The 144,179-nt window shown below is 37.1% G+C and overlaps 4 protein-coding genes and 1 long non-coding RNA gene across 5 annotated transcripts in view; 3 read left to right on the top strand and 2 right to left on the bottom strand.

Moving 5' to 3' along the window:
* Positions 1-11,537: 11,537 nt before the first annotated feature.
* On the top strand, positions 11,538-24,326 carry LOC139315357 (uncharacterized). Its single transcript, XR_011600270.1, has 3 exons — positions 11,538-11,629; positions 22,827-22,997; positions 23,180-24,326. It is a non-coding gene; the product is annotated as an uncharacterized lncRNA (long non-coding RNA).
* An 8,517-nt stretch (positions 24,327-32,843) lies between these two features.
* LOC139315080 (zona pellucida sperm-binding protein 3 receptor-like) lies at positions 32,844-46,277 on the bottom strand. The gene is made up of 8 exons (XM_070941107.1): positions 46,199-46,277; positions 43,854-44,072; positions 42,316-42,412; positions 41,281-41,366; positions 39,713-39,910; positions 34,609-34,791; positions 34,424-34,492; positions 32,844-32,941 (listed from the first exon to the last, which is right to left on the bottom strand). The coding sequence occupies exons 1-8, from the start codon at positions 46,275-46,277 to the stop codon at positions 32,844-32,846; spliced, it is 1,029 nt and encodes a 342-aa protein (XP_070797208.1).
* A 31,569-nt stretch (positions 46,278-77,846) lies between these two features.
* On the bottom strand, positions 77,847-107,867 carry PFKFB2 (6-phosphofructo-2-kinase/fructose-2,6-biphosphatase 2). Its single transcript, XM_070939801.1, has 16 exons — positions 107,771-107,867; positions 103,932-104,057; positions 101,784-101,880; positions 97,512-97,578; positions 96,784-96,858; positions 95,630-95,686; positions 94,952-95,076; positions 93,505-93,712; positions 92,243-92,389; positions 91,736-91,840; positions 90,856-90,985; positions 89,032-89,094; positions 88,473-88,543; positions 82,595-82,780; positions 81,542-81,564; positions 77,847-78,039 (listed from the first exon to the last, which is right to left on the bottom strand). The coding sequence occupies exons 1-16, from the start codon at positions 107,865-107,867 to the stop codon at positions 78,015-78,017; spliced, it is 1,602 nt and encodes a 533-aa protein (XP_070795902.1). The 3' UTR covers positions 77,847-78,014.
* A 1,674-nt stretch (positions 107,868-109,541) lies between these two features.
* Positions 109,542-115,305, top strand: YOD1 (YOD1 deubiquitinase). Its single transcript, XM_070941559.1, has 2 exons — positions 109,542-109,813; positions 111,047-115,305. Exons 1-2 carry the CDS (start codon positions 109,606-109,608, stop codon positions 111,751-111,753), a joined length of 915 nt encoding a protein of 304 aa, XP_070797660.1. The 5' UTR covers positions 109,542-109,605; the 3' UTR covers positions 111,754-115,305.
* A 26,101-nt stretch (positions 115,306-141,406) lies between these two features.
* CUNH1orf116 (chromosome unknown C1orf116 homolog) overlaps positions 141,407-144,179 on the top strand; it is a 4,728-nt gene continuing 1,955 nt past the window's right edge. Inside the window, exons 1-3 of the mRNA XM_070939800.1 lie at positions 141,407-141,520; positions 142,690-142,864; positions 143,849-144,179. The exon at positions 143,849-144,179 is cut by the window's right edge and continues 1,955 nt beyond it. Coding sequence (XP_070795901.1) covers positions 141,407-141,520; positions 142,690-142,864; positions 143,849-144,179 — 620 coding nt within the window. The remainder of the gene's footprint in view (positions 141,521-142,689; positions 142,865-143,848) is intronic.

Here is a 144,179-nt window from a genome sequence, read left to right as displayed (position 1 = left end):
GAAATCTTTTAAGGTCCTCTTATAAATTGTTGTTTTCTTCCGAAAATCATTTTTTTCCTTTTTGAAATATTTTGCTTTTCCCAATTTTCCAAATGTAAGACTTCCACTTAGATTCTTTGTATTACAGTCAACACTTTTTCTTTTTTCCACATGTGTGATTTTTTTCTCTTAATTGCCAGATAGCCACTAGTCCAAGCTCAGGAATTCTTTTAAGACATAAATTTCAATTTTTCTTAGTATAAATTGGCAGTTAACTCACCCAGTTCTACCACTCCATCCACACACTGTTCCTGCTCAGTTCTTCAGTCCAGTTGTCCCAGCTACAAGGTGGCCACCATAAAATGGCCACCGCTCCTGCTGCCGCTTCGGGAGAGCTATTTCTGTTCCAGCAAGGAAATTGCCAATTCCTCGCAGTCCATGAAATGCCTTTCTTTTCTTCACTGTCCCTAAAAGACAACTATGGCTCAAAAGCCTCCCGGCAGCAGTTCGTCTGGCTGGATTTTGCACAGCTCATCAGAGCCCGCTATTTTCCAGTCTGTTCCCACAGCGACGTCACCCGGAAATCAGGACCTTCTTTGTTTTTCCATCCGTATTGTATCAGGGCAATTCCCAATAAAGTCAACAGCAGAAGCCAATATGTTGTACATCAAAAGTTATTGAAAGTTCTCTTAGTAAAATTTCCTCAATATTACATGAATTTCAGACCAAAAAGGGGCATTTGACGGGTGACCAAAAAAAAGGGAGAGTAGATGAACGTGTTTGTGTTCATCATGTACACAACAGTGCTCCTCTATCCACCAACTGACTGAGGAGGCTGAAGGAATATTTAAGTTGTTGTACTGCATTGGTAGGGATGCATTCTGTAATAGTGCTTTATAGTATAGATTATATACTATGCAAAATTGAGTTTACCTATGAATTGTAACAATTAACGTGCAAGCTCTGGCAATCTTTTGTCTGTAAGAATGGTCTGAGACATCCTTCTCATTTTCGTGACCTTAATTTTACACATGAGATCTCATCTTTTAACCAATCCTATCACTCAGAGCTCAAAATTCAACAGGAGAATTGCATGTATTCAGAAGCACTGTTGACATTGCATTTTTAAAGTTGTTTAGTGGGTATTTAATAAATAAATCACTACGATATCACCCTTAAATAAACAAATGAAATTACTGCAGAAAACATAATAGATTTGAACTTTTGCCTTTCATGGCAAGTTGCCTTGTGCCTGATCCCATTCTGAAACTATGTATCAGGTGGATTCAGAAATCATTTGGATTTCGGTGTGGCATAATTTGTTAACTCAGTTTAGCTTTATAGTTTAGCTATATCCACCTACACTGGCATGTCAAACAAACTATAGTTGAAACCAATGATGGATTACCACAATGTATCTATTGTTTTGCTGACCATCCTTTGTTCGCATTATGGTTAGGCAAAAGCTCTACTTATATAATTCAGGTTTGGAATGAAGGTGTAATAAGTGAGTGTGCAAAATCACCCCTGGACAGAGTCCACTGGTTATGGAGTAAGCTTCAGAGGAAGCCTCCATCTTTCTGCTTCCCAAGATTTGATCTCGTATTTCAGTCTCTTTCAGTAAAGAAATTTAACTAAATGGTGTATGCAATGGTGGGATTCATATAATTTTACAACCGGTTCTCTGCCCTAATGACCGGTTGGATATGCGTGGCTGGGTAGTCATGTGACTGGGTGGGTGTAGCCAACTCAACATCACTCATGTCAAGGCCTCTCCTCGCCATGCCCAGCTCTGCCCTGCCTCACCCCTTCCCTCCCAGCCACTCTTTTACATGCCCAGCCACTCACCACATTCAATATAAAGAATGCTCACCTTGTGCAAAAAAATAACTAACATCTTGTCTTCAGGTTTGATGCACCTTGCAAAGTATTACTGCTCATTCTAGTCTCCTTTCCTACTAACAGGTCCATCTCAGATTGTAATTTGCTACAACCTCTCATCTTTTGCATCATTCTTTGGGAGATTATTCTGAAATGGTATCTGTGATGTCTGCAGCTTTACAAGTTTGTTTCCTCCAACCCTGTTTTCACATGGAATTCTTATAAGTTATTTTGACATTCCTTCCTCCTTTTTAAACAAAGTAGTGGTTAAGATGCTGGCCTAGAACCCAAGAGGCTCTGAGTTCTAGTCCCATTTTAAACTTTAAAAAAAAATGGCTGAGTGACCAGTCATTCTCTCCCAGCCAAACCACTTTTAGATTGTGGTTGTGGGGAAACTAAGAGGAGGAAGGAATATTAGAGAAGTTCTCCACCTTGAGTTCCTTATAAAGTAATAAAGATATGATAAACATCTACCAAAATAATAAATCATTGGTAAGAATGATGCCCTTTTAAAGGAGAAGGGATGCTGACTGCCTCGTCACATGCCTTACACTACTGCATTTATTTCATTTTTATCCACTTTTTCTCTACTTTTTGGTTTATTTTTCAATGATGGCATACCTTGTGAAATTCTTACCCATCTCACATGCTAGGGTTATGTGGGAAAACATCAGGTAAACACATCCATGTGACTGACAGGCAATGGCAGCAGTAATACTAAGCAGCTACATTAAGACAGAAAGGTGGAGGCACCAGGTTGCAAAAAGCAGAGGATCTCAGGGAGAAGAGAGCTGAGACATCCACCTTTCATCAAACTGGCACAACCTAGTCAACTACAAAAAGATAGGAAAGTCATCCATGTCTCTTTTATGTGCTCTTTCCATTGGAAATTTTGAGATTGTTTCAGACTGACAGTGCAAAAATTGCACCAGCTGTACAATGCTGGTGATCTTTTTAATGATATTTCACTTTTTATCTAGAAAAGTGCTGACAGGTTTTAAAAAGCAAATTCAACCATGCCCTTTTTTCCGTTTAATCAATTTTGCAAAACATCTCCCCAACTCACAATAAAATAGTGCCCACAACTCACAATAGAATAGCACAATAAAATAGCACCGTTCCAATATTTGAAGGGCTCCTACAAAAATGAGGGTGGTCGATCTATTTTCCAAAGCATCAACAGGCATAACAAGAAACAATGGATGGAAACTAACCAAAGAGAGAAGCAACCAAGGACTCAGGAGAAATTTCCTGAGGGTGAAACCAACCAACCAATGAAATAGGTTCATAATCCAATTCTGAAACTATGTATCAGGTGGATTCAGAAATCATTTGGATTTCGGTGTAGCATAATTTGTGAACTCAGTTTATAAAGCATGCTTTATAGTTTAGCTATATCTACCTACACTGGCATGTCAAATAAATTATAGTTGAAACCAACGATGGATTACCACAATGTATTTATTGTTTTGCTGACCATCCTTTGTTCACAATATGGCTAGACAAAAGCTCTACTTATATAATTCAGGTTTGGAATGAAGGTGTAATAAGTGAGTGTGCAAAATCACGCCTGGACAGAGACCACTGGTTATGGAGTAAGCTTCAGAGGAAGCCTCCATCTTTCTGCTTTCCAATATTTGATCTCGTATTTCAGTCTCTTCCAGTAAAGAAATTTAACTAAATGGAATCCTAATCTGTGACTATGAACAAGAGCAAGACAGTAAAATACCACATTCCGCAAGGGCCAATCTAACCAATTCAGAAAGAGGAATGAGGTGTGCAAGAAGACTTTGCTTTCATGATCAAAATGATTTGTGTACATATTTCTGTTTTGAAGAAACTGACTTATTACCATTTAACTAAAAGGATTGTATGTGCAAGGACCTTCTTATACAAGGAAAGACTAGGAATAAATCAAGTTTCACTTGGCACGGAGAACTTTATAGATATAGGAGTATTTCCAATAGTTCCTAAGACCTGAACTTCATTAATGATTCTGTTACAATTCATTACAATTTACATTATAATTCACCTATAGTTATCGTTTCTTATCATCTGAATGAACAGTGGTGGCCACTATAAGTCTACTTGTAAGAAAAGAGTGAGTAGCAGAGGCAATAACCAGAGAAAAGAGAAAATGATGATTCAGGTTAGTCAGGCAGAAAGTTCTGTATTAAATGTCAACCAAACTCTCTTGTAAGGCTGTAAAATAGTTACCTTTGACACATTTGGGGATGGCAGGAACCCACGAACTGTTAGCCCCACATTTAATATGGAGGCTTCCCACAGCAGAATAGCCGGAATTACATTCAAAGCTGATGGCTTCATTATAGGTATATGAAGGCTTAGGTAAATTAATTAACTTCCCATTTTCCACTTTTGGTGGATCACATTTGACGTCTGAAAAGAGAAAGCAGCATTTAAACAAAACCAGCTCAGAACAACAGCCTATAAATAAAAACAAGATTTGCTCTTGGCTAAAAAGGATATATAATTAGCAGTTGCTTTTATTTTTCTTTCTTCTATTAGTATCGGGTATTAAGGCCCTACAAGATAATATTTGTTAATCTTTTATTCATTTTGTGTTTCTCCAGTTGGTTTTCATATCATTAAATCCATAGTTTTCTTTAGTATAAGTAGTCCTCACCTTATAAGCTCAATTGAACTCAAATTTTCTGTTGCTCAATGTTAGACAGTTGCTAAGAGAATTTTGCCCCATTTTATGACCTTTCTTACCATAGTTGTTAAGTGAATCACTGCAGTTAAATGAATAACACCGTTGTTAAGTGAATCTGGATTCCTCACTGACTTTGCTTGTCAGAAGGTCACAAAAGGGGATCACGTGACCATGGGACACTGCAGCCATAATAAATATGTGTCAATTGCCAAGGATACAAATTTGGACCATGTGACCATAGGAATGCTGCAATGGTCGTAAGTGGGAAAAATGGTCATAAATCACTTTTTCAGAGCCATTGCAACTTCGAACGATCACTAAATGAACTGCGGTAAGTCAAGGACTACCTGTACTACCACTACTACTGCCTGTTTTGGGGTTTTAAATGGTTGCTCATCTAACCTAGTAACTGTGTTGGATGATTGTTACTAATTATTGCTGCAGAAACTGGAAATCTCAGTCATTTTGCAAGCAATGACCAATATATATTATATAGACATTGTTCAACATCGTTCATAATGAATCTGAATGTTATTATCTTCCAAAAAGCAACATATTTATATGTGGATAACATGCAGGGATTCTATAATATTTTATACTATGTGCTACAGTAGTATTTCTCATTGCTGTCTTATGAATTCCAGTCTTCATTTAGGCCATCTCTGCAACTAGGCATGTGATCATTGACTTTCCAAACAGGGAAGATCAGTTTGATAGATTACTACTCATCCATAGTAATATTCGTAATTAGAATCAGGAATTCTATCAGGCTGAAGGCAAGGAATGTCTGAAGGAGGGGATCATTTCTTTGAATTAACCTTTTAATTAGACCAGAATTATAGTTAACATATTCGCCATACATTATAAACTATTACAATGTTTCTCAAAGTAGTTTATGATACTGTTGCCTTTGTTATTTTTCAAATTCCCCTCTCATTCAGGGACCAAAGGGCCTCAGAGATTATGTAATGATTTCCTCCCTGCAAGAATTTTATTTACCAACAACAACAGCTAGAAAAGCAATTCAGCTGATTAAAGATGCTTCCATTTATCCTTACTTTTACATTCAGGGGCAGGTAAATTCCACGTTCCATTTTGGCCATCTTCTGTGGTTACGCATCTGATGGTTGAATTTCCAATCAGGGAGAAATTACTCTTGCAGTGATATATTACAACTGATCCAACGTAATATTCGTCTTTAGGGTCAGGATCAAATTGTCCATTGGAAATATTTTCAGGACGATTACAAGGGATATCTGAGGGAGATAATGATTTCTTTGAATTCACCTTTTAACTAGAATTACAGTTACATTTTTGCCACTGGAAGAATATTCAGGCTGTTTCAAGGAGTTACTACATTACAGGCAAGTTAATAAACATAGAAATGTTGTCCTTCCACCAGCTGAGAGCAAACAGGTTCTTGGTATGTAGCAGAGAAGAAATCATATTACAGAAATATTTAAATCTTATTATATTTTAAGTCATCCAGACTCACTGTATTAATGAGATGGGACACATAGAAATTAAATAATAAACAAACAAACAAACAAACAAACTAGTAAGAAAGCAGTAGCATTACTGCAAGAAATTTGGGGTTTGGAATTCTGAGGAATTGCAATAGATTTTTATATATGGAAAGCTGTGGAGATTTCAGAATGAAGAACAGTAATACACAGTTTAGTTAAACAAGAATGTTCTAGGACCTCCTTCTCTGCAGTACAGGTAGTTCTTACTTAAGGATCAGAATTGTTGGTCATTGCTGTTTTTAAGCAGACCACTATGTAACCTGACTCAGGTTTACAACTGTTTTTTACAGCAGTCATAAAGTAAATCACCACAGTTGTTAAGCAAATCATGTAGTTGTTAAATGAACATTTTGGTTGATAAGTGAATCCAACATATCCAATATGCATTTTTGCTGTTTTCTGCTGGAAATAGAAAGTCATGAATCAAAGTCACTATGATTGCTGGACGCTGCAACTGGTCATAAGAGATGACCCAATTTCAAAGCCCCTGAAATTTGATGAGGAGGTCTGTATGAACCACTTGTCAATTCAAGGACAGGTCATAACTACCTTTTTTGACTCTGTAATCACTTTGAACTCTCATTAACTGAACAGTCATTAAGGGAGCATTGCCTGCACTCTTTACATTGAGGAATCCTCAGCTGCCTTAGATTTCCCCACCTTTTATCATAGCCTAAACACAACATTGAAACATTTTTGGAAGCTGTGCCAAAAACCAATGTTATAAACTTTAATGACTTTAAAGTAAAATCTTCTCTTACGTTTGCAAATTGGGTATTCTTTATTCCATTCAACTTTGCCATCTTTCAGAATACACTTAACTATAGCTTCACCAACAAGCCTATACCTAAAGACAAAGAAAAACAATTCAGAATATACATTTCTAAATCTCATGTTGTTATCTCTTAAGAATTAGAAGAGAGCAAGATGCGTGGTATTCAGATTTACTAAATGATCAAATAAATAAACAAAACAATGATGGTAAAAATATTTAAAGAAAAGGAAGTATTAAAGAAGCTGGAGTCCCGTGAAACAGTTTTTAAGAAGCAGGTTAAAAAAATCTCAGACAAACAGAACCAAATGCTATCTAGGTGAATGTTCCACAGTTGGGAGGTAAGGACTCATTTTATTCCTCAGTAAATGATTGGTTTACATTTATACATAAAAGCAGTGGGCAGATGTACTTTTCTTGATTTATATACAAAAACTGAGGATGAGGTAGACTGTTTATATGTTTTTACATTTGAGAAGAACAATTTAGAACAGAATTTTATTTTAAACTGATTTTTGTGACTATTACTTCTAATGCAACTGTTTTGAGATGAACTACAACTCACCCATGTTCACAGGATAAAGTTACACTATCACCCAGACGGATGTTGTGATCATCCTCAGCATCTGAATTACCATTTTCTATAATTTGTGGCATACATTTTTTCCCTAGAAGAATAATTAGCATGTATGTTACTCTTTCAGTTTAATGTAGAAGTCATACAGATCCGACATATCACAGGATGGGAACACATGTCCCCACAAAGAGTAAATTAATCATGTGGGAATTCAGCATTTCTACCTCAGGGTTCTACTGCTAATCTAAATCCAGGCTGATTTGACAAGCTTCTCTAATTTCAAAACAAAGATATTTCAAAATATATCAATTCATGATATTGATATTTTTGATTTATTGATAAGTATCAATAAATAAACAGGATTACAAAATTTATATAATTAATGCTCAGTATAACATTCATTAAAGATTAACCAGACCAAACAATGTACATTGACTTATTTTGATGATATGAAAAAGTATACAAATCTTTGAGCTTAGTGCCACAATCTACAATACTATATTGTTATTTGGAAATGCTATAAATAAACAGAAGAAGAAAAAAAATCCATTAAAATAGGATATATGTAAATAATCTTGGAATTCCAGAAATAATTGTCTCTTGTACCCTATTCTCAATCCTATCTCTTTATTTCCTCTTTCTGAGGAAACCATTAATCACAATTGACCAGTAGATATAAGGAAACCCCCATCATCTACTATGATTTGAAATTGTGGACACGCTTGTAAAATAGTTAGAAGCATATCCCAAAACTAAAGCAGATCCGACAGTATGACAGTGCTTGCCACATCTCAAGTGCAGGCTCTGGATCTACATTCTAGATATTAACAGCAGGGATGCTCGCTAGTGCTTGCTACCAGATCCAAACTAGTCTTGCCACATCTCAAGTCTAGGATCTGGATCTACATTCTAGGCATTAATAGTAGTGGTGGGATTGAAATAATTTAGCAACTGGTTCACTACTCTAATGGGTGGTCATGTGACTGGGTGGGTGTGGCCAATTCAACATCACTCATGGGTTCAGGAGGGAATCCTGAGGTCTTGAGGGGTGGGGGGTGGGGAGAAAGAAAGAGGGAAAGTGCCGTGTCAGCCAGGCACTGAAGCGTCACCACTGCTGCTGCAGCAAGACACACACACAGAGAGAGCGAAAGAGCGATCCAATCTAACCTCTGTGTGTGTGTGTGTGAGAGAGAGAGAGAGGGAGGGAGGGAGGGAGAGAGAGAGAGAGAGAGAACACCCCCACCAGCTCTGATATAACTCTCCAAGGTTGGATTGGATCTCTCTCACCCCCCCTCCCTTTCCTTCTCCCTCTCCCTCTTTCTCTCTCTCTCTTTCTCACACACACAAACATACACATAGAAGTTGGATCAGATCGCTCTCTTGCTCTCTCCCTCTCCCCCCCCACAGCAGCAGTGCTTCAATGCCTAGTGAGCGGGGCACTTTTCACTCGACCGCTTTCCCTCATTTTTCTCCCTGCTCCTCCTCCTCCTTCAGACAAAAGTTGCTAATATCTAACCGTATTAATATCTCTTTTTCATCCTGCGGGCCCAGTGCTATTCCTCACTTGGCAATGCTCAAGGAGAATTAGGGGCTAAAGACACTTGATAGTGCTACAGGTGAGGCTGTCAGAAAGACTTTTTGGCAGGCACGCAATGCCTTCTCCTCAGCTTCTCCAACTCTACTGCCCAGGGGAGGCAAAGCCTCTCTTTTTGTTCACATGATCCACTGCCAGCGGAAATGTACATATGGGTGGTATGGCAGCTCAATACTGAGTGCAGAAGTTCTGCTGCTAGCCCAGCAGCCCAGACAAAGCCACAGGGTTTCTTTTTTTTTACTTTCCCTACAGTGGCTACTGAAATGGGAAGCGCACCTCTGCCTGCATAACTAGCAGAAGATTCTCCACCCCACCAAAACCAATGGCTTAAAACCGGCTCCTCTGCCACACACCACACTCATTCCCCTGCCATTTTCCCCAAACACCTCCCCCCCCATTTGCAAACATGGCATGCCATTTGGGTGAGAAATGCCTGGAATGCAATAAAGCCCACCCACTCACCTCCCACTGGCAGACTGGCTAATGGGGTGAGAGGAGAGGCAGAAAAGCAGGAGGGGAGCCGAGCGGATAGTAGCCCTCCGAAAGAAGGCGGCTGAGGGAAAGTGCATGTGCTACAGCATACTGCAGATTCCCCTCACTTGCCCCTTGCTACCTGGCTTCCTTCCTCCTGCTGTTTCCTCAGCGCTCACTTGTGCTCTCCCTCTCCAGTCTAGCTTCACACACAATTGCCTTTGCAAGCCCACTGTTGGTGAATCTGGGTGCCAGTGAGGGTTGGCTTTTTGCCTAGGTTTATCTGGCTGTCGGGTGGAAAATGGCTTCCTTTCCAGGTCCCTGTCCATTTTCCCCTTGACAATCAACAGCCCGACAACCTAGGAAAAAACCCAGCCCTCTCTGCTTCTTTCACCTCCACAGGTTCAGGCAAACGGTTGGGAGGCTGGAGCAGGGAAAAGCCTGAGAACACGCAGCTTCCAGCCACTTTCCTTACCCAGCTCCAGCTCGCACCACTGCATGTCATGGTGAAAGAAAGTCCCCACTGAGTTTTAGCCGGGTTCAGCAGGCGCTTCAAACTATTTCCCAAAGAGACTTGGGGATAAGTAAGGCATGATGTATTGCTCTCCATTGCTCTTCTTGCAGTAAAATCCAAGACAGAGTGATGGGGAGAGAACTGCAGTTTTGCAGGTGCAAAACTTCACTCCCCTGGGGAGGGGTGAGGCATGTATACTTTGCCAAACTACACAAAAAGTTAGCTACTGGTTCTAGTGAACTGGTGTGAACCAGCTGAATCCCACCACTGATTAACAGCAAGAATGCTCTCCAGCCAAGTTAGAAAAGACCCTAGAGATTACCAATGCAGGAGTTCATTACGAGGAATACCCCACTTGGGTTTCCCAGTGAACAGATCAGTTTCAAGAGCAAGGGGATGTTAAAGGACTACAGTCACATGGGGAAAGTTGGTGTTCCCTCTTCCACACTCCTTTCCAAACACTATAAAGTATGAAAAGGGTGAGGAATTAAAATCTTATGGACTACACTAGATTGGACTAGATTTTCTTTTGCTGCATCTGATATCCTTTTGTCTTAATCAGGAGGAGTCTGATGGCAGTATTTCTACATAATACATTTTTATTGATAGACATACGCTTTTGTGAACTCAGCTCACTTTACCACATGCATTTTTTGTTTCAGTTAGTGTTGTGAATGTCTCAGCAGCATGGCTGCAATATATTAAAGCATAGCTGAGATTGTTCTTTGTTTGGTTTCTTTCCCCACCCCTTCCCAGATAACTATTAGAAAAGGAAGTGCTTGCAGGTCACTCATTGGGTGGCAACACTAGTCAAGGGCAGGTCTACTATAAGGTGTAAGAAAGAGAATGATGTTGGTCCTCCTTTGCTGTCCTCTGGATTTTTTTTTTTTTAACAACTGGCATATGGAAACACCTTTCTGCAAACTGTCTTCCAAAATTGTTGGATATATTTAAATTCCAATTTATTCTGATCTTTCACATTTATGTTCTTAATCAGTATTGTCATCCTTAATTTATTTACTTTTAAACCCACCATTTATCCAAGCATTTTGATCTCCCTTATAACCTATTCGACATTATAATATAATTTTAATTATATTTAAATTTTATATATATTTAAAGTATATTTATATTATACTTTAAATTATTGTATTTTATCCCGATTTTATTTTAGATCGTATTTTATTCTAATTGTATTTTAATTGTGAGTTATTCCAATCTTACTTAATTTGTTTTACCAAACCTTTGTAATGATTTGTCTTTGTAATTCTGCACTTGATATGGCCCAAAGGGCTAATCAATAAATAAAATTGAATATAACCTATTCAATGTTCTCTTGCGGGTCTTGCACAATCAATAACAAATCATCAGCAGTTTGTATTTGTGTGCTTTGATTTGTAGTCCTTTTACTTTGTTATCTTGTCTAAGATCTCTGTTTAATAGTTCTGACATTAGAGGAAGAGCAAGTGAAGGCTGAGATTTAGAAAATGTAAATACGTATGATCTATTTTTCAGAATGAAACCATCATGAAGATACTCACCCTGACACAATGATGAAATGTCAGACCATTTTGAAGTGTTCAGACATATAATTGAAGAATTAATTCCAGGAATATATTCATAACCTGTGATGCAATGGTATGTCAGTTTAGTCCCAACTGGATAACTTTCTTTCAGAGAGTCTTCCTTTAGTGTCGCGTGGAGTGGTGGTACTGGAGAGGTACAGTCACCTAGAAATAAAAAAATAAAGTTTTCAAGTAGGAGTAATTAAGAGAGATGTACAATGAAAGTGTGGGTTGATTTATAAAGTGAGGGATGATTTATAAAGTCACAAACTATATGTATAAAGTATTGTAGCTAAATTTGCTTAATGATTCATCAACCATTTTTGTTTTTCTATCTGTATTGTACCAGGGCAAGTCCCATTAACGTTTGATTTTAATTACATTAGTTCTTTCGCCATAGATTTATCTACATTATTATTTGATATGGTTCTTCCCCTGTGCTGGAGTCTACTATAAAAGTTGTGGGAGGAATTAAAAGACTGGCTAGCCTGGAATCATTGCAGGGGAGGAAACCGCAGAAGACAGTTCCTTCTTGCACTTTGGAGTGCATATCTAGTTGTTCTGTAATTAGTGTAGTTAGTCTAACTAGAGTCTTATAAATAGGTGAATAGCAATAAAGATACTGCTCTGATCAACTTCCAGTATTGTTCTGATTCCTTGTGCCTGACATTCCCCGTATTTATTTAACTCCCTCCCTTTTCTCTTTGCTCCCAAACTGAAGACTCAAAAAGAAAAAAAAAAGTCAATATAATTTCTGGTACTCCTTAGTTTAATGCAACATTCTTAAATAATCTTCTGCTTGCATTTGAGCCTGTTTTCCACATATCCAAAGACAAATCGTATATATCTTCTTTCCTCTATCTGCATCTCAGTCAACATTCAAATAACTTTGTCTTTGTCACATAAAAACAATTAACTTGAAAGGAAAGCCCTATCTGTATCAAATCTCATTCTGCATAAGTTTTTTTTTTGTCAATAGCTTGAATTTCTTTTCTTTTTTTGCTGCAATGTAGTTACACCGATAGCCTGGAAAAACACCACCCCATTTAATCTCTTTAATCTACACACGTTGTTCTTACAATGTGATCTTTCATATCTGAGTCTACAAATCAAAATGTCTCTAAGGTTGTTTTTTTTTTAATTTGGTTTATATGCCGCCCTTCTCCGGAGACTCAGGGCAGCTTACAATGCGTTAAGCAATAGCCTTCATACTTTTGTATGTTTATACAAAGTCAGATTATTGCCCCCACAAACTGGGTCCTCATTTAACCTACCTTAGAAAGGATGGAAGGCTGAGTCAACCTTGAGCCTGGTAAGATTCAAACCTGCAGTAATTGCAGGCAGCTGTGTTAATAACAGGGTGCTTTAAACCACTGTACTACTAAGGCTTCTAACAAGTTTTGTGTGTTCCTAGAAGAGTAAAACCAGTGAGCATGTTCAATATTCATCAAATTCATATTAGACCTAAGGTCATTAATTTTAGGGATGAGATAAATTGTCCAATTATTTATTTGGCTTTTCTCTGCCACTCCTTTAATCCATACATTATTTTTCTTGCTACAATCCAGTAAATCTGCCAATTCAATCTTTATTTCAGAAACACTTTTCAATTTTGTCTATCTCAAGAATGTTATTTGTAATCATATTAGAAGCATTGCAAGCTCTCTGAGCAGTATCTATTTGCTGTTATATTTCCTTAACTTGTTTATTCATTTGCTCTGACATATATACCAAGACTTGTACACTGAGACTTGTATTCCCACAGAATGTTTAGCCCAGTCTGTATTTAGTTCTTGTTTAGCTTGTTTTATTAGTTGTCCAGTTACCATATCAGTGTCTGTTCTTCCTTATGGGCAGTCCTTCCCTCTGTTGAGAGCCTCCTCAATCTCCTTCAAGTTTTGCAAGGAGACTTTAATCCCTTTTCCTTTAATCCCTTTCTTTTCTGAACATACTGCTTTACTAATTTCATTATCTGATAAAACATTTAGTAAGGGAAACTGGCTATATTAAACTAGCTATATATTAACTGGCTAGTTGGATCAGAAGAAGAGCAGAAAACCTAACATGCTGTCCTCACCAGAGGCAATAGATGTGTTAATGCAATTAAAATTAGCAATAATCAATTGTGGCCGAAACCAATTTAAATTGTTTTTTCAACATTTATATTTTTCAAATAATCCATCAACAATAAAAATTAAGCAATTTTTAAGGACATTCCCAGAACTGATTCTTGGTGCATGAGTGTATAAACTATTAGTTAGTTAGTTACTTATTAGTTAGTCAACTAAAAGTGATTATTAATAAATTTATTAATATGAATCAATCAATCAATCAATCAATCAATCAATTAATAGGAATCAATTGGCTTTATTCCAAATCAAAATATCTCTACTCCTATCAAAAAATTGTTAAAGATTATACAGTTTAGTCAAATTAATAAGGATTCCCTAGCCATTTGTTCTTTAGATATATTTAAAGCTTTTGATTCTTTGAAAATACAATTTTATAATAAATATTAAATTTAAATTTGGGACTGGTTTTCATAAGATGTATGAAAATATTTATGGCTAAATAAAAGCTCAGATAAGACTATTATGATTCAGTTTCCATTATGAACTTAAGAGGTACCAAGCAGTGTTGCCCTTCATCCCCTATACTATTCAACCCAGCTATAGAAGCATTGGGAATAATATATAGATATAACTAGCAGATTTATAGGGTGATAGTGGGAAATAAGATGTGAAAAAGGGCACCCTCTCTGAATTCTATAGTTTTACATATCAGGACATAGTAAAAAGCATATGGTCCTTAGTAGTTCTTTAAAAAATGAGAAAGCCATGTGTGAAAATGTACACCTTTACTGCTTCCATAGAAAGGAAGAGGCAAAGTAGCAGCTAGGTGCTGCTAATCAAGTACTCTTTTTTTTTTAATTGAAAAGTTTTACAGAAAAAAAGAATTTTCTTCCCCCCCATATTCCCTCCACCCTTTCCCTCTCCTCATCCCACCCTCCCCACCAGACTTCCCAGAGCAAAATACAAGGTATTTCATTTAATGATCATAAACTAGATTAACCTACCTATCCTCAGACTACTAACTCCACCCCTGAAACCTTAACTCCACTATAGATAACATAATACTTCTAATACTTAACGTTCATTCATAAGCTATTTGATATTTTCTTGTCTAATACTTATTTTGAATATAATCAATCCATCTCCTCCATTCCATTAATCAAGTACTCTTGATGAATTGATCACCAGTAAGTGTGACTACCTGAAGTTTTAGGAGTTTGCTGGTCTCCACCACTGAGACTTGTATTAACAATATGTCAAAGAGGAAAGATACCAGCAATGATTGTAGAGAAGCAATTGTTGCTACCTATCAATCTAGAAAGGTTTATAAGGCAATTTCCGAATAATTTAAATATGAGTGAGGAAGATTATTCACAAGTGGAGAACATTCAAGACAATTGCCAATCTTTCCAAGAGTGGATGTCCCAGAAAATTCACTCCAAGGTCAGACCAAGGTCACAAGACTCCTGGAGCACTGTTCTTTGCACAAATGAGACCAAAGTGGAGATGTTTGGCCATAATGCACAGTGCCACATTTGGCAAAAATGAAACACAGAATATTAGGACAGACATCTCATACCAATTGTTAAGGTAGTGGAGGAATGATGACTTAGGCCTATTTTGCAGTGACAGGAGCTGAGCCCCTTGGAATCATTGTGTCAACCATGAACTTCTCTGTTTACTAAAGTATTCTAGAGTCAAATGTGAGCCTATCTATCCAACAGCTAAAACTTGGCTGACATTGGGTCATGCAACAGGACAATGATTCCAAGCACACCAGCAAATCTACAACAGAATAGCAGAAAACGAAAGACTCAAGGCATTGCAATAGCCAAATTGCAATTGCAATAGCCAAAGTCCAGACCTCAACCAGATTGAAATACTGTGGCAGGACCTCATGAGAGCTGTGCATAACAAAACCCCACAAACCACAATGAACTGAAGCAATGTTGAAAAGAACAGTGGGCCAAAATTGTTCCACAATGATACATGAGATAAATTCATACAGAAAACAATTACTATATTTCAAGTTATTGCTGTTAATGGTGGTTCTACAAGCAACTGAATCATAAGATGTACTTAATTTTTCAGACATGGCTTCTTCATTCTGGCTTTCTTTTTGTAAAATAAATGATGACATGGTATAATATGTCATGTGTTGTTCTTCATTTGAGGTTGTATTTATCTACTTTTAAGAACTACTAAGGACCAGATGATTTTTATCTTGTCCTGATACATAAAACCATAGAACTGAAAGAGGGTGCATTTTCTTTTTCATATGACTGTATATTTTAATCCTATTTGCAGGTTATATGATTTTGTCTCTCCAATGCTTCTTACTTAACAGTTATATTAAATTATATTAAGAAGGAGTTAGAGGAATTTGCAGAGGCGTAAGGACTAACAGTTAATTTCAGTAACACATATCTAATGCTTTTTATACCCCCAAAAACTCAAAAAGAAATCTCCAAAATTTATATTATATAAAATTTTACAATATTTAGGTACTGTTAACTACAAATATTAATAAAATCTTTACAAATAACTATAATAATATGGAAGAAATTAAGTAAGGAAATGAAAAATTGGGCTTCAAACCATTTCAATATTTTAGGGTGAATTGCATCAGTAAAAATGAAAATTCTTGCATGATTAAACTTTTTAATTCAATGCCTCCTATTGACAATTCCAGAAGAGGCTTTAAGGCATTGCCAAATAAATAAATAAATAAATAAATAAATAAATAAATAAATAAATAAATAAATAAATAAATAGTTTCTGTTTTCAAGCAGAAAAACTTGAGAATAAATTGAATATTTTTATATAGATCTCAGAAACAGGGAGGCTGGGTTATACCCAATTTGTCAATATATCAAGCAATACTTCATGGCATATAATTCATTTAATAATTCACCCTTCTAAATGATTCAAATTAAAATTTATGTCACAGCCAAAAAAGTGGACTTTTTTTAAAATCCAAAATCCAATTTTTCTAGAATAAAACAGATTGAAAATATTTTTAACTAAAATAATGCTTCATATTTGGAAAAATAAATGAACAATTTTGATAAGGGACATTTCTTCTTTAACTCCTTTGATATTATGATCAATTAATAGTTACGGTTTGGCAGGCTGGACTTCCAGTGATGTCGCTGTGTGATCGACACAGGGGAGCGGAGCTCCACATCCCCGCACCAAATCCTCTTCGTTGGAGGGCCCCCCAAGGGGCTAAAATCACCCTATAGGGGTGACATACAAGGAAGGGCATCCTGCAGGTCGCAGAGAGCAGTGGCTGTCCTGCTGGACCCAGTGTTTCTTCCCTCTCTGCCTAAGACAAAGATGAGGTGGCCACCAGAAAAAGAGGCTCTCTGGAATGTTTTTAAGTGCCAATTAAAAAGAGGCAGAGAGAAGCTGCACCCTAACAGGAAATAAGTAAAAGCTATAAAATACGAAAAGACTGGATGTGTAAATCATACTGGCATGACTTTGAATAGGCATTTTAAAATGCTGGACATTTGACTGTTTATTGGATATTCTGCTTGAATCAATTTGAAATAAATAACTGGCAGAATAATTTTAAAGTGGTTTTTTAACATTAATTTTTAAGCTGAAGGCGCCATCTATTGGTGAATAGATATATAATATGCCATACTCCTAGAATAATAAAGTAACCTTGGAAAATTTTGATAAGAGAAGAACAACACCTGGAGGTCTGCTGTATTATCTACTGTTCTATACTTATTTACTTTACGGTTACTAGAGAATCAAACTTGAAAACCTGGAGGATAGCTAATGGAATGACTTTGAATACTGGAACTGATTAGCAATTTAAAGAACGGATCTAAAGAGTTATTTGGAAAAGCCCCTGGACTATATAAATTCAGCCTTAATCGGCACCAAGGCCACACCTGGTGTGCTACTGACCACCTTCACTGAGTGTCTAAGCGGTCTTATAGCCTCCTTTCAGCCCCCCACCCTTATCCCTGGTAGAGTTTCCCGGAGGAAGGGAGCCCCTTGGTTTAACTCACAGTGCAAACAAGCCAGGAACCATATGAGATTTATATATTCTGGCCACAAACGAACAGGTTCATCGAGCCCCCCCCCCCGCTTATTTCGAGGCCAAGAAGGCATACAAGCTAGCCCTTTCAAGAGCTAAGCAAGACTGGCACCGGCTAAGGTGGAACGCATTACTAGAGGCCATGAAATCCAGCAACCCTCGAGATTTCTGGAGTCTGTTAAACAGGAGGCCAACTAGTAGGCTCACTCATTCGATCTCTGCCACTACATGGGAACTCTTTCTACACCGAGTCTTTTAAGACACTGACGTGCCAGTTTCTTCGACCTCAGGCTCCCTTCCTAACCACCTTCCCAGATGGCCTCCTGTCGAACCATCCACGATTGCCAAGCTAATCGGACAACTCAAACTTCAAAAAGCTCCCGGCCCGGATCTCATCCCAGCTGAAGCCATTCTAGCCCATAAGGACTGGTGGACCCCAGTTCTTACCGAGGTATTCAATGCGATCAACCAAACAGGCCTTATCCCCAAGCTCTGGAAGAATGCCATAATCATCCCAATACATAAGAGAGGCGCCCACTCAAATCCTGGCAACTTCCATATCAGTCTTCTTTCAATTTTGGGGAAACTCTATGCCCGCTATCTCCTGTCCAAACTGGAGTGCTGGACTGAAGAGGCCGACCTGCTCAATTATGAGCAGGCGGGATTCCATCCAGACCACTCTACAAATGACCATGCTCTGATCCTTCATCATCTTGCCGTAAAATATTCTATCCCCAGGAAGGGTCGTCTCTGCATTCCCTTTATAGATCTAAAGGCTGCCTTCGACAGCATCCCTAGAGTTAAACTGTGGGCCAAACTTTCCGCCTAGGGTATTGACAAAAGATTACTCTGGCTTATCTCCCAACTGCACGACAGAACAGAAGCAAAAGTGCGCCTTACCCCTCAGGGGGATCTCTCTAATGCTATCCCCATTAACAAGGGGGTTAGGCAGGGGTGTATACTGGCACCCTTTCTCTTTAACTTATATATCAGTGACTGGAGAAAGGCATTTTCGGATCACATGGTCTACATCCATGCCCCTAGATTAGCTGATTATAGATGTCCGCTCCTCCTCTACGCTGACGATGCCGCAATACTTTCATTTTCCCGAGTGGACCTATGTAGAGCCTTAAAAATCCTTTCTGCTTATTGCTCTGCTAACCAACTCCATATAAACCACTCTAAGTCTAAAATCATGGTTTTTGCAAGAAGCAGGAAAATTTATCATTGGAACCTTGATGGCATCCCAGTGGAACAGCTCCACAGATTTCAATATCAAGGTATCCTCTTTCAATCCAATACCAAGTGGCCTGCACAGATTAAGTATCTCTGTAATAAGGCTAAGATTTCCACCCATGCCCTCGTGCAATTTTTTCATACTGAGGGAGCTCATCACATCCCCTCAGCAATAAAAGTCTACAGGGCAAAGGTGATAGCTGCTATGGCACCCACCTCTGGGTCCAATCCAACATCTCCTCTCTTGAGTCTGTCCACAGCTGGTTCCTACGCCGTTTGATGGGAGTCCCTCCCTGCGTAAGTAATGCTGCAATTCGTTTGGAACTGGGCATATACTCACTTGCTACAATCTTGTGGAAACGTGCAATTGGCTATTGGTTGTCCCTGTGGACTAGACTCCCAGGCTATTACCTAGGCCAATGCCTATGGTGGGACCCATTTCATAGTCCCTGGGCCCATAATATCCATACAAAACTTTTGAAGATCAGGATTTCCCCCATTGAAGGTTTTATATTAGGCCCTGATGCTGCCAACTCATTGATTTTTCAACAGCTGGATGACATTGATAGACAAGTAAATCTGGTAAACGGATCAGGAACATGTTCACCGTTTTCCCTTGGTATTGTTCCCTCGCCTCACCCTCCGCCTTATCTCTCCGCATTACACTCTATCAAACATAGGCTCGCATTTATGAAGGCACGATTTAATGTGATCCCCTCAAATGTCCTCGACAGTAGGCTCTCAGGGGGAGTAAAATCCATCTATTGTACATGTGATGGCCGATCCCCGGAATCTCTGTTCCACATTACATTCGTATGTCCCCACTACCGAGACATAAGATTCATTTCTCCTATTTCCCAGAGATTCCCTGGTTCACTTGATCTGTTCAGCCTTTATTTCCTACTCCAGGACACAGACCCCAATATAACTCCAAAGGTGGCAAAAAATTTTGCCGCAGTTGTGGCTGAAAAAAAATGGGGGAAGAGACGGGTAACCCCTACGGCAGAGGATCACTAGTACTGACAGTACAGATTGTATCTGAGGCAGTAGATGGTGTACTGTCACATGATCGATTTATATTTGTAAAATATACTCCCCTTCTATGTGTAGTTTAATTTGGTCTCTGACCGCAATAAAAGCTTACTACTTACTACTATAAATGGAACCTATTGACTAACTGTGATATAAAGAACCATAACTATTGTATCTTCTGATGAACAATGATAAGATTTAGTAATCTGCTGGCTTTAGGAAGTCAAAAGAATAGACTCTAGAGCGGTGACAGATTACTGACAAAACATTGACTATTATTTGGACTTTTAAAGACAAGGCAAGATGGCTCTTCAGGAAGAATCAGGGGCACTTCAAAAAGAAACTATGTTGTTACTCCAAAACATTTACGACACTATGATGGGGAACTTCAGGGAGATAAAGGATTTACTACATAACATAACTGGAAAGACTGAAAATGTGCAACAAGGAATAATGAATCAAGATAATAAAATCCAGGAAATGGGAGATAACTGGAAGCTTAGAGGATGAGATAGAACAGATCACATAACAAATAGAACAAGGAGAAAAGAAAGAGGAGATAATAAAGTTGGATGAAATAAAGTTGGGAGAATATATATTAGGTGGTAGAAAAATGGAATTCAATAAATCAAAAAATATTTTTGGAAAAAAGACAGAGGATTTTGCTGCCGTGGGTAGACTGGCAGCAAAAAATAGTGGAGATGGAAATAATGGTTGGCTTGAAATGAATGACATAGATGAGGACCCAAGGGAGAACTATGGGAGGCAAGTTAAAAAGAGAAGAAGTAAAACTTCCAACAGGGTGAGAGATGATTGATAGAAATATATTTTAAAAAATAATAATAATAAGATTGGCTATACTGAGAATTAGAATAGAGTAAGAAATTAGAAACGGGGAATATTGTTATACATATTTTTACATAACACATTTAAAGTGAATGTTAGAGATTAAGATCTCCTTGTCAGAGATCTAATTGAAGAGGAGGACATGGACCTGGCATGTATCACGGAGACCTGGTTAGGGCTGGAGGGTGGTGTCCCTTTCATTGATTTATGCCCCCTAGGTTTCTGTGTTTTGCACCAGCCACGACTCCAGGGTAGGGGCGGGGAGGTGGCGGTTGTTATTAGGGAAAGTCTTAGTCCTAGAGAGGTCACTGTTCCTCAGATAGGCGGGTGTGAGTCCCTCCTTCTGAAATGGGACCCTGGAGTTCAGTCGGGTCTGTTGGTTACGTACCTATCTCCCAGCTGCATAGTCTCAGCCATGCCCGCACTGCTAGATGTCCTCACAGAATTGATAGTTGAACTCCCCAATCTTCTGGTTGCGGGAGATTTCAATCTGCCATCGGGTGGGGAGACATCTGAGTCAGTCCTGGGAGTTCATATCCTCCATGATGGCCATGGACCTAACTCAGGTTGTACAGGGCCCAACTTATAAGGGAGGACACACACTCGACCTAGTTTTTCTCTCTGGAAAGTGGATAAATAATCGTGGTAGGGGAAACTTGTCAACTTATCCCCTATCATGGTCCAATCATTCCCTTCTCAGGCTGGACTTTCTCTCCGTCACCCCTCACTGCTGGGAGGCGGAACCGGTGAGATTATTCCGCTCCAGGTGCCTGATGGACCCGGAAGGGTTCTTGACGGAGCTTGGGTCTTTTCCCACCACGAGTCGTCTGAGGCCCTGGGAACGGCCTGGGAACAGGCCGCAGTCGGGGCCTTGGATCGAATCGCGTCTTTGCGGCCTCTGACCCGACGCAGATCCCGGGTGGCTCCTTGGTTCACCATGGAGCTCAGGGAAATGAAGCGTTGGAGAAGACGCCTGGAGGGCAGTTGGAGATCCACCCGATCTGAATCCGACTGAACACAGCTAAGAACCTATATTAGGTCTTATCTTATGGCAATGGAAGTGGCAAAGCGCCAATATTTTGCCACTCTCATTGCATCTGCAGAAAATCGCCCAGCTGCTCTGTTTAGAGTGACCCGCTCTCTTCTCAATCATGAAGCGAGGGAGGACCTCTTGCAGGGTAGAGCTGAGGATTTTGTACAGTTTCTGCAAGATAAAATCACTCAGATTCAGACTGGGTTGGACTCCGACTGGGCAGAGTCTGACGAGCTGACGGGGGCCTATCCTGAATGAAACAACTGGGTTGAGTTTGAGCCTGTTTCGTTGGATGAAGTGGACAGGATCATGGGTCGACTGGGTGCCTCCACATGCAATGATATTGATGATATTGATGTATGTTTAAAAATTAAAAAAAACTTTACCCCAATAGTTATGGTTTGGCTAAAATTATATCTTTGAGAGCTTATAAAACTAAGACTAAAAGATTTTTATAGCAAAGATGAACCTCTCAATAAAGATAATGTAGAGCAACAAATAGGTGATAAACTACTGTGGCCTTTTGGTATCAGTTTAACTCTCTTCTGGGCAATAGACATATTAGAGCTTTGTTAATATGATCTTATATTAATTTTGAGAATTTAATATCCCATTATTTGGGACAACAACAACAAAACATTTTCAGAAATGTATAGTTACTGATCTTGATAATCCCATACAAGAGACATATTAGCAGCAGTTATAGAAGCTGTGTGGATAGCAATAGCAATAGCACTTAGACTTATACAGTTAGTCCCCAATTTATGACCACAATTGAGCCCAAAATTTCTGTTGCTAAGTGATACATTTGTTAAGTGAATTTTGCCTCATTATATGACGTTTGTTGCCATAGTTATTAAATAAATCATTGCAGTTGTTGTTAGTAACATGGCTGCTAAATGAATCTGGCTTCCAAGCATTTCTCCCCAAGATGGCAGCTGAGAAGTAAGAGGCTTTCTTTCTCTTACTCATGATCTGCTGTGTTTGCTGCCAGAACTGGTTCTTTGACAGTCTTGGTGCCTGGATTTGAATGGGGGCACTTAGAAATGATCCAAGACAACTTTTGGATGGCTGTGAAAACACCTAGGAGGGGGAATCTTGAAGATTGCAGCTCCTTATGGGAGCAGCTGATGTTTACACCTCTTCCTACCGACAGAATGTTTTCGTAAGTATGCCTGGGACTTTTAAATTCACTTTTTGAAGTTCTGTTTTTCTTTTTATCTTTAAAGGGTAATTGGCCAGCTGAATGCTGATTTATTTTAACCCCTGCTGGATTATTTCTGTTTTCTTTTTTGCTTTCTTTCTTTGATTTATTTGACTGCTCTTATGAATTTCTGCTTTTTGTAGGGAAACACAGCTCGTGACTCCAGATTTGTATTTTATTAACCTACAAGAACTTTTTGGATCAAAATAGTCAGAAAATATTTCCTCTGTCTTCTTTGCTTGCTCTTTGAGCAACAACATATCAGATTACGAAGAGAAGAATGAGGCTGACACTCAAGAATCTGCTAGCAACATGCAATCTTTAACTGAATTTTTAAAAAAGAGTTTGATGAATTTATAAAGACCGTGCAAAGCATTTTTTTAAAAAAACAATAGACAATAAATAGTTTAAACCTACAAGAAGAATTTATTTTCAAAGTAGCAGATTCGTTGAGAAGAAAAATAGACACAGAAACAGATGGTGGAAAACATTAAGAAGAAATGTGATTTACTAGCGGTAAACTGGCCAGGAAGAAATATAAGAAATAATAGAGCTGACTCCATATACTTTTCGGAAGCTTAACACTGTGTTTTTGTATAATAGCAGAAAACTCTAGGTGGACAAATGGCAAATGGATTTATAAGGAGTTTGAAGGAGAGTGGTAAATGGATTTAATACATCTTATTGAGGAATGATTTTATCTGGTTTTGTTGGGGAAGATAGATTGGCTTTGGAGATTGGACATTGTATTCAATTAATTAGCAATTGGAAAGAGATGATATAAAGCAACAAACATAGATATTTTATCTGGGACCAATTAGAGTTAATATTTGGGATTTGGGATTGAAGCCATGGTAAATTTTCTATGAGTTGATTACAATAACAGTTTTTTAACAGAGGCTTTTAGAATTTCAGTTTTATCTTTCTCTTATTGTTCACAATTTTTATTACTATATACAATATATTCATTATTATTGTTTTTTTCTGTTAGCTATTTTATTATTAATATTGTATATAGATGACAGGCTAACAATTTGTAAATAGATTGAATAGTTTAATATTTTTTTAAAAAAATTGGCTTCTTTTGCAAGGGATGGGAAACCAGCATTGCTGTATTATATTAATCAGCGTTCAACTCGGAAAGACGTTATGTATATATGTGGTAGTCTTTTTTTTCCCCCTAAAGACACCTTTTAATGTATTTTCTGTGTTTTTTATTCTTTTGTCCTTTTTAAAATATTTTGGCGCGTTGTATTTTAACCTTTGTTGAATAAACTAAAAATTTTCCAAGGAAGTGAATCTGGCTTCCTCATTGACTTTGCTTGTCAGAAGGTCACAAAAGATGACCACATGATTTATCTTATTAATAAGAATAAGCCCTCCCAGAAATATTTAAACTCATGCGCAGCCATTTCCTCTGGTTAGGATTAAGGGAGACAGAGCTGGAAATCAGGTAAAATGGCAAAATGGGCCCCATCTTGCTCCATGCAACCCAAAATAATAAGACATACCCAAAAATAAGGCCAAGCATTTATTTTGGGGTTCAAAAAAATATAAGACAGGGTCTTATTTTCGGGGAAACACAGTAGTACCTGACATTTTATTTAGATGATGCTGAATATATTTTGTATTTCCTTTATTTCTTTTTAGAACTTATTTTGGAATTATGTTAATGCAGCTATCTGATATTATAAAAGCAAAAATAAATAAATAAACTACATAATTATATATATAAAAAGAAAAGACACAGAAACCTTTTCATGCTCTTCTATTTTTAAATAGAAGAGCATTAAATATTTCTATTTCTAGTATTTCTATGTAGAAATACTAGATAAGAATCAACTGTAAAGCACACTCAAGGATGCTGGTGATGGAGAGCGACAGACAGACAGAGAGAAACAGAGAGACAGAGAGAGTGAACTTGTCCAAAATCACATTTTTACAAGCCACAAACTGATGTAAATGTCAGAAATCCAGCGTCAGGAGAACAGTATCAAAGCAGTCAGACAGTCTCCTGTCTACAGGCAGAGAGACTTTCTCCATATTGACCAGGAAGTCCCAATGTAAAGAATAATTGAATAACATAAAGAATAATTAGAATGTCAGATAACATGTCTTTATAGAGGCAAGTAATCCCTCCCCCCTCCACAAGCAACACAAACCTTGCTTTTAAAAGGTAGCCTCTGGCAGGCATTCAAAGACTCTGCCACTTACCTTGAACCTCAGGCAGCCAAAAGAGTGCTGGCAGAAACAGCCAAGCCCACATTGGAAGGCTACTCTGGCAAGCTTGAAAAAACATCATTTGAAAAGCAAAACACCTGAACTCTCCACAAGAGCATCTGGGAGAATGAACATCAGGGTCGGGCAGCGCAGCAATATGCTCAAGGCAGCACCTGACAAACAAGGGTAGGGCACCCTTGACGGAAGAAAAATCACCTTTCTTATCTATTAGGCCGAACCTTCTTTTCACAGATAAAAATTATAAGAAATGAATTCCAGGAAATAGTTTCTCCTGGAGTTTGTCTTCTGCTTGCTCATTAGTCATGGAATATGAAGACATTGTTTCAAATAGTTTCCTTCCAAGACTCATCGCCTTTTGTATATTCTTAGACCTGATTTGTGGTGTTTTTTAGATGAGTGGACCAATAGGACGCATATTCCATATTCTGACATGTCTATTTTTAATAACCAGAGAACTACAGAGAAATATCACTTACTAAAGAATAATGTTTGCAGTTTCAATTCTTTGGTTTGCTTCCTGTGAGCCATTGCTAGCTGATCAGTGTAAAGAAATACTGCTTAAATTCCCTACCCTTAAATTGTTTGTATTTGTAATTTATGACAGTGATATAAATTTTCTATTTGTTTTGTGACAAAGAGAAACTAACCAATTAGAAGATGGTGCTACCTGGAAGAGGTGAGATGCTTTAAAGACTTGGCAAAAAGGACTACATTTCAACTTCTGTACATTCAAAAGCCCCATTTTTGAAGTATTGCACAGTTTTCCAATATATTACTGTTCAACTCAAAATTCTGTTTGAGTTCTGGAATACTAATGCTTTGGATTGCAAAGGAATCCCAAGGTTTCCATATTCTTTTTGACTCAAGAATTACACCAGCAGTATTATGAGGGAAGAACTGAAATAGAATGTAAAATAAAACTTAATTTTTACAAAAATGCTAGAATTGTGTGCATTCAGAAGCACCTCTGGCACTACATTTTTTTTAAATGGACCATTTACTGGATATTCAATACAATTGATTACTACCATGTCAAATAAGCAAATACATCAAATTATTGCAGAAAACTTGATGGATTTGAACTTTGCATTTCATGGCATGGTGCCTTGTGTTTTATCCCATTCTGAAACTACGTATCAGATAGATTCAGAAATCATTTGGATTTTGGTGCAGTATAATGTATAAACTCAGTTTATAAATCATGCTTTATAGCCGTGATGGCGAACCTATGGTCCATGTGCCAGAGGTGGCACGCAGAGCTCGCTCTGTGGGCAAGTGCACCATCGCTCCAGCTCAGCCAGTTGGTCGTCAGCCTTCCAACGTGTGCATGTGAGCCGGCCAGCTGGTCGTCAGGTTTCTGGTGCTCTGGCCGTGTGCATCTTCCGATTTGGGCACTCTGTGCCTCAAAGGCTCGCCATCACTGCTTTATAGTGTAGCTATATCCAAACAAATTATAATGGTGTCAAACAAACTATAATTAAAACAAATCATGGCTCAGCACAATGTACTTATTGTTCTCAGTACAGTCTATAACTGTACTGTACAGTATAGGCCATCCTTTATTGGCATTATGGTTAGGCAAAAACTCTATTTACGGTATGTAATCCAGATTTGCAATGAAGGTGTAATAAGTGAGTGTGCAAAATCACCCCTGGATAAAGACCACTGGTTATGGAGTAAACTTCAGAGGAGGCCTCCATCTTTCTGCTTCCCAAGATTTGATCTCTTATTTTAGTCTCCTCCAGTAAAGAAATTTAAGTAAATGGGATCCTAATCTGTAATTATCAACAAGACAATCAAGTACCACATTCTGCAAGGATAAATCTAGCCAAATCAGAAGGGGGAATCAGGTGTGTAGGAAAATTTTTAATTCACTGGACCAAAATTGTTTGTGTACATATTTCTCTTTTGAAGAAACTGAGTTATTACCATTTAACTAAAATATATAGGAATATTTCCAATAACTTAGTCAACAACTCCTAAGACCTGGGGAAGGGGTGAGGTGACTGCAGCTTTGTTCTGTACTGTAGCTCAGGGGCTTTTTGCAGCCCCAGAGCATAGCATGCCAAGAGATCTCTAAGTTGTGGTATGGCAAACAGTCGCAGAACCACACAGTTCTGGGGCTGCTTGCTACCCCACAAGCTAGGTTGCAGGGTAACCAAAATGGCACAATAGGTGGAATAGATAGGTGAGTGAATTCTCTGTGTTACATGAATTCTTTGCAATAAATCAGTGTTCCACTTCAGATGTACTTTATGTTTGAGGTAGGATATGTTGTGAAGCATGCTTGTGTGATAAAACAATCCCACGTCTTTCAGCATAGTGGTCAGATCAATAATCTGAGTATAAATCCAATTATTATTTGTTCAATAAGGCTTTGCTATACTGTATACTCTATCCAATCCTTGGAACAATGATCATGTATTGTGTGGGCTGTGACCCTTTAAAACATTTACAATTCTATGGAAAGGCATATTAGAGACATATGTCTCTAATATCTAAACCAACTGCCTAGCTGTTCGGGTCATAGTACACTTCCTGCTTTTCTGAAAGAGGACTTTAGCATTATCAACTCTTTTTTTATATTCTAATTGCTTGGGGTTGTAGTCTTCTGCTCCACAATGTTGTTGTTTACCAGAGCAAAGCTGTTCACATTATGAGAAACATTTTCCAGGTTATATTTGTGGCTGCAAATGAAAAAGAACTTTAAGAGCCATTTTTTCTGGAGTTATACCCAAATTGAATATATAACTTTACCAGTGGTGGGTTTCAAATTTTTTTACTACCGGTTCTGTGGGCGTGGCTTGGTGGGCGTGGCACAGCTTGGTGGGCGTGGCTTGGTGGGCATGGCAGGGGAAGGATACTGTAAAATCTCCATTCCCTTCCCAATCCAGGGGAAGGTTACTGCAAAATCCCCATTTCCTCCCGATCAGCTGGGATTTGGAAGGCAGAGAATAGATGCGGGTGGAGCTAGTCAGAATTTTTACTACCGGTTCTCCGAACTACTCAAAATTTCTGCTACTGGTTCTCCAGAACTGGTCAGAATCTGCTGAAACCCACCTCTGAATTTTAATCAAGATAATTCCTGGGACTTTTTCATCTCAGATTTCTGGACATCATATCACAGATTTAAAATCCATTCTTCTGCTTTTATCTTTTTGGTTTCTGGAAGAAATGGCATCTGAAATTTCTTCACTTACATTTATGATCAAATATAATTTTAATACATGCATATATTCAGGATTTTGGAAGAAAGACTGTATTCTTCACTCACAGCAGTTGAAATTACCTAACTATGTTGTTTCTCTAACTATCTGAATGATATTAATATCTCAAGTTCTTCAATTTTTTTAAAAATCACATAAAGTATAGAATAGGTTGAAGTTACAACTGGAAAAGAAGCTGGGTCACAGCTAAATATGCACACAGAATTTCTGGATACCTTATTTCAACAATCTTAGAGAAGTATTATAGACAGGATCCCTAGACCAAAAGATATTCAGGATTGGGAATTTCTAAAACTTAAATATTAAAGTACAATAAAAATGCATCTGAGGGAGTAAAAACATTATTACCTTTCCAGTCAATTGGACAACCCTTTTTAGTGCTATAGAAACATACTTTACAAAGAAACCACAAATTTAAGAGCTATGTTCAAACCAGTCATTATCTATTGGCTTTCCTCCTTCATTTACTTGGGGAATAGATTTAATATTTTAAATAATTTTATTCCATTACAGGCTTTTGTATATTCTCAGATCTGATTTCGGGTATTTTTCAATTGCATTGGGGCAACAGAATGTGGGTTTTTTTGGTCCTGCATGTCTGTTTTTAATAAGGATAGAACTATAGAGAATGTTTTTGATTAAAATTAAAACTCTTTGCCATTTCAATATTTTTCATTGCTTCTTGTGAATCACCACATATGTACATACATTACTACCGGTATTTCCTTTTGTGAATGCAGCATTGTATAGAGTGCAAAAGAGAGTCCTTGACTTTTTCAATACAATGCAATGTGAGATATTTTTATTTTTGAGATTTTAGGGAGTTACTGCAAATCAAATTGGAATTGTTGAATGAATCATTTTTTTTCAAATTCCTTGGCAGATGTAATATATTAATTTCTGCACGTAATTCATTGTCCTGAATCATAGTTTTTATGAGCTCAAGGGTTGGGCAAAGAGATTTTGAGATTCTATCAGCTTTAAAATGTAAGTTTATACTAAATTTAAATTAGCGTAGGTTTATTAAACAGCTCCTGGAACCTGTTGAAAGAAATTTTGTTAATCATAGTTGTGTTTCAGTAGTCAAAATAATACTGGGATGAAGGAATTATGATCAATCTTTCTTTCTCTCAGTCTTCTGAGTAAGGAGATGAATGAAATCTCTGTATGTAGTAGAAGCAGCTAACTGGAAGCAGTTAGCTGCCCAAAGTTGTTTTTAGACTAAGATAGATGGCATATAACTTTAATAAATAAATGAACGGTCAGCTGACTAACCTTGCAGAAGCATATGTGCAAGATTTCCAGTTCTGACAGTATGTTTGGAGATCTACTTGAGGCATGTGAAGATTCTCAGCAGAAGCTGCTCCAGATGCTTTTTTCCAGCAGCTGATTGCATCTCTCTCTGCATATGCCCCTATTCCCCCAATAATTTACTCACTGAACACTTGATTCAAATGGATATACTTTAACATTAGAGAAAGAGTAAAAAACCTGACAGCATATTGGCAGAATAATTCATGTTTTGACTTGACATGAATGAAGGTTTCATCTCTACTTCATTAGAATAAAGGAATCATTTTAGTTAAATTATTTATTTAATAATGACATGTATTTAATTACAACCTGTGACTCTACTGAGAATATTTGTAGCTCAGGGTCATGGTGGTGATGATGGCAGTCATCCAAGATTGCACTCATCCATTTAGTATGAATAATAAATATGGTGCTTTTTCTCAAATCTGGTGTCTTTCAAATGTATGGACATCAACTTAAAGGTTGTTTTTGAATATGGAATGTATCGGAACAACAGGCAGGAATGCCTACAACTGATAGACTCTAGATAGAAATGGACTTGTGGTGTAATTTGCCTTCCTAAATTATTGTTATTGTATTTAACATGACTACTGGCAGACACATAATTAGAGCAAGTATTTTTTTAAACAACAAGAAGAAGCAGAGGAAATTAGAAATATTATCCATTGCCCAGAAATAATGTCCCTTGCTCAGAATACTATGCAGCCTACTCTATTCTTTTAGGCATCTTCCAGTGTTGCTAAAAATAAATAAACTATTGTCTACCTTAATCTGACTTCTTTTGGAAAGGGTGTTACATTGTTATTAGTATTAGGAGAAGAGAATCACAATGAGTAAAATAATGTATAAAACAGAGTCACGTGTGATTAAAGATAGAGAAGACTCAGAATATTTTAAAATATGAAATGATTTTTATTATTGGTTGGAGAAGAGATATAAATGATTAATTATATAAATATGTAAAAATATGTGGATGTGTTGAATATTATGTAAGTGATGAATTGATATTGTGGACTGGATAAGGATCAAGATAGAAGTAATGACAACTATACAGAAAAAGAAAGAACTTTGGAAGATAACACTGAGATGTCACAGGGAAGAGAAAACTGATGTATTAAATGTTTGTTTGTTTAAAAAATAAAAAACTTTTTAAAAAAGCAGAGTCATATGTAGGGATCTTGGTGTCCTCTGACTTTGGTCTTGGTAGTTTCTTGATTAGGTTACTATTTACTCATAGCTTGTTTATCTGTGTTGGTGTTCTTATACAGCTTCTCTTAGAGTAAATTGAAACTATGCAGTCAGGAAAAAATTGATAAGATCTATGATTCTGGATATTTCAATCTTGGTGTATTTGGTTATGTCAGGCGTACTGCGTGCACACCCGAGACAATACACAACACACCTGACCTAACCAAATACACCAAGAATCATGGATCTTATCAACCTTTGATAAAATTGTTAAACTTTTAGTTTAATAGACAAACGTATCAACAAATCAAAGGAACACCTACTGAATCATTGATTTCGAGATGCATAACTGAGACTGTAATAAACGTCTGGAATCTATAGCACTCCCATAGTACAATCCAAAGTTTGGATCCAGTATGTAGATAGCAGTGACAGGGCAAACCACTGCCTTTTGTTTCCAATTAGGATTTTGCCTTGTAACTAAGCAGTTCATGCAGGAATTCTTTTTCTTTTCCTTCTCGCCCACAAGTTATCTAAAGGAGCATATCGTTATTATTATTCCTAGCATCCTTTGCTAACCTTCCCTTTTTTGAGCTTTCACTTTTCTGACACTGGCTGTATTTGTTTTCTGGACAGTTGCTATTTCCTGAAACTCATTATGATATTTTTAAGAAGGAACCTTTGGTCATTACAAAAGCTTTCAACTCGGTATCATCACAGTTTTCTCAAAGGCTATCATAAGCCACTAAAGCTGGATGACTTTGGACCTGTCACTCTCTTTTGGCACAATTCACCTCATAGGGTTTCAGTTGTGAAGAAAATAGGAGGAAAGTCTGTTGGATATGGTTGCTGTTTTGAGTTATTTCTAAAATAGTAATAAAGATGAGATACAAATAAATTAAATTAATAAATTAAATATTCTGAATGTTACTGTTTGGAAGTACAGACAGACTAAAAGAATTTGGGACACTTTCACAATCTTACACAGCATCAGGTCATGTGGGCCCAATTTTCCACCTTTTAACTTTGCACAACAAACAGGCTGATGCTATATTGACCATCAGGGAAACACTTTGTTACCTTCTTTTCCATTTCCTGACAACTGCACACCTCAACAATTATAATTTCCTTCTTCCTTCCTTATTTCAACTCTGCCATGACAATTAGGTAGTTGGACATTTTGATACATTTCAAGCTACCTATCTCCCTATCCATGGCTTTTCGCAGCCTTGGGTTTTTAACAGATATAATAAATTATTCTTAAGCCAGAGATGACAATTTTGTAAAGATGTAATAACTACCTGATCTCAAAGTTACCAAATGCTGAATAAAGATTATATATTCATGGAAGGGCAAAAAGAAAAAGGATGTTTAGACTATAGTGGGCATTAAAGGTAATTTGTGCATTCTCACTAGCAGTGGGCAATCAGTTATTCTGCATGGTTTCCTTGTAGCTTTCATTAAAGATCTTGGGCATTGCTTCTGAGTCTCCTGTCAAGACCAGCCAGGAGACAAGCTAGGTCAAGCAGCAATAAAGATTACTGATTTACTGTCAAGTCCTGGTCAAAGGAGTTTGATAGCTGTCACTAGTTTTCTTTAGTAACATTGATAACACGATGGATCGTTTGTGAATCTGGCATCAATATTAGAGTCAGTGATCTGGTATATGCACTAAATTTATTATGTTTTCCATATTAGCAATTTTTTTAAAAAAATGTGATCATTTCTCTAACTTCATTACCACTCCTGGATTTCATATCTCACCTTATATTTTGAGAATGAGAAAGCATATATTTTGTGGGAATATCAAAGAAATAAGGTTTCATGGCAATGATCATTAACAAATTGTTTTTCTCTGTCCGGTTAGTTGCAGGATATGCAGAATTCGATCCAGTTTTTTTTCAATTATATCCAACCGATCTTCAAGGGACTTGTCTATTTTTAAAAAAGGAAATAATATTTGATCACTTGAAAGAACAATAGAGGGAACATCTCTAAATAAACACTGGACATTTTGAATTGGGGGAGCCATATAGATTGAAATCAGAAACAAACAAACAAATGAAATGTCTTTTATTCCACATAAGATCATGAATGTCATATTCCCAAATTAGCGAGAGCCTGAATCTTGGATGTACATAAAATTTATTTTTCTTTCATTGCCAAATGAAAGATTTATATTAGCCTTTCTCCAATTTCCACTCTTCTTGTACTTGAGAAACATTCTTAAAATTTGGGTTTAAGAAGCAGGATCTTATATACAAAGTATATCCTTACTGCTTCGATATGTAGAGAAGAGGCTAAGTAGTAACCAGGTGCTACTAATCAAGCGCCCTTGATCAATTGATCATCAGCAAGTGTGACTACCTCTATAAAAGCTGAAGCTTTAGGAGTTTGCTGGTCTCCAGCATTGAGGTATTTTTAATAGAATGCCAAAGAGTAAAAACATCAGCAATGATCTTAGAGAAGTAATTGTTGCTGCCCATCAATCTAGGAAGGGTTATAAGGCCATTTCCAAACACTTTAAAGTTCATCATTCTACAGTGAGGAAGATTAATCACAAGTTTGCTGTGTCTCTAGGATTGAGATGCGTGTTAACACAATGCCAAAGAGTAAAGGCATTAGCAATGATCTTAGAAAAGCAATTGTTGCTGATCCCAAGCACATCAGCAAATTTATAACAGAATGGTCGAAAAAGAAAAGAATCAAGTTTTGCAATGAGCCAGTCAGTCCAAACCTCAACCTATTTGAAATGCTAGGGCAGGGCCTCAAAAGAATTGTGCATAAACAAAAGTCCACAAAACTCAATGAACTGAAGCAATATTGTAAAGAAGAGTGGGCCAAAATTCCTCCACAATGATGTGAGAGACTGATAAAGTCACATAGAAAACAATTACTGCATGTTATTACTGCTAAAAGTGGATCTCCAAGTTATTGAATCATATGCCATCACACATGGCTTCTCCGTTTTGGCTTTGTTCCTGTAAAATAATTGATGACATGTCTATGGAGATTCTCAATCATCCAGATCATGGTTGTTCCAAAGGTGCTTTTCCAAAGGACTTTCTTGTTTTTCTTCATTTTCTTTTTTGGTTTTGGAACTGAAGAAGCTTCTTGGATGAGAAGCAGAATGTTTTCAAGAAAAAAACCAAGATAGTCCAGTTGCCTTTTAAAAAGGACCTTTGGAACAAATGATGATATGGTGTAATATATCATGTGTTGTTGTTCATCTGAGGTTGTATTTACCTGATTTTAAGTTCTGCTAAGGATCAGATGATTTTTACTATGTCCTGATATGTAAAGCCATAGAACTCAAAGCAGGTGTACTTTCTTTGTAACATGACTGTAAATTTTCTAGCCAATCTAGTGCCATTCTACACTAATGCAAATTAGCAGTCCAATCATGTGATGACTCACCTTCACTCTTATCTTCTTCTGGAGTGTTAGGGGGAAGAGCAGATGTCGGGTCTGTGACTGAGATCATGACTACACCAGCCAAAAAGAGAGGGAAAAATGTTTATATAGCTTGTCCAGACGCAGGATGTGCAACTTTCAAATGTTCAACTCTGATGTTCAACAAAGATTTAAGAAAAATTACTTACTCTTATCACACCATGGACCAGACGGTTTCCACTGACTATCAGCATCACATTCAATTAAAGAAGACTCTACGAAAGTGTAGCCAGGATCGCATTCAATAAGTAATTTATTCTGATACGTATATGTAGCTTGAAAAACACTTGCCACTTTTCCATTTGGGATGATTGGTCTACGGCACTTGACATCTGGAAAAGAAATCAGCATTTAGTTTGCATCAAATACCCAACTGCCTTAATGAGGGGCAAATGAAAAACTATGCATGATGTTACTATTACACAAATGCTGTGAGTTATATATTTTTGTCACAGAGTGGGAAATAAGTACATAATGGTGTCCTGTATGTATGTTGTGACATCACCATGTGATGTAATTATGGCTTGCTGCCACAATTAGGAATCTTAAGCTTGGAAACCATTATTTGCTTAGCTTTGGCCAAAAAGAGTAGCTACCTACTATGGCTGCATCTTGCATCTTGCAGGATTTGCATGGAACAAGATTAAATTGTCACCAAGCTAATTATCTGCAGCTTCAAATAACTGAGCCAAATATATAGCTTTTATTATAAAAGTGTGGTACCAATACCTGTTCATCTACTTGCATTTCCATGCTCTCAGACTGCTCGGTTGGCAGAAGCTGAGATTAGTGACAGTACTCGGGTTTCGAACTGCAGACCTTTAACGGACTAAGACTGCACATAAGCATATGAGAAGGTAGCAGCGTTCCATGTTTCGCCATATACCTTGTGCTGTGGTGTGATTTCATGCTGGCTACATGACTGTGGAAATGTCTCCAAAGAATTCTGGCTCTTTGGCTTAAGAAACAGAGATGAGAACTGCTCCTTAAAGTTGGTCACAACTAGTGGAGTAAAATCCACAGGGACACCTTTATTATAAAAATGTAATACTGACAACCAGTGTGGTATAGTGTTTTAGGTTAGGATCAAGAGTTCACCCTAAGTTACAGAAGCTCACTCTATGACTATGAGCCAGAAACTCACTTTCACAACAATCTGTTTGTTACTGTTAAAGGAAAAATAGGAGAGTGTATTATATGTGAGGTCCAGGAATAGAATATATTTCTAGTGAATAAATAAAAGTACAGCAATTATGAAAGATGTTGGCGTTCATCAGTTGAGAACTTATAAAATAAATATTTGGGATATCAAAGAAGCACTATAAAATCTGTAAGAGAATGTACTGTACCTAATTTACAAAATCATGATTATGAAAAACTGAAATAAATACCCTATTTTTTCTGCCTCACTCTTGAAAAATATTCTGAAAGCTATGTGTGAAAAAATATTAATCAATTATGCTACATTCTTTAATAATACTATTTCTAGATTTCTACCCAACACTAAATATAACTCAGTTCACAAACATAGACCTGTAGATATAGTCATTAAAAATTTTTTTACAAGACACACAAGCAACCAAAAATCATTGAGGTCAGTTGTCAACAAGTGATTTTAAAGTAATTAATATGAAACCTGATTATTTTTAAATGACTTGTGTTTGAAGTAAGATTTGTTTTCTATGATTAAGGCACATGGTACTCTTGGCATGGGGAATCATCTCGTTAGATTATAAGAAATTGCCCAACATTTTACCTTGTTGTATTAGAGGGAAACAAAATTAAATTATTTTTATTATCCCCCTAATAAATAATATAATAAGTCTAATCGAGCTCAAGGGGGTAATTACCAAATCAGAATACAAGTAATAGAATAAATTATTCGAAGTATGTTTGCATTTCTTTCAATACTCCCCTGTGAGAATTAGTTTCAGATGGATAATTTCCAGGGGTGAAATGCTACCAGTTTGGGCAGGTTCACCCGATCCGGTAGTAAAAATGCTACTGGTTCACCTGAACCAGTAGTAAAAAAGGCTTTAAAAAAGTAAAAAAATAGTTCCGACGATCAGCTGTGCGACAATCAGCTGTGCCGCGCGATCGTCGGAACTATTTTTTTCTTTTTTAAGCATTTTTTTACTACTGGTTCAGGTAAATAGGTAGTAAAAAATGTTAACAAAAAGTAAAAAAAAGGTTCCGCCATCAGCTGTGCTGTGCAATCGTCAGAAGCTTTTTTTACTTCTGGCTCACTTGCTGCTTCCGGCCGCTTGACACTTCCGGCTGCCCACCCACCCCCGCCCTATATAAGTTTCCTTCGCCACACGGCCCAGCTGTCAGAAAGCTGCATGTGACATTTTGTTTATAAAGGGTGATAGTTCCTGCTTGTTGCAGGGACCATTTTGTGTGAAGTCCAGCTGCTTTTGCATTGTGTATGAGTCAGTTGTGTAGCTTTTGTGTTATTTTTGTGTAAAGTGTGATAGTTGGTTTTTGAGTTCTCTGTGACTGTGAGGTTCCTGCTTGTTGGACCCTAGTCACATCCTGAAAAGACTGTATATTGTTGGGTGAAAATAGAGATCCCTTCCGTTAACACTTGTCCTTTTTCTTTTTCAGTAGTAGCCTTTAACAGGAAGGATGAAAAAGCAGTTTGGGCAGTTTCTTCACCAAGAAACCAAAACTGGCAGAACAACCATCAGAATTGACCTTGGAAGATCCAAAACCATCCTGAGCACCACAAGCACCACAACTTCCACCACTTGAACATGGAGAAAGCAGCAAGTCAAGTATTGAGTCACCGAAGTCTGAAATTGAAATAAATCTTCCTGACTGCTGGACTTTGCAATACCTGAGAAACTTCCAAGAGAAGTATGAAGGACTGAAAGTTTCAAACAAGAAACTAGGTTGCAAGTACTGTGCGAAACATGAGTTCGCAATAGAGAGCAGTGTTCATGTGTCCAAAGAATGGAAGCATTTGAAGATTGAGGCATCTGGGAAAAATAAAGACGTGTGGCAGGTGTCTCTAAGGAAGAAAATGAGAGAACATTTTACATCAAAAGCTCACACCATTTGTAGAGACAACGTAAAACAAGGGGAGAAGGATGCCATAACAAAAGCAATTGACAAGATGTCTGAAAAACATTTAGGCACCACTTGTAAAATGTTCAAAACTGTTTACAGGCTGGCAAAAGAATGTAGACCAATTTCAAGCATAGAAGAATTGATAGAATTGAAAATTGAAAATGGAGTAGATCTGGGAATAGGATTGCATTCAAGGCCAACAGTTGTGAAAATAATTTGAGTGCATTGCAAACAAAATTAAAACCAAAATGTTTGCCAGCATTATCGAACAAAATCTGAAAATATGCTTGATCATTGGTGAAGTCTCAATGGTATCCTGCAAACCAGTTGTGATAATTTTTGTAAAAGTTGAGGATTCAGAGAACCCACCAACAATTTTTGTCACGCTTGTTGAATTGAAGAAACAAGATGCAAAGACAATATGTTCTTCAGTTCTGGAACATTTACATAAGGTTGGGTTTACCCAGAACTAATAGTGTTTTGCTCTGATGGTGCTAGCATTATGCTTGGGAGAAAATCTGGAGTGAGCACTAGAATGGCAAAAGAGTTTCCAAACATCATCATATGGCACTGTTTGAACTATCGCCTCCAACTTAAAGGAAGTAAAGCAAGTAAATCATTTAAAAATATTTATTGATAAGATATGCTCTATTTTTTACCAATTGAATAAGAACCTAATTGAACTTGACAAAATATCCGAAGAACTTGAAATTGACATCATAAAGATTGGACCAAGATGGGCTACCTGTAGTTTAAGGGCAACCATAGCTGTGTGCCGTGCTTATCCAATGCCAGATCAGTATTTTCATGTGAATGCAAAATACTCAGGTATGGCTGCCCGTCTGGAAAATATATATATTTAAAATGATTTGGCACTGATGATCGATATTCTGGATGAAATTTCACTTCTTTCAACTGCCCTGCAAGCAACTAATATGGACATTATAAAGACTGAAAAACTGGTGAGAAGATCAATGAAAGCATTTGAACTGCTTACAAAGGGAAAGGGTCCATACGAAAGAAAAGTTGACAGACTAATTACTTCAGAAACCTTCAAAAATATAAAATTTGTACAAAATCATCAATTTGTTGGACTTCATCGGGAAAGACTTTTAGAAAGCATCATAACAAATTTGCAGAAAAGATTAATGGACTGTGAACATTTAAAAACAGGTAGCCAATTGCAAGACACCATGAATAAACTACAATTTCTATTTTTTTTTTGGTGCCAGAGTACTGGGATATTGCAGAAGTAGTAGTTCCATGGATAGCAGCTGAGGAACAACTGTGCACATTTGATGACATTTTCAATTACAACATTAACATCTACAACTACAGAGATTTTGTGGAGAATGTGTTAAAAGATTATAAGAACTATGCAATTCCTGACAGTATTAAAAAAGATAAAGATATTGTCAGAACAATTGCTTTAAGTTCTGCAGAAGCAGAAAGGGTTTTTTCAAAAATGAACATCATATGTTCAGAGAGCAAAAGTCACCTAACCATTTCTAATTTAACCAACCTCATGACTATCAGTGTTATTGGCCTACCTCTTCCAAAACGGGACCCTATTCCTGCAGTGAAAAAGTGGTTAAGAGTACACCATCACACAGCCAATGATCTGAGAATCAAAATAAAGAAAAGTGGAAGTGAAGAGAGTGCCAATGAAAAAACGATGTGGAAACATCTTAAAGTTAAAGGCTACTAACATGTTTATGTAAGTATTTGTGTACCTCTTTTATTGTTTTATGTACTTCATTTATTCTTATTTAAGTATTAAATGCACGAAATAATTGGTATATCTTCTTTTTGTAGGTCATAAGGGCAAAGAAGTGACGTTAACTTGGCCACGCCCACCCACCCAGTCACATGACCACCAAGCCAATCCCACCCAGTCACATGACCACTAAGCCATGCCCACCTGCTTACATGACCACAAAGCCACGCTTACCCGACCACATGATCACCGAGCCACACCCACTTGGTCACGGCCACAGAACTGGGGGAAAATTTTTTTGAATTTCACCACTGAATAATTCCCACTTTGTAATCCACAGCATCCCAATACTTAGAAGACAAGATTACCAGATTCCAGCAAAAAAATACTTAACAAATGGGAAAAAAAGAGAAGAAACAATTTTACAGTCTGAAAGTAAGGAAAACGACATAAAATTCCATTACTTTTGCATTCAGGTGAAGGCAAATTCCACTTTCCATCTACACCATTTTCTGCAACTATACATGTAATAGCAGATTGTCCAATAAGGGAGTAATCAGCATCACACCGATAGATTACTGTCCAGCCAACATCATATGTGTCTGAAGGACTAGGATCATATCTTCCATTGGCAATTATAGGAGGACGAGCACAAGGAATACCTGGAGAAAAAAAATCAACAATGATTTAACTGGGCTAGAATTGCAAAGCATCTGGACGAAAATTTCCTCGTGGTATAGATGTTTAGCTGCTTGAATTAATTACTTCAATCATCAGGTAAATGCACATCTTTGGAATACTTTCTACAATCAACCAGAACACCAGTCACTTTTCTACTGCCCAGGACAATATTCCTAACAAATAAATATCTGCTGTCCAGCTCCTGCATGAGATTTCTTGATAAAGTTCTTTTTCTCAAAGTGGTCTTCCTCATTAGGATCTCTTCCATATGCAAGTCTAAACGAGAAAAATTACATTCTTACTCTGGAAGTAATTACCCCATCTCTTGACAGAATACAACAAAAGTTCTTACTTCATTTGAGAAAAATGATCTCAACAATTACATTCTTCAACAAAGGAGCCATTTTGAAGCAAGTGCTGAAAATGATGGCTGCTTTCAGGAGACAGCTATGCAACCCAGAGACACTTGCCCTCCTTCCACAATATCAGGTCCAGAGATCTTCAAAACGTCAGTGCATAATGCACACATAATTCTGTTCTGTTCTGTCTGTTCTGTTCTGTTCTGTTCTGTTCTGTTCTGTTCTGTTCTGTTCTGTTCTATTCTATTCTATTCTATTCTATTCTATTCTATTCTATTCTATTCTATTCTATTCTATTCTATTCTATTCCTTACCACAGTGTTATATTGTTTGTCAGTTTTAACCTCTCTTGGCACTTCTCACAGATACTCATAAATGCCTTAAAAATCTCTTGGTTGAACTATTGGAGCACACACTGTCTTTGAAAATCACTGAGAATGTATAATTTAGTCAAAAGATGCAAAAATGCAGATAGTTATGGGTGTGTCTCCTTTTGTCTATATAACAGCACTTCCTTGAGAACTGCACTGGTGATGTTTATTCAAACTGCTGGTTGTCATCATTAAACAGCTGATGACCGAGGTATCTTCAGGAATGTCTACTCCAATAACTGCCTGACCAATGACATCTGAAGCCACCCTTGGGTGGAACAGCATTCTCCCCCACCTGAGAGATGAGAATAGCTCCAACCATGAACCTCTTCCTGAAGGTCTTGGGAATTGGAATATTGCAGTGTTGTTTTCTCTTGTAGTGAAGTGTTTGCGTACTTAACGTGATTCACATTCTTTGCAGTATTTCTTCACTTTATGTTACTGCTTTTATTTTTATTTTATAATTTTCACTTCGTTTAGGAACATTGGATATGTATACCAGTCAGATAATGGTGGAAAGAGTACAGTAAATGCTAGGCAGACTGAATTTTTGCTATTAGAAAGTTAAATGTAAAAGCACCAAAAGAAACCTAATAAGCTTAAAATAAAGTATCATCTTACGTTTACAAACTGGAAGCTCTCTATTCCAGTCAACTTTGCCTGGTTTCAAAATACATTGACGAGTAGCGCCACCTATTATTCTGAACCTAAAGGGAAGAAAAGTCTTATTGATTTTTTTAGTTGCAATTTCTAAAATAAGCCACAACAGATTGGGTTCACAGAACATGCTGACTCAAACCAAACAAATTATATTATGATGTACTAAAATGTAGAACTCCAACCATTATAATACTTTGGTATTTATTTGTCTAGTAAGAATTTCTAGAAGTATATTCTGAGAACTTGATAGATGCTGTATATAAGAAGTGTTCATCTTCAAACTTGTAGCAAAGCTTTATACCTACATCACTCTGGCCGGTCTAAATCTTGCTCTCCTCTCTCCATTCCACATTCCCAAACAGATACAGCAAACTTACTTTGTTGTACAAAGTTATGTTAAAAAGACTTTAGGAAGTCACATATATAACTTCTGAGGATACTAGCACAGTAGAAATGTGATCTATTTCAGTCCCAAACTTCAAATCCTGACCCTTTTCCTTTCACTTTATAGAGCCAGTGGTCTGTAGCTGGTCCTTTCTTGGTTTGAAAGTAATTTATTACATCAAGCTAGCAAGAAATGTAGGTTAAGATAAACAGGGCCAATTAAGTTCAACTTCCTACAAGTTGGACCTAATTTAATATCCATTTGTAAGGCACGATAGCAATTTGCAATGCTGACAAAATAGGCAGATAAAGACAGCACCAGAGTTTCTTCCAGTTGATTCTGTCACCTCAAAACCCAGGATGATTAACAAACACCTACTGATGTATTGGCAGAATTTTACTGAGTTACATATAAATGATGCCTTTAAATCATTTCTGCAGATTTCTGCAAATCTGGATACCTTTCAAAGTAACTATATATTATAATTATTTATAGGAATATACTGTCGATAATTATATAGTTCATAATTCAGATTTTATTACCACTATTTTTTGTCTATTGTCTCCAAAGATATTTTTACAATTTGCTTCAACAAATAATCTCTAACTTACCCATAATGACAACCAAGGGTTATTTCTTCACCAAGCCGGAGGTCAACTGAACTTACTATTTGGCCATTTTCTATATTTGGAACGGGACATCGCTTTCCTAAAAGATTGGAACTGATGTTATCATGTGCCCTTGTGAGACTTACAACAAAATAAACACTTGAAGAAAATTGTATTAGTCTAGCTTTATACTTCTCCATATTATATTATAGTTGTATCTCTCAAGAGTTGTTTTGCAATGCAGAGCTGCTTGGTAAACTATCCTCAGCTTCTCTACGTATCTGTTCACTTCAATGGCTGTTCATGGACTTACATATGAAAATAATTAAAAGTAGTTTATGAAGCAGCTGCATGAATTGGAAAAAAAGTTGGATGTACTGAGTCAAAGTCTTTCAAACATTATCTGTGTATATTAAAATCTCTTGAAATTATAATTATATAGTAACAATAAAAATAATTACTGACATAATTATAATTACCATATATTTCAGCGTATAAGACGCACTTCCCCCCAAATAAGTGGGTGAAATTGTCTCTGTGTCTTATACAGCAAATGTTGCCAAAGGCCCCCACCCTTTGGCCTCTGCCTCCCAGCAATTTGCCTCTTTGCAGCAAACAACCTGGTCAGCTTCAGCACAGCCTGATTTAGCACAAGCAGTTCCCGGAATACCAATGATCAGCTGTTCCAGGCTGCCTGGATAGCCTCACCATGGCCAACTCATGACAGGACAACTCGCCACAGGGCAAGAGTTACAGTAATATCAAAGAAATGGTGGAATAGAATCATTAAAGAAAGAATGCAAAAGGAGGGACAAAATAAAATGTGACAGGCAAACATTAAAATAATTTTTAATTATTTTAAATAAATTGAATTGAACTGTTCTGCAGCAAGTTCTCCCATGGTGAGTTGGCTGCAGCAAGTTGTCTGATGCTCTTGCCTGCATTCTCTCCGCTGGGCTCATCATCCCAGCCACATGCAGGGGGAGGCACCATGGAAAGGTTCTAAAGCCTGGCAGGGCTGTCTGTGACATGCTGTAACCCAATACTGATGGGATCTTTCTTTCACGCACCACTTAGAGCTTTTCACACTGCCAAGACCTCCTTATGCAAAAAATGGCTGGAGCTGGCTTCTTGAAAAAAATTCTTCAACTCTAGATGTTCTTGGAACTTTTTCTGGCTTTAACTTCTTGATTGCCATTTTAACTTCATCCTCTATTACAAACTTACTAAGATAATTTTTATGTTTTTCTTCTGTACTGTACGTTCATTTTGCTAAGCAATTTTTAATTTCAAAAAAAAATCATATTTTTTATTTGCATTATTAAAACTTTGCATTATACTTTTTGCTTGGTAAAAATATCCTTTGTTAAATTCTCATGATCCAATAATCAGAAGAATTTTCAGTTACTGTTTTATTCCAAATACCGTAAGTTATAGGCTGGAAATTAAATGTACAACTTTAAATCTGACAATTTTGAAGAGCTGAATGTATTTCACTCAACACTGCATAGCAGCCACTGTTGTTGACAAAAGATATTTACCTTGACAAAGTGTAGGAAGCTCTGACCACTTATTAGTGTCAAGACATGTCATCCTAGGAATTGTTCCAGGTATAATTTCATGACCTGCGATGCACTGTAAATGCAGAACAGTTCCAGTTGGAAAGGTATCTGGTAGGACTTCTCCTGTTCTAAGTGAAGAATGGGGAGGTAGAACTGGATTTGGGCACTCACCTGTGGGTAAAGAAACACGAGGAAGCTCTGAAGTAGACCACAGAGATAAAGGTTATTACAGTACCAAAGCCCAACCATAAATAAAATCTTAACCATAGATTTTCCCCCTGAAAATCTGTCCCAGGTGAAAGACCCTCACTTGATCTTTCAGGTCTTCTAATGATGCACTCAGCATTTATTTATTTATTTCATTTTTATTTATTTATTTTATCAGGCATGTATTAGATAACAGATATAAGTATAAACATAATTATGAATACATGAAATGGATACGAATAAAAGGGACCATTAAGACAGGGACGGTAGGTACACTGGTGCACTTATGGACATCCCTTAAAGACTTCTTAGGAATGGGGTGAGGTCGACAGTAGACAGTCTAAGGTTAAAGTTTTGGGGGTTTGGGGAAGAAACTACAGAATCAGGTAATGTACTCCAGGCATTAACAACTCTGTTACTGAAATCTGCAATCAAGTTTGACTCAGTTTACCATAAGTTTGTATCTATTATGTGCTTGTGTATTGTTGTGATTGAAGCTGAAATAGTCATTGACAGGTAAGACATTGTAGCAGATAATTTTATGTACTAAATTTAGGTTGGACTGAAGACGGTGAAGTTCTAAACTGTCTAATCCCAAAATTTCAAGTCTGGTGGCATAAGGTATTCTGTTGCGAGCAGAGGAGTGGAGGACTCTTCTCATGAAATATCTCTGGACTCATTCAATTGTAATAATGTCCAATATGCAGTGTGGGTTCGAGACAGATGAGCTGTATTCAAGAATTGGTCTAGCAAAAGTTTTGTATGTCCTAGTTTGCAGTTTCATATTACCGGAGAAGAAGCTACGCAAGATTAGGTTAACAACTTTTAATGCCTTTTTGGAAATGATGTTACAGTGAGCTCTGGCACTTAGATCATTTGAGATGAGTACTCCAAAGTCCTTAACAGAGTGAGGGTCGTCTGTGAGGTTGTATCCACCCAGCTTGAATTTTGTGTTCTGATTTATTTATTTTTTTTGCTAATGTGTAGGACAGAACATTTGTTGGTTGAGATTTGCCAAACAAGTTGCCAATTGTTTGACCATTCTGACAGATAGTCAAGGTCTTTTTGTAATCATCATTTTTGTAATCATCATTGTAACTGAGTCTGCTCATCCTGTTACTGACCATCCTCTTCTTTTTTCTTCCACTTTTCCCAGCACCAGAGTTTTCTTTACAGAGCTACCTCTTCACAGTTCAGTCATGTGAACAGGAAAATTTGAGTTCTATAATTGTACATATCAAGACAGCAAAAATGATCCAATCCTTAGCAGTTCTTAACAATAGGTGAATACAACCACAGATGATCAACAATACATGCGTATCACACCACGTTATCATTTATTTTACAAAATGAAAGCCAAAATGGAAAATAATCCATGTGTGAAAAATTAAGTAGACTCTTATTGTTTCCATAGGTAGGAAGAGAGGCTATCAATCAGGTGCTTCTAATCAAGCACCCTTGATCAAGTGTGATTGCTTCTATAAAATCTGAAGCTTTAGGAGTTTGCTGGTCTCCGGCATTGAGGTATTTGTTAATAAAATGCCAAAGAGTAAAAACATCAGCAATGATCTTAGAGAAGTAATTGTTGCTGCCCATCAATCTAGGCAGGGTTGTGAGGCCATTCCAAACACTTTAAACCCCATCATTCTACAATGAGGAAGATTATTCACAAGTGGAGACAGTTGCAAATTTTCTACATTCTACAATGAGGAAGATTATTCACATTCAAGACAGTTGCAAATTTTCCAGGAGTGAACATCACAGCAATTTCCCTCCAAGGTCAGACAATGCAAAGCTCAGAGAAATTACAAGAAATAAAAGAGTTACATCTTGCACTATATAGGCCTCAGTTTATATGTTAAATGTTCAGGTTCATGATAGTACAGTTAGAAAAAGACTGAACAAGTTTGGTTTATTTGGAAGGGGAAAGTCTCTTCTCTCTAAAAAGAAAATGAGGGCATGGCTTAGGTGAGCAAAGTTGCATCTGAACAAATCACAAGACTTTTGGAACATTATTCTTTGGACAGATGAGACTAAAGTGGAGATGTTTGGCCATAATGCACAGTGGCACATTTGGCAAAAACCAAACACAGTATATTAGCACAGACATCTCATACCAACCATTAAGCATGGTGGTGGAGGGGTGATGATTTGGGCTTGTTTTGCTGTCACAGGATCTAGGCACCTTGCAGTCATTGAGTCGACCATGGTATCCTCTGTATACCAAAGTATTCTAGAGTCAAATATGAGGCCATTTGTTGGACAGCTAGAGCTTCACTGACATTTGATCACACATCAGGACAATAATCCCAAGCACACCAGAATATCTACAAGAGAATGGCTGAAAAAGAAAGCAATCAAGGTGTTGCAATAGCTCAGTCAAAATCCAGACCTCAACCTGATTGAAATGCTGTTTTGAGACTTCAAGAGAATAGTGCATAAACAAATGCCACAAACCTAAATGAACTGAAGCAATGTTATAAAGTAGAGTGGGCCAAAGCTCATCGACAATATTATGAGAGACTGATAAAGTCATGCAGAGAAGAATTACTTCAGGTTATTGCTGCTAAATATGGTTCTACAAATATTGCATCATAGGGTATTCTTACTTTTTCACACATGGTTTCTCTGTTTTGGATTTCTTTTTGTAAAATAAATGATGACATAGTGTCTCTTGACTTTCAGTTGGTATTTGCAGTCTATTTTTATTTTTATTTTTTCTTTTCTTAATCCTATACAAACAATTTAAAATAAGAGTAGGGTAAATTACAGTAGTTATAGGATAAGATACAATATAATTTAATACATAAATATGTAAAATAGAATAAAATGACATAAAATTATATTTTGGTGTCACCCTTACAATCTACCCCAATCAGTCCCATGTATGCAGATCTCAACCAATCCATTTTGTTTAAGTGCTGTGTTAAATGTTATTTTCAGGTTCTGGCTACACATAAGGTAAGCTGTTTTGATACGGAGATCCCAATGGGTCATTCGTTTGGTATATAGACCAAGGTACCTGTCTCTCACCCCCTTATACAAGCAACAATCAAATAGGATGTGAGCCAGGTCTTCTACCTCTGCCACTCCGCAAATGCAGAGATGCTAATTGTAGAGTATAGAATGGAATCTCCCATATCTGACCATTGTGTCAAGTTGTTCGAATCTCACTCATGTAAATATCTCCCTAAGATGTTTTGGCAATTGTAACTTCAAATAGCTGTCTACTTGAAAAGTACGTTTGTATTTGCTTAGCCATTTCAAGTTACCCATCTTATTAAGGATAGCTATATCATTTTGTGCTTCTATATCCTTAATACTTTGGGCACTTCTTTTTTTGAATTGTTCTCCTGTTACATAAGAGACAGGAAGGCCACAGCTTCTTACAAAATTTGTTAGTTTGGTGATCCACGAGATTTGTGATTGTAATTTTGTTTACTCTAGTAGACATAACTTGGGGAGTCTATCAGTCTCCATTTCATTGACTTTGCACCAGTAGTTATAGTCCATGAATTGTATGAATTCCCAATTCAGCTCTAACTGATGCAGCAGATGTTCTTGGATCTACACCCAGAATACATCTCAAATGCTGGGACTGTGTTTGTTCTAGGACTGTGGTTGAATATAGACCCCAAACCTCTGCTCCATACAAGAGCATAGGGGTAACCTTAGCTTTATATACTTTAATTAATGGGGCTAGGGACCATGGGTAGCTATGGTTCTTTAGTTTAAGCAGTAAATTCAAACGGGCTTTTGCTCTAAGTGTACTCTGTTGAAGATGGCAAGCCCAAGATCCAGTCTTGGAAAAAGTTACACCTAAATATACAAAGGTGTTAACCTGTTGAGTTGGTTCAACATCTAATTGCCACCTATCAGTAGTGGGTTCCTCCTGGTTCTGCCTGGTTCCACCGAGCCAGTAGCAGTGATGATATTACGTCACCGAACCGATTCTCTTTGTTTGGGAGCTGGGCCTTCCCGCCCCACCCGTGTTATTCTTACCTTTTATTTGGCCCCGCCCCCAATCTATTTGCTGCCTCCCGAGTCCCAGCTGATGGCTAGAAGGAAAAAAACTGTTTAAACTTTTGCTGCAGGGCTTCAAAGGGCCGCCCTACAGCTGATCAATGTTAAAAGGCAGTGTGGTGGTAGACTGATGCCTCCAAAAACAAATGAGTAGACCGGTGCCTCCAAAAACAAATGAGTAGACCGGTGCCTCCAAAAACAAATGGATAGACCGGTGCCTCCAAAAACAAATGGGTAGACTGATGCCTCCAAAAACAAATGGGTAGACCGGTGCCTCCAAAAACAAATGAGTAGACCGGTGCCTCCAAAAACAAATGAGTAGACCGGTGCCTCCAAAAACAAATGGGTAGACCTGGACGCTCCAAGAACAAATGGGTAGACTGGTACAACTCTGCAAATAGTTAAAAGCCTGGTAGACCAGTACCTCTGCTAAATCCTAAAGAATTGTCACATGACCATCAAGCCACGCCCACAAAATAAGCCACGCCCACAGAACCAGTAGTAAAAAAATTTAGAACCCACCCCTGCCACCTATGGTTCTGATGATGTTTTCCAAACACAATTATTTTTTATTTAGTTTTATTAATGATTAGGGAGTTATCCTGGCAATAAGAGCTGAATCTTCTTAATAGCCTATGTAATCCTACTAATGAATATGATAATAAAATCATATCATCAGCATAAAGCAAGCTGTTACAGTAAGTATTTAGGATCATCAGCATGTGTACCATGGGATCCTTCATTAACCCTGGCAAGTCATTGACATATAAACTAAATAATAATGGGGCCAGGATACACACTTGCCTTACCCCTTTATTTGTGTGAATCCTGTTATTCAGAGTTAACCCCATACTGCACCTTCAAATAGGTACTTGTGTAAAGGGCTTTAATCAAAGCCAGCAGTCTAGGTTCTATTTTAATAGATGTCAGTTTACTCCATAGTACTTCTCTGTTTACCATATCAAATGCTGCTGTAAGTCTGACCTATGATTCTGTCCTGGACTGGTCAACTTGAGCCCATCTTCAAAATGCTGAGAACTGAGTTCTCAATTATATTGACAGGACCAGCATAGAAATAAAATAGCCCTTTAGTACAGAGAACACAATTTTAATATTCCACCCACACTGGAAGGAATTGAGCAGTGAGAGAATGGATGAACTCCAAGCAATGTTAGCCTTGCCCTCCAAAGAGTCCTGGTAAGCACAAAATAAAGCGAAGTATAAAAAGCTGTTTTAAAAAAAGTGGGACCATGGCTTGAGGAAGCCTCAGTTCTCTCTCAGAAAACAGTTAACCTCCCAGAAGCCAGGTCAACCCCTTTTCTTTCAGAAACCAAAAGCAAACCCCCAAAAGCAAACCCCCAAACCCTCATTTTACTTACTTTGAACTTCAGACAAGGACAACAGCAGCAAGATCCAAGCTAGGAGCCCAGTCTGGTTGCAAGATAATGCCATCATTGGAGTGGCAGTAGAGAAATCTCCGATTTTCAGAACTCCAAGAAGAATATTGGCAGCTTCGGACAGAGTAAAAATTTCCACAGCCAAGGCCCAAATGGCAAAATGTGATGAATGGAGAGAAAAGGAGTGTCTTTATTTTCAATAGGCAGTTGGTGTCTTTTGTTGGTGAGCCAGAGAACTTCCTGGTTCAGAACAAACAAATAAATGTTTTATTTAAACAAAGAACTCCAAGGATTAAAAATAAATCCAGACACAGAGTATGTCAAATTTGTGGTGACATAAATTGATAAGGTGACTCACTTCTCGGCAGCGTTCAGAAATAAATGCAAATAAGTTTTTATAATGATTCACACAATTTATACATTGCCTAACTCTAATTAAGTCTAGGAAGCTTATACTTTAAACCAAAAATCAATGAACAGACAGATACAAATCACATATGTCCAGAAAATAAGCGAAACGGAACAACAAAGCAACCTGCTGGGCATCAACAGCCAGCCTTCTCTAAGGCCTGGGTGAATAGCCAGGTTTTCAATTACTTTCAATGATTGTCAGAGTGAGAACCATACATATCTCTGAGGGGTCCTGTTCTTGAGGGCAGAGCCAGGCACTGAGAACACACACTTCCTACTCCCACTGGATTACATTGTTGGATTGAAGCAATCTGGAATGCACCTACTTTGCCTATTTGGATGGGCAGAAGCTATCACAGATAGGCAATCCTTCAAATAATCAGACCCTATCCCATGAAGAAATAAGTGGGAATAAAAAAAAACTGAACAATATGCTTATTTACAACAATAAAAGATTTTGGTGTGAAACTGATTAAGTCAGTTTCAGAAAGGAGCTACCAACCTATTATTTTTAGGGACATACTTCACGGCAGAGGAAGAAGAGATAGCTTCCTGGAGCATCCTCTCAACCCTGCAAGGTGGGAAAAAAGAGGGAAAATGGATCGTTGGCACAAGACATTATACAAGAGAATTGTATTTGAATGAATGTGCAACAAACAGCAATCTTCACAGCTTCTCTCTGGTCATGTGCTTTCCTCACCAGCCATTTTGCTGGAACCAACTGCAATAACTACATGAAGACTACCTGTAACTGCTTAGTCTTAAAGTTACCAAACAAAGCATAAAGACTCCACCTATACTACAACTTTTATAAGGACTTATAGACTCAGTTTATAACACCACATCTAATAAAATATCCAGGAAATACTGATCTCTTTTACATACATGCAAACCAGCATCTGAATTTCTTGCATCCAACGAGGAGAGCATATCTTTCTCCATCTGCCCTAGCTACTCTTTGCAGAGGCACCATTGAGAGCGTTTTAACAAACTGCATCACTGTTTGATTTGGTGGCAGCAGTGCCTCAGATAGAAAGTCCATTCAAGGAGTGATAAGGACAGTCAAAAAAATTATAGGAAGCCTGCTTCCTGCTATTCAGGATACTGCTTATAAGCACTATGTGCTTAGAGCTCAAAGCATTGTTAGAGACCCCACACACCCACGTCACGGTCTGTTTCTGTTGCTCCCCTCTGGGAGGAGGTTTCAAAATATTTCTACCAGGACTACCAGATTCTGTAACAGCTTTGTTCCCTATGCCATCCATCTGGTAAACTTGCAAGATTCATTTTCTCGCCATGTATACATCCAAAGTTGACCGTGTTGTTTCTCTGTGTCATATAATATAAATGCATAACTTTGTATTTATTCATAACCTCTCAGAGATTTCCAATTTCTCTGTTTTATTTGTAGTCATATCACATTTCTGGCTCATCAATGCCTGTTCCAAGATGTTTCTAGAAAGATCCATTGCCAAGCCAAGTTTTTGCCATTTTATAGGAGCCATGGTGGCGCAGTGATTAGAATGCAGTATTGAAGGCTAATTCTGCTGATAGCCAGCAGTTCAATTCTGATCTGCTCAAGGTTGACTCAGCCTTCCGTCCTGCTGAGGTCAGTAAAATGAGGACCCAGATTGTTGGACGCAATATGCTGACTCTGTAAAACGCTTCGAGAGAGCTGTAAAGCACTATGAAGCAATATATAAGTCTACGTGCTATTGCAAAGTGCTATTGCTATACCTGTGCATTTAAGGATTTTTTTTCCTTAGCTAAATAGCTCCCCACACCCCCGTTAAATGCTGTTCTTACTTTCAGCTCTTTGTTGGAATAAATTTGATTTTATTTCTGTCTTCTATGGCTGGATTTTTAATTCTGGGTTATATAGAACCTTAGACTTGTTTGAGGAGTTGAATAGGTTCGATAAGAGGAAAAGGAAACCCTCTTGTTGAGATACCATGGCAAATTTTTTAAAAAAAGTTGAATATACTCAAGCATTTACTTCTGCCTTGATGCTGGTTTTCCCTTCTCATTTGCTGTATATTACTAATATTTATTTATTTATTTTGTTTGTTTGTTTAATATGTCACTCATCTTGCTATCCAAAGTGTTCCATACTGGAAGCAACTATCTGTCTTTCCCTTGCTAGTAGCATATACATAAATCCCAAATCCCCCCCTATTCCAATCTCCAACAAACATTTCTAATTCTACAAGACTAAAGGAAATGAGTTACTTCCACCCTTCTTATTTTAATAAGCTTGCTAATCATCAATAATTGTGAGAGGGCTCTAGGAATCCTAATGGACAACCACTTAAGTATGACTCAGCAGTGTTCTACAGCTGCCAAAAAAGCAAACGCAATCCTAGGCTGCATCAACAGAGGGATAGTATCAACAGTGGTGGGTTGCCTCTGGTTCAGACCGGTTCGCAAGAACCGGTAGTAAAACCAGCAGAAGGGCCCGCCCACTGCCCCGGATGTCATCATTGGTGATCTGTGCATGCGCGAGCGAAGCGAGCGTGCATGCGTGATCCCATTGCGAATTGGTAGTAAAGGTAACTAGAACCCACCCTTGAGTATCAAGGTCACATGAAATGTTAGTACTACTGTTATATTGCTCTGGTAAGTCCACACATGGAATACTGAATCCAGTTTTGGTCACCATGATAAAAAAAAGACCTTTTGTTGCAGAAAAAAAATCAACAAAGATGATTAGGGGGCTGGAGGCTAAAATATATAATGAACAATTGAAGGAACTGGATATATTTAGTCTAATGAAGAGAAGGACTAGGTGTGACTTGATAGCAGTCTTCCAATATTTGAGGGGCTACCATAGAGAAGAGGGGGTAGTCCTATTGTCCAAACCACCTAAGGGCAGGGCATGAAGTAACAAATGGAAACTTATCAAGGAGAGATCCAACCTAGAATTAAAGAAAAATTTCCTGATAGTGTGTAATGGCTTTACTCCAGAAGTTGTAGGTGTTCCAACACTGAAGGGTTTTAAGAAGAGATTGGACAGCCATTTTTCCGGAAAAGTATAGGGGTTTGGAGAGAAGACCTTCAACTTTGGACCTTCTTCCAACTATTATTCTGTATTCTATATTCATGGGTACTTTGCCAAATGCTTTCCCAAAATTGAGATACATGTATCAAATAATTTGCATTCCCACAAGCTGTCAAAGAACTTAACTAATTAAAAAATGGGATAAGATTAGACCAGGATATATTTGTTTTTGATAAGGCAGTGATAACATCTGGCAATTGTTTTCAGCTTTGTTACAGACCGGCTTGTTTATGAAACACTAGAGATTCATACGTTAGATTGACTAGAGACTATACTTTTCTGGAACTTCCTTCTTTTTTGGACCTAGGAATATTGTTCTACTTCAGATATTTGGCGCTTCACAAATTTTTGCAAGATTTTTCACATATAATAGATGAGAGTTCAGCCAGACTATCAGTTAGCCTCTTTAGTATCCTTGGATATAATTTATCTAGCTATGGAGATTTAAATTCATTTAAAATAAACAGGAATTCCCTGACAATGTTTTTTATTTTAAAACTTCAATCCTACGCATTTGCTCTGCTGGACTAATATGGAGGTTGAGGAGCTGTGCCTTTTGTCACCTATTAGCATTTTACCTTATAACTAAGCAGTTCATACAGGGATCACCCATTTTCCCCCTTTTCCCCACAACTTGCCGAAAGAAACATTTGTTTTTTCTAGCATCCTCTGCTAACCTTTTTTGAGCTTTTACATTTTTCTGACATTGACTGTATTTGTTTCTGCAAAGTTGTTATTGCCTGAAACACCTTATGATGTTTTTAAGAAGGAACATTTGGCCATTACAGAAGCTTTTAATTCAGTATCAGCACAATCTTCTCAAAGGCTATATTGCCCATGAAAGCCAGCTGGATAACTTTAGGCTAGTCACTCTTTTCCAGCCCAGTTCACTTCACAGAGTTGTTGGTGTGAAGAAAATAGAAGGAGGAATGCGTGTTGGATATGTTTGCTGCCTTGAGTTGTTTGTAAAAATAATAAAGACAGGATAGAATTAAATTAAATTAAATTAAAGTACTAAATTAAATTAAATTTTCTGAAGGCGATCCTTTGGAAGTTCAAACAGACTATAAGAATTTGGAACATTTGTCACCATCTTATACAGTACCAGGTCAGGTGGCCCCAATTTCCCATATTTTAATCATACACAACAAACAGACTGATTAGGGAAACACTTTGCCACCTTCTTTCCTATTTCCTGAAAACAGGAATAACAGCACATGTCAACCAATTATAATTTCCTTTTTCCTTCAGGAGTAAGTTGTTGCAACTCTTCCATGACAATCAAGCAGCTGGGCATTTTGATATATTTCAAGCTACCTATCTCCCTATTGATGGCTTTTTGCAGCCTTGAGTTTCAACAGATATAAATAAATGATTCTTAAGAGATGGCAATTATATAAATATGTAATACTGCCTGACCTTTTGCCCAAAAGTTACCAAATGCTGAATAAAGATTTTATCTATTCATGGAATGGCAAAAAGAAAAAAAATGTTTAAAGTACAGTGGGGATTAAAGGTAATGTGTGCATTCTCACTGGCAGTGCTAAATTCTTATTTTGCATGGTTTCCTTGTAGTCTGCATTAAAGACCCTGAGCACTGCTTCTGAATCTCCTGTCAAGTCCAGTCAGAAGCCAAGTTAAAACAAGTAGCAATAAAGATTTCCTTTTATTATTATTATTATTATTATTATTATTATTATTATTATTATTGTAAATTTTTATTCATAAACATTTTTGAAAAACAGTGCATTGTCAGAGCATCCTTTACAAATAGAACAAAACCAACAAGAGTTGGTAGTAAATCTTAGCACACAAACTAATAGCAATAGTAATAATAGCAGTAATAATAATATAACCAAAATGTTGAAACTAGGTGTCAGTTTTGGAAGACAATTGTCTTTTTGCTTCTAAACTGCCACATATTTTAGCTGAGGAAGTTGGGAGGGGGTTGTTGTTGGAGCGGTAGAAAGTTAGTCATAACAATATTCCATACTCAAGGACTTTTGCCTGACTTTTGCCTGAGTCTGATGGAGACTGCCTGAAGATTGTATCCGGTGGAGTGTGAAGGGTTGATTGGACAATGTGATGAACTTGTAGGTGTGGGGCACGGCTGTGAACTCATAGCTGGGTGGAGAAAACCTGGAAGCTTTCAGATTCAGGTTTTCCCAGATGTGCCAACATGACATCTCTAATAAATTGGAACTTTGAGGAACCTCAGGCCTCGGAGCTTTATTTTGTTGGGGGTGTTCCTTGGAACCCTGACACTAGGTTTCTTCTTACATTAGCTTATTTACATTTTTATCAATTACTATGTTTATAGTTATATACCTCTTTACTTTCAATACTTATTATATTAACATTTATAATCTTTCTTTCTCTAATTTCTACCTCTTTTCTCTATCCATTCATAAAATTTATTCCATGTCCGATAGTATTCTGAATGTTCTTTATCTTTAATTTTTAAAGTTAATCTGTCCATTTCAGCACAGTCCCAAATTTTTCTAATTACAACCTTGTCCTGGGGAATGTTCATATTTTTCCAGTATTTCCAGCAATAAAGATTTCTGATTTACAGTCAAGTCCTCATCAAGAATTAACATGTTGGTTAGTTTGTGAAGCTGGCATCAATATTTGATTTCATGATTGGCATATGCACCGCTCCGAGTCCTTCGGGAGAAGAGCGGTATATAAATTAAATTATAAATAAATTATAAATAAATAAGTTTATTTTGTTTTCTATGTTAGCAATTTTTTAAAAAGTGTGATTGTTTGTCCAACCGAATTGCCCCCAATGACATATCTAAGCATATAACTTTGAGAATAAGAAAGCATATATTTTGTTGGAATAATGTTTTGTAGCAAAAAAGAATGTTTTGTAGCAGCCATCATCAGCTAATTGTTTTTCTGTGACTGGTTAGTTGCAGGAAATGGAGAATTAGATCCAAGGTTTTTTTTTTTAATCTAAAAAAGGAAAAAAAAAAAATGATCGCTTGGAAGGACAACGCAGTGCATACCTCTAAATAAACAGTGGACATTTTTGAATTGTCGCAGCCATATAAATTGAAATTATAAAGAAACAAAAAAGTGAAATGTCTTTTATTTCACATAAGATCAGGAATGTCCTATGCCCAAGTTAACTGAGCCAGTATCTCAGGTGTATCTCAAATTTATTATTGTTCCATTCCCCAAATGAAAGATTTATATAAGATCTCTGATTTCCACTCTTCTTTTATTTGAGAAACAATCTTAGAGTTTTGGCTTTGAGAAGTGGAGTGCTGTGTACTAACAGACAAGTGTTAGGTTCTAGAGGCTATTAACCCATTTGTACTTCTGGTAACATTCAGGATTTGTAAATATCTATACAGCATATAAAAACAGCTCATTATAAACTCCTATGTAGTTATCCGAGAGATTACTTACTCCAAATAATGTCGGCTCACTTTAGGCATACTCACAGACATTAGAAATATTTGTAGTCTACAATATATTTGAGTTGAACATTATAAAAAATCACTTTAACATACAGGATCTTTCTAAATATTACACAGGTACAGTTAAAAGAGTTCATTAAAGACTTCTTCACCAGAAATTCCTTCAAGAATTCTCTTTTCAACATTGTTCACAAACCCCAAAACCGAAATCCTGCTTTCTTAAATAAGAATTACAATATTTCAGATATATTTAGATTTTCTAGCCAGTCTAGCACCTTTCTACACTACTGCAAATTATCATTACAATAATGTAATGACTCACCTTCACTCCTATCTTCTTCTGGGATAGGCTAGGGCCATGATGGCAAACCTATGGCATGCGTGCCACAGGTGGCACGCAGTGTCATATCTGCGGGCATGTGAGCTGTTGCCCTAGCTCAGCTCCAGCCCGCATGCGTGTACCAACTAGCTGATTTTCAGCTGGCCCTGCCCATGCCACCCCTCCTCTCCCAGGAGTCTCCACGCAGCCCGTTTTGGATACCAGGTAGGTCTCAGGAAAAAATGCTTTGAAAAGCCTCTGACGATCCCAGCTGAGCCGCGCGATCATCAGAGGCTTTTTTTTTTTACTTTTAAAAGCATTTTTTCGTTGGAAGAAGTTATAGAAAAAATGCTTTTAAAAGTAAAAAAAAAAAAGCCTCTGATGATCATGCGGCTCAGCTGCGCATGGTGGGGGTGTGTGTGTGCAGGGATTTTTGCTACCGGTTCTCCGAACCACCAGCCGCCATCGCTACTGGATCAAGTGATCCAGTCCGAACCAGGAGCATTTCAGCCCTGGGTTATGGTTATTGGATTCTGAACAAGACAAACGGAGACAGGAACAATTGGGAGGGAGGATACCTGCAAGAAAGGAGAACACAGTAACTTTAATTTTCTTGAAATCAGCAACAAAAATTACAAAAAAATGTTCTTAGGCCTACATGTATATGGAATTACTTTTTCCAGCATCAGAAAGACTTCCGGTTTTTCTGTTGCAATTGTTCCCCCTTAAAATCTTTTATCTTCAAGAACATACACTAGCAATGGTATAAAATAAATGGCACGCTTTTCCAATGTCATCATAAAAACATATGATAAGTCATGTGATTTACAGACTACTATGATCAGATTCATTGGATTGAAATTGATTCCTGGGTCAATTCAGAATTCAGATGGGAGACAGGAGGATTTTAAAAAGGGACATGTGCTCCTTTTGCCAGATTTCTGGTAACCCGAGACAGGTTGAAATGTAATAAACCGACAAGAAAAGGAGTGTCATTGCTCTCATTCAACAGGCATATTTATTTTATTTCACTGCTTTTGTTGGTGACCACAGCTTCTTGGTTCATATTTATTATTTCTATTCCCCTTGCGGGATTCATGTTTAAGCATTGCTTTTCTAAAAGAACAGATTGATCACAGGGAAAATATGATATTTACTTTTTTTTGGCCTGTCATATTGTATATTTGCATTTCTTTGGCAGCTCTAATTCTTTCACCAACATTTCTGGATTCGATTGATAGCCCTTTCTTTGTGAAGTTAAGAAGAGATAGGTAAGATAAAGCAAAAGATAACTGATAGCCTTTGAATCACTGATTCCTTTTGGGGAATTAATCCAATTTGGTTTAGATGCTCAAACTGTTGAAATGAATCATTCTGGGTAAAACTATTTTTCTACATATTTGTTCTGTCCCCGTTTCACACACGCACACAAACAGACAGCCGGGGGTTAAATAAACTGGCAGACAACCAAATCTTCTGATAAGAAGCTTGGCAGCAACCTAGTAGCTGCTTCCCAAGAACTTTACTCAATAAACAAAATACACACAGTCAAGAATTGTCCAGTTCGTAAAATAAATCCAAGGCCGATAATGTTGTTTCCAAAGATGCAATGTGACTCAATAGTAGTTAGTTTTGTCCGTCACAGAGTCTGAATGGCCACCTCACCCCCTTTTATACCCTGTGGGGTGTGGTCCAGTGACTCAACTTAATCTTTGGCACGCCTTTTCTTCTGTTGCGCACGCTTATCTCTGCGACGCTGCCGAGGATCCAGCCAAGACTCATTACCCTCATCACTGTCCACCTGTGGCTGCGTGGACGTGCTTGGCCCCGGCCCTATCTCTTGCCCTTCGGCGGACACCGAAGGCATTGCCAGAGAGGAGGGTCCTGGAGAGGGAGGCCTTGCCAACTCCTCTCCTTCACTCTCGGAATCCTCTCCTGCCAATGACACAGGCTCAGGTAACGGAGCCACAACAATATTCAAAATATCTAAATCAGTTTAGCGGCAATCTGTCTGAATCACTGTTGAACTGAATCTCTGTATTTTGGCATAGGTAGAATTTCTAATTATACTCTGGTGACCTCTACTATTTATATCAGTGGTATTGTTGTATTACACCAGATCCTGGATGCCAATTGAATTGTATGTCTTCAGTAGCTTCCAATAATTGACATGTTGAAGTGTTGTAGGAAACAGTCAGTAAGATATTTAGAAAATTGGGCCTCTTTTTTACAGTCAAAGGTGAATTATCAAATTTCCATAAGAATAAATGTAGCCATCGATTAGAGAAATGGAGATAAAGAGGGAGACAGGTAGATCAGACAAAGAGACAGAAGCTCCCTGATGATGGGCTCCAGCATGAGTCTGAAAACTTGGAAGAATAAACTTTTGGTCCTGGTGACCAACTCAGATTGCATCCTGCAACAATTATCCTGCGACATATATTTACCTTCATTTGTAACAGAAGCTCCTCTCTTATTTTCTTGTCAGCTTTCAAAATGTCAACTTTTCAGTCATTTTCTAAAATACCTGGTGGTTTTTATGGAGAGCAAACACACTTCTGTGGAGCTATCTGATAAGAAAAGTATGAAAATCCAGAACGCTGACTTTTAGTCAAAAAGTCCAGCAGCAGCCATGCTTGATAACAACTCAGGCAGAAGTCACTATGGTGTGTGGACTTATTTGGAAAGCCTAGGTAGGAACTCTTGTAGCCTCATCCAGGGAAATACTTTGAAATTGCCTCTCCTAGTTATCTCTGCTTGCTAACCTTACAGGAATAGAAGAAACTTCCTTTGAAACAGTTTTAAAAAGTGGCTGAAGGGGTCACAAAAAGGAGAACATGTAACATCCATGACAGCGTTCTCCAACCTTTCTGGGTTGGTGGCCTGGAGCGGGGGGGGGGGAAGGGGTTGAGAAGAGGGGATGGTTTTGTGTGAGGGGCAGGTGCACATGTGTGATGCACAGCTTCATTTGTGTGAGCAGTGGGCACATGCACTGCTGCTTCCACAAGTGGGACTGTGAGCGCTGGTGCCCACCACTTGCACAAGTGCGGCGGAGGGCGCACATGCACACATTGGCCAGCCATTCATGCAGCATGATTGTGAATAGGTCACGGCTCAGTAGTGGGCCGGGGCCCACATGTTGGGGAACCCTGATCTATGATACTGGTTGCTTTAGCTGTGCTTTAATGGCTTTTATTGATGTAGAATGAATTTCTAGAATTTAAGGCTTAAAACCTATCAGTTGTGTGTTATATCCTGCTACTAACCATATATGCATAATTTCATTATTTTATTTTTTTGGAGCATTCATTATTCTTATTGTCAAGGTTTCATTTAATAAGTAAAACTACTTTTGCTCTCATGAATTTAGTGTCAGGTTTCTTATATGAATCTCAACTATTCCATACCTCTAACAAAATAAATACAGTAAAAAGTGTCGAGTCCTTGGTCTCTTTGATTTTAGTTATTTTTCTTGCAGACATTTAATTACCCAATCAGGTAATATCATCAGTAATAGAAGGGAATTGGGTTTGCTCTCAAGACCAATGGCTTTCCCCTTGGTGGAAATGTTGTTAGAGGTTCATTGATTAACTGTTGTTAATTGTTAGCTTGTTTGCCAGAGTTGGGAGTACCTTGATTTGGGTATAATATGCTACTTGATTGTTGGACTAGTATTAATATTGCTGTTAATCTTTTTGTTTCCTTTTTGGCTTTTAATAGTCACCCCAAAAATACAGAAATTAAGATGAGGAGTGCAGTCAATCCTTTTCACTTGGCCTTCTGATTTCATTTATTTCAAGATCACTCTGTGCAACATGGACTCCAGGCTGGAATGAAACCCAGAACATCAATGAAATGATATACTGCCGGTTGTATTTCAGAAAATTGCAGAGAGAAGTTGTTAGGTCAGAAAAGAAAAATAATAATTAGAAATATATATGCTGGAAATGAACTCCTATTTACAAGGTATTGTTACCATTGTGCTATTGCAGCATGGTAAAGGTAGCTCTAAAAGACATTAGAAGCCAACACAGAACTAAGAAAAATATGTTTATTTTAAAACTAGTTCTTGTGCCTCCACACATTTGCATTTTGATGCTTTAACTTTGTATATTCAGGTAGTCCTTGATCCACAACAGTTTGTTTAAGTTTGTTTGAAATTATAACTGCACTGAAAAACTGCAGAAATTATAACTGCAGTTAAGTGTGAAAAACTACTTTTGATAGTTTTTCACACTTACAACTGTTGTAGCATCCCCAAGGTCATATGATCAAAATTCAGATGCTTGGCAACTGGCTCATATTTATAACAGTTGCAGTGTCCCAGAGTCATGTGATCATTTTCTGAAAAGCAAAGTCAATCGGGAAGCCAGATTCACTTAACAAATGTATAACTAACTTAACAATTGAGTGACTCACTTAATCACTGTGGCAAGAAAGGTTGTAAAATGGGGCAAAATTAAGGTGACCAGACGTCCCGCTTTTGGCGGGACAGTCCCGCTTTTGAGCAATTTGTCCCGCGTCCCGCGGCGTTTTAAAAAAGTCCCGATTTTTCATTCTGCCTCCTGAATCCCCACTGCTGGCTAGAGGGAAAAAACCTGTTTAAACTCTTGCCGCGGGGCTTCAAAGGGCCGCCCTACGGGCTTCCCCCTCTCAGCTGATTTGCGCAGGGCTCTGCTCTTCCTAAATTGCTCCAGCAGTTTTTTTTTTTTCTTTGTGCAAACCAAGCTCAAAACGAAAGTGAAACTGGCTGTTGGCTTTGCTGTTTGCTTGCAACGTTGGAAAATTAGGCAGCAGATTTATTTTCCTTTTCCTCACCAAAAAAGGTAGGTGGAAACAATGGGAAATTATTTAGGGCAAAAGAGGAGAGTTCAAGATTTTAAAACACAAAAGAAAAAAAAGCTCTTTTTAACTAGGGAATTGTAATAATTGAGATACTATTAATTGTATACTGTGTTGAAAGCAGAAATGGTTAAGTTGTGGTTTGGAGGAATATATGGGGGAAATTATTTGGTTTATTATTATTGGTAAGTATAATTAATTGATTTGTAAGAAATTGGATTGCATGGAAATAATTGGAATATTCATGTTCATATTGATTAATATACAAAAAAGATAGTTATATAACTAATTGATTTATATTAAAATGTTGAATTTGTATTAAACAACTGTATTACATAATTATATAATTAAACAATGTGAGGATGGATATAAAAATAGATGACAATGGGAAGGGGTATAAAATAGAATAGAAGGGAAAAATTGAATTTGATTAAGATTAGAGATGAGGATGAAGGGTAATATTGTTTTTTTAAAAAAATAGATGAGGAATAAATATGGCAAAAAGGAAATATAGAAATTGTAAATTTAATTGAAATGACTAAACACTGTTTAAATTTGTGAACCAGCCAAATATTCTGTTCAAAGAAAATACATTGTATGTATGTGTGTTTCTAATTATTGCTATTTATTCATATTTGTTCTCTTTTATTCTTTAAAGTTTAACAATTCATTCTTTATCTTAATATCTTTATATTTGTTTGGGGTTGGCTTTCTTCCCTTTCATCTTTTTTATTGTACAGCAATCTTTCTCCTCAAACCTACCACCTCTCTTTTCTTTCCTTCTTACTTTCTCTTCCCCCCACCCTCTTTTTCTCCTCCCTACTTCCTCTTCCTTTCTCCTTCTCCTCCTCTCTTCCTCCCTCTCTTAACCGTCACTCCTACTCTAATTTCCCTTCCCTTCCTTCATCCCTCTCTATTACTGTATCCTTTTATGCATATGGACTACTCAGAGGGCTGAAAAAGTTATTTTTGACTGGTCCTCGCACTTTTGACCAGTCCTCGAACTTACGACTGTCCTCACATTTTACGTTTTTTGCCCTATCTTGTCACCATGGTGAAGAGAAGCAGTTGTGAAATGAGTGACATGGTTGTTAAGAATGCTGCACGGGCATAAATGTGAGGATGGTCATAAGTGTGAGGACCAGTCAAAGTGCGAGGACCTGTCAGAAATGACTTTTTTCAGCCCTCTGGTTAGTCCTTTTGTGCATATGGACTACTCAGAGGGCTGAAAAAGTTATTTTTGACTGGTCCTCACACTTTTGACCAGTCCTCGAACTTACGACTGTCCTCACATTTTACGTTTTTGCCCTATCTTGTCACCATGGTGAAGAGAAGCATTGTGAAATGAGTGACATGGTTGTTAAGAATGCTGCACGGGCATAAATGTGAGGATGGTCATAAGTGTGAGGACCAGTCAAAAGTGTGAGGACCTGTCAGAAATGACTTTCCAGCCCTCTGAGTAGTCCCTATACACATAGCCATGGCCACCCGGTCACATGACCAGCTAACCACGCCCACCCAGTCACATGGCCTCCAAGCCACGCCCACACAATAAGCCACGCCCACAATGGTGTCCCTCTTACCAATGTTAAAATCTGTTCACCTTACCCTATACACATAGCCATGGCCACCCGGTCACATGACCAGCTAGCCACGCCCACCCAGTCACATGACCAGCTAGCCACACCCACAAAATAAGCCACGCCCACAATGTCCCTCTTTACCAATGTTAAAATCTGGTCACCTTAGGCAAAATTCACTTAACAACTGGCTTGCTTAGTAACATAAATTTTGGGCTCAATTGTGGTTGTAGGTTGAGGTTGTGTGTGTGTGTGTATAGTTTAAACAATTCAAATACTGCCCAACTCCAATAAGTTGTGGTTGGGTTTTACTTAAAAACCAAGAAACAATAAAAAGAGATATATAATATAAATCATATATATCCAGAAGACAAATCCTATGTACTAACAATCCACAGCAGCTCAATGACCATCCTTACCCAAGAGTAGCCAGCTTTTCAATGACTTTCTGAATATCATGACGGTGGGAGCAGTGGTGGGCTCTTCCCGGTTTGGCCTGGTTCGGCCGAGCTGGTAGCAGTGACGATATGACGTCACCGAACCAGTTCTCTTTGTCCGGGAGCTGGGCCCTCCTACCCGCCCCCACGTTATTTCTACCTTTTATTTCTTCTGTTTTAGCCTAGCTGATAGGTGCAGCAGAGTGGATTGCCGCACCTCAGCTGGGCAGATTTCCAACCCGCTTGCGCGAAGCGCATGCATGAAGAGAACTGGTAGTAAAGCCGGTTAGAACCTACCACTGGGTGGGAGCATGCGGATCTCTGTGGAAATGCTGTTCCAGAAGGCAAGAGCTGTAGTATAGAGCATACCATCCAAGCCTGAAAGTGGAAAGCTCTCAGCTATTAAGTCTTGTCAGAATTTAACCCAAGTGTCTTCTGGGTGGCATTGACTAGAAATGTATATTTAGATTTCATCAGTATTTCCAAACTGATATTTCACCTCTCCCAACAGTTTCACACACATAGAGAACACACACCTAAATGTCTATATGTTCAGGAAGACCTGCCCATGGGAAGAAAAATTATTGGCAGTTTTTTCGTTGAGTAGGTGAGAGAGCACAGCAGCAGAATTGTCCAGTTAGTGAATCTGATAGCCTGTTTTCTGGACTGAGTTCTTTGCAATTTGTTCCAAAGAGTCTTAATTTAGTAAGCATTTCCTTAAGCTGACTTAAAGTCAAATTTACCAGCACACGGGAACAGTTTAAACAAGGAGTGTGGATATGCCTTGAAATAACAACAACAATATAAACACAAAACAAAGTAGACTTTTGAATTTGGAATGTAGAACTAATTTGGTGTTTAAGTTATTAAGGTATCAGACTAGAACTGACTTCTAGTCCCCACTCTCGTCCCCAATTAGGCACAGAGCATGAGATGACCTTAGGCCAGTCTGTCTCAGCTCTAGGAAGGAGGCAATGACAAACTACTTCCAAAGTCTTGCCAAGAAAACTGCAAGGACTTGCCCAGACAGTTATCAGTGTTCAGAGTCAACACTGACTCAGAAGCACAAAAAATAAAAATTAAATTGGAATGCATGCCAATAGTTTTTTTTTTTTACCAGCAACCGAATGCCTGTTCATAATGATGCTATAGCTTCTAAACAGAAACATGTTTTTTGGTAATGAGTTCTTATGGGAAATGAACAACAGATTTTAGTAACAAAAATCGTTTCTCTCTTTTCTCTAAAATTCCTCATTTCCTTTTATTAATATGCTTTCATTTGCCCTTTGTGCATTGGAATGGAGTTTGAATAGAGTGTTTGTTAGATAATTATTAGTTTTGCAACTGAATTGTGAAAAACTTAACATTAGCATATATGTACCAAAGATCTAAATGTAATTCAATTCCCAACTGCAGGGTTCGAATCTCGCCAAGGCTCAAGGTTGACTCAGCCTTCCATCCTTTCTAAGGTAGGTAAATTGAGGACCCAGTTGTGGGGGCAATAAGCTGACTTTGTATAAATATACAAAAGGATGAAGGCTATTGCTGAGCACATTGTAAGCCACCCTGAGTCTTCGGAGAAGGGCGGCATATAAATCAAATTAAAAAACAAAAAAAAAACGGCAAGAGAGAACAAAGATTTAAATGTAATTCAGTTCCCAACCGTAAGAGGGGGGGAAAAACGTTTTCCTGTTTAATTTGTGGATGAATGATTCTAAACATCATAAGGCTATGGAGCTCAAACTATTAACCTCTCTGTATAAAAGTACTGTGCAATATAAAATCCCCAAGGGATAAGGAAGATAAAGAATAAAATATCAACTTTCTCTTTAAATTTGGATGAGAAAATATCTGGCCAACTTTCCTTTGAAACGAAAATGCAGTAATTCCCTTAATATTGCAATTGTTTGATTTGTGTATTTTCTGCCAGTAGCTATTTTTCACTGAAAAGAAATACAACATTTTGAACAACTGATTGGAATTATGAGGTTAATACTATAATGAAAACCGCTTCTATATTTTAAATATTCCATTTTAAAGAAATTAAGATAAGAGATGATAGACAGACAGACAGACAGACAGAATGAATTTTCAATGAAATTCTCACTTATCATTGATAGGCGAGCCGCCTATTTTTCACGATATAATCATCTTTCAAATCTTTCAATCTTCTTTATTTCACTTACATCCTAAGAGAAGATAGCATGAGGAACTTCCACACAATATGGGTAAGAAATCATAAGATAGCTAACCTTTAATTCTGGTCATGGCTTGGCTTGGCTTGGCTCACAGATACAATTAGGCAGGATTTAGAATCTATATTGCAGAGAAGCATAAATCCTGAAACACAAGACTTAATTGACCATTCTAACACAAGGAAAAAAGTGGAGCTTCATATGCCAATCACATGCTAGTTCCTGTCTCTCCTTACAATTACAATTGAGGGGAAATGTTCTGATCAGCAAATCAGAAAATTCTGATTAGTCATTAGTGACGGTATAACTATAGGTGAACTTGTTTTCAGCAAACCAGTCAGCTTCTATAAAGGCAATTAAGGACATTTTTATTTGTTACGGTATTGGTTAATATGACTTCAGCACATTCATGTGTGGTATGGGATAGACATATGCACACTCTCCCCCCCCCTCCCAGCTCAAAAAAACTTAAGTAAATTTCCACAAGTTTTGTTTTATCTTCAGCAGTTGATTCACCACTTTTCATTGGATGCCTAGGAAAGGAAAGGCACCAGTGTCTTGCTCAAGAAGGGATATGATGGTATATCTTTTTCATTCCTGATCATGGGTAGAAACAGCACTGATCTCTTTGACTGATGATTTTTGTTGCAACCTAGATGGTGGGAATGCACCTCTTCTGATCCCTCAGCAATGTTTGATACCATCGATCATGCTATCATTCTGGACTCCCTGTAAGGACTGGGTATCAGGACCATATTTTTAAATTGGTTCTACACCTTCCCAAGATGGAAATTCCAGGTGGTTTTGTGAACAGTAAAAAGGCTTTTGTAAGCAGTAAATTGTGTGAAAGAATGATGAGGCACAGCAATAGATATACACTGCTTGATTATTAAGCATCATCATAATTTATTATATAGGCACTAAGCATGAGTACCATTGTAAGAACTACAATTAGCACAATATTGCACTTCAGACATTAATTACAAATGGGTATGCTTCACATACGTTTCTAACCCATTCTCAGGTTAAGGCAACAATATGTCACTTACACCAGTTTAAGTTATACACACTTAAAAAAGAAATCATTTCTTCCTGACTAGAAAGCATTTTGGCTATCACAGTCTCTTGGTGACTCAAAATTTTGATAGGTCTGATCACTTTAGATTCAGAACTTTTCTTTCAGGTGTAGATGCTAGTATCAGAGAAAGAAATATTATCAATTAAGGAGACAAAATTGCTGAAGTTACATTAATATGTCCTAGCATAAAAATATATATTATTTATCTCTTGACATTATCAGGGGTTCACGGTGAGAAACATTTTCATTACTTGTGCAAAATATTGTGTTTGTTGTGCATATCTGTATTAGTAAAGTACAGAATGTGTGTATGTTTTTAAATTAACCCATACTATGAATTTAGATAAAATAATACCGCAGTGTGGCACTGGTGCACTAAATGAGATGCCATGGTAATTTCTTTATTTTGTGAGCTACTCTAATTTTACCTTTGCAGTGAAATTGTAATGCTAAGGTTAAAATCGTATGTTTAGGGTATTTACCTCTGAATAAAAGCTAGAATTGCCTGTATAAGCCAATGCCAATAAAATCAAAATTTTGGTATTCATAGGAGTCACTAGTCCCTGTCTTTTTCACATGGAATGCACCATTTCCTGGATAAATTGAAGGGGTGTGTAAGGATAGTGTGAGGATAGAGTATGAGGATAGTGAGGAGGGTAGGGTGAGGGTTCTTCCTCCATTTACTCCCTTCTAACAATGATCATCTGATTGCACATGGCCCATGATTTATTTATGGTTATGTGTTTTCTGTCAGAAAATAAAGATGAAAGAAAGTTCCACAGATGTATTTGGAGATAATCATTTTAAAACAAAATTTAAAACATGGAAAAAAAATCTCTCCATTGAGAGTTAAGAGTTTTTAAATTTAAAAGAAAAGAGAAAAGTCACCATTGACAACGGCAACATTACCATCCCACCTTTAGAGGGGAATTTATCCCCTTTATTCATATTTTGCTCTGCTTAGAAATCATCTATCTCATTTGCACAAGTAATTCAAAACACTGCCACTAACTTACTTTTTAAAACTGTACTTAATGAACAACAGCAAGAAAATATGTATCCAGTTATATAAATCTTTCAATTATACTGCTTTAACTTACCTGATATTCTATCTCTATTCAGGATACAGAGAGAAAAATACACAATGAGTTCTGTGCTACTTTTGCATGCCCACCATATACGAATTACAAGATGCTTTCTACTAGAAATAAGGCAAACTTTAAATGTTAGAGACCAAAATAGGAGGATAGAAGTTATGCTTTAAAGATCTTTCCAAGATCAATTGTTAATCATTTTGCATCAAGCACAGAAGTCAACTCTGATATCAAATGTATCTTAGCATTTCATATAAGTTTTTAAAATGTAAATTGTAGACTTAAGTTTGAAGGTATTTGCAACAGCAAAAGCAAACAGAGATTTAATGTCATGCCAGTTTGGCCACTGCCATATAAGTTCATGGAGAAGTCAACATCAGCAAAATGGTAGGCACAGGTTCAATATTTACTGCCATAGGTACAAAAATAACATAACAATAGTTAAATATATTAATAACTTAAACTTATATACTGGCTTACAATGCTTTACAGCCCTTTCTAAGCAGTTTACAGAATCAACATATTGCCCGCGACAATCTGGATCTTCATTTTACCGACTTCAGAAGGATGGAAGGTTGAGTCAACCTTGAACTGGTAAGACTCAAACTGCCGAACTGCTGGCAATCGGCAGTCAGCAGAATTACCCTGCAGTACTGCATTCTAACCACTGTGCCACCATCAAAGCATGTAGCTTTGATGATGATACCATAGCATCCATCTTGCAGATTTTGACCTCCTCCACTGCAGACATGTTGGCCATAATATTTCTTTCAACAAAAAAATAAGAATCATGAAGAACAGAGCAGCAATTAAAAATCTTTAAAATATGGCAAGCAGATCTTTACCTGACTTTTTAGAAATCCAGATCGTCCTTGTTTGGAGTTATGTAGCATTAACTGTTCCAATTAGTTCATGTAGATGGCACTTTTGGAAAAATCCTATGATTGGCCTAAATGATACTTTTGCAACTTTTATTATATATTAAAACAGCGGTCCCCAATCTTTGCGGCTTGGCAGCCTGGCAGAAGGGGAGAGGGGAATCAAGGCCACATGAACAGCTGGCTGGCACACACATGCAGCTCAACTTGTGCAAGTGAGAGGCTGATGGGCATGCACACCATTCATGCAGCCTGATTGCAAATAGACTATGGCCCAGTAGTAGGTCATGGCCCATAGGTTGGAGACCCTTGCATTAAAGGAATAATTGTTACTAAGAAATGCTTTCGACCCTTACATCAATGGTACATTTACTTAAAATTACCCCTAGTAAAATGGGAATATAGTTGTTTCAAACTGGTTAGCAAGCAATAATTCTACTTTTAATATTTATTAACTTTTGACTTTTCTCCTGAAATGAGAAAGGAAATAGCAAAGTCAAATTTATATTGTCTTTGCTATTGGAGACCTTATTGCTATCATTTTGGCTAAGATGTTTATACCCTGGAATCAGTATTTAAAAACTTAATCTTTATCATATCCCACAATGAGGATGAGTACCTGAGAGCTAGCCACTCAAGAACTATTGAAGACAAGAATTCAAGATTAAATGCCCTTGAAAGAAAGAAAACGCCCATATTTCCTGCAGACTAAACTCTCCTAAACATTGAAGGAGATTCAAATGGACATTCTTGCTATTACCTGTTTAGCAAAATGTTCTGAATAGATCTTTTATTGTAAAATAATGTCTAGTATCACTGTTACTGCACTTATAACACTATAAATTCAAGTTAAAAGACTTGAATTTATTCAAGTCTTTTTTGAATTAGCTATAACATGTTTGAGAAGTAGATTTTTATGCAGTTATTTTTATATAAGGAAGAACTTTGTTAAGTCATATAGTGCAATCCACATACAATATTTAATGAACAAAGAAACAAAATCAGATTTGTATATGTATTTTGGAGAGGCAAAAAATTCTAACTTTTTTATGAGTCACATCTATACAACAAATCTCAACCTATTTAAATGTAGCTGAGATGTTATGGCTTTTCTATAAACGTATTACAAGAATGGTATTTCTTAGCATTTTAATTTGGTAGCCATAACATTTAAACAGGTATGAAATTGGTTTATAATTTTAATATTGATGCTTTTTAAGTTCCAGAAAGATGTGACTTAAAGACAACCAATAAGTGCATTAAAAGTTCTTAAGAGCTTTAAAGCAAGCTTGTTCTAAGTTCAAATGCTGATCATTTAATATATATCATGAAGAAAATGTTCAGTACTCCATTTCCAGAGACACTAGAGAAGTTCAAAAAAATGAGACAATCCACCATGCTTTAAAGCCCCTGAGACAGCAGAAGCAGCTTCATTAAATAACCTTTCAAGTAGTTCCAGTCGAAGGTGATTTTTTTTTTCAGAGACATCCACGAAGTTTTTCTATGACACAAATGGAATACTTCTACATTGCTAAGCCAGCTTTTTTCTAGAAAGGAGAAACCAGACATAACAATTAAAAGAATAAACACTTTTATCTGAAACAATATCAGTATGAACCAGGTTCCTCATTTTTTAAAAAATGTAAATTTACAATGATTACATGTGATATTGTTAAATTTAAAACAATGGTCTCAAAAGATTAAAAACTTTTTGGCCTTTTTAAAGAGGTTGGACCTGAACATTTTCATCCCTATATATTTAACTATCTATGTATTTCTCCTATCCCTTGAATATTTACTGTACCTCTTATAAACATTTTTTCCATCATGCCATTTTATTCTAATATAGACTGGTCTGTAATTATCTGGGACTTGAAACATTTCTGTTTCCCTTAAAATGTTCATTATAACTAACTTGGTGTAATACAGATTTTTTTAATATACCAGTTTTATAGATCCTATTACTGCAGTGGCATGTAAAAGCAACTTGCAGTTACCAAGGTTATCCTTTAATTAGCTAGAGCATGATTGCTATCTCCTGCTCTTGCGCCTACTTCCACAAGTTGTTGTGGAAGAAGAAACAGAAGCTAGTTTATAGCTTGCTTGTATCCTCCAAACCAGAGGTCTTCAAACTTGGCAGCTTTAAAACTTGTGGACTTCAACTCCCAGAATTCTCCAGCCAGCATAGCAATGTCTTAAAGCTGCCAAATTTGAAGACCTCTGCTCCGAACAATCCTGCAGTTTTCATGAAGGGTATTTTGTAATCAGTTGGTTTTGCACATTGAATAAGGAAAGGACATAATCTATTCTTTTGTTTCAGGCAGCAAAATTTTTGATGGAGCCTCCCTGACAACCATTTTTCTAGCTTGAGAATGAACAGAACTGTTCCAACTGAATTTAAGACAGATTGATTCATTCTTCTAAAATCCCTGTAGCCACTGAAATACCTTTCCACAGAATAATTATGCTTAAGCTTCATGCAGATTTCCAATCACTATCACAACATTGGATTTTTTATTTTTTAAATATTTAATGGTGTATCACAGTTGTTTATCATGTACGACAAAGTATATCAAGACCCAATAAGGCCAGATTCCTAGACAGATGTAGGCTCATTGTACTTAGGAATGCTATATTGTTAAGATATGATTCTTAATATTTACAGAGATGTTTGACTGACATCTTTGATTTGCTCATTAATTCTTTCTGTGCATTTATAATAGAAATTACCTGCTCACTAAATTAATATGTGTGTCTTATAGGTTTGAAGTTAAGAAATGTGTAGATGGCACAACTATTTGAAAACAAAATTTAAAATATCTTTCATAAAATGTAAGATTAGTTTTCATAAAACTAATTCCAGTGTTAGTAGTTCTTGTTTTGTAGTTCAGGATACAAATAAGAATTTATATTTTAATTGTTCCTTTGAGAATATTTTTATATGAAATTTCTCAACAAAATTGCCACAAATATAGTTATTTAATTTTCAGGCTTTTTTAAATAAGGAGAAATCTGAACTGGTTAGGTCTAGAAGTAAATTCAGGGGGAAAAAACCCTAAAAGTTTAGTCTAGTGCTCAAAACACCAGGCTAGAAACAAGGAGACTGGGAATTCTAGTTCCACACTTTGGGTGACTTTGGACCAGTTATTATAATATATAGCATGGGATAATAAGTGCAGTTTTCTTTTAAACGCTGCTTGAGAAGACATTGAAGTATGGGGCTCTGGAATGCCTTTAGTTATGCTTGGACATATACATGTGAGGATCTGCAAATGTGTGTGTCCATGGACTCCACCTCCATTTTGCAAAGCAGCCTGTTGTCCTTTCAAACTGTACAGAAATCAAAAAGTACTACTACATTTCTACTACTGCAAGAATTAATTATTTTTTAATGCATTGGATTTAATAGTAGTTCCCTTTGATTCAGGTTCAACTCCGAATGATATCTTGCAGACAACACTTTGTATGAGGGAGTGGAAACAGGTTTTCTAGGATTGAGGGGAGGGTGTTTTTCTTTAAGTTTTCATGACAAATCCAGCCATGTATGTAGACTTCCCTGGTTGTTTCCAACCAAGTATTATCCTGCATAGCTTTTTAGAAGCTCAGCCAAGGTTGTCTGGGAATTGTCACCAAGTTGGGCATAATGACATTAAATGATGCTAAAGAAACGCAATACATACAATAGTTCAACTATTTTATTTACCTAGGCCACAAGAAAATCTGCAGCTTATATACACATATTTAAGATATGTCATTACCATATTTTAGTTTTCTTTATGAAAATAACAGCTATAAAAAAAACCTCTATTATCTACCAGAGAGTTACGCAGCAATGTAAAATTCTTTCCAATGCACAAATACTTGAATTGTGCCTAAAATTCTCTAAATTGAAATACATTTGACCATAAGCTTTTTTTTTTTTTTTTTTTTTTTGCTTTTAACTTCAAATCCTGCATAAATCTCTTTTAGTTTATGGACTAATGGGGCTTCAGATATGAAATAGAAGCATGTATGAAGGGCTTATTAAAAGTAGACTACTTTTTTAAAAATTCTGCACATTCATTCCAGACGTCCATGAATTTGCATCCTTTACATTCTTCTTTCTTTATATTTGAAATATCTGCAATTCCAAAGCTTAGTTTTAATAGATTTGCAATATCCATTAAAATAGCAATTCTCAGTAGAAACAGTTATTTTACTACACAAAATACAACTTTCATAGATTAACTGAACAATACATTCTTGTTGTGAGCAAATTAATATTTAGAAAACTGAAACACAGCTATTGTAATATAAATAGCAGCTTCTGCACATGAGCCTAAATATGGCTATTGTTATAAAGGCACGCAACACAAACTGGGTCAAAGGATTTCACAATTATCTTGTGCTTCATTTTAGCTACAATTACTATAGTTAGCATTTGGATTCCCAAATAATAAATCAAGCTGTATAAAATGTCTATGAAGATTCTTAGTCATCAAGGTCATGGTTGTCCCAAAGGTGCTTTTTCAAGGGGCAACTGGACTTTGTTTTTCCTTTAAGACATTTCGCTTCTCATCCAAGAAGCTTTTTCAGTTCTGATTGAACGGTGGAGGATGGAAGGATTTATATTCCTTGCAGTCATCCGGTTGTTAGCACTCTTTCTGAGAGTCATTGAGATGACTTGGAGGTTTATCTGTGCCCTCAGTGTCACCTGAATAGTACAAATGGGTGTGGAACCTTCCTGGAACTGCTAAAAGGACTCCTTTCCCTCCCTCCAAGTGGCCTCAATGACTCTCAGAAAGAGCGGTAATGATAATACTTCAGTCAGAACTAAAAAAGCTTCTTGGGTGAGAAGTGAAATGTCTTCAAGGAAAAACAAAGTCCAGTTGGCCTTTTGAAAAAGCAACTTTGGGACAAGCACTATAAAACCCTCCAGAGGGGTAGGTGATACTCAAATCATTGTATCGTCTCAAAAGCTTAGTAAGGCTATTTTAAGGCCATTCTTATGTTGTCTGAACATGCATTGTATGTACAAATATTTCATTTTACAATGAATGCCACTTTGCTTCACCAAAGTGATGCTTCACAGGTAAAAATTTCAACAGTATAACCACTCACATCTTTAACATGATACAGAACGTCAATGCTTCAAGCACTGAGTTTGGAAGAACCTTATGATCCAGTGACAGTCTCAGCAGAAATGTTGCCTCTGCATGGACACACATAAAGAACCTTCATAGCAACGATGCCAAGCCTTTCAAAGGATGCCTTAATCCTTTGAGGAGGGTTGCTCTATTTACAGCCCCACACTTGCAAAGTGCACCTTGTAAATATTTTGCATGGCTCTAGTAAGCATGGAATCTTTCTCTTAAAATTTTTGTGATCTACAAGTTAACTCATGTAGGTGGAAGACCTCCCAAAGATTCTCATCATGCAAAATGAGAGACATTCATATTGCTTCTAGGTGAATAAATAATTAATATATATATATATTTTAAGGTGTTTGCTATAGTTTTTTTTCAAGTCTATCATTAGAGAGCCAAATAAGCAAGACAGCTTGCCCTCTAATTTGAATCACAATCATTTGTCTCAAGAAATCCATTGAAATATTTTTAATAAAGTGACAGATGAAGAAACATGATTTTTAAGTTCTCCATGTATTCCAAACACTAAGTTCATATTTCACAGAACTATTCAAAGTAGAATCATAAATTCCTAGGAGAGTCAAAATCTCTCCTAGGAATTTATGATTCCACTTTTAATAGATCAAAGGATAAAAAGAGAACAAAGTTCTTATAAATGCTAGGAAACTGTTTTCTGAAATGAACTTCTTAAAGTCCAATGTATTTTACTTAGACATACTAAAGAGCAATTCAGTGACTCAACCTGGTCATAAAACAGTGCTATTTTTTTCTGTCTTTTGAACTACTGGAGTTCAAATAAGAGATTGAAATCACCATAGATTTTTTAAATGTCTTGTTTAGGATGTTTCCTATTTAGAAGAGGACTGGGACAGAAAAGTAGAAAGGGAGACAGAAAGATAAGAAAGACAATCTGATTTTTTAAAAAAACAAAATCTGGTTTTTTGTTTTTTTTATATTTGATTTATATGCCGACCTTCTCCGGAGACTCAGGGGACTCAGGGTTGGTAGCATTTGGGATCTTCTCTGATTGGCTAAAGTTTTAGGCTGTTCTAGACAGACTGATCTCCCCTTAACTTAACTTATAAAGACCATCTCCTTTCAAATGTAAAAATCAAATCAAACAGTCAAGAAATATCACACTGTATCTTCAGACTGTTTCTATAATTGTGTCACAGAAAAACATATAATATTTCATTCACAATGTTTTAGCATCCATTCTTAACATTGTGTATAAATTGTAGCAATTATTTTCCTTTCCATGTGAAATTTCTGTATGAAAAATTGTATAATACAAGAATGAATTAACAGCAGCTGTTAATTGGTGGTGGAATTAAAAAAACCCTATCTTAAGGTCTTAGTCTGTTTTTGTTTTTGTTTTTAAAAAAAGCTATTCCATCTGACTCATTTCTTTTTCATTAGGATTTAAAATGATTCAACTAGCTGATAGCAAAACTGAGTATGTTGAAAAGGACATATTTATCTTGGGCTAAAACATGCTGAAGTAAACAATATTATTACATTTAGCTGTTTAGCACGATAATCATTTTTATATATTTCTCAGCAAATCCATTTTTAAATTAAGCATTCTATAACACAGGATCTCCCTCCTAAACCTTCAGGATAGAGATTAAAATTTTCCTAAAGCAATTGTATATGACAGTAAAACCAATCCTTTCATTTTATCTGATTATACTTTAGAATGCTGTCAAAATTCCTAAGACTTTGGGGCATACAACATTACGAATTAGATTTTAAGATATTGAAGCTTATGGTATCTAAGAGTTGCCTTGCATTACATTATATTTAATATTTTGGCACTTGCCTTATGGAACATTCTCCTCCTTGGATATCCCTTTTTGTGTTCCAGTTCCTCAAAACCTGTTTATGCCTGGGCATCCCAAGGAACCAGAGACTTGTTAGATGGCTCCACTGTTAAGCCATCTAAGCTCAACACTCAACAATCACCACTGTTGAGGTGGATTATTTACTCTCTCTCTCTCTCTCTCTCTCTCTCGCTCTCTCTCTCTCTCTCTCTCTCTCTTTCTCTCTCCTTGAGGTTTGTACATATTTTTAGTTCAAATCATCTCCATTTCTTATGCTGATTTTTCTATTTTTAAATGAATTTATATATTTATATATGTATTGTTTTTTATTGATTGTTATATGCCACCTACGATAACATCTCATGAGATAAGTGCTATATACATAGTACTTATGTTATTAATATTAGCATACAAATAAAATTTCACTATCTATTCTACAATCATAGCAGAATGCACCCTGGGCACCTGAGAATTTGTTCAGAATCCTGAAAGTAGACTAATATTCTTGACATATTATATAATCAGTTAATGCTGCCATGTTTATCAGTTTTCTGAAGCAAATCATTAACCACAGGGCTAGCACTGTAACTATAGAAAAGCGGAATCAGCTGACAAAAGCATACTGTAACTGTTCAGAATATCAGTGATCTGTGGGCAGGCATACAAGCACCTCTTTTCAAAACCCCAAAGCAACCATATCATCCAGAAATCTTGAATAATTGCTCCTAGGTGCCTCTGCAGGGCAGAAACTGCAGCTAAGGAGAAAAAGCATCATGTGGAGATAGCTGGGACCAACCCCGAAAGTAACAATATCAGTATTGCAAATAACACAGCTGCTTTAAGAGATGCTTCATATATGTTCCAGTGAAACTTCATTTTGGAAGATTTTCTACAATTTGTTTCTATGATGTTGAAATACACATCAGAGCAAGGCAATTAGGAAATTTGATGGATATCCCCAACAGAATGAAATTAAAATGATTCCATCTCTTTTTGATTTCTGAAGCAGTTAGAAATAAGTTAAAAGATCAGTTTTGACTATTCCCAATAACCCACATCAGGGGTTTTTTTTTCTGCAGTCAAAAGTGATTTGAAGAAAAGCAAATGCATATTAATATACTATAGTAGTGAAATTCTGTTTAATTGGTTTAGTAAGATATTCTTTTATTAAAAGAAGAATTTTCCTTTAATTGGAGGTTCCTTTTTCAGTTATGTATTCTAAGGGAAGATCCTGATAGCAGAATTCCAATTTAGTGAACTACTATTTGGAAAACTTATTCTCTATTCCAGACTCTAGTGCTACATTGTACATTATTGTTTAATTTAAAATTTATTTTCATAGGATATATGCATATTTGATACAACTGTCCTCAGGGGAAATATCCTCTTGTCATTTTTCCCTGCATGTTATCCTACCTTCCAGTTCCTTCATTAAACAGTTTTTAAAATTAATTCAACTTAGTTATCTATATCTGTAGGGTACTTCAATTAATTCTCTTTGTGTTCATTAGACCATTTCTTTCTCCTTTTCACAGAAATTGCAACAAACTGAGAGGTTGGGAACAAACAAGTTGACAACAGTGATATTTATAAAATTTAAATTAAATAAATAAAAAAACTGTTAAGTTTCTGATTATAGGAAAATGTAAACACTGGACAGGGAAATTTATGAAAATATTCCCAAGAAAATAATATGAACTAACATGTTCCATGGGAATAATAAAATCAAATTGTACAGGAAAATGATTTTCAAATTAGCTTTGGAATATTTTTATGTAAGGCAAAGCATGAGACTAGTACCAAATATCCAAACCATATGTCAATGTACATTTCTCAACAAGGATAAATTATTAACAATACTTCTGCATTTCAAGGTGAACTGCATTTGCAAAGATCATATGATTACCATAAATTACATGTTATCTATCTGCAAAACTCAAAACATTTCTGTGAGATGTTTATCAGGCAGTTTTTACTTTCAGCAAAATATACAAAGAAAGCATCACAAAGGAAGCAAACACAACATCAACAAAAAAGTCACATTCACATATGTACACAATGGAACAGCACACGAAAGCTAGCATATCAAGACAAATTTGCCAGCAAAAGGAAGTGCAGGGAAGCATCACTGCAAAACAAAGCATGAAGCATAAGCGACTGGCCACTCTGAACACAGGTTTGGAACAACTGCTTCTTTCACCGTCAGTCTCACTTGGGAGTCGAGATAGAGACCAGAGGTTCTCAGATGACTGCATCTGATTTCTCCCTATAGAAAGGGGAATAACAAACCATTGACACAACCTCTCTCATTATAGGATGAAAAATAAACTGCACAGACTTTTCCAACCCTTCCATTTATTTTCTGGCAATGTAAATAGTGCGCTCATCTAGTTAGCATTTTAAAGGTATGTCATATCAAAAGAAATGAAGCATTCAATCAGTTGTATCAAGTCAAATACACTTCTTTAAAAGGATGACAAAGCTATCAAGATATCATGTATGCACTTGAAAACATTAAAGGGAAATGCTCATGGTGGAGATCTGTAATTCTAGGATAACTGCATTGGGGCATTAGAATATATTCTCAGCTGAGATAACAAGTCTAACATATTAGTTGCTTTTTAAGAAGGCCCATGTGGCATTTCAAAAACAGGTAGGATTTTAGTTGACTTTCTAATTGCATTTTAAAACTATTTAATTTTAATTCTAATTTTTAATTTTAAAACCATTTCTGCATTGTTTTCATTGTTTTTAATTGGCTCCTGCCAACATATTGAACCTGAAAACCTGCAGCTGTTCTTCAGGAGCCATGCGTACATTTATTTATTTATTTATTTATTTATTAAATTTTTATACCGCCCCCTCTCCCGAAGGACTCGGGGCGGTGAACAGCCAGAATTAAAAACACACAATACGAATATTAAAATACATTAAAACAAAATTAAATTATCTTAGGCTTCTCCAATTTAAAACCCCGTTACCCATAAAATTCACCCAATTAAAAATTTTTAACCCAGCCCGGCTTGCTGAAATAAAAAAGTCTTCAGGGCCCGGCGGAAGGTCTGGAGGTCCGGGATTAGTCATATCCCTGGGGGTAGCTCATTCCAGAGGGCGGGTGCCCCCACAGAGAAGGCTCTTCCCCGGGGGGTCACCAGCCGACATTGCCTGACAGACGGCACCTTGAGGAGACCCTCTCTGTGGGAGTGTGTTGGCCGGTGGGAGGTTATCGGAGGCAGAAGGTGGTCTCGTAAATAGCTGGGTCCTAAGCCATGGAGCGCTTTGAAGATGAGAACCAACACCTTGAAGCGCACTCGGAAGACCACCGGAAGCCAATGCAGCTCGCGCAGGAGAGGTGTCACGTGGGAGCGCCATGTCGCCCCCATAAGTACCCGCGCGGCCGCATTCTGCACCAGTTGGAGCCTCCGAGTGCTCCTCAAGGGGAGCCCCATGTAGAGAGCGTTGCAGTAGTCGAGGCGGGAAGTAACGAGGGCATGAGTGACCGTGCATAGGGAGTCCCGATCCAGAAAGGGGCGCAACTGGCGTATCAGGCGAACCTGATAGAAAGCCCCCCTGGCCACGGCCGTCAAATGCTCTTCTAAAGACAGCCGTGCGTCCAGGAGGACACCCAAGTTACGCACCCTCTCCGTGGGGGCCAATGTCTCGCCCCCAATAGTCAGCGATGGCACCAGCTGACTATATCGGGACGCCGGCAGCCACAGCCACTCAGTCTTGGAGGGATTGAGTCGGAGCCTGTTCCTCCCCATCCAGGCCCGCACCGCCTCCAGGCACCGGGACATCACTTCAAGGGCATCGTTGGGGTGGTCTGGGGTGGAGATGTACAGCTGGGTGTCATCAGCGTACAGATGGCACTGCACCCCAAAACCACGGATGATCTCGCCCAGCGGCTTCACATAAATGTTGAACAGGAGAGGCGAGAGGACCGACCCCTGTGGCACCCCACAAACCAAGTGCCTTGAGGTCGACCTCTGCCCTCCAGCCAACACAGACTGCGACCGGTCGGAGAGATAGGAGGAGAACCACCGTAAAACAGTGCCTCCCACTCCCAACCCCTCCAACCGGCGCAGCATGATACCATGGTCGATGGTATCAAAAGCCGCTGAGAGGTCTAATAGGACCAGAACAGAGGAACAACCTCTGTCCCGAGCCCTCCAGAGATCATCAACCAATGTGACCAATGCCGTTTCCGTGCTGTACCCGGGCCTGAAGCCGGACTGGAACGGATCTAGATAGACAGTTTCATCCAGGTACTGCGGGAGCTGTCGCGCAACCACACTCTCAACAACCTTCGCCAAGAAGCGAAGGTTGGAAACTGGACGATAGTTTGCTAAAACAGCTGGGTCCAGAGAGGGCTTCTTGAGGAGGGGCCTCACCACCGCCTCTTTCAAGGCGGGAGGCAAGAACCCCTCACTCAAGGAAGCATTTATAATCCTCTGGAGCCAGCCTCGTGTAACCTCCCGGGTAGCCAGCACCAACCAGGAGGGACACGGGTCCAATAAACATGTGGTTGCGTTCAACCTCCCCAGCATCCTGTCCACGTCCTCGGGAGTCACAGGGTCAAACTCATCCCAGATAACCGTCTCAAGACAGACCTCGGGCAACCCGCCTGTACCTACCCAGTCAGAGTCCAAGCCTTCCCGAATCTGAGCGACTTTATCGTGCAGATAATGCACAAAATCCTCAGCACGACCTTGCAAGGGGTCTTCCCGCGCTCCCAGATGGAGAAGGGAGCGAGTCACCCTAAACAAGGCAGCTGGGCGATTTTCTGCCGACGCAATAAGAGCGGAAAAGTAATTACACTTCGCCGCCTTTATCGCCACTAAGTAGGTCCTGATATAAGACCTCACTAGTGTACGATCAGATTCGGAGCGACTGGCCCTCCAACTACTCTCTAGGCGTCTTTTCCGGCGTTTCATCCCCCTCAGCTCCTCGGAGAACCAAGGAGCTGGGAAGATTCGGCGCCGGGTCAGAGGCTGCAAAGGCACGACCCGATCTAAAGCACCAGCTATTTACTATCCCAGGCGGCCACCAGGTCTTCCGTCGAGTCGCGCGCCAGAGTCTCAGGAAATGGCCCAAGCTCCATTCGGAACCTATCAGGATCCATCAGGCGCCTGGGGCGGAACCACCTGATCGGTTCCGCCTCCCTGCGGTGGGGCATAGCGGTCAGGAAATCAAGTCTAAGGAGAGAATGGTCTGACCATGACAAGGGTTCGATAACTATATCCCCTGTATCTAAGCCATTCAACCACTGACCAGAGACGAAAACCAAGTCCAGCGTGTTTCCTCCTATGTGAGTGGGGCCCTGAATTAACTGGGTCAGGTCCATGGCCGTCATGGAAGCCATGAACTCCCGAGCCACCTCAGATGCCTCACCGATGGACGGCAGGTTGAAATCCCCCATGACTAAAAGCCTGGGGGTATCAACAGTACTGCACTGATTCAAATTAGCTGACCAGGAAAATTTACAGTAAGATGGCCTATACTTGTGCTCGGAGTAGACTTCAACAAAAATAGTTACATCTGATCCTTTTTAGTTGTATTTGATTAATCTTAGTCATGTGAGGTAAATGTTAATCTTATGACCATACCATATTTCACCCATCCCAAATGGATTTTAATTTTCACTAAGATGATTTGATACAGTACTTTCTCTTTTGTAAACTTTTCTTCTAAAGTTCTCTTCTTCTCTTGGAAAATGTCTGTTAATCAAAAACACATGAGACATGTAAGCTGTTCTTAAAGATACTCACATGTAAGGACTTTCCATCTGAAGCTGCAAAGAAAGAAAATAGCACAGGAGAAGCTCAAGCTTCAGTTCTGGGAAGTCAGAATAAGCAACAAATAAAAAAAAAAGGAAGATAGCATATGGAAAGAGAACGAAAACCAACCCCTTCCCCCCAAATGACTGCAAAATGCTGTATGTGCGACGTACAGTGTATTTCATATAAGTACTGTGTAGAATACTGTCTACATTTCTATTATGTATTAACCCTATGCACTCTAGATATTCACTTTAACACCCCTTTTCTTTTTGATGGTAAAAATGAAGGAGAAATAAGAGATAATAAATTATTATTGTTATTATTTTTATTGCCAAACTTAAATGGTTACATAAGAGTATACTCAAGTGTAATCCTCAAGCTGAAAATGTTAAAAAAAGAAAAATAGCTTTTTTTTTCCCAAATAAAAACAGTATCAGCCCCATACATTCCTTTGTACCAATCGTTAAAAGTCTACTTTTCTTACAAAATCACATTTTATTAAGTTACACATAAAAAGGCTTCAGAAGAACATGATGTACAGATGCAGCTAGAAAGGGATCTTGGCAGTGTGTCTTAGATAGATAGATAGAAAGATAGATAGATAGATAGATAGATAGATAGATAGATAGATAGATAGATGGATGGATGGATGGATGGATGGATAGGGTGGATGGATGGATGGATGGATGGATGGATGGATGGATGATAGATAGATAGATAGATAGATAGATAGATAGATAGATAGATAGATAGATTAACAGTAATAACAAAAACAACAAAATGGTTGTTTACTGGAGCCTGGCCTATCATAGCAGCTTCAGTTCAACTTTCCTTAATTTTGTAGACTTCAAGAGATTTGGACTGAAAATTGCCTAATTTTGTTGCATAATTTATGCCCAGTTGTTTCAACTTTTAGTGTTTAAGAGATAAGAAACGGTTTATGTTGTGAAACCCCACAATTGCAGGTACTCTTTAACTGCCTTTCTTTTTCTTGTTCATTTTGGCAGTGGTACAAATTGGAGTAGAGATTTAGGATATTACCGCCTGAACACTCTCTTGAAGCTTTTGTTGATCTTGAGCCTCCTGGAATAGCAGGGATCCTGCCGGGTTGAGAGGTTGACTCCCAACACTGTAATTGCGAGGCCGTTTTACTGTGTCCGGACTGGCTAGTGGTGTAAAGCTGTTCCTTCTCATCCTTACAGGGGTTTGGCTCTTTGGAAGGTTATTCTGATTAAAAATGGAGGATACCATAAGAATGAGAAAACTAACTCACAAAGCAAAAACAATGCCACTGACTGTTTCTGATGCCAGGCTATCCATCCAGGTGTCTATCAACCCCTCCTCCATAACCTCTGCCCTACAGCCCAAATGTGATAATTACAATTCTGCTTCCTAGGACATCTAAGAAATATGAATATGAGTAGTATCCAAGAGTGCTGGAAATGACTCTACTTGAGTGAGGTAAGATAAGTAGAGTTTTGCTGAGCCTACCCTTTTATCCACTGCATTCCCCATGCCCAGCCCCAGAAAGCTGATCTGACGGACTTGGGAAGCCATGTAACAGCAGCATATGACTTCAGAAGGAAAGGAAATAGGCAAAAATTTGGTGCATAGGTCATCATTGGATACAATCTAATTTTATCCATATTCCCTGGGGCCAAATGGATTTTGCAATATATTTCACTAAAGATCTTCAATCTATAAACTCCTGAACCACGTCAGACCACATTACCAAAACGGATGATGTGATTTTTCTTATTATTCAAATAAAAAGCATAAAAATACACAAGTTTTAACATCCTAAGAGAATGAAGCACCATCATTTTATTTACCCTCCTCCCAAGCATACTTGGGTCAATAGGTGCAATCCTGTCAAACTTCATACTACAGTAGGTCCAACAGCAAATATCAACTTTCCAGAAACAACTTCCCCACGCTCAGAAGCTCCTCAGGCTCAATAGAGCTAGGTCAGTTAATTTATTGCAAACGTAATGTATGCCCAGATATTGATTTCTGTAGAAGGTTGTAGATCAAACTTAGTTTTAATTATATGTCAAGCCTGTGTTTAAATCTTAGATCTTTAGAAGTCATATTAGCTACTGTTCAGTTTTGTCCAATCATTTAGTGCCTCCTACTGGTCAGCAGCTAAAGTACCTAAAACTATGTAACATACTAACATAGTTACATACTATGTTACATATATGTGTGTCTGTCTGTGTCTGTGTGTGAGAGTATGGCACACATACTCTCACACACAGACACAGACACAGACACAGACACACACACACACACACACACACACACACACACACACACACACACCCTTCTGGGAACAGCCAGTCTTGAGGCCTCTAACACAAGGCCCAGATTAATAAAACCAAAGAACTGTCTGGCATGAAAGCACATTGAAAACAAACAGAAAAGTGTACTGCATACCTACTAGACTTTTTCCTCTGCTTTTCAGTTAATGGATTTCTTGCTATTCTTTTTCCAGCCTTGATTGCTGGGTACATTTTTCCTTGTTTACATAAAGATTTTGTCTGGCTGAGGATAGTTCCGGTTCTGCCAACATAACCTTTACAAATCCCTTCCTTCCTTTTCTGATAATGTCACTGCTACAATCTCTAGAGCTTGTAGCAGCAGCTGAATTTTAAAGAAGTGACAGTTGCTGATCTTTTCAGTAAACCAAGTGGGGAAATCATAATGGAGTAAGGAACTAATTTTGCCTGCTCTTAATTATAAAGGTTCTGCAACAGTATGTTTAAAAAATAGAAAGTATTCTATGCTGCTTATGTCTTCATTGCAATTATTACAAACTGAGAGAAGATCCAGTCTTTAATTAAAAGATTAATTAATTTCCAAATTAATAAAACATAATGTTCAGGAAGAAATTCATCTTTTTTAAGATAGAAAAAAATGACTAGGAAAATTTGTTTCTGATAAATGATTGCCGTGAAAAAATTAAGCATGACAAAAAAAACTACTTACATATTAACTGCCACTTGTACGAGGTAGAAAATAATTTTTTCACATAAATTCTGTAATTTTAGCTTTTGTTTTAAAACACAAATTTTGATTTGCATAACTAAGGAAACTTTGACACCAGAGGAATCTTGTTTCAGTATACTATGCTGCAGTAGCATTACTATAATGTGATCATTCTGACACTGCACTTGGTACAGTGACCATTTTTAAGGTACAATTGAAATATGTGATATCTCTATTACACTACCTGTATTGGCCACAAGTATGTTTTCAGGTAAAACTTACATTGTGGGTTTTGCTATTTAAAACACTATAAGATTTTGATCCAGGTTATTGGAAAGTTCAAATTTATCAGCATTAAGCTGCTTACACTTGATCAGTGCTGAAGGTCTTGTCTACCTTTCAAAGCAAAGAGCTTTAACAGTACGGTGGAGAGGGCCTTTTGAAAAGGAACTGTTGAAACTCTCTTTCGCGTAATACCATTGAGTAGTAGCTTTCAGGCCCTTTATTACACCAAATGTACCTATTGATCATGACATTTAACTGTTTTAGGGATTTTGTCATTTTAGCAGCTTTTAAATGTTCTAGTTGGGTGCAAATATTTGTTTTAAAATAGTGAACAAAGTTATGTTCACATATTACTTTTTCTACGAAAACCTGGGGAAAGGTGTCATTTTCTACAGATTAATTCACAGCAAGTTAGCAGTTGAGAAAATTGATTAGGAATTAGAAATATAGCACAGGATATGTAAGCAATGTATTTCATGCTAGACATACATAAAATAATATCAGTAGCATGCGAAGAATTGGGGTGAAATTCAAGGATGCATAGACAGATTTCTTTCTCTCCCTCTCTTAAGTACCATTACCAGCTTTTCTGTAGCCTGGGAGATACAACAGAGCAAATATTAAAAGTACATGGGGATTAGAGATAGAAAGGAGAATTTTCCTTTTCCAGTTTTGTCAGTTTAAATCTTTCTCAACAACACCACTGTTTTGTATATTATTTCTGATATAAGATTGTTATCCAGTGCCTACTTCTGCTCAGCAGAATGGGTATTCTCATACACCAGTGACTTTTAAGATCATATTTTATATTTTTTTTTCTAATACAGGAAAAATATATATTGATATTGCATAAGAATTTGTACAGTGCCTACTATTGCAGCCTATAAAGAAATAATTTCTACTTTAGAAGATTGAAGTGAGATTTTATTGCTTCCTTTGGCCTACTAGATACCTGAGTGGGTAGGATGCATGACTAAGTCCTCCACACCCTATGACAGTACAGATGGGAAAAATTTCCCAAGAGGCTCTTTGCATAAGAACACAAATATTTTCCATGGATAAATATCTTGTGACTAGGAAACTTCAGTCAGCTTTTAAAATAGAAATTATTATTGTTGTGGCCTTCGCATTTTTGCAGTTTAACTCTCAAGTCAACAGTCTTTCCCCTAGATTATAAAAAAATGTGAGACTATTCTTTTTCTATCAATAGCATTATATGATAGAGCTTAAAGCTTTGAAATGTAGAAATAAAAGTATATTGGAAAGTAGATATCTAATAAAGAGTATTAAGTTTGAATTATCTCCTTTCAGTTGATCTTGACTACTATATATGGACATTGTTTTCCTGGCAATAATACAGAAGTGGATTGTTCTTCCTTTGTTTGGGATTTTCCTTCCCCTTCAAGTTGCTGATTTAGCTTGCAGCCTAGGTATTTCACTGCTGTTCCATCCAAGAACTAGCTAGCACTAACTTTGCTTTGTAACAATCTGCCAAGGACAGATACATGCTGCTAACATTACCAATTAATTGAAAAAGATTCAGAGCACATAGGTGAAATACAGTGGTGAGATTCAAATAATTTAACAACTGGTTCTCTGCCCTAATGACTGGGTGGGTGGGTGGGCGTGGCCATGGTGGGCGTGGCCAGAGGTGTGACAGGCAGCATTCGGCCTCCTGCACCCTCCGGGAGCAAAAACGGGCTAGGGGTAACATGCCACCTCCCATGCCCTGTTTTGGGCCTAGTAGGCCTCCATGAAGCCTTCTGTGAGCGAAAACGAGCCACGGGGGGGAGCGCTGCCTCCCGCACCCCGTTTTGGGCCTAGGAGGACTCCCTGCACTTACCTGGGAGCCAAAATGGGGCACGTGGGGACTCCTGGAAGGGGCAGGGTGGGAAGGGGCGGGGCGGGGCCAACCAGCAATTTAACTACTGTTCACCCAAACCAACCCAAACTGGCTGAATTCCACCACTGGTAAAATACCAATTTGCATGAATTAATATAAATGCATATTTGCAAGTTTAAAAATTAGTGGTGTTCATTTCAATAAAAGTATTTCTAGGAATCCGCAGAATGATTTTCTCTCACCACCAAGTTACATACTCCACCCCATATGTTTACACATTGCACTAGGCCACGATTTGTTTTTATCTTGGTTTGTTGACCAAGCCACATAACATTGTTGGGATGGGGCCTATGTATGGGTTCTTAAAGACCTAACCAGACAATAGGAAACTATGTTTAAACCGAATGTCAGTATTGTTTTTATACTTAATATCGAAGAAAATAAATACTAAAAGTTATGTTACATTTGTTGGGAGAGTCAAAGCAATTGCATCTTTGTCTTTAAATTAACAGATAAGAGATCATGCTAATAATGTAAACAAAGCCAAAGAAATATTATGTTATCAGATATTTGATCTGGCATGCAGGAATGTAATTAATAAGAAATCAGACAGTGTTGCCAGTTGCAATCTGGAGAAGAACTCAAAGCAAAAGAAGTGAAACCACCACTTGGGAAGATTGATTTTCGGAATGCACAATCACAACAAAAACAAATGAAGCATATTCTACCTTACTGTGCATGTGAAATGACATATTTGCTAAGGCTGGAAGAATTAACTGTTCTTTTTATTGACAAAGCACTGGTTTATTCCCTTTGATAGGGCACTTTTCATCTTCACGAGGTCTTATCTGCAAATTTTGGTAACTCAAAAAAAAATTTTTTTTTACATGTGTTGACTTTGTACAGAAGCCTCTTCTGCTGCTTGCAATAGATTAATAGAAGAGTTAGAAATACTTCTGTACAAATGCAGCACCTACACAGAAACTTCTTTTGTAAAGTGAAACAACATGGCTCTTGGAGTTGGATCCACAGTTTCACACAGCATCATGAAGGGTGCTTCACATGGGCCTTCATCACCACAGAGAACCATTTTGAAGCTCTGCCCGAGCCAATATTTGTAAACAGAATAAAGTCTTCACAGTCTCTTCTCAGAAATGAAGCATTTACAATATTTTTATATAACTTTTACCAATGAAGCTACACAGTTCAGAGTGGATCTGAAACTTGGATGCTGATCAAGATGCTGTATCTTGATCTGCTCATATTCAATATGAAGCAATGCCTTGAACAGTCACTGATTGTTACATAGGTGACAACTGACAGACTTTTTCCCTACTTAAAGTATTTAGATATTTATGGATTTCTATTGCCTTTCTAGCAATTCTGAAAATTATCTGTTATACTGTTCCATGATGCTAATATTTTCTGAATCTGTTTTTCTAATTTGGCCCTTGTGAATAGTGTTCAGCTAAGATGACTCTCCTCATAATCCTTTCATGTTTTTTAAGTTTGTACTTTGTAGAGTATTTGGTACGTCCAATGTAGCTGTCCACAAACTATTTATCAGAATAAAATAAATGTTATGAATTTACTTTATGGTTTCTTTCTATATTCATGAAAACCTGCTTTTCCCACATATTTGGGGAGAACAAAAGAAATGAAAAACACATTATAAATATAGTACTCTTTTCACCCTTTCCTTTCTTGAGAATTACCTAAGATTGACTATGACTATGTCAGAAATAAAATATAAAATAGATAAGAAGATAGACGAGTTATAGCAGAATATTTTTTAGTACATACCACTGTAGATGGCTTGTCCCGGTGAGTGTCTACAGCTTCAACATTCAGAGAAATCATTTCTAATTTACAGCCTTCATAAAATTGAAAATATAAGGAACTTTAGGCACCATTTTTGGAATCGAAGTACTATAATATCATCAGAGAAATGAAAAGCGATATGTATCAAGGAAGAGACCTGAAATACTTGAAAGTGTCTGCTTTGACAGACTGCAAGAAGGGCTATGCCAAAGTAGGCAAGAATTAGACATATAGATGGAAGACATAGATCTCACTGTAATTATTTAATTAGTTATTCCCCAACAAGTCACATTTAATTTAGCTTATCATTGATTTAATTTAACATGTTTTTATCAGGAAGAGTATCATGATTTATAAAGGGAAACTGAGATGGGTAAAAGCCACACATGTACCAAAAAGTAATATCTAACTGTACTAATTACGCTTTATTAATTCAAGAAATGGAAGATACCTAATCTAATGAAACAAGTGATAAGGTAAATAGATATTTGTATTACTGCTTTTTTCTCCCAAGTTCCCACATAAACAAATAAATACTTGCCATAAGCAACTGGTGTAAGCTTAAAGATGGTATGAAGAGGACATCTTAAATAAGGCAATTCATCTAAGATAAAGTAATAACAGTTAAACAGATGTGCTTGATAGTAATATAAAACACACAGTATCCTTTGATTCAGCTGGAATTTAATTAATGAACAAACCTGCAGGCTCTGAAGAGTGACACACAGAGAACTTTAGAATTAGAATTGAGATACAATTCTAATTCTAAATTAGAATAGAGGTAATACAACTATATTCTCACAAAATTTGAGTATTCTAAATATTCTGCTGTGCAGAAATTTAACAATTTCAACATGGAACTCAATCTAATTACCATAAACCTATTACATAATAGTAATTCTCTGAAATTATCTAAAGAAAATTTCTTTCTAGTCAATGGACATCCATAGGTAGCTTTGCTGGTAGCAATATGGAAGTAGTTTGCTGTTGCTTTCAGAGAATACTTTTAAATTTCCTGATAACACTTACAATCATGATATTTCCTGGAAGTCTCATACTGAAGCATTGATCAGGCGTGATCTAGACAACATTGGCCAGGAGGTACTACTTCCTAAAATGATATATTATATTACATGGGTCTTCTACAAAATAGCATGGTTTTCCTCAACTGGACATCTTCCAGTTGCATGGAGCATCCGTGTGTGTGTGTGTCTGTGTGTGTCAAAATCTGCATCATGATCATAGATTTGAGATTCTCAGTTATGCATGCAATATTGACACACATTCAAAAGGGGCTGGACTCTGGATTATGATGCCACATATGCAAATTTTGTCACAGAGACATAGACATGCACCACACCTAAGCCAACTTAGCAAGATAGCTAGGAATTCTGGAAATGTTAGTCCAAAGATATCTAGACTATACTAGACTAGGGATGGTTAATGTAGCAAGTATAACCCAATAATACTGAGTAACATTTCAAGAACATAGAGAAATAATCGATATAAAAAACAAAATTGCAATAAAGCCTGGTCAAATAATAATTTTACAGTTGCCTTTACTGCACATTTATTACATAATCACATCCTCACCTCCATACTTTATGATTACTGGCTCCAATAACAGTAAAAAGCACTGAATGTGTATATGTATGTTTTGAAAGTGCCAATAATGTCAATAACTTTAGGCAGGACAGTCATATCTAGTCTTGAAAATAATCAACAATATGAAACTGAATCTATTATAGTAACCATGACAGCTTTATAAACGCAGGAGAAAAAAAGGAAGAGTATGTGTGAATTTGAAGGCTGAGTTTTATCTGGATTAAAGCAGGCAAAATGGAAAATCTTCCCTCCTTGCACATTGCAGTTTTGAATGAAATCTATCCTCGTGGCTGCTATTAATATTATTATTTATTAAACTGATGTGGTTACTAATTATGCTTTTTTTGCCTTATGTGGTTAATAAATTGTTTCCTATTAAGAAAGAGAAGCCTCTTGGTAGTTGAAGGCTGTATACAGTTTGGTTTACATTGGTTTTACTAGATTAAGGCAGCATAGCAGTGGTGGTTGGGGTTGTCAGGTAAAAGTAGGTAAGGCAATGTTAAAAAAGGAAGCAGTTCAGAAAATATGACGTTAAAAAAATCAACATCAAAAAACAAAGTTCCCTCAAAGAGTTGCTACAGAAAAGTACCAAAGAAAAGAACTACAAGCTGAAGTTTTATGGCAAGATATGATGATCAACTTCAATTAGGTGAATTGGGGATCTAAAGCTTAGAGACGGAACTGCATATAAACTGATTACCTCTATTCTAGATAATCATTGCCTTATTTCCATTTGCTATAAAAAGAAAAGATTTTTTACCTGCACTCTTATCAAGAAAATAGGCCAATAGACATCTCATAACTGCCTGGTGAGAAATAACTAGGACATTCTCTTGACGTTCCAATTCCATAATTACAGGTTCCAAGCGCTGGACCAAGTCTTGGTAAGACTAAAAAAAGCCCAAGAAAAATATTAATCAAAAAGAGGGAAGTTTCCAATAAATGTGTCTTTAAAATATCTAAAAAAAAAATTCTACCTAGAAGACTATTTATTATATTTTATATACATATTACATATATTACATCATGAATCTTTGTTGGAAAATTTAACATAGCTTACATGAATTATTTTGATTTGGGGAGGGGAGGCAAGATTTCTAAATCAAGAACTTTCTTATTCTTTATTGGCAGCATTATAACACAGGGGTATCAAACTGGCGGCTCATGGGCCAAATGCATCATGTGCAGGCCATGCCCACCCCAACCCTGCAAATGGGGAAAATGTTGCGAAACGTCACATGATGGCAACGTGATGCGGTGAGTTTGACACCCATGTTATAATGCCTGAAAATCTGTCAGTGGGTATAATTGCATAATTTAGATGATTCAGAAGACCCTGATAGCATTTCGGATTTCAAAATCTAACACTGTATTAGAAGTTAATATGTTGAAGATAAGAATAAGAATTTCTGGAAGCAATTATGTCACACTAAGACTTGCTGTGTTTCTGCCCCAAAATGATAAAGCTTGTTTATTATGCCATTTCTCAATCTGCTCCAGGAGACTTCTATATTATAGTTCATTTTTTAACTTTAAAATATGTTTAAGGACTATTGTTGCAATACACTGAATACACTTCCAACTCTATCAAATGAAAGTGGTAATATTTAGTTTAATATAGCAATGATTAAAAAACACACTTCTCCTCCAGGATAGCGGTAAAGGTATTTCTCTTGATCTCGAAGTGCAAACTCTTCTGGATATTTTCTCTGAATCTCTTCATATGTCATTTCTTCACATACTCCCTAGAAAATTAAGAATGGAACTCAACTGAATTTAATTGAACTTAAGCAATTGTTTTTTCCAAGACTTACGTTTCTCCAAACATTGCAGCAGATATATTATATCATCTATTATTCCAGAAGCTTGGAAAGAGGAACTTGACAACACTGAACCTGATGTATTGATAAAACGTGCTTCTTGACTGCAGCCATAGTTGCCCTATTGAATTGGGATTTATTTTTGAATTTAATTCATGAAATGGAGAGAGGGAGGGAGGGAGAGGGGGAGGGGGAGAGAGAGAGAAAGAGGTGTAGACAGACAGACAGCTGGATAGATGAAATTGTATGAGCTTTTCTTTATGGCAACAAAGGTTACTTGAAACTACATCACCACTATCCTTTTAACTTTTCTGTTATTCTACTCACTGCATCGATTTCATTCAGTATCTTCCATTGCTCGTATGGCACTCCTAGGGCTTCTGCTGTTTGGATTGTTCTTTTCAACTGGCTAGTCCAAACTTTCAGATCCATAATCTCTTGCTCTTTGATAAACCTTTTCAATGCCTCAGCAAACTATAAAACAATACAGTATGATTAAGATTTTCCCTTGCATATTATGAAGATAAGGACAGCAACTTGTTTTTGGTGCTGCTTACATTTTCAGGACAAAAATTTAAGGTGGCATTGGGAACAGTGATTTGGAAGCTGTAGCAAGCAACTCTTCTCCCCAAGTCAGCTAAATTTTTATAATCACAAAGTTCAATACAAAATTTGCCATTTTTCTTGTATTGTATACAATGGTCATATTCCTTTTTTGTTTCCAACTGCTATGCTACAATTCCAACTGTAATAGGAAGTTTTTTGATCCAAAAGAAGCTTCTGTCAGTGTACCATTCTGAAGACTTCTCCCTTGTTACACACCAATTTTGGAGAAGTACAGTGAGCTGTAACAAGGCATGAAAGAAACCTTCCATCAAGGAAAGGTAAATTGACTGCAATCCATTATCTAAAGCTAACGTATCAAACAGTGGGTTATATAATTACATGTAAGCATATTTCTATTATAAATGTTTCTAAATGGCTCTGCAAGAAACTTGCAGAGTTTCTGTGATTACTATGAATTCTGATTTATACTAGAAGTTTACCAGTAATATACCAACGAGTGGGTTACTTTGAGTAATCACAATCTTTTACGGTAAAATGACTAAGGCTAGAGGATATCACAGAGGAAATTTGAGGTATAAATGCTAAAGAAATCTTCTATTTTTTATTCCATTCAATTTATTTAATACGCATTTGTATCTTTTTAAATGTTTTTTAATGATGTAAAGTGATGATGTCTATGGGTATTCTCAGAATACTATTTACTACAATAAATTGAACTATTCTTCCAGGAAAAACTTGTAAATTTAGAATGTAATATTTGTTGTTTTGAGTATGTATTTCTGGTCTTCAGCTGAAATGAAAGTAAATGTGGGCAGAAAATCTGTCTTAATTTAGCTGTTAGTATGCAAATTCATATAGCTCCTGTTTGTAATTCATTAAAGCAATGTGAGTGCATAAAACATGTTATGTTTAAGGAGTTGCTGACAACTAAAATGTGTGTGCTCTGACTGCCTTTTTGCCTTGAATCCGAAACACTGCAGTACCCTACAAAATATGCAAACTTCCTGTGAATTAGATCATACCTGCTTCCCACGTGTTGACAGGCCCGAATCTCCACCTATCTTTTTAATAAGGTTGCATTCACTTTCTCCATGTCTACAGAGATAGATTGTGCGTGGCTGAATGTGAATATTCATGAGATAATAGACAATTTTACTTTGGATGTAGTCTTGGACCCGGTTGACCAGAAAGCGCTGCCCAACATTGATAACTTTAATGAAAGAAAGGTCTCTGTAATTAAAAATATACCAGAAATCATTAGGTATCAAGCCATCACACAATTATTTAATGTCCGTTTTTGTAACTAAGGGAGAGTACACCACAAAAAGAAAGGTAAAAGGCTGATGCATAAAATAGATGAACTTGGTTATTTTAATATGAGAACTAGTTTCTAATTATATATTAGATCTGGGCAGTATTTAGGATTCAGTCTCCAAAAGATGTTTCAGAGATGCTGGAGGATGAATATAGTACCTATTGTGCAAGCATTGGACTTGCACAATAGCCGCAGAATGTAGTGTGATTGTAAGAAAAAATACAGTACCTTTTGGAGATCAAATCTAAAGTGCAGATAATCTCTCTCTCTCTCTCTCTCTCTCTCTCACACACACACACACACACACACACACACACACACACACACTCACTCACTCACCACTATCCCAAAGCAATAGATATGAATGAGAAGTGGCAAGATAGTAGTAAAAAGATATTGAAAAGCGGAAAGTTAAAAGCTTATTTCTATGAAATCATGAGGAAGTATTTAGCAAGTATTTTCAGACATACAAAAAGTATCTCTGATTGCTGAGATACTTTTTAAAGTATACTAATTATTAAAAATATTTCAATGTGTTTAAAACTATTTCTAAATATTGCTAAAAAGGAGAAGTGATTCTTGCTCCAGTCCCAAACCAAAATAGATGTTACAAAACCTGATTCTTATACTAGAAATTCTTTCTGTTCTTAATAAGTAAAATCTCTGAATTCTCCACTATTTTCTACAATATGTTTCCAGAAATCATAATTTCCTCCCATCTGTTCTTCCACTCCATTTCTACTCCAAACACATGCAGTAACCATGATCCAGAGAAGTATCAATGGAATGAGGTACGGTAGAAGGTGACTTTTCAACTCTTTTTCCTCTGGCAACCTCACTGATCAGTCTCTCCTGAAGTTTGGAATGGTGAAGCATTCTTTTGTGGTGGATTAAGGCACAGGGAGTTTAGAACGGAACAAATGTAACTGAAAAACTGGGCGGAGTATTGTGATCCCAGAATAATCCTCCATTTGAATTTCATCAAGTTTATAAGGAAGACCTTATCTTCCCCTGTCACAGCCCAAACCTATTCAGGAAGAGGCTTTTCAGGGAAGGTCTTCAGAAAAGTCACCTCTGCCTGGTCTTCCGTTGGTGTGTCCTGGATCCAAGTCTATGATCAAGAATCCCCATGATTCCTTTGCTGTGCATCTTACTTGTCATAATCAACTGGATCAAGGGGTTGATAGGTGACTTTATAACATTCTATTCTCTTCAGAAAATCTTCCATCACATTCTCTCGGTTTCTTTCTGGATAATCTGGACTGGAGACTTTAACATCCTGATGCAACCAAAAAATAAACTCTTTGAAAGATAAACTCACTCTATACAAAAACTTTGTATACACATAAAGAAATAAACAGTGGTGATAACAATCTTAAGCTCTACTTTTAATAAACTACTTTTAATAAATATTATCTTCTAACAAAGTATTGACCATTTTGGAATAGAGATGATTTTTTAAAAAAATGCACCGATTCCAAAGCACAGGTATGCCCTCCATGATTAATAACCAGTTTCCAAATGTTGATTTTGTTTCATGTAACTAGATATTGTTTTTGCAGATTCCCGAATAATTTTAAGAAACCTTTTTTTTAATCTTAACATCTATTTATCTTATAAATTCATCTAATGAATATAGTTTTAAAAGTATTGCACCAATACTTGGGAAAGCATTACCTGCTTTAATATTCTCTATTTAACTGAGTCAATGGTATTTTAAGCCTTCTAACTCTGGCTATAGAGCCTAAGCTTAAACATGCTCCAATGATGCTAAGTCTTTCTTCAGCAGGAATGACCAAGCAAAACAAAGCTAGAGAATGTAAAACACTAACCAATATATTGGCAGCAATGACTTCCGGATCATCACAGACAGACTCCACAAAAAAAACCTACAAAAGAAAAAATGAATTTTATTTTGTAAAATACAAAAATTCTGGATCCAGGATAAGAATTTTGTTTTGTCAAGAACTGTCTTTCTGCAGAAATAATTTGTTCATGGCTGCATTGCATACCAAGATGTGGGAGGTCAAAGAAAACAGTGAGTGGAACCAGACCACAAATGGGTGGTGTCCTATCTTTATAGTACTATCCTCTTTCTCTCTGTGTCTCTGTCTCTCTCTTTCTCTTTTCTCTCATTTCTCTTTCATCCTCATTTCTCTCTGTTCCATCTTGCAGACTGCAAGAAAAGGGACAGATTGTATGAACTGGTTGCTTCTAAGGATTTTTGAAACTGAACCAAAGTTCACCTTTGACTAGAAGGTGAGGATTTTCAACTAACAAGATATGACCAAATGGATCTTTTGAAAATGTGATAAAAATCCAAACAACTATACGATCCCAAAATGCATCATTTCATCATCTGCATATTTAACCTGTCAATAATCAGCCATTAAAAATACACAGCAATATATTTGGAATATATTTACAAAAATTCCTGTATGATCAATTTAGGGTTGCTTGCTGACTCAGAGGTATATCACAGCTTGTGTTTTGGAAAAGACTGGTCAATTTACTGCTGGAATTTGTCTTAGCTACTTTGTCAAATATGACTGAATGCTGGACATAAAGTCAGGTGAATAGAAAAAAGGTTGATGAAGCTAAAGTACTTATTTATTTTGTAGAAGTAACAAAGTTTGTTTATTTTCAGAAATCCATAAATGGGTACATAAGATTGCCTATGGCAAAAGTACCTTTTCATTTGGCAAATCAAAGTTAAAGCAAAAGACAAATGTCCATTTGCAGCATCCTGGAATCATTTGATTGCCATTTGCATTTGTCTTTGACTTTATACTAGAACAAAGTTGCAACAAAATATCCCAAAAGAGCTTTTTTCCTCTTCATCTCTGAAGAAGCTTCTTGGATAAGAAGTGAAATGTCTTCAAGGAAAAAAGAAAGTCCAATTGCTTTTTGGACAAAAGCACTTTTGGGACAACCATGACCTGGATGACTGAGAATCTCCATAGACATTTTGCAACAAAATAATCACCTTAAAAGAATTTTCTTTGGCAAAAGCTAAAATCATATCCCGTCTTTCTCGTGTTGTGTTGGTTGCATCAAAGACCTGAACAAAAAGCAGAAAAGAGAGATGGGTCATGTTGGAAGTGACATATAATCTGTCCCTGCACTTATGACCATCCCAGATCCTCATGGTTACAAGATTAAAATTTAGACATTTGACAACTAGCATGTATTTATGAAATTTGCAGCATCCTGGGGTGTGTATGATTGGCATTTGGGATCTTCACAGGGGATTTCTGACAAGCAAAGTCAATATGGGAAGCTGGATTCACAAAACCAATATGGTGATTCGTTTAACAACTGCACAGAAAAGGCCATAAAATCAAGTGCAACTCATATAATAATTGCATTAATTAGTGATAGAAGTTCTGGTTCCAATTGCAGTCATAAACTGAGGACTATCTGCCAGCCTGCAAGGAGAAAGAATTCCACAATTAAGTCTGGCTTCAAGATCTGACACACCTGGACTGTTCCAGTCTTACCATCCCAGCAAAGCCATGGCTGATGTCTGGCCAATACTTTTAAAAAATTAGGTTTAGCGCTCTGAGCATCTCATCTGGATCCTTCAGATGATACTGAATTATAAATCAGCCAGAGAAGCCAAAGTTGAGGGTGCTGGGAGTTGTAATTTAACAGCATCTGGAAATCCAGCTTCCCATCCTTGCAGCATGTCCCAATGATCAGGTGTGCACTTACAGCAATCTGGCCAGACTCTTCCATGAGATAAACTTTCACATCTTCAAGGGCCACCAAGGCACATTGTCTGAAAAAAAGGGAGGGAGGGAGGGAGGAAGGGAGGAAGGAAGGAAGGAAGGAAGGAAGGAAGGAAGGAAGGAAGGAAGGAAAGGATAATTTAATGAGAACTCAAATCATCCAAAGTAATCAATCAGTTTCATTGTTATAATTTTATCTTGCTCATGCACAACACTATTGAAGTTAAGATTCAGGTAACCCTGACAAAACACAAATAGGGTCAATTAAATTTTTAAGCTGTCTAATTCACAATTTAAAGACCATTCACCATGGACATGAAAAAAACTTAACCATGAACAGCAAAGAAAAGAATTTAGGCCATCTAGTGGTGGAAGTAAGCAATTGGTAATCTAAAAGTATTGTATATAAATTGTGAGGAAAAAAACCAAATTAAGCTATGCTTAATATTAAAAATACCTAACAATGAATAAGCAAAAAATAGGCTGAGTGATAGGATTAACCAAAATATCATACGCATATCTGCAAGTTTTAAAAATCTACACAATCTATCAGCATCAGCAGGACAATGTGAAACATGCCAGATGCTATGTTTAGGAGCAGCTGATTTTATAAGATGTGATTAATGAATATAGGAGAAGTCTTTCTCTGACATTGTGGTTGCTTCTAATAAAGATATTAAAGAGAGCCAGTTTGGTTAGTGATTAAGGCACTAGGCTAGAAACTGGGAGACTGTGAGTTCTAGTCCTGCTTTAGCCAGCTGGGAGGCCTTGGGCCAGTCACACTCTCTCTGCCCGACTCACCTCACAGGGTTGTGGTTGTAAAGAAAATAGGAGGAGAAAAGTGTGTTGGATATGTTTGCTGCCTTAGGTTATTTGTAAAAATAATAAAGGCGGGATACAAATTAAATAAACAAAATAGGTATTAATCAGCTATGCTGACAACAAGGGTAGGACTTTGAAATAGAAAGACCACTCCTTAGAAACCACATCCCTTGACATCATTCATTTCCTCTTTGATTCCCAGTTTCCTTCAAAGAGATAAAAGTAAGTGGAAAGCTCCATTATTTTGCCCTTGGATGGCCCTTCATTTTTGAAGACAAGAGGCCACATGCAGACAAATCTAGTGACACAGTTGAAGAACAACTATGGCTAACAACTGGATGAGAGTCAGATGTTCAAGGAGGAGGAAGGACTTACTTTGGTCTGCAGGCTAAAGCCCAAAGCATTTGAGACTGCCTATTTTTCAGTTGAAGAAAAGAATTTATTACTATCTGAATTTTGCACTTTGAAGATGCCAACTATGCCATCTCTCTCTCTCTCCCTCTGTGTGTGTGTGTGTGTGTGTGTGTGTGTGTGTGTGTGTGTTACCATTATTCTGTCACACAAACAGAAACTGTCACATTTCCTGGCAGTGAGAACAACTGATTAGTGGAATGGATTTCTTCCAGAAATTGTGGGTGCTCCATCACTAGGAGGTTTTTAAGAAGAGATTGGACATCAATTTGTTCAAGATGGTATAGGTTCTCCTGTCTGAGCAGAGGGTTGGACGAGAAAACCTCCAGTGTCCTATGTGTTAGGTTTAACACTACCTCCAAAGAATTAAAGACAAATTAAGATTTCTTCGTACAAAGCAAGCTTAAATAATTCCCTAACATAGTCTGTGACATACCCAACAAATATCTCAGCATAATACACAACAAGAGAAGACTATGGTCCATGGAAGGTTATGCTGTGATAAACATTTCAGTTTAATTCAGTTTAAATCAACCATTCTTTTTCTGCAGCAAGCACCAGCCTCTAGAAATACACGAGCTCATCATTTCTGGCCTAAACTGTTTAGGAGATGTTGATTTATGGTAGTGGTTTGAATCAGGTCTAGTGGTCCCACTTGGCTTGAAACTGCACAACCCAAAAGAAACTACAGAAAACTTTTCATTTTGGCTTTCCATATTACCACACACACTCTTGCTTCTCTCTTTGCTGAAACAGGATGTTTTGTAACACACCCAAGTTTCTGCTGGTCTGTGCTGTACAGTAATTGGATATATTGCAATGCTTGCAGATTTCTGTATCTAAAAGTTACCAGCAAGCACAGAGCTTTTAAGAATGTGAAAAGCCTGTGAGGAAAATGTTCCTTAGAACTCTTCCCATCCCACTTCTTGCTGCAGTCTAAGACTATGTATTTTTTCTCTCCACTGTTTTTTGTTTTGAAATCAACAACAAACTGTCCTTATATCTTAAGTGAGATACAAGTCTTAAGTTCACTTCTCAAGTTCTGTCATAAATAAAAAATATTGATCCATTGAAGTATTTGAAATATTAAGTGCTATGTCAGATGCATCTCCTCCTTTCTCTTTTTTCTTGGCCCTATTAGCAATAGATCCTATTCATTTCTGAATTGTGAGGCTGAAGGACTTCCCCAGAGGAAACACTAAAATGAAGAATACAGTGTGTGACTTTATCTGTGTTGCTATCATATTGTTGAAGCATGGTTGCTTGTTAATTTGAAGAGCTACTCCCAAAACAACTAAGATCCAGTCTATGGAGATTCTCAGTCATTCAGGTCATGGTTGTCCCAAAGGTGCTTTTTTTCATGAGGCACCTCAACTTTCTGGTTTTTCTCTGAAGACGTCTCGCTTCTCATCCAAGAAGCTTCTTCAGCTGGATGAGAAGCAAAACATCTTCAAAGAAAAACTAGAAAGTCCAGTTGCCTCTTGAAAAAAGCACCTTTGGGACAACTAAGATCCAGGTTTTCCTGAGTAAGGCTCAAATTTAACCCAGAAGTTCTCAACCTTTGCACTACAGATATTCCTCAACATATTTCAAAATTGGGGCCAGAATTTTGGTCGCTGAGTGATGCAGTAGTTAACAGAGTCATCATGTGACTGGACTGGACCCAATTTGATTACCATTTTTACTGCAGCTGTTAAATGAAACACTTGGTTGTTAAGTGAGTCACACAATCATTAAGCAAATCTGGCTTTCCCAATTGACCTTGCTTATTGAAAGTTTTCTGGGAAGATCACAAATCACAATCACTTGATCCTAAAATGCTGCAACAGTTATAAATGTGAGTCAGTTGGCAAGTCCAGTTATGCGAATGTAGGGGTGGCACAACTATCGTAACTTTGAGGACAGGTTGTAAATCACTTTTTCCAAAGCCATCATAACTTCAAACTACCATTAAATGAACAATTGTTAAGTCAAGAATTACCTGGACTGTAGTGTCCTAAAATGATAAATATATTTTCTGATTCTAAATAATAAATCAAGAAACTAAATAATAAATCATAAAACTAAGTAATAAATAATACTATTCAGATTGGTATCTGATTTATTAATAACATTTTAATATACAATTCCACATAAACCTTCAGCAGTTTTTAAAAGACTCCATGGTTCATTAAGACAATCAAGCAAATCCGTATCTCCTAAACCCCTTCCACATCCATTAAAAGCTCCACAGAGAAGTTAACTGTTTTTGGCCCATTGCTATAAGCCATCTAGAATAACTCAAATACCCAGCATATAAATAATTGAAAATAAATAAAAAAAAATTCTCCTGGGAATTTGTTTCATAACTAAACAGCCTTGAAATTCCATGCTAACAAAATAACATAGGATATATAACTAAGTATAAATAAATAGAAATAGTGCTAGAAAAGTTTATTGTTAGTTGGAAGCACTAAATTAGAAGCAGAGTAAAGAAATATATTTTACATTGGAATGATGAGACTTTTTTTATTAATGATTTCAGCAATGTTTGAAACTTTTCTTCTCTTCGCTGAAATATTTTTATTTTATCTCTTATTTTAGGAATCTTTTTTCTTTTAATCCCTTTACTTCTTCCCCCCCCCCAAAAAAAAAATTCAAAGATTTAGAAATGTTATGTTTTAACCTTTATTATCATTGTCCATATATACAACGAAATTGATTTAGCCTCTACTGGTGCACAATCCATAACAAAATACAAAACAACATGAATAATATAGAAAATGGTCCTTATACAAGTAATTAGGGAGAAATCAGTCATATGTTTCCATGTATGCATGGAGTGATTGTAATTACTGTGATTGTAAATTATAATCATTGCGCAATCCTATCACTGATTACTATAATATTCAGTATTTAAGAAAGTGAGCATCTTCATCAAATTTTCAAATTATCTTAGTGAATTCTATAATTAGCAATATGAATTGGTTCAAGCATATTTATTATTTAGCAAACACTTAACATGTAGTTAATGTTAACTTACTTTCTAATCCTCATGGCTTCTTCATTATCGTGTCTGAAGAAATCATATGATTTATATGATCTAACTGCTTCACGACGATAAACCCCTAAATTAAAAACTTTTTAAAAATCATGAAATTTAGTTAGTAATGTTTCATAGTAAGTATTATCTAATTGAGCAAATATATTCATTACACAACTTGTTCAATGTACTATATTGTACCAATAAAATACATATATTTTAATAACTATATGCATTAAGCTAATGTCTGCACTATAAGTATAATTTTTCCCATTTAGATATCATTGATTTAATTGGAATTTATACTGATAATAAAAAGTTATCATATTACTTAACTTGTGCAAGCATTAATATTGGAATTGGAAACCTTGATTTATATTCTCACTAATTCACTGCGGGTCCTCAGCCATAAAATACAAATTATCAATTTACAACAGTTCATTTAGTGACCATTCAAAGTTACAACAGCACTGAAAAAAGTGACTTATGACTATTTTTCACATTTACGACTGCTGCAACATCCCCATGGTCACATGATCAAAATTCAGATGCTTGGCAACTATTTAGGATGGTTGCAGTGTCTCAGGGTCATGTGATCCCAAGCAAAGCCAATGGGAACCAGATTCACTTAACAGCCACGCTACTGACTTAACGACTGCAATGATTCGCTTAAAAATGCAGCAAGAAAGGTCATAAAATGGGGCAAAACTCACTTAACAACTGTCTCACTTAGAAACAAAAAATTGGGGCTCAATTGTGGTCATAAGTTGAGGACTACCTATAGTATGAATTATATATATATAATTTTAGTCATAAAGATTTTTGAGTACAGGTATATTGTCAGGGTATACCATTTACAAGGGGAAAAAAAGGCCAAATAGAAAATAGTAATAAATATTAACACATGAACTAATAACAGTAATAATAATGTAACACATGTCTGAGAATAATAGTAATAATATAACCAAATAATTTTAAGTAAGTTTCTTTTTATATTGGCTTATTTACATTTTTGTTAATTATTATTGTAGTTATAAACCATCTCTATTGTTAATACAAACATTTGTAGTCTTTCTTCCTCTAATTTCTACCTCTTGTCTCTGCAGTATGAATTTTTGTGAACATCTCAGTTTCAGTTCCCCATTAACAAAATGGACAGAGTGATGACTCAACCCTCACTGTAAACGGCATGATGCTGGAAAAATTCAGTATTTAAAGTTGTTTGATTACAAGAGGAGAAAATAAAAATGTTTAGCTTGATTCCTAAAATGTGCTATATTTTAAAATATAATTCTGATAAAAAGTGTGCTTTAAATTATAGCTCATTTTATATGAAAAACTTACCTATCCTGTCAATTGGAATCTGCAAGATTCCAATTAAGCAACAAAATCTGAAAAACCTTACTATATCCTGCAGTGAATGAAATGTGCATTATTCATCTTAAATTAAAGGCCAATGACTATAAAATAAGAATCAATTTGGTATCTAACTGCTAATTATTTATATCTTCTCTTCCCTTTTTTTCTAGAACTATATTTGGTGAACAAGATTAATACATCATCTACTAAAATAACTAATGCTACATTATCTGAACATAATTCATATTGTGTTTGTTGTATGCTTATGAAAAATAAGCAAATTAGTCTTATTAATAATTATATATTCCAGATGAGAAACTGACAAGGACACATGCTGTCCTCAGTTTTCAAAGAATACCTTAAGGGATACATTGAGGGGGGAAAAAAGATATCTGCTAAAATTGCACTTTTGAGTAATATTAATTAAAACTTCTTGGCTGGTGCTAAAACAGTTTCATTGTTGCCAAAAAAAGCAGTTCAGAATAATCAACAATTTATCCTGGATAAAGCTCAATGGATAATAGCTTTTAATTACATTCAATCAACCAAGATTGCATTTCTCTAACTTTTGGACCAGCTGCTTTGTCAGCTTCCTATAGATCAGTGTTTCTCAACTTTGGTAGCTTGAAGATGGGTGGACTTCAACTCCCAGAATCCCCCAGCTAGCAGCGCTGAGGTTGAGAAACACTGCTATAGATATATAGCTTATCCAGATGCATAATAAATATAGAATCAGATTTTTTAAACTCATTCAATCAATATATTATAAATGACAAGAGTAACAGGAACCTTTTGTAGGCACTCCAATCCAGTTGAGGTAGCGAGTTAATTTCTTGGATACATAAGTCTTGCCTCGTGCAGGAAGACCAATCATTACAATCAGAGTTGGTGAGTTAGTCATATAAGAGGCCCATGCTATAAAAAAAGGGAGAAGCAAATCAAAAGTTTCGAAAAGATGAAAAATAAAAAACATCCTTGAAAATGTTCACATTCAATTTTCTGTCCATACTTCAGGATATTATGTTCCTTTCCCAGAATCAATCAGTAGATTGTGGCATTATGGACTCCAGTGGTTGTTAATGAATGTGGCTGGCCAAATAAAAATAGCCAACCATGAAGGGCTTCAAATTGGATATAATATTTTTCCTTAAAATATTTTCCAATTAAAGAAAAATGTTTTTCAAACTTGAGTGGAAAAGGATAACATACCTCCTGAAAATATAAATATGGAAAACTGAACTAATATTTTATTTCCCTTGGGTTGATGATAAACCAACTTTTATTACAGGTCCCTTAGAGAAATATATAATTTATATTAAGACACTGTTGTATGTTACTCAGAGTCATTTTTTGTGAGATGGTGGCCTTAAAAATGTGATTAATAAATGAATAAAATAAAAGATATGCTATTTGGTTTATAGGGCGGTGTGATGGCTGTGGTTAAGACACTGGGCTTGGCTTGTCAATTGGAAAGCCAACAGTCCAGAGTCAAGACCTGAGCACTGTGCAACATGGTGAACTCCTGTCCTCACCCTAGCTCTTGCCAATCCAGTAGTTTGAAAGCATGCAAATGTGAATAGGTAAGTAGTTACCACTTTGGGAGGGAAGATAGCAGCACTCTGTGATGTCATGCTGGCCACATGACCATGGAAAATCTTTGGACAGTACTGGCTCAATGGCCTTTGAAACAGAGATGAGTACCACCCCCTAGAGTTCGCAATGACTAGTGGTGTAAAATTCACAGGGACTTTTTTTTAAAAAAAAATGGTTTACACATTCATAAAAACATGGAGAGAGATAATTGATGGTGTTGATGGAAAATTGTTTAAATTTTCTCGATTTTTATTTCTTATCCTTTACTGTGCTTTGCATAATGTTGCTTAACCCAAAATGGAGTAATGTGATGGTATGTGCATATGTAAAAGATACTTGCGACTTTCAGTATGTACTTTGTTATGCCCAGTAGAGTAGGGATCATGATTACAGATATGCAACAGACACACTTTATTGATATTTTTCCAAACATTGCAGGCTCCACTGAGTAATATAATGCAAAACTGTATGACATGTATAGATATATATTATTGCATAGGGTCAGACATTCTCCGACATCTCTTTTTTTTAATCCTTCCACTGCCAAATCCCCTCTTTTTGCAGCCCAACAAGCTTGCTAGAAATCTAAACTGATAATTTGCTGAGACTGAGTCAAAAACTGGATTGCCCATTCTTGCTGAAGTTCAGGGGAAACTAAATCACATGGGTGCTGATATTTTACAGAGATAATATGATTAAATCCATTTCTGGCTAAAATCTAAAGCTGCTTTACTGGTTTCTAAAGTTCAACTGGCCTCTCAAAATAAGATGTTGCCTGTAAGCTTGTTCATTTTATAAATTCTTTTCTAAATAGCAATTATTTGCCCTAGCAACATTTTCCCCAAGTTTAAAGACATTGGACTGTAATATTGAGCTTCATAAAAACCAGAATGAAAGTTTCAAGAAAGGAAATCTTGTTTGGAAATTTGTCTTCCTTTCACTCATGTTCAGCAAAATAACTTCCCTATCTCTGGTGTAAAAAAAAAAAAAAAATAGCGGGCTAATAAAATGAGCAAAGAACTGTCAGAAAAAAACAGATTTATTGAAGGCTTATTTGGAGGATTTGGATGAACCAAATTTAGCTTTAATGTTACAATTGTAAAATATTAAAGACAATAGGAGACTATCTAGCCATCAGTAACCAATTGAAAAAGAGGAATACAATTTAGCTGAAATGGATGCTTTGTTGAAAAATGAAATGTTGTTTCTAATTTCAGCCTTCAAAATACTAAAAAGTAACAATAAAAGCCAACTCTCACAAAAAAGATATGATATTCACCAGCAGATATGATATTCATAGTGAAGTGCAACATAACAGATATTGTGCAGCAGGACACAATACAAGCAGTTGTAATTAAGAATTATATTATATTCCCCAAAAGAAATAAATCTCTTCCCTTAAAAGTCAAAATGAAAGACAAGTTCTAGATTGTAAGTAGATTTGGAAGCTGATGAATAGGGAAAAGAAAGAAGGTGAAAGAAGCAAAAGGAGAATAAAGGTCCTTATCCTAATCTATTTCACTTGTAATCAGAAAATAGGAAAAGCAAAAAATTACTTATTTTGGAGGGAGAGAGGAAGGCATTTATTTTACTGGTGCTAGAGAAATGAACATATATTTTCACTATTGGAAGTGCTGTAACCAAGGAGAGAAGATCAAACACAGCCCAAGTAAAAGAAACCAGGCAGTCATTCTCCATATTGTTTTGCTACTCAAATGTCAAATAAGGTAGGATTCTTGAAGTAAAACATGTCAGGGGCATTTAAATTCTTTGAGAAAGAACATCCAAGATATAACTTAGTTAAACAATTGCTCTCCTAGCAAAAATAAAACTAGTAAAACTATTTCCAACTACTGATATATAAAGTAAAAACATCCCAAAACACAGAAAAAAAATCTACCAATAAGTGATGTGAGCATTTCATCTAATTGCAAGACAGCTATGCATTTGGTTTACAAGATAGTTAACTGAAGACATCCTGCCTGACATTAGCTGGGTTTAATAAACTGTTTAATAAATCAGCATGACTTATCTGCATCAAGCACATTACTTCTTCCCTAGCTTTTTCCAACTGAATTTTTTTGCAATTGAAATATATTAAAATCCTGAAAAATCTACATTAAAATATCCTAAAACTGAGGCTATTCATATTTTTTTCATCAAAATATTGTGCATTTGTCACAATCATTAAAAATCTCCTGGATACTTAAATTCCACAGCATATTAAAAAGCCTTTGTCAAACATTCTAAAGGAACACAACTCTTCAAAGTGGGGAGGAACTACTTCCACAGACATGCAGCTGCAAAAGTAAATATTTTCCATTCTGTTTCCACTTCGCTATTCCTTCAAAATGGTACTAGTAAGTTTACCATTAACCTAGTAGCATCTCCTTCTTTCATGGCATACCCAAGTAGCCTGTCAATGTGTGCTGCCTTGAGTCAGTTTTTGACTTCTGAAGACTGCCTGCAATAGTCCCTGCAGTTTTCTTGGCAAGTTTTTTTCCAGAAGTGGTTTGCCATTACCTGCTCCCTAGGGTTCAGTGAGAATGACCGTCTGAAAGTCACCCAGTTGATTCATTCTAGATCTAAGGCAGGACTACAACTCATGGTCTCCTGATTTTTAGCCTGGTGCCTTAACCACTATACCAAACTGGCTCTCCACCCAGAAGCCTACATGAGTCTTATCTCACCTATCATGTTTTTCATTCTTAGATTAAATGATCTTAAATGAATGATTATCTTGAACATCACTGAATGGGAGCCCCAACCTATATGTGGATTCAAACCAGGATCTCCCACTTTTAAGACAGCAAACCTTTATTTTGCACAAGCATTTTGTAAAATGGAAAACCTTGAGATCAAAGCTTTTGGGTACTGAACCAGGATTTAAATATGCCAAGTAGCTTAGTCTCCAGATATCAATAGTTTTGCCTCAAAAAAGAAATCACCCCTCTGTTCAAGACTGGGATCAAAATGATCCTAACTGAATTTTTCTCTCTTCCAAAAAATATCACAAAGCAATCACAAATACTCACAACATTTCTTCTCCGAAACTCTATTTGAAGGCTTGCTTTCTTGGCTGTAACTGTTACCATTTATGTTGTCTGGGATGGCAACAGCATCTGCTGACATTGCTGCAAGGCACACAATTCCTCAGTTTTGGATCACCAAATTCCTTCTAAGGACACTCAAGGGGTTAAAAAAAAGAGGTTGTGAAGTGTGAAATTATTTTCTAGAGAGAAAAGAAATAATAGGCATAGTCTACTCTATGAGGTTCCTTCTTGCTGGGATCCCCACCCTCCTCCAGAAAAAGAACCTACATAAAAGTTCTTAGTCAAGGTCAACACAAGAGAGAATCTTCTAATAATTATAATTTTCCCACAAGGCAAAACATAATCCTGCATGAATGTAAATATGAAGGGGGAAAAAATTAAATACGAAGAACGTAGTCCTCAAAGGGAAGGAATAACGATGCCCTACATCTTCGTTTACAGCCTTATTCTCCCCGGTAGGAATCCTCCTTCAAACTCGGCACGAAGGACCGCGGCGGAGATGCCACGCGACTACTGATCGAGATCGCCGCCCACTCTTCGGTCACTCCGTCTCCGGTCCTTTCTCCCGGTCCCTGCAGGCATACCTGCGAAATTCAGCACGCCCGCGCCGGGGACAGCAAGGCCAAAGTCTTGGGCGGACGGGCGAGCGGAGCAGATCCAGTCCGCAAGAGAACCTTCCCGGGAGCGCAGCCAAGCCACGGCCAGGTACCCGGGCGCAGGTGACCTTGTTCCCTCCCAGGCGGTGGGCGGGCAGAGAGTGGCAATTCTTCGGAGATGCGGCTATGCCAAGCGGCGTGAAGGCCAAGCAGAACAATGCCGGATACGCCAAGACAAGTGACGCAAAGGAACTCAGAAAAGAGAGAAAAATTTCTAGGTCAATGGGAACCGGATTCATACCTGTATTCGAGGCTGCATGAATGGAGACTGCAAATGTATTTTACCAAGAGAAACACTATGCGGAAAGAAGCCAATTCCCTACCCCTCGCAGAGGGTTTAAACACCCAGGTATGTATGTGTGTTGTATGCATGCATGCATGCATGCATGCATGTATGTATATGTGCTTGTCACGTATTGGCTTTCATTCACTATGCGACACTTGACGTCCTTTGGTAATATTCGCTTCCTAGTTTGAACTCAAAAAGCAATCCGTGGATGGGGACAGGTGTTCCCATTCACGAAGTCGTGTGTTTGAATGCTTAGAACGAAAGTCAAAGCGAAATTATTCCGTTGTCCTTTGGAAAGGAGGCCACCAGAAAAATCCAAAGCGGTCGACTAAGCTGGGGAAGTTAAGAAAACACTCCGGAAGGAGGCAATTGCGAATTACTTCCGTACTGTTGCCAAGACAAATGTACCGACACGTCCCTACAGCCGCCAGACTTTAAGAGTCATTGGAAGGAGGCTTTAATTTTACGCATGCGCAAAGAGGCGCCTCAGCGGTAGCTGCAGCTACCGAAAAGTTAACGCTTCAAGAAAGTGGGCGAGCAAAGGCGGCGCCTGGGTTGCGTCACACCCCCCTCAGCACTAGCGTCAGTTTTCTGCGCAAGCGTACTGACAAAAAGCGCCACGAACGGATGTTTATCCTGATCCTGCCGATGAGAGTCCTCCCGCGATTCTGATTGGCCTCTCAGGCAATTGTGCATGCCAGGAAGATGTAGAAGCGACCAATAAGGAAGCCCAAAGGGAAGGGCTACGAGGGTTGCCTGGCTGCCGGGAGTTGCAGCCATTTTTGCTGCAGGGAGGCGGGGAGGGGGGGGGGGCGGCTGTTAAATGAAGCCCGGCCGCCCACGGCAGGATCGCTACAGATCAGGCAGCGATCATGTTGCGGCTGCGTTGTAAAGCGCGGAGTGGGTCCTTTCCGCTTCCCGGCCTCACGGCGCATTCACGTCTACACGAACTCCAGGCCGTGATCGCTGCCCTCACCGGTGTCCCCATCCAGGCCCAGCGCCTGCTGCTCGGCTTCCCCCCCTCGTGCCTCGACCTCAGTGATGTAGAGCAGCGCCTCGGAGAGCTGGGCATTCATTCGGGTAAGCGGAAGGGTCTTGCCCGGGCCCTTAGGCCGTTCCCGGTGAGCGTTGGGTCTCGCCCCCCTCCCATCACGAGGTGCCTCTCTACAGAATGGGGGAGATCTGGAAGTGGCTTCCAGTCCTGCTCTGCTGTTGTGCTTTCTGGGAGTCGAACCAGGAACCAGCTCTCCAGTTAAAATTGTGGGACGAAATCTTTTCAGTCCAGGTCATTTAATTCGGTGTTTTCTGAATTCAATCCTGAATGGGATTGAACGGTGACTTTATAATTGTTAAAAAAGGAAGAAAAATGCTGAATGCATAGAAATGAGGAGAAGCCGCTTTTAGCTTGTAGAAATCTGGCTTCGTTGTTTATGCTAGGATGCAGTTGATATGTATTGAATGCAGATTCATGGCTGGTAAGAATTGAAATTGAATATCTTTTCTCCTAGGAAAAATAGTTCTCCTGCTTGGTAATAGTCCTCTTTTTTATAGATATATTTAAAGATGTGCTTCTCAAGAAGAAAGCTATCTTTAAGATATTTTCTCTTTGTCATAACAGGAAATTGCAAAGCCATGACACAAATGTTTTGACATCTTATATTTGTCTACATTTGGCAGCACCCATCAATTATATTCCACAATTTTGCTCCTGTGTGAAGCATAGCTTCCCTGTCTTTGGGAAACAAGATTGCTATAATTTGTACTCTCCTGCATCTTTCTAATGAATGTGAATTTTTTTATATGGAAAATATGTCCAGATTAACTCAATTGTTCATTCACAGGTATTTTTTTTCTTGGTGAAATGGGCTAGGTAGAGTTTGGTAAAGAAATTTGTGTTATAAAATTCTGTAAGATATATTCTTTATTCTATTGGCTACAGAAGTAATATATAAGAATTCACTCATTAGATTTTTTTCTTCCTTCGGAAAGCCTTATAAAGACATTTTTATTGCTTGCCTCCAACTATCTCTAATGTTAATGATTGCACCTGATTTATATCTAGTTCCAAGTATGAGGACTCCCTATTTTGAGCAGATGTTAGACTAGCCAATCTCCAAGATCTCTTCCAACCGTATGATGAATAACTTCATAGTATTTTCTTTGATGAGTGAAATACTCCATATCATTACAGTAATCACTGCAGCAATAGGAATATTATAGCCATATGACATACTGAAGGAGAGATACCTGAAAGAACCATGATAGAATCATAATATAATGTTATTGCTTTGTTCTATTTTTTTTTCTTGACAGGTGATACTCTAATAGTTGAAGAAGATGCAACCAAGCCCAAGACTGATTCATCTATAGTTACAAAGCGGACTGTTCCTAATTCAGTTAGAGAAGCTGTTCCTGTGCTTGCCCGAAAGGTGGTTCCAGCTGACAACTCATGTCTTTTTACCAGCATATATTATGTAGTAGAAGGTGGGGTTTATGAACCAGGCTGTGCCCCAGAAATGAGAAATCTCATTGCCCAAATTGTAGCAAGTGACTTGGAATCCTATAGTGAGGCAGTCCTAGGAAAAAGTAATCAGGAATACTGTGACTGGATCAGAAGAGAAGATACATGGGGAGGTGCAATTGAGGTTTCTATTTTATCTAAATTCTATCAGTGTGAAATTTGTGTAGTTGATACCCAGACAGTCAGAATTGATCGTTTTGGGGAAGATGCTGGCTATGCTAAACGGGTGCTTTTAATTTATGATGGTATTCACTATGATCCACTTGAGCGTAAAATTCCCAACTCAGACGTTCCTCCCCAGACAATTTTTTCCACAACTGATGACATTGTCCTTGCACAGGCTTTGGAATTAGCAGATGAAGCCAGAAGAAAAAGACAGTTTACTGATGTAAATCGGTTTACATTGAGATGTATGGTTTGTCAGAAAGGATTAACAGGGCAAGTGGAAGCCAGAGAACATGCCAAGGAGACGGGACACACCAACTTTGGAGAAGTGTGAATTTTTTGTGAGGTTGGTCATGTTTACTACGTCACTGATCCAGAACAAGCCTCCAGATTATTAAATAAGCTATATGTAATGTTACAGATTCGTTCAAAGTTTGAAAGTCCTAAATTATGGCTGATATGCACAGGGTTGCAGTTGATAGTGTAAAATGTTTACAAGAGTGCATGCAGTGGTGTCATATTTTCCAATTATCTTGGAGTATTCTTTTGCACAACTAAGAACTAGAGATAACAACTGATACCAACAGGTGTATCAACTCTTGAAAAAGAATCTGAGCAGCTGCTGAAAGAATTTCTCTAACACAACTGAATATATACATTGCTGTAGCTAGCTAGGCCTGCATCAAGGACTTTAGATGAAATAAAAATTTCAGCTCCAGTACTGGATTTTTGATTCTGGAATCTATGAAATAGTTAAGCTGGTTCCATTCATATCTGAAAAAATTACTTGTACCTCAGTTTTGTTCATGTGAAATGTGTATGTTTTTGTAATTTAAAGCAGTAATCCCAAAGTTATCTTATTTGAAATTGCTGATTTGGAAAACTGTGTATAAAAATAAGGAATGCGAGTTACATTTTCAGCAGTGTTAGAAAGTAAAGTTACTAATAAATTTGGATAATTCCATAGTGCCTAATATACCAGTATACATTAATTATATTTTTTAAAAGGTATAATCTGTTGGGGTGTTAATGTGTATAAATAATAGGGCCTTCAAAATTGTAACAAACCCAGCAATATGAATCAGTGTATTCATCATATGGATAAATAATATATTGTAGCTATAATATTTCAAGGGGAAGCTGTTTCATAACATCAGATTGTTAAATTTAATGTCAAACCTTAGGGCAGAGTGGTATGTTTCCAAATTGTCCACTTTTCTAAGTATTGCACTGTCCCTGATAACAATCAAATTATTCTCTTTGAAAGTAGTATATCATAGAGAAAACCTTCAGATGTGGATACACTGGAGGTAGAGGAAGGGAGGAAAAGGTAATTGCCAACTGGACTGGTGCTTCATATTAAAAACAAAACTTAGTGACCTGCATCCAAAATCACAAAGTGTTGGCTGTTGGAAACCATTGCACTCTGGTCTGATTTGTTACATAACTTCCGTGCACACATTCTTTCACTGTTGTAGCTCTTAACTGAAAAACTCATTCACTATTGTAAGCCTTATAAGCATGTGTGTGTGTGTTGCATACATAAACACAAATGCTGTTTGCTAATAAGACATGTTTTATGAATAATATGGTTTGCATGTGGTAGAAAAATTATACTTAATCTGAGGGTTTTTGTAGGCAGTAGAAAATGTATTGGGATTATCTGAATTAAAATAATTTACAAGTAAATAATTACAAGTAAAAGGAAAGGCTTTAGCATTTGAGAGAAAGGGGGAAATTAAAATGTGAGATTGTAATGATGTGTGGTGATCAAAACTGGTTTAATGCATGCTGACTTAGAAATAATTCAAATTATCAGAAAATGGACGTGGTTTAGCAATTTAGTTGCCGTCAGTGAAATAGGCATTAGGAAATGAGTAATTTGGATCTAAACATCTAATATTTCTTGGCACCAAAAGATATACTTGTACCTTTTTAAGGTCCCAAATGAATGCTTGGTTAATTGCTTTTTCCATTTATTTTTAATGTAACATGACCTATAAAATTTCAATCAGGCATAGGCCGGGTCTCATATCTCAACGAAGTTTGCTTTAGTGCAAGGATTTGCAACTTTGTGGGGCTTATGGATATATTTGGAATCTTGAAAACCAAGAATATAGTTGCAAAATGGCTGCCAGGGAGGGTTTCTCCAGTTTACAAAATGATAGCTATAGGGAAGTTAAACATCAATTTACCTGAACTTACACATACAACAGACCCCCCCCCCCCAAAAGTAAGAACTATGTTGCAGTAGCACATTAGTTTAAATATTTTTAAGAAAGATTATAATGGTATATTGCTTTGCAGTAAATCTGGTTCTTTAAAAAATAAAATTATTTTTTAAAGATGTATTGTAAACTACAGGTGTGTCAGGAAAGGTGTGTCAGGAAAGCTAAATGAATGAGATTACAGGCTATGTACAGGCTAGGCTATGTAACTTGTCAATATTCAGATTTGATTTGAAGTTCCTGATCTGAAGTTAAAGATTTGGACCTAATTTAATGTGCTGACAGTCAATGTGAAAATGCACTTTTTAATCAATTCAGAAATCAAGAGTGAATTTGTAACTGACCAATTCTGACATGCTGTACTTAAGGTATTTTAGGTTTTTTTCAGTGACTTGTAACACTTAACACAGTACAACTTAAAGACTTTTTTTGTATTTGAATCAGATATTTTGAGTTAGTTTCTGCTCTTGTATACTGAAAAAGTTCTCAATCTAGAAACATCAAAAGAGATCTGCAATCACTCATTTCCCCATATATAATGGGTTAAATAACGTAACTAAATTGTAGGTCTTAAATGGAAAACAATACTAAATTAAATTAAATGTTGATTTTAAGAAAGGGGATATGCACATCTGCTCAGAGTAAGCCCCAAAGTGGTGGACTTCCGGGAAAGTCTGTTACAACTACACTAGCTAGTTTAGAGATATTAAGGATAACTCAGTTAAGACTAATAAAGTGGTACTTTTGCCAAAAGCCTTAAACAAAACAACTGCAATTCTACTTGTTACAGTATAGGAAAATGTTACCAAACTCAGTAATCTGCATGCTTTTATTGGCCAAAAAGACTATTAGACAAGAATATTATAGTAATTTAAAGTTCTGCTTTAAATAATGAGAATAAAAAGTATAGGAAATAAAACCATTTTACAATTAATATTGATACTGATCTCTTTAAAGTCTAAAATAAGGTTAGTTGACCTTAAAATCCTGTACATATATACTTGGACATAAGTAGACACTGGAGATTGCTTCTCTCTATCAGAGACACGCACACAGACAAATATGACCCTATTCAAGAATTTTGTATGGCTCAGTTGCCAAATATGGTTTGACAAATAGGGTGTAATTTATACAAAACATGGATGTGTAATATATTAAGCATTTAATCTGTAGCCATATATCTACATTTACATGGAAAAACATGATTGAAATTAATAAGACTTAGAGGAAGAAAAGATGTATTCCGAGACTTGAATATATTAATACACTAAGGCCTTTAAACCTTGTGGTTTGGGAGGAGAAATCATATTTGTTCATAGAGTGGCTGAGATTACAGTTAAACCTAGATACTGTATTAATCTCATTTTGTTTGCTGTAGAATTGATTACATGCACTTATCAAAGGTGATGAGAAACTGACCTGTTTATATTTCATTTAAGCAAAGGTGCTAAGGGAAGCTTATTTTGTATATTGTGTTCTATTAAATATTTTTAATTTTAGAGTGTGTACTTTTTGCATTTTTGCTTTAAGGTTTATCTGGAGACATGGGTTTAAATCACACTAGTTCACAAGCAGATTATTTTAATAAGTAAAATTTAAGTATTCCTATTTTACCATCAGTATTATAATTTTTAATTAAAATATTTTAATTTTTAAAATATAGCACAAGTTAGTTTTTATTGAACTATTGTCATAAATATGTTTCTCTACAGATGCGCACATACACATATAAAGATCATTAGTTGCACTGAAATACATTCAAGAACTAAATGTTTATATAAAATAAATCCTTGGTGGATTTAGAAAGAAACAAAAACAAATGTAATTTGACATGTTTCATTTAAATGGTGGTTATCTGATATCTTGTAAATTTGGACAATACAGAATATTATTTCCTTTTGTTTAAGTATGAAGATGGTATATTTTGGTACCAGATTTGGATTACTTTTTATCCTTGATAGCTATAAAAAGAAAGTCTTTTAAGCTGGTAAACATATTTTGCGATAATGGGTTGTAATACTTAAACATTACGATTTTCTCTCTATTTTAAAATGGCTACAAAACTACATTGGATGATTGCTAATAGAAACATGTAATAATCCAAATGATTTCTTATGTTACTTCTTAGCTTTTTTCTAGCAGTGTTAAAATTAATATTTTTGTTGTAGAAAGAAATTCTAGTCCTCCATATCTAAGTTAACTGGGAGATGAAATTTCCTGTTACATCATTTATTTTATAAAGGAACCTATTTCTACATTATCTTTAAAAACTTATTTGCACCTTCTTATGGGTATAGAAATCAATTTATATGAACTATCTGGGAGTAGAAGACTAATATCCATTTTTTGTTCTGGTGTCAACTTAAATGTATATATACAGTTTAATATCCTTAAAAGTATCACTAACTTTAAAATTCTCAGAAATTGAGAATAGAGTGCAATTCGAAAAGTGACAAATGATAACTACTATATAGTAGTTCTATAGTATTACTTGATTGGATTAAATGTTGAAGATGGGTTCCAAAATTTGCATATCTGATAATAGCACCAGCATTAACATTCAGAAATGTGAAAATGTATGTTTTAGCATATGGCCTTTTGTATACTTTTAGATGAGATCAGTGTATCAAATGCAGCACTTTAAAAGCTTGTCAATCATGGTTTATAAGTTTAGTGTGCTTTACGAAGGAATTAAATGGGTGCATTTTTTTTGTAAATTGGCATACATTTTAAAAACATCTAATTTAATATTTTTCAGTGGTACCACATATTGCAACAGTATTTCATGGAAATACATACTGTATATGTTCTGTTTAACATGCTGTCTTCAGTTTAATTATAGCAACACTAACATGTAACATGCATGCGTGTCCCACTTTGTATTCACTTGTATTTCTGCTTTCTATCTTTAATAAAAATTGATGCTGGTACATATACATAGATTACACAAGCTATTGCAAAATGTATTACAAATTATTCTTATTACCAAAAAATTCTAGGGTGTATTTTATGAAACTCGGCTGTTTTTGAATTGTCTATGGATTTAAATCAGTTTGAACTCTATGAAACTGCTTTATATTAACACTGCTATACTAAACAACTGTTCTTTTAGCATAAAAGAACAACTGTTCTTTTAACAGAGGTTCTTCCCATTGAGTATCTCCAGTGAAAAGGACTGAGTCTGGCTCTTACCCTGGCCCCTTTATGAGGGAGATGGGTGGTTAAGATATATATATATATATATATATATATATATATATATATATATATATATAGAGAGAGAGAGAGAGAGAGAGAGAGAGAGAGAGAGAGAGAGAGAGAGAGAGAGAGAGAGAGAGAGAGAGAGAGAGAGAGAGAGAGAGAGAGAGAGAGAGAGAGAGAGAGAGCATATGATCAAAAACCATGGTTTCTGAGCAAAAGGGCATCAACCATATTAATAGAATATATTATGCTTGCATAATATCAAGGAATGGATGACCACTGCAAAATTAAAACATTTAAAAATAATTAATTTTGGAAAGTTATTTTGAAAAATAACAAGATTAGATTGAGAATTAGCTACTTTTAGTATGTATTCATTAAAATATTACTCTAGTAGTATTATTGTCTATTTAAATGGCTTCTCCTCTCAAGATAAATCTTCCTATGATGAAATCAGTGGTGGGTTGCTCCCAGTTCGGTCTGGTTCTTGAGAGCTCGTAGTAAAGGCGGGAGGCTCCGCCCATCCACCTGGACGTTAGCATGAACGATCTCTGCATGGACAGAAGTGAGCGCATGCACGCTCTCCCATTGTGAACCAGTAGCGGAGGTAAGTAGAATCCCCCCTGGATGAGATACTTGAAGAGCAGTAGCACTTATATACCACTTCATAGTCCTTTACAGCCCTTTCTAAGTGGTTTACGCAGCATACTGCCCCCAATAATTTGGGTCCTCTTTTACTGACCTTGGAAAGATGGAAAGCGGAGTCGACCTTGAGCCAGTCAGAATTGAACTCCTTTTAGTTGGCAGAATTGGCCTGCAATATTGCATTTTAACCACTGTGTCACCACAACTCTTCTATAAAATTAACTTTGTACTTAAGTATCTCTATTTCCAACTTAATGAGATATCCAGGACATATATTTTTCAATTGTTGACATCCAGTCAGATTTCATTTAACTATAATTCATTTGCATTATAAACCTTTCAACTATATGTAATTTAACTGGTAAAAATATTTTCCATCTAACTTAAAAATCTTACAGCTGAAAGCAATCTTGTTCCTAAATCCAATGTCAGGGTTCCAAGTAACACCCACAATGAAAGAAGGCTAGAAGTTCCTCAAAGTTCCATTTTATTAGAGATGTTATATTGGCACATCTGGGAAACCCGAATCTGAAACCCGGCGGTGGTGGGCATGTGAATGGCAGGCAGACTATTTGCGCGAGCAGTGTACGTGCCCTCTACATGCACGAGTGTTTAAGTGGAGGGTGCTTGCGCTCGCACATGAAGTTCCACTTGCACAGTGGGCACTTGAGTGGAAGGGGCTTGTGCTCGTGCAAAGTTCCACTCGTGCGAAATGTCCAAAACATTTATGAGCTCTGGTGGCGCAGTGGTTAGAATGCAGTACTGCAGGCTACTTCTGCTGACTGCCAGGTGCCAGCAGTTCAGCAGTTCAGTTCTTACCAACTTTTCCATCCTTCTGAGATCGGTAAAATGAGGACCCAGATTGTTGGGGGCAATATGCTGTTTCTGTAAACTGCTTGGAGAGGGCTGTAAAGCACTGTGAAGCAGTATATAAGTCTAAGTGGTATTGCTATTGTGCTATTTATTAAAATAATAAAGGCAGGATAAAAAAAATGTTATGGATATTTCTCTAATCAAATTTTTCTATTTCTCCTAGTTTTGCCATTTCAGAGTTTGCATTTTTGCACATATAAAATTTCACAGCTGCAATCACATATAAAAATCTTTCGTGGCTTTGTTCTAATTGGCTGTTCATTAATCCCAGCAAGAATTCTGGTTTCTATTGAATATTCTTTACAAATTGTATTATATATATTTGAATCCAAAATTTCTGGCTCTTTTTAAAGTTCTCAAGGCATGATAAAATGGTACTTCATGTCATTCACATTTCCAACATACTTATAAAGTATCTTTATACATTCTAGTAGCAATGTTACATCTTTTTATAGAGAAAAACTATTTTAGATGATAAAATAATTTCAATCCTTTTATATTTTCTCACTGTTCCATCAATATATTGTATCCAAAATTCATCAATTTATCATACAAATTTTCAATAGATCTGTTTCAAATTTCAATCAAAATGTATGCATTTTAACAATTACATATTCATCATTTGTACATAATTCACCCTTGTCTTAATTGTGAATATGAAGGCCATTGAAAACTGAATCCCTTTGCAGTCAATTACTCTTTATTTCATCTTATATTTCCCATGTTTTAACAACTCTTGATACGTTAGCCATTTTTCTTTACCTACTGTCAGAATAGGTATTGTTTGAAAAAAAACCATCATCCTTGGCAAAAAGAAATAAAATTATATATAAGTACTACTTACTAACTAATCTATACCAAATAAATTAATGTAAAATGACCACCATGTTACAAGGGCTTCCTGAATAGTGCTAAAAAGTTTCAGTCAAGCATATTTTCCTATTGATTCACGCTGTTTATTTTGTTTTATAGAATGGGTAGAATTTGTTAATATTCCACAATGTTAGTTTTTTCATTATGATTTATATATAATTTTTAGCTGTTCACTACCACCACTTGTTAAATCAAGTCACTGTACAAGAAAGCAAGAAGTTCAGTTATAATTAGAACTCTGGGCTTTTAGTTCTTGCCCTGCTTTTTGCTTCTTGATATAAATGTATTGCCAGTAGTACATGACATTATTAATATTCTGTCTTTATATAACATTTATCTCTGCAGAGAATGTTTAATAAAGAGTCCTATATGTAATACAACTTCAATTTAGCTTACATTAGAAACATTATTATCCAGATTACGCCTTAGACTACAAAGGTGGCAGACTACACAGATATTTGGGTAACTATACAGTAATGCTTAAAAATATGTGTGTTGCATTTTCAATATTTCTGCATAAAAAATATTACAGTAGGTCATACTAAAATACGATCTGTTCTCCGCACAACATGAAAAATTAAATAAAGACTCAAACAAATGAGCCAAAGTATTTTACTTTGTTCTTTGATTTGTTGAGGGAAATGATCCAAAGTTACAGGGCCTGAGAGCCAGGAATATGCTAGGCAAACAGTGCTAGTGCATTCCTTATGTCTCATTGTGTGTTTGCTTACTTTCTTGTAATCCTTTCTTCTCCGATGAAGGTAAATACAAACATTAATTCCCTTCTGGCTAATTATCCCAAAGGACAGAGAAGGGAGAAAAGTGCAAGCTGAAGTAAAATTGTAAGTGCAGTCACAGTCATGTAGTTTTCCACTTAACAACCACATCACTTAGCACCAATTGTGGTCACTAAACAAGAACTACCTGTATCTAGTTTTAGGACATGTATGGAGAACAGATGTTTTAGGTTATTTTTATACAGAAATGTTGAAAACTCAAAAGGGTTCATAAACTTAACCATCACAGTAGCTATTGAGCTAGAAGTCATATATTTCTCAATATTGCTGTGTCTTAAATGCTGCAGTCCTCACGTTTGGTGTACTATATAGTATATAGTATATAAATAAAAGTCCTGTATACCTTTGCAACATACAGTTTCATGGATACATTTACATAATGATTGTACATTTTAGTGACAATTCTAACCTGATGTCCAAGTGTTGTCCTTTCAAAGCAGAAAATAGTGTAACAAAAACCATTCCGTGACTTGGTATGGACTATTTAAGTTGTATTTAAATTGCATTATCGATGTGCACTGTGTTTTCCAAACAAGGCTCTGACCTAAATACATTTTTTGAATTACAAAATGTCAAAAGTTATGTAAATTGCATCAGTTTGGAGAAGATATGACTTTCTGATGGAATAGAAAAAATAGTTAATGCACAGTACCTTGTCCAGGAGAAAGGTGCATTGTTTCAAATATTTGAATGCTCTTTATTCATGCTTGGTAACCTATTGACTTTAGTAATGTATTGATTTGATGCCAAAAAATGCCAGCTTCCCCTTCCCCCACCAATCAAGGCCATTTTTAGTTAATAATTAAGAAAATGGAATGCTAAACAGTAATGCAGTAATGACATCTGTGTGCCAAGACAATATTACTTCAGTGAACATATCTGGAAGTAGAAGGACCAGGTTGAATAAGGAAAATAAATCTCAAAAACTCCATGGTCAACATAACATTTCAAATATAATACTCAAAGTTTCATAGCAATCCCATTCAATTTTATTTTGAGAATCACATGTAGGCCCTTATATGGAATAAAACTAAGAAATGATACTGAAATGAATAAAGAAAGTTCACTTGCCAGATAACAATACAGATAACTTGAACTTGGTTCTATAATATTGCAAATTGGAATAAATCTATTGGAATCCTAGTGGAATATCACAAGTAGTAGAACATCTGGTTGTAGAACTTCATAAAATTACAATCTACTAATTTTATAAACTCAATAAAATGGATATAAATTTTCTAACAGTTTTCTGTTACTGTATTCTTTTTTAAAAAATACATTACTCAGGCAACGACTGTAACTCATTACATAATGTTAATAAAACCTATTTGATACCAGCTAGAAGGATGACACTATGGTTTGTACTTCCTGTTTTCTGAATATCTACATATGATTTTATTTTGGGACTGAGTGCATTTGTGACTATTCTGAATGTTTTAGTGAAGAGGAAATATAGAACAAAAATATCAACTGCCAACCCCTAATCTTTAAGGCATGGTACATTAGTCACCCAGAATAGTGAATCTGTGATGAATTCACATCTATTCCAAACCACATCCTAGAAAGAACAGTTTAATAAGCAGGAACATAACTCGAGTCAACGCTATGGGTTTCTCTTTGAAGATATCACACGCAAACTATGCAGAAGAACAACATGCCAAATGTAGGTGGTGCCTGCTAATGCTTATGAGACATCTTAAGAAAGAAATACAAACTTTTACATTTGGAAAAATGGGCAGGATGGTATCTTATTACAAGTGGAGAGAAAGAAGGAACTTCCTTTTTATTAATCCATTAATCTTCAGTTGATTGAATTTATTTATTTATTTATTTATTTATTTATTTATTTATTTTGTCAAACATGTACTAGATAACAGGTATAAGTATAAACATGGACATGAACAAGGAATGAGTACAAATAAATGGGGACAGTAGGACAGGGACAGTAGGCACACTGGTGCGCTTATGCATGCCCCCTTTAGAGATCTCTTAGGGATGGGGTGAGATCCACAGAAGACAGTTTAAGGTTGAAGCTGTGGGGGTTAGAGGATGTAACAACGGAGTCAGGTAGAACATTCCAGGCGTTGACCACTCTGTTGCTGAAGTCGTATTTTCTGCAATCGAGTTTGGAGCTGTTTACTTTGAGTTTGTATCTATTGTTTGCCCGTGTATTGTTGAGGTTGAAGCTGAAGTAGTCATTGACAGATAAGAGGTTGTAGCAGACAATTTGGTGTACTATGCTTAGGTCAGACCGTAGGCAGCATAGTTCCAGGTTGTCCAAGTCCAACATTTCGAGCCTGGTGGCATAAGGGATTCTATTGTGAGCAGAGGAGTGGAGTACTCTTCTCATGAAATACGTCTGGACCCACTCAATTGTATTAATGTCCAATATACAGTGTGGATTCCAGGCAGATGAGCTGTATTCAAGAATTGGTCTGGCAAAAGTTTTGTATGCCCTAATTTGCAGTACAATGTTACTGGAGAAGAAGCTTTGCAAGATTAGGTTAACAACTCTTAATGCCTTTTTGGCAATGCTGTTACAGTGAGCTTTTTGGATGAGAAGCGAAATATTTTAAAAAAACCAAGAAAATCCAGTTGCCTTTTGAAAAGACACTTTTGGAATAGTACTGAGTACCATTATAGTCTACAATACAAGCTAAAGCTATAATCCTGTGCATATTTACTTGGCATGCTTCCTTTTAAATTTCATTGTGAGTAAATTATGCATAGTTATACAAACACACACACACATGCATGTGTCTCTTATGTCCAAATCATGGTCTGCTGGATATATACAAAAGACTTATTTAGTGTTTTAGGCTTAAAGCCTGCTATGTAGAGCAAAGACAGAATTCAGAAATTACTATTAACCAATCACATTTTTATGACACCAAGCTATCATCTAGAGAATAACATATACAACAATAGTCCCTTCTAAACCAGCTCTAATTTCATAGAAGAAACATCTGTGTTATCAGGAAAAAAATGAAAACAACATTTTAAGTATTTCTTTATCCACACAGTAGAAACCAATAAACCTGGCAGCTATCTTAATAGAGGTCTCAGAGACCCAACAATCCCAGGACTAGAACCAAAGCCAAGTTTTAAGAACTTTCCAGAACTTTAGGAGAGAGGGTGCAGTCCTTCTTCCTGGGTCAATGATGTTCTAGAGGTGGGGCTGAGAACGCATGTTTCCTCAATCCCACATTTGACCACATTTAATAAAAGGGCCCTGGTGCACACCCATTCTGCTGGAATGTATAAACAATTGGGGACAAATAGTTATCCAGGCCCTATGCCCGTGATGGCAAACCTATAGCACGCGTGCCACAGGTGGCACGCGTAGCCATATCAGTGGGCATACCAGTTCAGCTCTGATTTTTGCCGGCCAGCTGATTTTCGGGCCTTCTAGGCCCACCAGTAGGGAAACAGGCTGTTTCCTGCTTCTGGAGGACCTGTGTGTGGGGGGGGGGAGGCCTGTTTTTGTTTCTCACCTGGTTCCAGATCCTCTCTATGCATCAGGGGAGGGTGAAAACAGCCTTCCCCACCCCCTCGGAGGCCCTCTGGAGGCCTGTAATGGCCCATTTCTCAACTCCCGGTTGGACAGCAAGTGACGTTTTTTGCTGTCCCCAGCCTCCAGAGACTCCTAGACAGGCCTACCAGGCCATCGCATGCCAGGAGCAGGGGGGGAGGGCAGGTTGTGCACGCATGCGCAAGGTGGGGCGCATAGAATTATGGGTGTGGGCATGTGCACAGGTGAACCTCCCCCGCCTCCCCCCCTTCTGGCATGCGATGGCAAAAAGGTTAGCCATCACTGCCCTGTGCCATGCAGGGCTTTATAGGTAATAATCTGTACTTTGAATTGCACTCAGAGCTAACTGGCAACCAATGCACACCATGTGGCAGTAGTGATATATGGATACATCAAAAAGCACCTGTTACCCAAAGACATCTATTACTGCTCATATTGCTGTATTTTGAATGAATTGTAGCTTCTCAGTATTCTTCCAGGGCAATCTCATGTAGATCAGATTGCAGTAATTTAACTGGGTGGTGACCAGGGGTGGGTTCTACTTACCTTTACCACCGGTTCGCAACGGGATCACGCACGCGCCTTGTTTTTGCACATGCGCAGATCACTGATGATGACATTGGGGTGGTGGGCGGGGCTTCCTGCAGTTTTACTACCGATTCTTGCGAACCGGTCCGAACCAGGGGCAACCCACCACTGGTGGTGATCATGGTGTGAGTAACAATCTGAAGGGCCTCCCAATCAAAGAAAGGATACAACTGGCACACAGGTTGAACCTATGCAAAAGCCCACCTGGCCATAGCTGCCACTTGCTTTTTGATTTTCAATTTGAGTCCACTTCATTCAATATGTCCAAAACTTAGAGATTACAAACAATCTATTTCTGAAATTGGTGAAGAAGTCCTTAATAAATAAGTAACAGTAAAGAATAAAACACTGTATCTCTGTGTTTATTATTTACTGATTAGATTCCAATAATTTTTATGAAAAAAGCCATAGAATGAATACAAATACTTGCAATGTTTCCATCTCCTTATGCCAGGTAAATAGAATTAGATAAGTGGTGGGATTCAAATTTTTTTACTACTGGTCCTGTGGGCGTGGCTTGCTGGGCGTGGCTGGGTGGGCATGCAGAGGAAGGATACTGTAAAATCTCCATTCCCTCCCCACCCCACTAACCTGTTTTTCAGCTCCATGTGCAGGGCAACAGCAGAAGACCTAGCCAATCAGCTGGGACTCAATCATCTGGGACTCGGGAGGCAGCGAATAGATAGGAGCAGGGCCAGGGGTGGTATTTGCCGGTTCTCCGAATTACTCAAAATTTCTGCTACTGGTTCTCCAGAGCTGGTCAGAACCAGCTGAATACCACCTCTAGATTAGATCCATATACAATTATTCCTAGAATAGATTGATGACAAGCAGCCCATGACTTACCACAGTTCATTCAGTGACTGTTTGAAGTTACAACAACACTGAAAATACGGATTTATGACCATTTTTCAAACTTATGACCATTGCAGCATCCCAATGGTCAAGGGGTGAAATGCTCCCAGCTTGGACCGGCTCAGCCGATCCGGTAGTGATGATGGCTGGTAGTTCGGAGAACTGGTAGTGATGGCAGCTGGAGGCTCCGCCCACCCACCCAGAAGTCATTACCTCCTGGTTTTAACCAGGAAGTAACCTGGTTTTTTGAGCCTCTGCGCATGCGCTGGGGCTAAGGGAGCATGTGCAGCCCCGGGACATCTCCCCTCTCTCCCGGAGCGCCGCTGCTGCCCCAGAGCTTGCCTCCATCTCTGGTCCATGCGCCGGCTGCGCAACCGCACACCGTTTATTTCATTCATTCACCAGCGGCAGGTTGGATGTGTGCCAGTGGTGAAATCTAAAATTTGTTACTACCGGTTCTGTGGGCGTGGCTTGGTGGGGGGGTAATGTGACTGGGTGGGCGTGGCCATTTTTTTTTTACTTTTAAAACCATTTTTTTCCTTTAAAAGCCTCTGCCAATCAGGCAACTCAGCTGGGATCCTCAGAGGCTTTTAAAAGAAAAAAAGCCTCTGTCGATCAGACAACTCAGCTAGGATCATCCGAGGCTTTTACCTTTGATGATCCCAGCTGAGCTGCGCGATCATCAGAGGCTTTTTTTTTTACTTTTAAAAGCATTTTTTCGGCCGAAGAGGTTATAGAAAAAATGCTTTTAATTTTTTTTTAAAAAAGCCTCTGATGATTGCGCGGCTCAGCTGGGCATGGGGGGTGCGGGGACAAAAAAATGGGACAAATTTACTTAACAATTTTTTCAATTAACAACATAAATTTTGGGCTCAGTTGTGGTTATAAGCTGAGGACTACCTGATGAATATACTTTGACTTTAGTGGATTTAATTGTGACAGTATACATTCAACCTTGCATGGTTTCCTTTTTGTTCTACTCTTGCTCTAAATTTTTTTTCTCCGAACACCTGCCTCCATCGCTACCGGATCAGGCGATCTGGTCTTAATTGGAGCATTTCACCCCTGGTGTGCGCCTGCGTAGCTGGCACATAAACCAGTGCGGCAATGGTGGTGGCACATTCAAGAAGGAGAGCAGTTCTGCTAACTTTCGGGTGCTTGCCTTCCCTGGCAGCCAGCCGTGGAAGAAAGGTAAGGACACGCCGTGTGGTGAAGGGAGAGCAGGCAGTGGCTCTGGGGCAAGGCTGGTGTTGGGGAATGGTGCATTCCCTGACCCAGTTGAGGCAGGCAGTGAGCAGGTGGTGGCTTCAGGGAATGGCATGTCCCTGGGCCTCGGCCCCTGACCCAAGGCAAAGGGTGAGCGGGTGGCGGCTCTGGGGCAAGGTCGGAGTTGGAGAATGGTGCATTCCCTGGTGCATTCTCTGTGGCCCCAGGGAATGGCGTGTCCCTGGTCCCTGGTCCCCAATCCAAAGCGAAGGGAGAGCGGGTGGTGAGCGGGCGGCAGAATAGAAATTTAAAAAGTTTTCCTACCAGGTTCTGTGGACATGGCTTGGGTGGGGGCTTGTGAGTGGGCATGGTTGTAAGTGACATCGAGCTGTCCACGCCCACTCAGTCACAGGACACCCCCAGTGGTGGGATTCAGCCAGTTCGCACCACTTCGGGAGAACCGGTTGTTAACTTTCTGAGCAGTTTGGTGAACTTGTTGTTGGAAGAAATCATTAGGGCAGAGAACCGGTTGTTAAATTATTTGAATCCCACCACTGGACACCCCCTTTACCAAGCCACACTCACAGAACCGATAGGGAAAAATTTTAGATTTCACCCGTACAATGGTCACGTGATTCACATCCAGATGCTTGACAACTGACTCATATTTACATCAGTTGCAGTGTTCAGGAGTAATTTTGTGACCTTCTGACAAGCAAAGTCAATGGAGAACCCAAATTCATTTAACAACAATGTTACTAATTCAGCAACTGCAGTGATTCCCTTAACAAATGTGGCAAGAAAAGTCATAAAATGGGACAAATTTACTTAACAATTTTTTCAATGAACAACATAAATTTTGGGCTCAGTTGTGGTCACATGCTGTGGACTACCTGTAATATCAAAGGAAGTTAAGATATGATGAATATAATATACTTTTACTTTAGTGGATTTAATTGTGACAGTATGCATTGAACCTTGCATGGTTTCCTTTTTGTTCTACTCTTGCTCCAAATTTTTTTTTTTTTTTAAAAATCACCTACTTCCTGCACTTGCTAGGGAACTCAGCCCTAAGCAGTATTTTAACTACAAAAGCATTTAACCTTAATAACACTCAGTTTTCAAAAAGATATTCATCTGTTTTGTTTCATTTCTGGGTGCTACTGTTTAGAATAGAAGAAAAAAAGCATGCGGTTAGCCAAGAACTCTGTAATCTCGCCTCCCCTTTTCTTTAGGAAACAGCTGGAATGAAGAGCTTAGGGGAGGAGTCAGCTTCAGGGTGGAGAGAGAGGAAAGACAGGAGGAATTTACCTGTCTAGGTAAGTCAGTGGGAGGTCAAGAACAGAACAGAGGAGGTGGTATAGCCTGTTTGATGTGTTGGTGCATAGCAGAGTACGTGGAATTGTTTTCATTTCCTAGTGAAGGTGAGTTAAACTCTAACTAAACTATGTTTGCTTAAAAGGATAAGGTGCGTTACTGTATTTGTTCTTTCTTGGCTTTATTCTCACTTATACCTTTGACTTGCTACTAAATGATTGTGGAAAGGCTGATTTCTCCTTATGAAAGTAAGTCGTACCCAGTATAAACTTTTCTTTACAAAAAGTTGCTGATAGAATCAAGAGAACAGTTCTTACCGCTTTAAGTAGATTCCAGTTTCTAGAACTACATGTATGGAATAACTAAGAATTTCTTATGCTTACTATGCAAAATTACAAAACAATGGGGATCTACTTCTATATTAAGAAGAGCAGGTATTGGTTTAGAAATATTGAAAGATGGAACTGAGTAGAAATGTTTTTGCTATAAAATAGCTTATTTATTGTATCAGCAATAGGAAGCAAAGGCTACTTTAACTCAGCTGTAATTATAAGATATTTGACTGAATTTATTTTAACATGGATGGAAATTTACAATTTATTAGTTGAATGTAGTGAAACAAAAGAAACTGTAAATAATTTTAAATAGATATTAAGTTAGTTGGAACGGTGCAGATATGCAGCTGTAATTGGTGATTATTAACGACTTGACTTTTGTGCATATAGGGTCAAAAGACTTGTGCATACATGTTGGAATTCTGTCTTGTTCTGAGATGGTTTAGCAAACATGACATTGAAATGCAATTAAGTAATGTAGATGCATCCAAGAATCTGTCTTTAGCACTCATTTTGTTTCACCGATAGGCAAAGCTTTATTCAGTAAGCATTGTAGTGAGAAGAAAATGGTGCAAGTGGGCAGAGTTGCACAGAATTTACCATTTATCTAAGTATTTTGCAAATTATATTTTTAACTGTTCAGCATCTTTTAGAACATATATATATATTGTGCCTCAAAATACTTGTATGCCACCGAAATTCAGTGCAAAAGGTGTTCTGAGGGACTGCATGGGACATTATGTAGACTACATAAAGTCCCATCCTACATAAGTCCCATCCCACACTATAAAGTGTAGGATGATTTTGGTATTTGCCTTGTTGTATGACAAATTCTAGCAAAATGAGATATTTCAAGCAATCGGATGTTGTGTCATAAGAACTACACATAAACCACAACAATGTAATTGAGAGGTGCTGACTTCATAGTATTGACTCAAGCTATTGTGAAATATAGCAGAAAAATAGCTGATGGTAGAACTAGAAGAAGCTTCTGTAATTTGCAGTGGAATGAGCTGAATATAGTCTTTTCAATTTGGATTGCCAACTTTTAATTTTTTTTTAACACACAACAAAAGTAAGAGTAATATCAAGCTGCTATTGGCTATGTTCATCTGAGTGGGTCACAAATAAGGCAGGTCTACGAATGATGTGCTTAGCTAATTATTAGAAAACATTATTGAAGGAATAAAGCTTAATTATTCATTTGAGCTTCCAACCTCTTCTTTTCCCCACAACAACAACCCTGTGAAGTGGGTTGGTTTGGGAGAGTATGGCTGGTCCAAGCTGGTTTTCATGGCTAGGATGGGACTTGAACTCACAGTCTTCTGTTTTCTAGCAGGATGCCTTAACCACTAGACCAGACTGGCTCTTATATTTTATAGAAACCATAGAAACATAGATTTAAATGTTCATTCAGGGATATTTTCAAGGAAAGATACAATATAAGTATTCAAGTTAAATTGGCAAATAAAGAAGTGAAAATATGTGGACCTCTGCAACATTTACTGCTAGCTATTATTTATTTATTTATTTATTTATTTATTTATTTATTTATTTATTTATCCATTTGTTTATTTATTTAACATATGCCACCCATTTTGCCTTGAGCAACTCTTATAGTTCTACATTATAATACAAAATCTATTTCTCCAAATATTGCATTTAATTTCACTAGAGATGGTGGATATATATCTAAAATCTTTCGGTGATTATTTTATTCTTTTTCTACACTGCTAATGTTACATTCTGTATCATTACAGAATGTAACAGAATACAGCCATCATTAATAAAGCAATTGTTTTATTGTTTTTAAACCTTCAATAAAATGGTTTGCTATAAAACAAGATAATGCAAATTATAAAAGTTTGAATATATATCTACACAGCAATTAAAAGCAAATTTATTTAAAAGGCAGCCCTGCAACTGTCTTATACTGAAATAAAATGCATCGGAGGATAAGACAGAGTTCCATAACTGGTAGTAGTTTCTCAGTGTCATCTGATATGTCTTCTATGGCTCTACTTGAAAAATGTTCTCCCAGGTATGAAGGTCACATGAGAAGGACTGATAACACTTCTCTGGTGCAGTTAGCTCACATATATATTGTTGATATCTTAAGCGTGGGCGCACCTAGTTTCATTTCCTCAAATATGTACCCAGAAAAAAAGTACAGCTGTGCCCTGTGTTCACAGTTTGATACCCTGAGACCTAGTATTCAAGGATGTTAGTTAATATTTAATATAGCTTTTAGAACTATTCTGCTTTTTTTAATTCTTAGTGTTTTATGTTGTTCACATTTCTTTACAAGCGAAACTGATTTTTGCCACCCACAAGTAATGTCAAGTCTTGCACAAGTTAGAGAAAATTGGAACCACACCTTTCACCTAGCTACCCTTACTTTTGAGTTTCACTGTTCATAAAAGAGAAATCCTGAATCCAGAATTTTTCTCAAGCGTAGCTTGTTCAGACACTGAAACAAGCTGACCTCTCAGTAAAACTTAGTCTTGAAAAAGACGTTTAGAGTTGTTGGTGTTTGAAACAAATCAAATTTTTTGGGGAAACAAAACAACTCATCACACAAAGCAGTTTGAATCCACAGCAATGTGCATGGCAAAAAAAAATGCAGACCTGGGTGATCCACAGATTCAGAAATATTATTTAGATGCAAATATTTTTATTCTGATAATTGAATGACATAAGCCCCACTGCAGAAATGATAAATGAGATAAGCCAATTTAAGATCCTGAGTTCAAGTACATATCATGACTGTTTCAGGGGCAATTATACTCACTTGCTTCTTTTGCTTCTCCTTTTTCTGCTGTATGTTATTAAAACCTTTTTTTCAAAACAGAAGAAAACAAAAAGTCTAGTAAAAGAAGGCTAGAGTTCACTCCATACTGTTGTGTTCATTCATGATCTAAACTGGTACTGCACCACTAGGGTGCTCTATCTATGTTTTACTTGTGGCTATATATGCATTAAAATGACATGATAGATATTTTTTTTTTACAATATATAAATGAGGGGTGTAATGGCTCAGCAATTAAAGATGCTGACCTTGTAAGCTGGAAAGTTGATAGCCCAGGTTTGAAACCTGATCGCTGCATAACGGAGTGAGCTGCTCCACCTCCTGCTTACCTAGCAGTATGAAAACATGCAAATACAAGTAGATAAATAGGTACTACTTCGGTGGTACGGTAATAGCATTCCACCTCGGTGTATAGTCACTCTGGCCACATGACCACTAAAGTGTCTTCAGACAATGTCGGCTTCCTCAGCTAGGAAATGGAGGAACCACCCCTTAAAGTTCAACACATCTGGACAGGGGAATTCTTATCTTTACTTTTGTAATATATGAATGATACAAAAACTCTATTTTTCCAATAGCTCTAGGAACCAGCTGGCATAAATTTAATGGAGTACAAGAACATATTCTGTATCCAGACCGCCATCTGTATATATAAATAAGTTCTGAACTTGTGCACAGAAACTGAATACCTGATAGATACAATAAAGGAAAGGAAGCTAAACAAAGACTATGCTAAGAAGTGCTTAAGCCACAATAATGAAGAAACAATCTTTTTGCTAGCCTGGTTAATTTGGTGTAATTTGAATCTTAGTAGTCATCACCTCCATCCTCATTAAAGAACATACATACTGGGAAAGCATTTAGGCCAACTCTGTAACTTGTCAAATTTTTTGTTCCATATAGAAATATGATGGGTGGCTGGGACCTTTCAGACTTCAATACTTCTGAAGCTGACTCCTGTAATGCCTCTGAGAGTTTGATGAAAGCTTTTAGAGAGGGGGGAAAAGTTATGGGGTCCTATGATGCATTTCAAGAGCTTCACCCTTATGTATTTAGAGTTTAAAGTGTGAGATGACTGCTTTACAGATCAAACTCATTGTAATTATATCTGGGTGGTAAGAATCTCTTGATTTTTAGATAGGGTATTATTTTGGAAAAATGCCTAATGCAAAGGCTTTGTAAATCTACCAAGTCATCTCTGCTGCCTTCCTTCCAGTTAATGATATTATTGTGTATCACTGATGATCAAGATAAAGAATATTTGATTGAGAGTCATCATTCTGTATTAAATTAGGGCAAATGTAAGGTGTTCATAAATCATCCATAAATAAATGCAAACACTGATATTTGCACTTGAATATTATAGAGGTCCTTATGATTTATGTTTCCAAATCACCAAAGTAAGATAATGTGAGTTCAAAGAGAACACTGATCTATAATAATTGACAGATATTACAAGTTTTCAATTTATTGAAGTTTAAAATTTTGAAATGTTAGAAATGGTTTTAATTGCGTTTTCAAGGAACAGAATGGGACAACATGCCCTGGCTGACTTACCCTATCTTGCCCCGGCTTGCCCTGGCCAACTTGCCCCAGCCAACTTGCCATGAGACAACTCGCTGCAAGACAATTCAATGCTGTATAACTTAACATGAGATAATAGTACTGTTATACGCCACTGTTTCTTTGACATCATTTTAATTTTTGTCATTCACATTTCATTTTGTCCCAGTACAGTTATCTCGCATTGAGTTATTCGCATTGAATGGTCCCACAGTGAATTGTCCCACAGTGAGTTGTTCCACAGTGAAGTGGCCAGGGCAAATTGGCCAGAGCAAATCAGCTGTGATGAGTCAGCCACGGCCAATCGACTGCAGCGGATCAGCCGTGGTGAGTTGGCCAGGGTAAGTTGTCTTAGACCCTCAAAGAAAATGCTGTGGGAAGTGATGTTGAATTAATGTAGTTCAATGTTTATGAATTATTGTTCCCAGAAGCAGAAATACTAAAATAGGTGCTTGAAACGTAGAATGTTGGGTGTGTACATGAAAAACTCTGTGTCATTAGATGCTCTATCTTCTATCACTATTACATTTCTTGTTTCATTGTCAATTCAGAAAAAGAAAAAAACCTTAAATATTATTATTATGGTTAATCTTTGGTGAGATTCACAGCCTTTGAGGCTGGTTAATAGCTCAGCAGCTCAAGTCCTAACCAAGGACCTAGGAATATTAATAATAATAATAATAATAATAATAATAATAATAATAATAATAATAATAATAATTAATATAATATAAATAATAATAATAATAATAATAATAATAATAATAATAATAATAATAATTATTTATTGGATTTATATGCCGCCCTCTCTCCGAAGGACTCAGGGCTGCTTACATCAAATGAAACAATCCCTATAAATACAAATTAAAACAGACTAAAACAGACTAAAAACCAATTAAAAACAGTAAACCCCATCAGTCCTGGCTAGGGCGTTTAAATATCCAGGTCTTAAGCTCATGGCAGAACGTACGAAGGTTGGGGGCCAGCCGAAGACCCATGGGAAGTTGATTCCAAAGGGTGGGCGCGGCCACAGAGAAGGCTCTACCCCTGGGGATCGTCAGCCGACATTGTCTAGCTGACGGCACCCTGAGTAGGCCCTCTCTGTGGGAATGCACCGGGCGATGGGAAGTCGATGCTGGTTGCAGATGGTCTGACATATCCTGGGCCTAAGCCATGAAGGGCTTAGGTTAACACCACTTGAATCTCACTCGGAGGGCAACCGGCAACCAATGCAAGTCGCGCAGGAGAGGTGTAACATGGGAGTATCAGGATCCTCTCATTACAACCCTTGCAGCCGCATTCTGCACCAGCTGAAGGCTCTGAGTGGTCTTCAAGGGCAGCCCCAGGTAGAGAGCATTGCAGTAGTCAATCCGGGAGGTGACTAATGCATGAGTGACTGTGCATAGGGCATCACGGTCCAAATATGGGTGCAACTGGCGTACCAGGTGAACCTGGGCAAACGCCCTCCTGGTCATGGCTGTTATATGCTCCTCCAAACCCAGCCGTGAATCCAGAAGGACACCCAAGTTGCGCGCTTTCTTTTTTCATTATAACCTCCTTGGTGAATCCCTTCCCCTTTTAAATAGTAATTTTATTATTATAATTTAAAAGATAAAAACTAATACAAACTAAAAAAATAAAAGAATAAAAAAAAAGTGAAAGTGAAAGTGTAGAAAAGAAAAAATAGGAATTAAAAAATAAGAATATAATAAAGAGAAAGAAAAGAAACATATAGAGAAATGATTTCTCTTTGCATTTTTTTTTTAAAGTCTTTTAGCTTATATTTAAAACTTCTTTCGCTAAGGACTGAAGTACTATAAAATTTGTCACTCCAAAGATTCTAAATAGCTCCTTTTTAGCTATAAGTTAATTATATACAAAAATGATTAAGAAATGAAGTTCATGCTAATTTTATGTCCGTAAAGGGTATTTTACAGCAGTGTGCTTGGTGGAAACCCCACCCACCCACCTCCAGCTACTCAATTCATAAACTAATTGCAAAGACCTCAGTTCCAGAAGTCTTCTCACAAGAAGTAATCATCTGGATTGCCAACCTCATGATCGCTCTTTCTGGAGCTAGCCAGAATTCATCTTTTGGCTCCTGGTCTCCATCGCAGTGCATTTTCTGCTTTTTCAGAGACATCTGGTTCATCATAAATCCTCACCAGAAGTCTGCTGGGTTTCTTTCCCTTGATGCAGTTAGAACTAGGGTTGTACCATATATAATTTTCATAACAAATTTTACCGCACCCCAACATGATGGAAAGAAATCTCCTTTTGAAAAACAGATTCTCAAGTTGTACCGACAGCTGTAATCCCTGATTGAAATAAAAATGTTATTAGTAGTTTCTTTACTAATGAAAAATGGAAGTTGAATGTGTTTTTTGTCTGTTTTTGTACAGAATGACAGATCCCACCTTGTTTTATTCTCATTATGTTTTATTGTTTATTATATTCTGAGCCACCCAGAGTTGATGTGAGAGAGTGAGCCACCCATGTTGGCTGGTGCCTAAATTGAATTTAAAAACAAAAATAACTACACCCACATATTTTGAAAATGTGTAATGCAAGAACTCTGCACCTTTTTTAAAAAAAAATCTGGCATATTACATAATATTATAATTCTTGAGATTTCAGACTGCTTTCTGAAACAAACATAAAAAGGTTCCCCTCGCACATATGTGCTAGTCGTTCCTGACTCTAGGGGGCAATGCTCATCTCTGTTTCAAAGCCGAAGAACCAGCGCTGTCCGAAGACATTTCTATGATCATGTGGCCGGCATGACTAAACGCCAAAGGTATACGAAACGCTGTTACCAAAGGTGGTCCCTATTTTTCTACTTGCATTTTTTATGTGCTTTCAAACTGCTAGGTTGGCAGAAGGTGGGACAAGTAATGGGAGCTCACCCCCTTACTTGGCACTAGGGATTCGAACCGCTGAACTGCCGACCTTTGGATTGACAAGCTCAGCGTCTTAGCCATGAGCCACTGCGTCCCTTGAAACAAACATAGTTAAACTCATTTGTTAATTTCTAATTTTACTAAGTAAATCAGAAGGCAAAGAGATCTGGATTTCTGAACTAAAATTAGGATGAAGGTGGGTGAGCTCCAAATCAAACTGAATGAATATTATGATTGACTCACTCTTCTGTAAATCTATTTTTAGATCTTTTTCCTATATTACAGATCCAAAAGTTTTAGAAAATTGTTTTACCTAACTTCTCTGTAACAAGTATTGAATACTGTAACATGAGACAAGTAATTTGATTGAAAGTTGCCTGTCTATGACAAGAGGAATTGGGATTAATGTTGATAAAGATGCTGTGTTAGATTTAGGCAGCCACTTGTAAAACAGGACTGGGAGCTATTTAGTATCTCTGAATAGCTGCCAAGGCCTTGACGTGGTGTTCTCTTGGGTCTTTACCTATACTCTCTTTTATAGTTTTTTTTTCCCCCCATGCTAATGCTAGACGATCACATTCTGGAACCTTATAGGAAATTTAGAATGGCAACTAGATTCAGGCATTCATCCTAAGAGTTTTTCTATTTTATTACGTGAAAATTAAATACTAGAACTATAGCCTCCAAAATCCTGTAATCTGAAAACTTTCCTCTTTGCGGTGTAGGACAATTCACTGGAGTGATGATGTGATTGAGATGCTTTTTGTACATTGAATGGACACAACTTCTAGCAAACGTGGCATCACTGTATTAGATGTAGCCCAGTACTACTAAGGTTAAATAAGTGTAAGAGGAATAGTCTTCTCATCTCTTGTGGGAAGAATTTACACAATGTGACACAAGCATGGGGTGGAGCTAAAAACATGACTGACTGGAATAAAGCTTGTGACCACACCATCACAAGGTAGTATGGCCTAATGTATTTAACAAAGCTTGGGTAGGGAGTGGTAGGAAACTCTCAGACAGCTTTATTTTTTTATAGTACTATTAATTGCTTAAGCAAATGGAACAAAATTATGATATTAACATTAAAATGTATTTGGATAAAGATTCAAATCTTTTCATTTTGGGTTATTTTTATATAGTCAACATTTTCAGTAGGACAGTCAGAATGCCCAAAGATTGAATTTCTGTGCTTTTTATTTTAAAAGTGTAGAAAAGGAAGATCAGGAGAAAATAAATAGCAGAATTGCAAAGAGTTAGGTAATTCATTGAAGACATGAAAGATAGTACTAGTATTTGAGATGACACCATCATGACTTGAGACCTGCAAATGGACAATGCCAATATGTTGCAGAAATGCATATTCCTATTTTATAACTTACTAAACCCATAGTCTAGCACTGCATTTTCACTGAACCTGCCTAGAATTAAAGTCTGTAATTAGCTCAGATACAATATTATAGAAAACTATGGAAGAGATGAAAGCGCATATTTTTCTGATAGGTTCCTGCTTTTAAAGGAAATGACAATATGTGCCTTTGGGAACAAAATCTATTAAATTCTTCATGTTCTGTTGCATAATTGTTAGTCCAGACTAATCCACCAAAATAAAGGAGAGTATACTGTTATGACACAGTGATTAGGAACTGTGATGGAGGATTACATTCTTTTATTGTTGGTCACACACTCAGCCAGATATTTAGACTGGTATTGGTATTTTTTTCCACCTATTGAATCCTTCCCAAGACCTGAAATAGGCAGATATTGATATTTGATAGTGTTAAAGGTATTGTTGAAAGATATAAGCTGTTCCAATTAAAACTGTCTTTTGCAATTGACTGATGGTGGTTTTCTTAATGCCGATGGTGCTAAAAAGGTGCTCCAGATGTTTTGGGATTGCACGTAAAGTGCCTATTACTACTGCTACTATTTTTGCTTTCTCCAGATGTTTTGGGATTGCACCTAAGATGCCTATTACTATAGGTATTATTTTTGCTTTCTCCAGATGTTTTGGGATTGCACCTAAGATGCCTATTTCTATAGGTATTATTTTTGCTTTCTTCTGCTACAGTTCTACAGTTGTTCTACTTCTATTTGCAGGTCTTTATATTTTATGTTTTTTTCTCCCCAGTTTGTTCTATTCTACTGTCCCCAGATATTACCATGTGCACTATCCAGACTTTTTTAAAAAAATCTTATTGACAATTATTAAATCTGGTGTGTTATCTGGCAGGTGTCTGTCAGTTGAATTCTAAAGTTCCAGAGCACTTTGGTTTCTTTATGTTCCATTATTTTCTCCATTTAATGATCCCATTAGTTCTTGCTTGCAGGCAAATGGTATTTTTTTGCAGTTCTTCTAACTTACCATTGTTGCTAATTTGTTGTGTCTTTGTTTGTAGTCAGTCAGGGTGATTTTGTTGCAGCAATTCTTCACTGATATTTTAGGATTTTTTTTGCAGAGGTAGCACTTGCTGTCTATTGCTGTTTTCTCAATTCTGGTTTTATATGCATTTGTTCTTAAGGCTTGGCCTTGTGCAACCAGAATTAGCCCCTGTGCCTCTTTTTTCAACTTTCTTGCTCTTAGCCATTGCTACTTGTTATTATGTATTGGCCGTATAATACTTCATTATTATTTATTTATTATTTATTTATTTATTCAATTTATATGCTGCACCTCTCCGAAGACCCAGGGCAGCTCACAATACGCTCAAAAAATCACTATAAAAACACTTAAAAATTAAAAACATTAAAAACATTAAAACCCATTCACACCATTCATGGCCAGATCTCGTCAGATCGCAAAGCGAGATCAATGGCCCCAGGCCTGCCAAAAAAGCCAGGTCTTCACCGCTTTTCAGAAGGCCAATAGGGTGGGGATGGTCCGGACCTCAGGAGGTAACTGGTTCCAGAGAGCTGGGGCAGCCACAGAGAAGGCCCTCCCCTGAGAACCCACCAGCCGGCATTGTTTAGCTGACAGGACCTGCAGGAGACCAATTCTGTGGGATCTTACCGGTCGCTGGGAGCTATGCGGTAGAAGGCGGTCTCGAAGATAACCTGGCCCTGAGCCATGTAGGGCTTTAAAGGTAATAACCAACACCTTGAATTGTGACTGGAAACCAATAGGGAGCCAGTGCAGCTCGCAGAGAATTGGTGTAATGTGGGTGTACCTAGGTGCACCCACAACAGCTTGCACGGCTGCATTCTGGACCAACTGTAGTCTCTGAACACTTTTCAAGGGTAGCCCCATGTAGAGCGCGTTGCAATAATCTAACCGTGAGGTGACAAGGGCATGAGTGACTGTGAGGACTATTATTAATAGTAATAGTATTATGGTTTATCACACAGTCAGCCAGGTGTTTAGATTGGCATTTTTATCCACCTATCAAGTCCTTCCCAAAGACCTGGAATAGGAAGATAGTTGTGGTTTGATGAGAATTACTATTCTCTGTTCACAATAATATGAAGTCACCATTGCTAGTTCTTTATGTGGTGTTGGCCTTCATACTTATTGAGTTCTTTCCAAGAACCTAGGATGATGTAATGTATCAGTGTCACATATACGCTTTAATATTATTATTCTGACTTTTTATTTGTAAATCAAACTGGCAAACATACCTAATACTCCTGCCTCTTATTTTCCTTAAGCCACAAAAAAGCCAATGAGGAGTTAAATTTCCATTCAAGAACAAAATTTATCAAGTGACCTGAGATAAATTACAAGCTCGCAACCAGATTTACTCGTAGGATTATCGAGGACACCACGTATATACTGGCTAAACCTAGAATTTCTGGATATGGCCTCATTCTAGTCTTGCAGGCATAGTTTAGAACTTCCTGTTTGTAATCTAGACTTCAATTCATTGAAAAATGAAATATATTTATCTCCCCCCCTCAAAAAAAAATACATGCTATTCACGATAGAAAGATGTAGCTATCTAGGTGACCCTAATTTTAAATGTTTCTTTATTAAAAGTGATTGCATTGAGTGTATACTTGTCTCTTTAAGGCAGTGTTTCTCAACCTTGGAAGCTTGAAGATGGGTGGACTTCAACTCCCAGAATCCCCCAGCCAGCACTGCTGGCTGGGGGATTCTGGGAGTTGAAGTCCACCCATCTTCAAGCTACCAAGGTTGAGAAACACTGCTTTAAGGCATTCTCCATCTCCTTTCTCTAAAGAATGTCAGGTATGTGGCAGGTAAACACACACCCTGGCCTCTGCCCTAAGTAAATAGGCTCATTACCTGTGACTGCTTACAACTTTGAATTATTTAATGTTAATCTTCATTTCTTCAGTATTGTTAGCCAATAGGTATTATAACTATTAGTTAATAAAGCACGACAGCATTTAGAGAGGCCACTCTCATGTTCCTTGCCTATGATTTTATGTGGGAATAAATTTGCTTTCTCTTCACAAAGCAAAATAAAATGTGCTTCTCTAATGCATTTTTTCCATTTAAAATGACCTTGGAGAAATTAAAACAAGATTTTCACTTACTGATTAAGCAGGTGGTAGCACCTGACTGACCTGGACTGAGACACTAAGCAGAGGCATATCTGATTACTACTTAGTTGGGAGACCACCAATATACATCAGAGCTGTGAACTGAACTGGGAACTCATGAACTATCTTGGAAGAATTGTTACCATTTTTTTTTTCAAAAAACTGCCTCGGCATGATCATAAAGTTCCCTGGGTTGAGCTCTCTTTGGAAACTTTATATTTCCAGCTTTAACTTTATAGCAATTAAACCAGGTCAGAGTCTATAGCAGTATTCATTAACCTGGTGCCCTTTGGATATAATCCTCAACTAGCTTGGCTAACTGCTCATAAAAAGATAAGGAACTGGTCATGCCTTTTGGGAATGGCTTACAATGAGGGGTCCTTGGTGCTCTCTGAGCTTGCTTATTTTCTTGCAAATGTTTCATTACCCTAACTAGGTAGCATCATCAGTGCTAGTAAGGAGTGCTGTTTGCTATCAGTTTATATTCTGGTGTCTTGCCTGTCTGTGTGGGTGGGAGATGGTTTTAGGGATTCTTTGGCTGGGTTACTTACTGTTGGCAGTTTTTTGATTGGGGTATTGCTTACTTGAGTGTTGGTCTGAAGTTGACCTTGGAGGTTCATCTTTGCTGATCTGATTGCTGATTACTGGTGGAGAGCTGCTGGAGTCTTTTTCTCTTTTGGGGTTGGTTATCTTTTTTTTCCAACCAGGGTAGTATTATATGCAATAGGACAATTGACCCTAATTTAGAAAATAATGCTTAGATTATTTTGCAAATATCTTCAATATTTGAGAATGGAGATATGAAGCAGATGGATAACTTCTGCCTTTTAGGATTGATTGTGAACAGAAAAGAAACCAAAAATGAAGAAATACACTGAAACCTGTACTTGATAATAATGAAGCCTTGGAAAGATATTCAGAAGTTGTGAAAGATCAGAAATCATGCAAGCCATCATTTCCCCTATAATACTTTATGGAAATAAAAGTTGAACTTTGAAAAGCAGACTAGAAAGAGCATTAATGCTTTTGAACTTTGTTGTTGGATGACTCCCTAAGAATTTCACGGATAGTTAAGAAAATAATCAAATAGTTCATAGAACAAATCAATTCAGAGTTTTCACTTGAGGCAAAAATGAAAAGGCAGCTCAAATTGTCATTATTTTGAATACGTAATGTGAAGACCTAACTCTCTTAAGAAATCTATAATGTTGGGAAAGCTATAGGGAGACTGAAGAAGATGGCTAGCAAAAAGATGGGTGGATTTGATTATAGTGGTGATTATAAAACATGAACAACTACTTAGAGACAGATCAATCTAGAGAAGGTGTATTTGTGTGATTGCTAAGTGTGGACAGTAATTTTATGATGCATAATCACCTTCAACACACCATGTAAATCAGGTTTGTAGGAGTACCGGTAAGTACTTTCAGGTTAAAGACGTGTTCATTAATTATATAATCTTAATGAAGTGAAGATACCCATAATTCCAGAGAATTTCAGTGGTATGAATTTGGACACTTTTGTATGCATAGTCATGAGTTGCTGCTACAAAACAACAACAGTCATTTCATAAATGTATTCAGTGAGCATATATATATATTTTAAAAAGGTTATACAAAAATGAAAATGTAAAAAAGCAAAACATTTAATATTTCTTAATTTGTCCTAAATATGTTTTGACATTGCAGAATATATATGATTTTGTTTTCTTTTTATCCCAGAACCCTTGAATCATACGGATTGCTCTCTTATTTAACTTGATATGCCTAAAAAAGATTTATGGGTAGGAATAGCTGAACCAGATCCCACACAAACTGTTGACAGTTCAGGCAGCTGTGACAGTGTGATCAGCAACAACTCCAGTTCCTTTGAAATGGTAATACTTTATTTATTTGTGTATTGATTTCTTTTGAAAGTTGTGTGGTATCTATTGCTTTAATGGCACTGGATAATTTGTAAAGTATAGTAAAAATATTCCTTATGTGTATTATAAAATAATACTTGCTTATTATATATAGGTTAATAATATTAATGTTTGTAAGCTGCTCAGAGTTTCCTTGAAGTGAGAGGGGTGACAAATAAATCTAATAATAAATACAAAATGATGTTTTAAATGGACATTTCTTGTATATTTTAAATATGGGCTAAGAACTGGAATCACCAATAATGCCCCATCAATTGATTCATGTCCTTAAAAATGTTAAAATGGTATCTACTTAAAAATGATTCATGAAAAAATGTAGGGTGTATTAAACTCAAAGAATATATTGAAAGGATGGATATCAGATTTTCTGTTTTTGAGATATAAAAAATTTGAGAGTTTATTGACCCATATGGTAGTCAAGAGATCATTAGGTATCTTTCTGGAATAATGTGTTAATGTATATAAATACATTTTAGGAAAACCTTTAAATCTTAAAAATGTTAATAATGTAGTGAACTGTATTCCAAAACTGAGTATTTAACAAGAATTATGGTTGTACAGGTAGAGCAGTAGCTAAAAGAATCATGCTGAAAAATTAGAAAAGTAATATTCTAAGTGTTGAGGAATGATTGTCAGAAATATGTGCTGCATTGTATCTGTTGATGCATTTTTACAACCCTGTATTAAAATTAAAATTCATAAGCTGTTTATATATGTGGTTTTTATTTTTCATTGTTGACCCTTAGATCTAATTTCAGTTTCAAGTAAGGAACTGAGCCTATCTGGATCAAACCACAACTGATATTTAATCATTTTATTTCAATTAATTTATAGTTTGTCTAGTTGAACTATTTTCAGCAATGGTGGTTGCAGAAAACAAACAAACAAACAAACAAACAAACAAACAAACAAACAAACAAACAAACGTATGCTCTATTTTGACAAAAAGTTAGCATTTTATTGACCTTGGTTAGAAAGATTGGTTAATGTTTCCCAGGAATTGCATAGGTAAGTTTGAATGGAAGACACGAAATGGAGATGAAATTCTTGTTTTTAAGAGCAAGCTTTTATAACTCCTCCTTTACTCAGGAATTTTTTGTTCTTTTTTTTTTGTCTCAAAGAGTGACGGTGGCTTTGATTATCTGACAGTTGAAGAAAAAGAATGTCTTATGTTTCTTGAAGAAACTTTGCATTCTTTAGATGCTGAAGCAGACAGTGGACTTTCTACTGATGAGGCAGAAGCTGTTGAACTTTCCAAACTTCCAAGGACATGGCCTACAAGAGATGTCCCCAAAGGTAAGTTTCTGAACTGTTTTATAAGCAATTTGCAGTGGGAATACTTCAACTGAACAGTAATTCTTGACTGAGTTTTGAAGAAACAAGACACAGATTTAAATTCCTGTTTGTATAAGCATGCCTTAAGGCAGAGGTCTTCAAACTTGGTAGCTTTAAGACTTGTGGATTTCAACTCCCAGAATTCTCCAACCAGCTATGCTATGCTATGCTAACATACAGTAGCTATGCTGGTTGGAGAATTCTGGGAGTTGAAGTCCACAAGTCTTAAAGCTGCCAAGTTTGAAGACTTCTGCCTTAAGGTCACAAAATAGTTGATATTTATTCTGCCATCCAAATTATCGGAAAAGGCTTTAATATAGTACAGATTGTCCCATGTAATGTTTTAAGATTTGATAACTTTAAAATATGATGCTTTGAGATGAAGTTTTATGTTTATTTAACTTGTAAGAAATTAAGTTTCAGGAAATAGTTGTCTTTGGTTCAAAATTCACATCATCAAAATAAGGGAGGTTACATTCTTTAGCTTTTCATTAAAAATGTCTAACCTGTTGAGTCTCAGATATAGTTCTTGTTTTTTAAATATGGTTAACCTGGAAATTTTTCAATAAGTTTTTTTTATACAGTTGTACTTTGAACTTATCTTCCTTCATAAAAGATGGTATTCTATGACTGAACAATATAAGCACTTGAATTTGGTATAGAAAACCAGCATTTTTACAGTTTCTCTCATCTACATCTCTTGGAAGAAATGTTCAAACTCTTGGAGAATGTGTTCAAACTCATAGATACCTTATTCATATTTTATTATTTCATCCAAAGTTTAATCTAATGACTGTGCAAAATCTAAATGAATATTTGCTTCTATTCCTCCTTGACTTATATTTCCTCTATTGATAACTTTCTTTCCTCTTGTTTCTTGCTTTAAAAAAAGGATATATTACTGTTTACCTTGTCTTTCCCCTATCTCTATTTTTTATTTTGTAGAACTGGATCCTGACTATCTTGGAAAGCATAAACAAATTGATCCAAAAGGCAACACCTCTCTTTCTGGTTCAATACCTGCTGCCAACTTAAGCCCAGGCCACCACAGCCTTCCCAAAAATATCATGGCAAAAAATACTGTTCAGACTTCCAAGATTTTTGTTGCCAAAGCACCAGAAACTAATGCTGATGATCAAAAAACTCTTCCTCCATTACATCCAACTTTATGGGACACTTCTAAGCATGGGACATTGGACATATTGAAAGAAGTTCCTGAGATAGGTACTCAAGGAAGAATCTCTGAGTTGGAATCAGTAGTAATTCCACCTCCTGA

Source organism: Pituophis catenifer, unplaced genomic scaffold, assembly GCF_029215685.1.
Source record: "Pituophis catenifer annectens isolate HBS135680 unplaced genomic scaffold, rPitCat1.0.hap2 SCAF_3, whole genome shotgun sequence".
NCBI classification, from domain to species: domain Eukaryota; kingdom Metazoa; phylum Chordata; class Lepidosauria; order Squamata; family Colubridae; genus Pituophis; species Pituophis catenifer.
This window is presented reverse-complemented; position numbering and strand designations above follow the sequence as displayed.

What these genes read in the sequence shown, in the direction of transcription:
- LOC139315080 (XM_070941107.1), bottom strand. Translation starts at nt 46,277, where the DNA reads ATGACTGCAAGGTGCCTAGATCCTGTGACAGCAAAACAAGCCCAAATC. An exon ending in ACCACCATGCTTAATGGTTG is followed by an intron (nt 44,073 to 46,198) that starts GTATGAGATGTC and finishes GGTCTACTTCAG; the next exon opens with AGCTTCCTCGTGTTTCTTTA. An exon ending in AGAAGAAGATAAGAGTGAAG is followed by an intron (nt 32,942 to 34,423) that starts GTGAGTCATCAC and finishes TTTTAAAAATAG; the next exon opens with ACAAGTCCCTTGAAGATCGG.
- PFKFB2 (XM_070939801.1), bottom strand. Translation starts at nt 107,867, where the DNA reads ATGTCAGCAGATGCTGTTGCCATCCCAGACAACATAAATGGTAACAGT. An exon ending in GCTTACACCAGTTGCTTATG is followed by an intron (nt 88,544 to 89,031) that starts GCAAGTATTTAT and finishes AATTTTATGAAG; the next exon opens with GCTGTAAATTAGAAATGATT. An exon ending in GGGACAAGCCATCTACAGTG is followed by an intron (nt 82,781 to 88,472) that starts GTATGTACTAAA and finishes ATTTTTAATCAG; the next exon opens with AATAACCTTCCAAAGAGCCA.
- YOD1 (XM_070941559.1), top strand. Translation starts at nt 109,606, where the DNA reads ATGTTGCGGCTGCGTTGTAAAGCGCGGAGTGGGTCCTTTCCGCTTCCC. An exon ending in AGAGCTGGGCATTCATTCGG is followed by an intron (nt 109,814 to 111,046) that starts GTAAGCGGAAGG and finishes TTTTCTTGACAG; the next exon opens with GTGATACTCTAATAGTTGAA.